Source organism: Lytechinus pictus, chromosome 1 (assembly GCF_037042905.1).
Source record: "Lytechinus pictus isolate F3 Inbred chromosome 1, Lp3.0, whole genome shotgun sequence".
In the NCBI taxonomy this organism is placed as follows: Eukaryota; Metazoa; Echinodermata; class Echinoidea; order Temnopleuroida; family Toxopneustidae; genus Lytechinus; species Lytechinus pictus.
The window spans coordinates 18,730,646-18,838,379 of record NC_087245.1 but is presented as its reverse complement, the minus strand read 5'-3'; the positions used below and the strand labels follow the sequence as shown (position 1 = coordinate 18,838,379).

General features: G+C 35.7%; 2 protein-coding genes across 3 annotated transcripts; one reads left to right on the top strand and one right to left on the bottom strand.

The window, feature by feature from the left end:
* The first annotated feature begins 8,501 nt into the window (after nucleotides 1-8,501).
* On the top strand, nucleotides 8,502-41,412 carry LOC129258839 (solute carrier family 15 member 2-like). The gene is made up of 22 exons (XM_054897081.2): nucleotides 8,502-8,944; nucleotides 15,840-15,963; nucleotides 21,199-21,263; nucleotides 21,566-21,659; nucleotides 22,394-22,535; nucleotides 23,519-23,611; nucleotides 24,284-24,383; nucleotides 26,155-26,323; nucleotides 26,952-27,034; nucleotides 27,398-27,481; nucleotides 28,622-28,756; nucleotides 29,869-29,901; nucleotides 30,234-30,404; nucleotides 31,209-31,325; nucleotides 31,786-31,947; nucleotides 32,572-32,618; nucleotides 33,225-33,362; nucleotides 33,637-33,760; nucleotides 34,583-34,714; nucleotides 35,611-35,718; nucleotides 36,386-38,617; nucleotides 38,686-41,412. Exons 2-21 carry the CDS (start codon nucleotides 15,840-15,842, stop codon nucleotides 36,584-36,586), a joined length of 2,322 nt encoding a protein of 773 aa, XP_054753056.2. The 5' UTR covers nucleotides 8,502-8,944; the 3' UTR covers nucleotides 36,587-38,617; nucleotides 38,686-41,412.
* LOC129264287 (uncharacterized) lies at nucleotides 41,366-98,399 on the bottom strand. Of its 2 annotated transcripts, none has more exons than XM_064097635.1 (37): nucleotides 98,369-98,399; nucleotides 96,953-97,156; nucleotides 95,441-95,477; nucleotides 93,680-93,840; nucleotides 93,103-93,324; nucleotides 91,824-91,992; nucleotides 90,551-90,603; nucleotides 89,542-89,599; nucleotides 88,719-89,091; nucleotides 87,704-87,884; nucleotides 86,320-87,099; nucleotides 85,670-85,903; nucleotides 83,354-83,648; nucleotides 81,903-82,227; nucleotides 80,758-80,968; nucleotides 79,168-79,296; nucleotides 77,212-77,410; nucleotides 76,505-76,673; nucleotides 75,951-76,097; nucleotides 75,388-75,610; nucleotides 74,601-74,842; nucleotides 73,876-74,124; nucleotides 73,006-73,190; nucleotides 71,979-72,220; nucleotides 71,169-71,552; nucleotides 70,262-70,337; nucleotides 65,309-69,695; nucleotides 64,665-64,768; nucleotides 61,390-61,539; nucleotides 60,864-61,001; nucleotides 59,394-59,677; nucleotides 53,778-53,974; nucleotides 52,939-53,041; nucleotides 48,904-49,131; nucleotides 47,191-47,344; nucleotides 46,261-46,428; nucleotides 41,366-45,364 (listed from the first exon to the last, which is right to left on the bottom strand). In XM_064097635.1, exons 4-37 carry the CDS (start codon nucleotides 93,776-93,778, stop codon nucleotides 45,255-45,257), a joined length of 11,268 nt encoding a protein of 3,755 aa, XP_063953705.1. In that variant the 5' UTR covers nucleotides 93,779-93,840; nucleotides 95,441-95,477; nucleotides 96,953-97,156; nucleotides 98,369-98,399; the 3' UTR covers nucleotides 41,366-45,254. The 2 variants fall into 2 exon arrangements, with proteins under 2 accessions (XP_063953705.1, XP_063953710.1); XM_064097640.1 differs by having other exon boundaries at nucleotides 89,542-89,596.
* Nucleotides 98,400-107,734: the final 9,335 nt, after the last annotated feature.

Below are 107,734 nucleotides of genomic sequence, written 5' to 3'. Positions count from 1 at the left end.
CAGTGAAAATGATTCAGTGACTAAAATTCTAATTAGAATTACACTTTGTTTCTATATTGTCAATGTAATTTGTCACTGATTGGAAGATTTTGTTTTGTGTCTTATAAAGGAGTCCCTCATGAGTCTGTACTTGGCACGGGTGTTGATTTGTGTTGTGAATCTATTGTTCAAGGGGATGGCCTATTGTTTCACCCATCCTTGAATAGTATGACGTCACGGATCGACACCTGTGGTACTTGGTCTAATCTTATTAAGCCTTTGTGCATCTCAAATAAGTAGTCCCACTAGCGTACCTAAGGGGGGGGGGGCAGGGGGGCAGACTGCCCCCCCCTGACGAGTCACAACTCATGCAGGGGACGTATCCCTGCCCACCTGACGAGTCACAACTGATCCTCTTTTGAATCTGATGACCTTTTTTTTTTTTTTCCTTGTCAATATTTTTTTTGTGGTAAGAAATCCTATTTTGGGGGTCGAAGAACTTTTTTTTTTGTTTTGCTCGTCTAATTTTTTCGCGGACGAAATATCCTCCAAAAATTTGCCCCCCTTCTGGAAAATCCTAGGTACGCCAGTGTAGTTCTACTCTTTTGGGTAAGGTGAGCACATATTGGCATACATTTCATAAAAATATGTTCACGTATATACGTATAAGGACATCCGTCAGATAACATAAATACATATGCAATCGTCCAGCGAAAAGTGATCAAAGATGATTTCATGTTCAAATCTGGTAAAAATACTTATAAACAAACCAATGCGAAACATATATAATTTGTCCTCATGGATCTATATTAGGCTCATTGATTTTTTTAATCAATGACATGTGCAAATGTGTAAAGTATAAACATGCACCTCAAATTTAAAATGTCTCTTTATGCTGATGATGTAGCCTCTATACTAATCATGGTATAATAAGGAGGTGCAGAAAACTTCCAAGTTGATTTAGTTAAAATATGCAAGTTAGACTTATATACATTAACACCCACGAAAGACGAATGTCATGGAATTCGTTCATAAACTGAATGGGGATATTGATCTCTTTTTTAAAAAAGATCAAAAAGTAAAAGGAGGCGCCCAGATATAAGTTATGATTTTTTTTTCATTGCCACATAAAGTTTTTTAAACACTTTTCTTTCCTTCTCAAACACAGAAGCCATTTCTAGTACGAATTTAAACGATGAAAAAGAACCACAAATCATTATCTTTAGTATTGAAAGATCTTCTGCGGTGACTCGCACCCCGTTCAAAGTACTATGTTAACTTATTTATACTGTATCTCTGTTGATGGAGCGAAATGTGAGCTTTTCAGATAACTATTCGACGGTGAATGTGATGATGTGCTTGGATTGGTTGATGAGATAGCAGTAAAACTCCATGTATCCATATAGGCCTGTACTTTTTCGTGTTAAGGAAATTGATTAAAAACAAGACAATTAGAAGACGTATAAACCTGGACGAAGAAGGAGGAGTTAAGTCAAGGAATATAATTTTCGGAACAAAATATAAATTTAATGATATATGTGCTCTATAATATGTTTAGACTAAAAATTTTAGATTACAAATCAATCCGTAAGATGATTGAATAAGTTAGATTTTGAAGTTATGATAAAGTAAAACTTAAGAAAATATATTATGATTAAAACAACAACCAGAACAGTATGTTTTGTATCAGATTTTCAAATCCATCTGTACATGATAGATATCAAATTTAGTGCAAAACATGGTGGGCACTTAGGGTGTACTATATCTTTTCATTGATTTTCAAATCCGTCCAATATGAAAATAATTAATTTCAAACAAAACAAACGAAATTTTTAGTGAAAACATTTTATCCTTCTATAATCACAAAAGCTAGAGAAAAAATGGCACATTCAACGGCCGGGCCGGCGCGTTCTCCGTGTGTTTATGCAATGTTAAACGATTATTTGTTGTTAAAAGCATCTGCCAATATTATATTCTAAAGTGCTGGCTGAAGTGTCCTTGCTTGAATGTTTAAGTGAAGGTTTTGCGTACTTTGTGGCGCTGATAACTGATGATGTTAAATGTCTCGGAAAATGGAAGCACCCGCAGCTATTATTTTGTTGTAACAGACAACGCCACAATTAATCGAGCTCATAAACATCGCCTATAAAGGCAGTATACAATCTTAAAATAATTTATAGGTCTGATCACATATAGCATGCAATGAAAATTATCACCCAAATCTGAATTATTCAGAGCTCCACTCATTTTTGAAAAAAAGAAGAGAATTTTAGGAAACCAAATCATGCTTGATGGGGAAAAATCAATTACCATCTCCTCATAATGTTGTAAAAACTATTATCTCAGCAAAATTTACGGAAAATGTGGCCTTAAAAAATAATGATTTTCAATTTAAATGCGCTGATATTGAAAAGTAACAACAGTATAACAAATATAATAATCAAGATCTTTCTTTTATCTAACTTCTCTCTGAAGTAATGAGGATTTTTTTTCTTTGCATGTGTATGGCATATAAGTTCCAGTTTCATCCAGTTGTTCAGAAAACATAAAACTGTTAGAGAATTGTCATGTATATAGTTAATAATTCAATTTTAGTTCACATTTTAATTACTTTTGTTAAAGCGTTAATTACAAAGAAGAATCAAATGAATGAACTAAAACAAAAAACGCATGAAATAACAATTTTCTTTAAAGGGATGGTTCGGGCTGAAAATATTCATATCTAAAAAAAATAGAGTAATATTCACAGATCAAAATGTCAAAAATTTCATCAAAATCGGATAACAAAATAACGAAGTTATTGAATTATTAATTTTATCAATATTTTGTGAAAACAGTCATATGCACATCGTCACGAATATTCATTAGGTGGGCTGATGATGTCATATCCCCACTTTCCTTTTCTTATGTTATTACATGAAATCATAATTGTTTCATTTTTTCATATATACGTGTGTAAATGATGTGTCTCCATTACGATAAAACAAGTTGCGGCAATAAATATCTAATGCACTTAATCAGTTGTCAATCCAGTTGTTTTAGTTCTTGGTAGAAAATGTTTGAATAAACCTAATTTCATATAACAAAAAAAACACAACAAGTTTGGATATTACATCATCAGCCCACCTGATGAATATTCATGAAGACATGCCTAGAACTGTTTCACCGGAAAAGTGCAAATCTTTAAAATTCGATAACTTCGTTATTTGTTATCCGATTTTGATCAAATATTCAGCATTTTGCTCTGCTCTATTAATTGAAAAACAGTGTGTATCCAAAAAAAGTTTACACTTAGAAAAAACCCTGTAAAATTATACATTTGTAATATCCTGAAGATTTTTCCACATTTTAACATTGGTACAGATCCATTTAAGCAAATGGCGATATAACTATCGAAAAATATTTCCGCTTGAGTGAGCACCACTTACTTTTGAAAAGTTAGTGAAAAGTGATTTGCGCATAAGCAGAACTTTGAAATAATTACGCGAATAAAAGTAGACCTTTATCATTAAGAACACGTGGAAATTAGTTAGTAAATTTGATTTGAAGATATCTTTTACTTTTTTAACTTGTTTCCTTGCCCAAAACACTTCAAAGAGTGCATTGCGCCCCACCCCACTCCCACACACACCGAGGCCATCGTGACGATATTTGCTTTACACTGAGCTGTTATTTACATAAAATGGCTTAGGCTTGATTTTCATTTTGTTAATCATTGTCAAGCTTGGGAAAAGTGTGGAGAAACAAGTATTAAATGAAAAACGAAATGTGAACACACTTTTAATGATAAAAACTTTGCAAAAACAATGCTGGAGATGTCTGATATAAACTTTTGTTCAGATTCAGTTATGTCCTCAGATCTAGCTGGCGCAAAAAAGGAAAAGGTTGTGCTTACTAAGTGTTGAAATTTCAATTTGGGTGGCAAAATTGTTACAAAATGCTTGAATGTATATCCGTTTTATTTCAATTGACTAAAGTGCAAGGAAAAAGTATGAGAAATGTTTCGCAGCGTGAAAACGAGCATTTTCATGCGCAAACAGATTTCTGCGAGCTTTACAAAGATGGACAGTGCTCACTGTAGTGTAACATTCTGTCAAAACTCACTTTCATTGGATAGATGAGACCCAAACCCACGATTATATGTAAAAAATATACCCACAAGTTGTATATATATTTTGATTCCAAGGGCTTTTTCAAAGTGTAAATTTTTTTTTGATATACGCAATGTATAAATATCTCCAGCTTGGACCATCCCTTTAAAGGTCAAGTCCACCCCAGGAGAATGCTGACGTGAATAAATAGAGAAAAATCAAACTAGCATAGTGCTGAAAATTTCATCAAAATCAGATGTAAAATAAGAAAGTTATGACATTTTAAAGTTTCGCTTATTTTTCACAAAACAGCTAGTGATAAGCACAACTAGGTGGGTCAGTCAATGATGTCCATCACTCACTATTTCTTTTTTTTATTTGTTTGAATTATACAATATTTCATTTTTTATAGATTTGACAATAAGGAGCAACTTGACTGAAACATATAGTATTAAACAATGCTAATGCCACTTGTTCACAGTGGCGTAACAGGCGGGGGGCAGGGGGGGCAAGCTGCCCCCCTGGCGGATTTCACCGGGAAATTTAAAAAAAACGGGAAAAAGAAAAAAAAAGGAGGGAGAAAGAAAGAAAGGGAAAGGGGAAGGAAAGAAGAAAAGGAAAAGGAGGAAAAGGACAGGGAAAGGGGAAAGTGAAAAGAAAACGAAGAATATATACATATTTTAATGAAAAAAGGAAGGAATTAAGCGGGAAAAGGAACGGAATTAGAAGAACATTTGAGAAAGAACAAATCATTCCGAAATAGGCCTAAATACTTAATGCAATAGCATGATTGGAAATAAATCAAAAGATGACAAAGTGGCAAGCAATAGCGGGAAACGAAGGTAGAATGGAATTAGTCAAAAGGTAAATTGGAAAACAAAGAAATGGGACAAGAAAAAAACCCAACTTAATAACACGACCGGGCTGCCGAGGATTGAAAGTAAAGAGCGGGAAGAAAGATGGACAGTTAAGTACACTGGCGTAAATCCGTGTTGATGGATGGGGGGGATGACTGAAATATTTTGGCATTTTTTTGCAATCATGTTTTTAGATATGCAAGGAATTGTCATTGATATGTCCACAGTGGCGTACCGTGGGTCACGGCATTGGGGAGGGGGGCACCAGTAAATTTTTTGAATCACTAAGTGAGTGCGCGAAGCGCGCTAAGTTGCCAGTTATACTGACCTAATAGAGACATTTTAAGGACAATGTCATTAAACGGATATGTATCTCACTGATCAAATAATGCGAGCGCGAAGCGCGAGTTGAAATTTTTTATATTCACACCTAAAAAAGGGACAATATAATCAAATTTGTGTAATCATGATAGGTACCTGTCTCGCTAAACAATGCGCGCGCGAAGCGCGAGCTGAAAACTTAGATAATTCAGACCTGAAGTGGGGCATTCTAAGGTTTCTTTGTAGGAATTAACTAGGACCATACGTATTTTATTAACCAAATGATGCGAGCGCGAAGCGCGAGCTGAAAATTTTTGATATTCAGATCAGAAGGGACATTTTAAGGACTGATTTTAGGAATTCATGAAGAGCAGACATATCTCACCAATCCACTAGTGCGAATGTTATCACGTACAGGAAATGTTTCATATATAAGAAGACCTTAACATGGGGCAATCACTTGTGAGTCATGAATAAGAAGCATATGTCACTACATAAAACAATGATAACTCAAGTGCTAGGAAATATATTTGGTTTATATTGACTTGAAAACGGGATGTTTTAGTACAACAGGATTATATATCTCGTTAAACAGACAATGCGAGCACCAGGAACAATAAAAAAAGACGTAGGCCCTGGGCAAATTATGTTTCATAAAGTTGTAATGTAACATAACATAATTATAATATAATATAACATTATAATGAATATTTTCTTCTTTCCCACTACGTTTCTCTTCCTTTCTCCCTTTTTTCTCCTTTCCCCCTTTCCCCGTTTTTTTTTTGTCAGCCGATGGGGGGGGGGGGGGGATGTGCCCCATGCCCCCCGTAGTTACGCCACTGTATGTCCATATATGGCAAATACCCCTCCAATATTAATTATCTTTTTTACCCCATGATGGTTTAATGGTTTTATTAGAGATTACATTAAAAAAATTTTGACATTCCATCGTAATCCCTTCCCAAAGACACCAACATTGATGAATTGGAAGAAACGGGGATTTCTCTTCAATGTTATAATAAGGACATAAGTATTTCGTTTGGAAATGGTGAACTGGCTCTTTATTTGCATTTTATGATTCAATAATATTGTTTTATTTGTTAAGCGGTATTTTAGGAAGAATTTTCACCAATAAAACAATTATCTCTTGTGATTTTTTTTTTATTTCTTTCGTAAAAAGTGGGGGGGATGTTTGTACAGGCCATCCCCCCCTCCTCGAAAAGTGGGGGGGATATATCCCCCCCATCCCCCCCGGGATTTACGCCAGTGTTAACTGAATATAATGTCAAAAAGTATCTCAAATTAAGTTAGATTCTCATGAAAAGTTTTTTTTCTCGCTCGCTTCGCTCGCTCGGGACTTATATTAAGCAGCTGTTTAGCACATGCGCCATACTGTGCCCCTCGTTTTTTATACTCTTCACGCTACTGCCGCAAAGAATCTTGTTCACAGTGGAGTACAGACCAGAAAAAAAGGAATGGAAAGAGAGAAGAATGAAATATATCATTCTATGGATATCATGTCAAAATCTATCACAAAATTGGATTTTTGTATTAAAAATGTCAAAATTTTTGCTCGCTCGCAACTTTTTTTTTAAAGATAAATTCTGCACGATGCGCAATATCTGGCCCTCTCAAAATCGTCGCCTCATTACACCATTACGCCTGTTCATGCCATGATATGACCGGGAAATTTTTTGCTCTTGCCCCCCCCCCCACCCCCGGGCCCCTGGCCACCGACCCCTGTTACGCCGCTGCTTGTTCAGGGAGGAATTAATCGTTGTATCACTTGCCAATGAGGAGAAAATTAGAATATTTCACATTTGGCATAATAAAATACAAAAGAAATAGTGAGTGGATGACGTCATAGTCTCCTCATTTGCATACCGATCAGGATGTGCATATAACTGTTTTGTGAAATTAAGCGAAACTTTAAAATGTCATAACTTTCTTATTTTACATCCAATTTGGATGAAATTTTCAGTGTTTTGCTTGTTGGATTTTTCTCTTTTTATTCAAATCAACTTTTTGTTGGGGTGGACTTGCCCTTTAAATTGGATCGTGACTATGATAACGAATCCAATTTGAATGCAGACATTCATTTCATCTTATTCTCTTATGACAATAATGATTGATGGAAATCTACGCGTCAATCCAAACACAAACTTATAACCTAATCCATAATCCTTAATTCATCGCACTCTTTCGAATCGTTATATACACATACGGTATTTGGGCTTTCAGAACAATTAAGACACGAGTAATATATATCGCTGAAGGAAGAAATGGCGAGTCATCTTTATAAGGTAGGACACGAACGCCAAGGTCAGCACTTGAGCTCTACTTTGAAACTCAATTATCTTTTCAATTAAAGTAGGAATTCCCCTTTTCAACACCGAAGCAAAATCATACTTTGAAAAACAAGGAGCGAAGGAGGATAGTTTGCATTTGTATTTCTTTAATTCTCCAGTAAAAAATATCATATAATAAAATATATGGAATAAAACGTAAACAAAATTTAATTTGAAAATGAAATGGGGTAGGGCCTACTTCATAAAAAAGGTAATCAAACCTTTTTACATAGCGCTCTTTCCAAATATCAATGGTTCATAATAGAAAGAATAACAACAATGACACCAGTATCCACTGTCATAATATATTATTATACTTTACAAGAAATAAAATGACTAAAAAAACCTATTTTGAATATAGAAACTGCTTCGACATTACTTTTGAAAGTGTTAATCGACTTGCATTCAGTAACATCTTATACGGGATATAAAGAATTCATAAAACTCACACGGAAATGATGACGTACTTGTTTCATTGCATGTTTTGTTTTTACTGGCCAGAGGTTAAAAGGGTCTTCAGAGCGTGAACTAATTATGCATTATTATGATATAAAATCATTTTTGAATAAAAAGTAAATTAATAAATGAATAACTCCACAAAACAACAACCAAACACACACAACAATGGCAATATATAATAATAAATATAAACAATATTAGAGCTTAAGTTTTAAATGGTGGGATAATGAGTACGGTAATGATACTCAATAATCATACGGAAAAAATGTGTGTGAAATGAAAAATTCGTCAAATCCGATTTTTGTTTCCAAACATCATATTTTTAATATAAACACGGATTCATGAACGAAATACTGGCATGTAGTTTTATCTCTATGTCATGATCTCCACTCGCACTGTTACACTGTGATAACAATTGTCACGAGAGGGGGTGCTGCGAAAATCCGGACTGTTGATTTTTGTTTCCTGAGCTTCCCGTCTGCAACATATGTTTGCCGAGGACAATGATTGCTGATACAGTTTCTTCTCGTAATTGTTATTCCATTATTGTCAGGCTCCATGAAGACCAACAATTGATTATCACAGATATCGACATAAACAAGTATGAAATGATACCTGGAAATTCAGTCTTATAACGAGATTGGGGACCAATTTTCCTCGAGCAGCTAGCAGCTGCTCGTGATCAGACGAACGCGAGAGCCGTTGCCGGCGGGGCGGATCCCCGGACTAGAGGAGCTGGACTGCGTTTCGAACATATTTCAATCCGACTACAAATAATACAGACATCAATCAAGTTAGAAATCTGTGACTGTAAGCCCTTTTTGTGTCCCAACTGTGAGCATGCAAGAAATCACTCCAGAATTCGTATACACTTCTGGTGCTGCAGGAGGTAAGATGTTTTCATGTTTCAGACAAACTTGGACAATAATAACTTAATAATTTGATAAAAATAACTAATAATAATAATTAATAATAATAATAATAATGATAATTAATAACAATAATAATAATAATAATGATAATAATAACAATAGTATGATAATACTAATGACATTTAATAATTATGATCACAATAGAAATAATAATTCACTACTTGGGCCTACTAATAATTATAATAGAAGAAATAATGATTACATTAATATCAATTACCATAATTACTAGTTATAATGATAATTATTAGGATAATATAATAATTATTTATGGTAATGATATTGTAATGTAATGGATATTTTAATGATGATAATTATTAATTAAATTATTGCAATGACACTGATGCCACAATAACTTTAACAAAATTGATGATAAAAGAACTTTGGAATGGCCTTCAGAAAGATCAAGTATGACATTTAATACCTGACATTGAATTATACTGAGTGAGTTGATAAAAGAAATCTTAATTCAAAGAAAACCCTTGTCACATGAATTAGGGCCTATGTATGTCTTGGGGGCCATTTCATAAAGCTGTTTGTAAGTTAAGAGAGACTTTGAAAGCGACTGGTGAATCCTTACATGGTAAACCATCAGCAATTCATACCATTTACCATAGGCGGCGGAAGCGGGGGGGATGGGGGGACCTGTCCCCCCTAAACTTATTTTATTTTTTGCTTGTCAAAAAATTTTGGTGTTCCTCCCCTAAAAATTAGGTAGATAACTTTTTTATTTTTTTTTTGCTTGTCAAATTTTTTACCTGTGTCAAGCCCAATGCCATTTACGACAAGAAAGGATAACCAGTCGTTCTTAAAGTCACTCTTAACTTACGAAACAGCTTCATGAAACACCTGAAAGAATATTTTCTCCCAATTATCTTCATCCCTATTTTATGGGGTGGGCTATATGTTTACACATGAGTTGCAGTATATGTAATGATGCAAAATATCATTTCAATTCATGGTTTCATATTTCATGCACCACTCTTCATATGTGCATTAAATTATCGTTAGTGAGGCTTGCTGGTCAACCAAATTTTCCCTAAGACCTACATGTACAATATGGAAAGGGCCACAAGTAAGAATTTTGAGAAAGACTGTGTTACATCCACAAATGCAATAACGCCCACAATGTTGCAAGAAAATATTTGCAATCAATTGCAAATTTTCTGTTGCAATTAAACAAAGGTCAAGTCCACCCCAGAAAGAAGTTGATTTAAATGAATAGAGAAAAATCAAACACGAATAAACTTCATCAAAATCGGATGTAAAATAATAAAGTTATAACATTTTAAAGTTTGCTTATTTTTCACAAAACAGTTCTGCTCAACTCAGTGATATGCAAATGAGAGAGTTGATGATGTCACTCACTCACTATTTCTTTTGTTTTTTTATTGTTTGAATTAAACAAAATTTCAATTTTTACGAATTTAACAATTGGGACCCCCTTGCCTGAACCACGAAATGTTTAAATATGGTAATGGAATTCCACATGTTCAGGGAGGAATGAAACTATGTTTCACATGACAATGACGAGAAAATCAAAATATTTCATATAATAAAATACAAAAGAAATAGTGAGTGGGTGATGTCATTGGTCCCCTCATTTGCATACCAAACAGGATGTGCATATAACTGTTTTGAGAAATTAGGCAAAACTTTAAAATGTTATAACTTTCTTATTTCACATCCATTTTGATGAAATTTTCAGTGTTATGCTTGTTTGATTTTTCTCTTTCTATTCAAATCAGCTTTTTGTTGGGGTGGACTTGTCGTTTTAATAGATAAATTTTAGCTGTACACTCCTTGTTGCAAGAAGCAGTTTGAACAGCAATCAGTAACGAATTTGAAATTAATTGGAAGACTTATGATTGATTTAAGGAACCTGATTGGTCTTCTCTACTCACTAATGCCCCTTTTGTCTCCTTGTTTCTAGTGTTGCTGTAGCTTGTTTGTGGTCTATATTATGGTTGTTCCACTTTATATGTTTGTCATTTTGCCTCCGACGAAGATTCTGCTAGGATCGAAAGCTTAGGCCCCTTTTTGACTTTCTGATTTAAGGAACATAAATAGACTTGCAATTGATCGCAAGTTTCTTGCAATGCCCCATTAAATGAATGCTGAATCTCAAGCACGGGGAAGAATAAGGATTAAGTAGTTCTTGGAACTTTTTGAGATTTTATTTTCATGCAAACTGAATTGTTTGAATGAGGTTTGTAATCAATTTTAAAGAGAAATGCTGATTTATGCATGGTGTTAAAAGGGTACTCCTGGCTGAAAATCATATGATTTGAAAAGATAAGGAAAAATCAGCCAATCAAACACTGAAAATCTGATCCAAATTGGACAAAGTTATGGCGTTTTAATGATTTGTATTTTTTCGGTGAAACAAATGAGATTGACCGTATATAGACTGGCAATTGATCTCAAGTTTCTTGCAATGCCCCATTAAATGAATGATGAATCTGAAGCACGGAAGAATAAGGATTAAGCAGTACTTGAAACTTAGTGAGATCTTAGGGAAAGTGAATTGTTTGAATGAGGTTGTAATCACTTTTAAAGAGAAATTACTGATTTATGCATGGTGTTAAATGGTACTCCAAGCTGAAAATCATATGATTTGAACAGATAAAGAAAAATCAGACAATCAAAACACTGAAAATTTGATCAAAATTGGACGAAAAATTACAAAGTTATGGCATTTTATAAAAAAATTGCATTATTTCGGTGAAACAGATGAGATAGGCATATTCAACGAGCAAACTGATGATGACATATCTCCCACTTGTTCTTTTGTAATTTATTATATGAAATTAGGTTTATTCAAATTTTGTACTCTAAGAACTAAAAAAATTGGATTGATGACTGATTTAGTGCATTTCATTGTTGCAACCTATTTCATTGTTTAATAATGGAGATATATCATTTACACATGTATGAATAAATGAAAAAATTATGATTTCATGTAATAACATAAGCCAAAGGGAAGTGGGGATATGACATCATCAGCCCACCTAATTAATGAATATTCATGATGACGTGCTGTCACGTGCATAAACTGTTTTCACAATATATTGCTAAACTTTAAAATTCAATGACTTCACTATTTGTTATCAGAGTTTGATGAAATTTTTCAGCATTTTGCTCTTTGAATTTTTATTTGGATATAAATATTTTCAGCCCGCAGTACCCCTTTAAGTACACCGGGCTTGACCAATTTCTCAGGATTACGTATGAGTGATATCACAACTTGCGTGCATGTACAGTGTATTATGAAACACACAAATAAATTAAACATGCAAATTTATAAGTGTTAATTACACAATTCTGAAATTATTTTATTTGAAAATGTATAGGCCTATTTTATTCTAGGCCTAACTCTTGTGGGATCATGACTTTGAAGACATAGATGCACGTGTAGATTCATTTTCATTAAATTGGCAGTCTTTGATCTATAAATTATGTTAGACTCAAAATTATATGATTGCTTAATTAATATTGTTTCTCTGGAAGTTCCCAGTCCAATTCTTTATGAAAAAAAAACCCTAGAGATCAAACATAGAGCTGTTAAAAGTATAGATTATCATTCAGATGAGAAAATAATTTGGAGCACACTGTAGATGAGCTCCTGAAAAAAAAAGTTGAATCGATCTTTTAACACATACAGTAGTACATGTAGATCTACATGCAGTAGGCACCTCTTGTAGGCTAGATTCATGGACAAACTGAATTGACAATTATTTATGGATGAGTTTTCTGGCAGTTGCTATTGAACCTGGAATTGATATTTTCCAATTTTTATTATATGAGATGTGTTATGACGGCACGTGCAGAATGGTGTTGAATTTTACATAACATAATTAACATGGCTTTGGCTTTGAGATTTAATAGTACGGTAGCCAATGAAATCAAGAGAGGTAGGCCTATCTATTAAAGTACCATTCAATAGTAAATGGTCATGTGATTAATTATGGTTTTTGTTTGTAGTCGCTGGACATACTTTTTTATTCAAAGCAGAAATATTGTGTTCCATGAAGGAACATGTTGGAGATTTCACTGTCCGCATGTACCTGTACTGTACCATGCTTTATTTTATCTTTATCTCAGATAGCTCCAAACGTTTAGTAGACAAAATGATTGATTGCCATATATTTTGATCAATTTGTGTACTTGAATGGAGAGTAGGCTACATAAAGCACTTGCTTTGTTATTGCTTAGGGCAAATGATATGTCAAAATCTGACAAGTCTTTAGGAGGAAATTATTACTTATTGGCTGAGCCTGGACTGAGCAAGAGAAATTGAAGGTTTCTGTTTTAATTTCTATTAAAGAGCAATACAGAATGAAAAATATATATTTTGCTCAAGCTTGAAAGTCAACAAAATGCTTGTTCATTTTTTTTTTCATTTCAAATACCAAACCCTATTGGCACTGAAGGAGTTGATATAGCGTAACATCAGATCGCTGAAGCGACGTTAGAAAGCGAGTTTATCTGCAGTTTTCAGGGAATACATTATTCGTCTGGAGGCAACGAGTCAGGATTAATATCTTAAGTGTGACAGGTATATTGCGGAGAAGGGAAAACAATCCCGGTCAAATCTCAAGGGACATCTGAGTAGCTCAGAGGAATATTCATGACAGAAGCGTGGAGCTACACTAGATCCATGATAGAAGTAGGGGATTTATAGTGAGAAGGTACAGGATTCAGGATGTGTTCAATCATCAACACCTTTTTATCATAAAAATGCTGTTTTCAAACACGTTTATTTCAAATAAAAAATAGTTGCTTTATTAATTTTTTTTCATTGGTTGTTAGATTCAAAGGTCAACTTCATCCCCCAAAATTGTTGATCTGAATCAATAGAGAAAAATCAAGGAAGTATAATGCTGAAAATTTTATCCAAATCGAATGTAATATAGTAAAGTTATTTTCAACAAAGTAGTTAAATGCACATCTCAATGATATGCAAATGAGTGGGTCAATGATGTCCCTTATCCACTATTTCTTTTTTTTATTGTTTGAATTATACAATATTTCAGTTATTACAGATTTGACAATAATAACCTGTCTAAAAGTTCTGCAAAATGTTAAAACAGTGGTAATTCTACATGTTCAGGGTGGAATATAACTTTGTTTTACATGACAATGTGGGGAAAGTGAAAATATTTCATGCAATGAAATACAAAAGAAATAGTGATTGGATGACGTCATCAGTCCCCTCAATTTGCAAAGCAACCAGGATGTGCTTAGTCTGTTTTGTGAAATTAAGGGAAACTTTAGAATGTCATAACTTTTTTATTTTGCATCTGATTTTGATGAATTTTTTTGGTGTAATGCTTGTTGCATTTTTCTCTTTTTTATTCAAATCAACTTTTTGTTGGGGTGGACTTGTCCTTTAAAGACTTTGGGATCTGTATCAATTATTTTCCAAATTAAGTCGAGGTAGTCTCAGAAAACCATGCATGAGAATAAGGTACCCATATTATTTTTTCATTTAAAATCACTTGATTGCCATATGGGTGTCTGTAATTCACTATTACATGTCAGTGATTTCAGTATAATTCAATCTGATAATTGAATATCTAATAGAAAAGATAAACTTGAAAATTAAAAATAGAAAAGAAGAAATTAATCGCCTGAGTGTCAGCATTTTCTAATCAATTACAAATCCAGAATGGTTTAATTCAGGTTCATTGTTAGGTAGTCTTGAGGTACAGACCTAAAACATCTTTTTCCATACAATGTATTATGTGGGAAGTTTTGTTTCTCAAGCATTTGTAGGGATTAGTTGTTATGGGAGGGAGGATCGAGCAGTCATTATCTTAAAGAAAATCACTAGTATTTTATCATTGATGTATTTCATTATTGCTTCAATAGCATCCTATATGATGGAATATTGGTCATTTTTTCTGGTAATTCTTATCATAAAGGCTTAAGAAAATCATGATTGGTATTAACTAAACAAAAATGCTAAATTTTCAGAAAGTAAATTTTGCCCATATCGAAGACTGTGCACTATATGATAGAGTATGAATATAATATGAACTGGTATTAATTCAGTTGTAATTGTTATTTCTATTAATTGTCATGGAATAGTTGAGTTCTGATCCAAATATTTGTATCGAACCTCCATAATTATTTTTATAAATTAGTATTGTAAAAATAATCAGTTTTATTACTTCTGTTAGGAATATATTATGTTCAAGTTAAAAACTTACTTGTAGATATATGTGAATTGGTATTCCAATGATATACCCTTTTTCCTTTTGCACTAACATTTTACCTCCATTCACTTAAACTCTTGTCATTACTAACTCTAGACATCTGTTATATTTCTGTCTCTATATCATTACAGATCTACTTCAATAACACCATTCAGAAGCTGCTGCAATAAATATAATTTTGTTTTTGCTTCAATCCCCAAATCCTCCCAACATATTATTGCTTTCATCCTTTTCTATTAATTTTCATAATGAATCCTTTTAGAAACATCTATGCACTAGAGAATGATTAATTTAACATAGATTGTTGGTCTATAGTGGAATTTTAAGTTAAATTTTGAATTGGCTCGATATGAGGCCTAACCATTGTGCATATCTTTCCATCTTTGTAACAAAAGTCTTTAAAAAAAATTCTTGCTTGAAATATTTTGCCTGGGTATTTACATAAACAATCTTAAATTCAGGTCGATCTTGCACTTGAATGATTTGTATTACATATACATATTTTTTTCATTATAATGTATTCTTGAAAGGTCTGAATAAATAAGTAATAAATACACTAAATTGCTGTTACATTTTCATGATAATGGGAAACTTGGAGGTAACTGAACATGGTCTTTCTGTCGCTTCCTAGCAGATGACTGATTTTATTGCTGAAGACGAGTTAGTTCCTTTTATGATGGATCCTCAAACGCTGGAAGATGGTACTACGCACACCGAGTCACCATATTCAAGCGCAGCTTATAAAAGACCTACCGCAGGTACTGCTTGCTGTAAATTTTGTCCGTAGTTGCATGTTCATGGTGTTATGTTGCCTAACTTGCTCTGTAAATAATTGTCTTCATTTGACTAATTCATTTTTTTATGGTTTCAGACATGCTTTTCTTTCGTTGTCCCAAGTTGTTATATCCTTTGCTCTTGAAATAGTTTTCTTAAGTTGCATAGAGCAGCTTTTTAAGGTTTTAGACATGTGTATGGCATTACTTGTACTTTAGGTGTGGGAATCCTAGTCATTATTATTTTTATCATTTTACTGCTTGAGATAATATTGAAGTAATAATATTTGTTTACTTCGTTATCTACTTATGCGTTACCAATTTCTTAAATTCATTTATTCAGATACAGTGGTGCAAGCTTTTATTAGTATTTGTCACCCTTTCATTTTCCTTCATTATTCCAATCTCTTTATCATTTTATATCATGCATGCTTCTTTCCTACTTTGTCCTGCAACATTTATACACCATTGCTTCAGTAAATGTAAAAGATGTTTTGATGCATGCTTCAGTTCTTTCTGTACTTAGGGCTAATGAGTAATGACAATTGTGTTTACTGAAGGGGAGGGGGGGGGGGGCATGCCCAAGATTTATGTTTTCTGGTGAATTTGGTTTTGTATCATTATTACGATCATGAGGCTTTAGTTTGCTTCTCTTTGCATGGTTGTGGTTTGACTAACATTTGTTCATTTTTAATTGTTATGTTAATGTAATTTGTAATGGAGAACTGTGTAATCATATGTGTACAATTTAATATACAAAGATACATATAAAATACACCGTATGTCTTTAGACTTATATCGTTCGTTGTTTCATGAACTAGTAGAATTGTATTCTTATTTTTTTATTTTTTTGTTGCATTAAATTTTTTTTTATTGATATCTTTAACCTCAAACCCCTTTAAATATGCCATCTTAAAGATAGATTTCTTCAAAAAATTATTGACTTTAATGTTAACATGACTGAAGTCTCTGAAACACACACTATTGTAAACTGAAACTTTCCAAAACAAAATAAGAAATTTGAAACTTTCTTATTTGAAATCTGATTTCTGGGGGTAATTGGCCCTCACGAAGTAGTAAAGATTACCTCCCTCTCCCTCTTTAGAAGAGATCCCTAACATACTGTAAAAATCAAATTTTGTCATGAATTTTAAAAACACATTGAAGTTAATGAATGACCTTGAATATTTGACAAAAACCACTACCTTTTACACCTCAAAGTACATTAGATTATTGAATCATGAAGGACAAATCAATTATGTATTTCTGGGAAAAAATGATAATTTTAGCAGTAAAAATCAAAAGAATGATTTCCATAAATCAACAATTTTTTATAGGTTCCCCTTTTACATGTAGTTTAAGCTTTAGAAATGAGTAATTTAAAAATTTGACATGTTGATATGTTTATTAAAAATAAATTTGAAATTTTGACCTGAAATCAAAAGTTATACCCTTTGCCTTTAAAACTACATTATTAGTAAATTCAGATGTGTTCAAAAGTAAGTGAAGCCCTTCACATATTGCCCTCTTTTATGCTGAGTGTTGAACATAAACAACAACATTACAACGTTCTGTAAGCCCAGAGAAATCACAATTTAATATGTAAAACATGACAGAACTTGATGACTCAAAAATATTTTTTTCTTTTAGTGGGGTTCACTGACTTTTGAGCACCACTGTACTGGATATTATACATGTTTTTTTAATCTTAATTAGCTCCGATTCATGAAAAATACTGAATGCTGAGCCTGAATAGTCTTTAACATACAGGTTGTAATAAACATCACAAACACCATATCATATTGATTTACAATTATTGTTATTAATGTTGTTTGCTGATTGACTTTTAGTACATTGTTTTCTTGTAGAGCTAAATGTTTTCAAATTCTTTTAAGATTGAATGCATTGTGTCATTGCTGTCTAAAAAATTGAAATAACAATATGCATATTTAGTACTGTATATTGTAATTTGCCATGTCCAACATCAAATTGTCCACTCATGTATACTTGTACATGTAAAAACAACATCAAAGTCTTGAAAAAACATCTCTTAAATTTCTGTAATGAGTTTGAGAAAATAGTGAATATATATTTGTGATATTGTTAACTCATATTATAGTGAATGTCTATGAGTGCTATCAATATACATGTACATGCACAGTAACAAAATTCATGCTTGAGTAAACCACTTGCTGTGATATTTGAGCTTACCGTACTAGCCAGTACATGTCAATTTAAATTCCTACAGAGAGATCCATCTTTGTATGCTTGAAAATTACTACTGCCACCAGCATTTTTTTCTTTGTCAACATTTTTGGTTTTAGGCAGATAATGGAAAATGTTTTTGATACTTCTCAATTTTGCACATTTGAGGACAAGGGAATAACATTTTTTTCGATTTCACTGCCTGTTCCCCCGAGTTAAGTGTTAGGTGAAATACTAGATGCTATTTGAAACACAGAACATGTTGGATTGACAGTGATATGTATTTATTTCACATTTTTAATAGTCTTTATTGAGTTGATAATTCAGTTAAAAAACATATACACATATACATATTCTGATAGAATATTACCCCCCCAAAAGTAACATAACATAATTGCTATTGAGCAAAAGCATACCATAAGTTACAAAAGTTACAGAATATAACATTAAAATTATCAAGAACTAGGTAAATACCTAGTCTAAAAATACAGAATATAACATAAAATGAATTTACAGCAAAGCAATCGAATCAAAGGAAACTGAATGAGTATGAAAAAGAATCATACACCCTCCCACCCCAACCGCCCCCAACATCCCTTCCCAGCCCTGGTGGGTGTTTTATAAAGCTGTTTGTAAGTTAAGAGCGACTTTAAGAACGACTGGTGAACATTTCTTAGATGCTAAGTAATCACTAATGAACATATTATTTACCACAAGAAAGGATCACCAGTCGTTCTTAAAGTCGCTCTTAACTTATGAGCAGCTTTATGAAACGGCCCCCAGGAAGCTTCCCTCCCATAAACCCTATCCTTGATTATTCATGATCAATTTGAACTTCTTAAAATAAATGCTAAATACATGTACCTGAATTTTGTTTTATGAATTTGATAGATCTAGCATATGTCACAATGTGCTCAATACATCATTGGTGCATCTCATCATCAGAAAATTACTAGGATAAAAAAATATTGTTTTCATACCCTAAACTGGGTATTCTTACACATTTCCCCCTCTCTATTCTATGGAATCATATTACCCACTCTTTCTCCTCATACCCTCATATTTTTCCCCTATTGCTCAATCAAATATCCCTTTTGAAAATTTTGCTGCTTTAGATAATACACCCTACATACTGAAATGGTGTCCTGTTCCACTTCTCTTTATGACATGAAATCACAAATGATGTTAAGACATCTCTCAGATATTGCATCCTGTATCTCCAGGAGTTATGACAGTCAAGTCAAAATTTCAGGGGCTGTTGATCAACTGGATTGAGTTTCGCATCGGTGATTAAAGTGGATGATATTCCATAATTAAACCTAGTTTTAACTGAACTGCAGACTGAGCAAAGATTCTAGTCCATACTACCATGGAATTCTAAGCTTCATCTCCATCCAAAATTGATTTTAAAGAGATGAAATAACAGAGTTCATGAAAATTAATTGTATCTTGGCATACCCATTTCCATATTTCTTCCCATTTTAGTGATGAAAATTATTTTTGGGAAAACTTTTCACTGCTATATGAAACTGATATGTACTTGATAAATGGGTAAACAACTAAACTGGCAATCCATATAAGTGGATATACATGTATTGTACAGGGTTGACTTGATAATTGATCAAGGCTCTGAGAATACCAACCAATGTCTTTTGGTAAAACATTATATTCATCCTTGAGAGGGATTGCTGCCATGAATGCCAGTGGTAGTCGTGACACAATGATGTCAAATTCTTTTTGTTCCTTCTTTTTTGTCCTTATTCTTCCTCCTTCTCCTATTTCTTCTCTCCTCTTTGATCTTCTTTATCTTCTTCCTCTTCTTCTTCTTGTTCTTATTGTTCTTGTTCTTCTTCTTGTTCTTGTTGTTGTTCTTCTTGTTCTTGTTATTCTTCTTCCCCTTCCTCCCCTTCTTCTTCTTCCCCTTCTTCTTCATCTTCTCCTTATTTCCCTTCCTCTCTAACTTCATTTCACCATTGTCTTTGTACAAATGTTATATTATGTATACTATTTCTTCTACATTTATTGTGTTTGAAATTTAATGATGAATATTTTCCACATATACTAGGATGGGGGGGGGGGGGGTGTTATAGCAGTATACAGACATTTTATCATCATCCACATGCATTATGAATTTTAGGGGTATTAAAGTGATTGCAGACAGTTATAATTAATTTGTGGTGATTGTTCATGTAAAGTATTTCAATATTATTATGATATATGTATTGTACAGGGTTGACTTTACAATTGGTCAATGCTTGGAGAATACCAACCAATGTCTTTTGGTAAAACATTATATTCATCCTTGAGAGGGATTGCTGCCATGAATGCCAGTGGTAGTCGTGAAACAATGATGTCAAATTCTTTTTGTTCCTTCTTTTTTCCTTATTCTTCCTCCTACTCCTATTTCTTCTCTCCTCATTGATCTTCTTTATCTTCTTCTTCTTCTGCTTCTTCTTCTTCTTCCTCCTCATCTTCTTCTTCCCCTTCTTCTTCCCCTTCTTCTTCTTCTTCCCTTCTTCTTCCCCTTCTTCTTCATCTTCTCCTTATTTCCCTTCCTCTCTAACTTACTTTCACCATTGTCTTTGTACAAATGTTATATTGTGTATACTATTTCTTCTACAACTGTTACTATTACTACTACTACCACTACTTCTACTATTATTACTACTACTCTATTTATACTACCATGTAACTACTACCACAACTTCTGCTATTTTAATACTACTACCACCGCCAAAACTACTACTACCACACAAATAGAATACATATATTGTTAAAAGAAAAAAAATCTTTAGTTACATACAGGTGTACTTTTTCAATTGTGGGCTTTCACACTTCATTTTTATAGATCATATATTCATTCATTTTTGTGGATAATTTATGTATCATATACTTGTATGTGCAATATGTTTGTGTTAATTCTTCAATCATGCATTTATTCATTCATTATCAGAGTACCTGCAATTATCAGAGCGACAACCGCTTTTATTTAAAAAAAAATTTGTATCATTTCAGGGAGCTCTTTGATTGATCGCCCTCAGGAACAAGCTATCAGTGGCAAAGGATGGGGTCGAGTAAAGGTAACTAAATGTTTTAGTCCTGGACCTTGTATTTCAAAGATTTGCAATCAATTCAAAGAAAATTCAAACAGCAATTCTGATTATTTTATTTCATATTTCATATGATGAACATGATTCGCATGCAAGTCAAAATGATATTGGCCAGCTTGAAGTTTTGTAGTCACTTTTACTGATGATTCAACATTACGAATAACATGCTATCCAAGAAAAATATGACTTTATGATCATTGAGAAATTGTTTGTACAGGAAATTATTTCTAAGTGAATGTGTTTTCAATTAGTTTTTGCTTATTTGTCCACAGAAATTTGTGACGGGCCAATCAGGGTTTCCAAAGAGTGTGTTCTTCATTGTAGGAACAGAGTTCTGCGAGAGGTTCTCCTTCTATGGCATGAAAGGTAATATTCAAAGTGAAACTGTTGGTTTCTTCTTTTATTGTAAATTCTTTCCCATTTTTTTATCTTCTGGAAGTTCTTGATTTCTCTTATCACTATCCTCTTCCATTATCCATTCATTTAGCGTTCTTTATGAAGTATCAGTATCACCCCTGATGTTATAGCGGACAATCAGTCATTCCATACAAGAATGTTATCAGTCTAATATACACAACATCCTCTCTTCTTTCTATGTTAAAAGTGATGTTAAAACTAAAAAGTGATCATCACCATATTTGGGGGTGTCTTTCTTCACTTCTTCATCATTTGTATCTTCTTTTTTTTTTAACTTGGCCTTTCTTTTTTCTTACGTCTTATCTTTCTTCTTTTTCTTTGATCATCCTCTTCTTATCCTGTCTGTTTCTCTCCTGTTCTTCTTTTCTTCTGCTCCATTCTACTTCTTCATCTTCTTTTCTTTCATTATCTTTTGCTTCTTCCCTCTTCTTATCTTCTTTTCCCTCTTTTTTATATTTGTCTTCTGATTCCCCTTCTCTTCTTTTTCATTCAAGTTTTTCAGCTCCACGTATCTTCTTCTTTTCTTCTATTTAGCTTTCTTCCTCAATCATCTATTCTGCTCTTCATCTTCATCTTTTAATCACAGTGCCTCCCAAACATTCTACTTTAGGTCAGTGTTGTACTTGTAATGTTTATCCTTAAACCACTGATAAGAGTGATTTTTCTTTTTGATTTTTTTGTAGCCATCTTGGTTCTATATCTGACAAACATTCTGCTCCTTGGTGATAATACATCGACAGTGATCTTCCATTCCTTCAACATGCTGTGCTACTTCTCTCCAATCATTGGTGCAATGATAGCTGATGGTTGGCTGGGAAAGTACAAGTGAGTACCCAATAGATGCCATCCAATATTCACAATTTAAATTGCTCCCCTGCAAGTTGCACCCATATTATGATCTTGTTCCATCATGTTTATAGACCTGGTGCATTGAAGACATTGTGCCATCGTCTTAGAGGCTGATGCGATTGCCATTAGTAATCTGCACATCTCTGACTACTCCGTTTACACACTTTCCTATATCCTCTGAGAGAGGGCGCTATGAGATTATGACATCATATGCACAGGTGTATTGTGAGAAATTGCTTTACAAATCAACACCCTGAATTAATCACAGTGTTTCACTCCTATTCTATGTGATAACAAGCCTTCGTCAAACATTACAGTTTTTCTGATATCTCATTGCTATAGTCCTACTGATTAATCCTTACATTTGTCTGCAGTGGGGGTTCCTTGTTCAGTTAAATATTTTCTTTGATTTTTAAATTTTTCACCTGCCAGTGTACTATCTAGGAAGAAGTTATTGACCCAAAAGGAATTGTACATGTAGGCCTCATTAACAATGGTGTTGTGTGTATACAGTTCACAGATGACTTTGCAGTGGAGGGCATAACGTTAGGAAACATGTGTATGAGATCATTGAAAAACATTGATTTATCATGATTAATGCATGTATGTACATTGATTGCCCTCTAACATGTCTGCTTCTTGGAACACTCTGATTTGTGTAATTACTGTGAAAAAAATGAATAAAAATGATAGTTTGTTTGATTTCGTTTTATTGTGTACAATTCCTACAAATTTTGCAAAGCAACATATTAGATTTTGTATCGCATATAGCATGAACAAAAAACATATTCGAGAATGTCTGAATTATGAATCTATCAATCACTCGGTCGCTCATATCTCAAATGCATTTATTCTCCAGTTGCTTACTTAAACATACTTATGCAATTATGTAACCAAAATATATACTAATTATATCAAACTATATATATATAACAAACTCTTATTTCTCTATGTTCCAGAACTATTGTCTATATTGCTCAGATCTACATGCTGGGCAATGCAGTCATGTGCTTCACTGCGCTACCTCCCCAGACGACAGGCAATCCTGAATTGTAAGTAACCTCGGTGATACAGTACAACTTAAAATGGAATCCTGAGAAAGTATATAGTACAAACATATGTCCTTCAAAGTATTTGAATACTATTGCATACATGCCTACCAGTAAGATTTTATAAAAATTTCTCATTTTGAACTCACATATTTCCTGCATATTGAATTTTTTTAGTTCCTTGTAATGTGTAGTGTAGATATATGTTCTATTGAAAATAAATTGCAAATTTTTTAGGATTCTTTTTTAATCCAAAATAAATATTTTTATGTTACAGCTCACATTATTGAGCTTTGTAGATACATTAATTGTAATAAGTGTATGATTGTGTGGTTATTTTCAGTGTATTTTTTTATTCAAGTAGAAATCATGAATGTTCAATCAGTCTATCCATATCAATATGATTTTCTCTTCAAGTTAAAGGGCATTTATTCCATAATTTCTGTACATTTGTATGATGTTTAGTAATTGTAAATAATTTTTAATTTCACACACAATAGATCTTTGTTATCACTCTGCCATAGAGATTGAAATAAGATTCATGTAAATTGAAATAAGATTCATGTAATAAACCGTTTTAAAAGATATGCTGTCAGCCCTTTTAGTGCCACAATGATTTTGCAAATGGTAATGTTTAATGGATTTTTCCATGCTCATTTTATCACTACCTGTCAGAGTTGGTCCTATGATAGGCCTATTACTGATAGGTCTGGGAACTGGTGGGATCAAGCCCTGTGTGTCAGCCTTTGGTGGAGATCAGTTTAAAGCAGATCAGGTTTGTTGGATTCACCCTCTCTCTTTCTTTCCTGTTATTTGATGATTGTTTTCTTTTTCTTCCCTTTTGTGTATTTGTTTCTCTCATGAAACTAGGACATAAGGGTAATCAAGTATCACTGATCATTTTGCTCGAGATTCAGGTCACATGATGGATGTCAATGGTTATTTAGGTTCAATGAACTTAGTATTTTACATGGCAGCACTACTGCTATATTGAATCACGAAATGCAGGCAAAACTGCCAGAGGCATTCCACTTGTTTTTTTTTATTTTTTTTTTTATTTTAGATCTTTCCCCCATTTTTTCACTACATGAAGAATCGTGGGGGGGGGGGGATTACCCCCCTGCTGCCCCTGTAGCGCAGCCCCATTGAGTATGATACATATTTTCTATAATCATAGCATTAGCAAGTTATCTTGGGCATTGAGCATACTGAGCTAATATGTAAATTTATTCACCAAACCTTGTCTGACTTAGCAACCGCTATAAACCATGCATTCATCTTTGTCTGAAAGATATGCATGACATGTGGCATTTTCTAGCTAGTAGGTCATTGTCTGACCCAGTAGTAGTCCCATTATTACTAGATAAATTCTGCACATATTCAGTATTGTTCATTTGTTTTGAGTAGACAGACACTTATAAATGGAAGAACCAGATGTTAGCTTACTGAAATTTTAGCCATTGTAGGCTTAACGTTTGAATACATCTTTGTGAACTGGTCATTATGAATTCAAGTTATGTAATGAATTCTAATTCGTATTCATGAATGCATGCTAAAAGTTCTCATCTCCTCCTGCCTATTGGATGATACTAGTATAGTCTATTGTCAAACATCATGTTTATGCATGTTATAATGGAAGTTAAACCATGGCGTGGCAGTTTCTTCATTAACTGTCAAAAAGTTTGCCTATCATTTGCTGGAGTATATAAGACAGGCCTTGCTTGCTCATCAGCTGGAGGCAGTGAGCAAGCAAGGCCAGTGTAGAGAGACACATGTAACAGAATGTGTGACTATTCATGTGATGACAATGTCATTACATGATGATGTCACCACATCAACACAACAATAAACATGCACAACACAAGACTCTACAACATATCATAACCCCAGCTAACCTTTATGCTGGCCTTGTTTATTATCTATTTATGTCGGCCTTTTTTTCGGCTGGCATGAATAGGTGATAGTGTGCTAGTGGGCTGCGTTTTCAACTCAAAAGCAATTTATGCTAATTAGATTTGAATCAAAGATTCAAGTGTATACAGTGCAGACACTACAGTGTACAGCATCAGATAGGTAGGCTGTATTTGCTTTTATTTGTATTTTATTTCAAGAATTCAGGCTAGCACTCTGACTCAAATATCAAGAAAAATATAATTTGGTGATTTTTGTCTTGCAAGACTACAGGTGCCGGCACTAGAGCTGTCGTCAACATTGAAATCTTATTGAAGGTTAAGTCTTTGAAATGTCATGGACCAGTTTTGTTAAACCTCGACACGAGGGTAATCAGGTATCACTTATCAGATTTCACTTATCATCAGGTTGCAGGTCACATGTTCAAGGTCATTTATGATTTTATGTTTTTTCCTCTCTTTATTCATCTTATCAGCACTGCTGCTACGTTCAATTGCATAACAAAGGCAAGATTGATAGTGTGTTTCACTTGTAATAGTGAAGGATGAAACTAAACTGAATCACCATTGTTCAATCGCATAGTTTTTTTTCTTTCGTAAGAAGTATTCACAATTTGATTATGTCCTTTTACCTAGGAGAAAGAAATCCAGAGGTTTTTCTCAGTATTCTATTTCTCCATTAATTCTGGGAGCCTCATCTCAACGTTTATTACACCTATCCTACGCCATGATGTCAAGTGCTTTGGGAATGACTGCTACACTCTTGCCTTTGGTGTTCCTGCTGCTCTAATGGCAGTTGCCATTGGTAAGGATTTAAGAATTGTCATCTTATTTTCTTACACTTTATAAAAGAGAAGAACAGAGGGTTGAAGTGACCCCTGAACTTGAGAGAAAGAGCACGAAAAATTATCTGCATTTTCATCATTTAATATTTATCAGAGTTTTAGCAATTAACTCGTGTATTTCAATGGATTCTTTTTTTTTTTAATAGGAAAATAATCAAAATTAGTTAAGACAGGTTTAGGGGTGAGGGTGGCGTTTTATCATTTTCAATTTCGTCATAATTGTTTCACTTGGTGCCACTTTAAAGCTATTTGGCATTTTTTCCATTTCTACAATATGATGCAATAAATGTACAATTCATTCATTTTCTTTTCATTCTGTATTAGAGTGAAGCCAGTGTATTTAAACAACACAGTAATAAATACTGTTGTTGATACTAGGAGTTAAGCCGAAAATAACAGAAAATATCTGAAGAAAAAGTACTCTTTTAATTCAGGCAAAAAATCCATACATGTACGTGTACTAAATATATTTTGGAATCATAGTAAATTTAGTATTGTGTTAATTAAACTATGTATGTGCATGTTTGCATTTATAAATGACAGCTTTATGGTGTTCATTATTTTATCCTTTGCATGTATTTCTTGCAGCAATTTTTGTGTGTGGGCGTTACTTTTATCAGCAAAATCCTCCTTCTGGAAATATTGTTGGAGAGGTTATTAAAGCAATGGGGGTAAGTGATAATCATGGTTTTTTTTTGTCTTTCTTTTTACATTATTTATTGAATTGAAAAATATATATCTTTCTTGCTTTCTTGCTTGCTTTTTCTTTCTTTCTTCCTTCAAATCAAGATATTTCTCGTTATTTTCATAAGTGGGCGAGACACAAAATCGCTTATGCCTTGTTTTCTTTATGATCAATTTTATTGATTTTGTTTTTAGAATTATACTTATTCATACTGCTTTGATAATTTTCTATTATTTTTGTGATTGTTAGTACATTATTGTTGGTGTTATTATCATTACATCATTACCTATACTCTGCTTCTTGAATTTACAAAATTAAATCTGAGATATGTTTGTTCTTCTTTCTTTAGTTTGCTGTGAAGAATCGATTTCAGAACAGAAACAGTCCAGAGAAGAAAGAGCATTGGCTTGACTGGGCAGAGGAAAAATATGGTGTAAGTTCTAACAGATTTTTATAACTGGCACTATCATGGCTCAACAGTATGACTATGGTCTTGTAAGCCCAGAACTGGGTTTAAATCTCAGTGAATGATTCTAGTGCCCTTTTGGCAAGACATTAGTTTACAGAAGAATTACATTTCATTTTTTTTAAAGATACTTTCAACTTGTTCAGCTTTAGTTTCAAGCATTGCTTGTCCGGTTTATCAACCAGGGGGTGGCATCAGAGTATTTTGATTGGGAGGGGGGAGGGGCAAGGTGAATAAAGAAAGAATGACCCAATATACACTTTCATGTATTTCCTCTTATTTTTTTTTCTTCTCACTTTTATTCCTATCACTTAAAAAAAATGGGGGGAGGGGGGTGGCTGGAAAGTGGGTTGCCCCTGCCCCATCCCCTATTTCTGCCACTTACTATAACTACGTAACTACATGTACATACCTCAACTCATGATTTGCTTTGCTTAATAATTTGTAAAGATGTTCAATGACGAGCAGAAAGATGTGTGCGACTAAGAAATGAGAGAGAGAGTTAAGGAGAAAGGGGGGGTGGTGGTAGATAAATTTTACAGGTGTATTTGATTGACAGGTGTGTTCATTACAGGAAATACCAGTGTGTGAATTTCACACCAATGATATGTACAAGGGTCATCAATGTAAATTTCATTGTGAAATCTACTGAATGATCCAGAAGGAAGTTATGAATGAGCCAAAATATGTAAACAAGTAGGAATGTGTAAGTTACAGTCATTAAGTGAACTCATGACCTGCTTATATGTTTATGGGCTGAGTATTTAAAAAACTTCATATCAATTTTTGTTGCATGTACATGGCTGAAAATGATAATTTTTCAGGAGGGAGAAAAAAAAACATAGATGCTATATAAAACACTGTAGCCATTATGATAATATATCCTCCCACTACGAGCATTTATTTTTGTTGGTGTAAATTGAAAGAAATTGATCCCCAAAAGAAAAGAAAACTACATAAAAAATGGGGGGGGGGGGGAAGACAGTAGATAGAAGTTAATTGAATAAGAATTGTATCAATATTTCCAATGTATACTAATTCAGACATTTGCTTGAGATTCTTGCGTATGTATGAATGAATAGTCATTTTCTTGTTGTGAATATACAGGCTTCTCTGATAGAAGACATCAAGGTGCTTCTCCATGTCCTTTTCATCTTCTTACCACTTCCTTTCTTCTGGGCATTGTTTGATCAACAAGGATCTCGCTGGACACTCCAGGCAGAACACATGGATGGTCGACTGGTCAGTCATCTCAAAATAGTTTTTAATAGATATCCACCAGCATCAGATTTGAAAGGGTCACTTTTCAAACAGTTCCATAAATGGCAGTGATTGCAAAGCATTAATATCAAGAGCATACTTAGTGTCAAAGAGACATGAATATTTTCCCACTTAAGGATTTTGTAACTCTTCATTACATTTTCTAGTCGAAATTTAATTCATAAATATAAATATTTTTTATGTAATAAATATATTGTTTAGGAAGAAGATACATGTAGTGATAATAATGATTCCTGCATTATGAAAATATTTGTTTGAGGGAAAGTTAGGTGTAGGAAAATGCAAAAACAATTTTGAGTTTTCAAATTCTTTTCAGGTCAGGTCAGTTAAGTCATTTTTGGAAACTTATTTTTTTCCTCTTCATGCTATCTATGAATTTGGATTACATTTTATCAATTACACATTCAGAAACTATGCTTCCATTTTGTATAAAGTTTACTTGAAATATTAGTAACTTTCTTATCCCTACATGGTGTTTATGATGTTTTAGACTGATGGAAGGTAGATTATATCGTTTGTATTCTTTAAAAAGAAGTCATTAGATGTTCTCTTTAAAATTCTAAGAATCCTTGGAAAGTCTGAAAAATCTCGTAAAATTCCTAGGATTTTTGGTCTTCAGACATGTTGAGAACTCTTGATATCAGAGCTGAATTTCAGCTTTCACTATAAACACATACACTACGGTATCATCCAGCGTCATTAAACCCTCATTCTGTTCCTGTGTACCTGTGGTGATAACAAAATTCATGTAGTGTAGATACATATGATGCTTGATATTCTTTAAGTAGAATTCATTTAAATTTCCAGTTTTTCAAAGTAACTATTTCAGTTGCCCCTCAGTTATAAAGATATGCACCTGTGTGGAAACATGTGATAATTACCTGAAATACACACATGAAATGCTTTCTATTAATGATTTTGTTTGAAGTCATTTCTTGTATATTCTACCACTTGATTTCTGTTATTTTTTTCTTACATGATGATTCATTTATTTCTTAAGCAATCCGCAGAGTGAATTTAGCTTACCATGAATCAAATGTTTTCATTTTTTCCTTTATTGTTTCTCTCTTCAGGGCTCTTATCAAATCAAACCAGATCAAATGCAGGTAAGAATGTTTTCATGATGAAGATGTGCAAGACACATTTTCACATGTCTTGGAAGTTGTATTGCCATGGTAATAGCATGTTATGGGAAAAAAATCCTTGCAGATTAATTCCTCAGTTTTTTACCAGTACTCATGAAATTTGGCACAAACATTGGTCTTTGGGTAAAGATATGCAAGACCCATTTTCAATATGTGTTTTCCTTCAGCAATATATCTAGTTATTCTTCATAGTGTTATTACTTTTTTATGCAAATCTATGTTATCTGTATCGAACAATAAAATTACTCTCCTTTCTTTTCCCTACCCTAACGTTTTATTTTTCTATTATACAGGCCCTAAATCCAGTTTTCATCCTATTCTTCATCCCTCTTTTTGAAGGAGTCATTTACCCCCTCCTAGACAAGTGCAATGTTCCAAAGCGTCCCTTGCAAAGGATGGCTGGTGGAATGATCCTTGCCGCTATTGCTTTCATATTGGCTGGTTTTGTTCAGTTGAAAATAGACGTAAGATGAAGTGTGTTTTTAAATTCAGTCGATTTTAAAGATTGTATTCTATTTATATTCATACTGCTCTCCAGTCAAGTGTTATGTTTGGAAATAAATACTTGAATTGAATGTTTACGAATACATTGGCCCGTATTCTGAAGTCGGATTTAACTTAAAGTACATGAGAAACATTAATTTTTTTTTTAAATTGACATGGTTGCCTTCCCATAATTTAGCACAGATTTAACTTAAGGTATAAATCTGTGCTAAAATTATGGGAAGGCAACCATGTCAAAATTTTGTTTAAAATTAATGTTTTGTATATACCTTAAGTTAAATCCGTATAAATCTGTGCTACAATTATGGGAAGGCAACCATGTCAAAATTTTGTTTAAAATTAATGTTTCTCATGTTAACCGTGCTCTTTCCTGATTATTTAATGCTTCTTAATCCACCCCAGGCATTTAAGAATGATTAGAGTCAAATGAGCTGATACATTGAACCTATACTGTTTGAGATTTATGTCAAAGTTGACCATCCATAGTTAAATCACAACTTTAGACCAGAGTTTTGACTTCAGAATAAGTACTTTTATGTTAAGAAGAATCTGTAGCAAGATTATTGTTATCATTGTTTTTATTATTGTCATTGTTATCTTTGTTTCATACATAATTTTTTTAAAGTTTCTTTTTTGAACCTATGATAAAATTTTTTTTCTTATAATAGATTTCATAAATGATAAGATACATGTACCACATATAAAGAAATGAAGATATTTTAAAGACAAATTTTCTGATTTCTATTAATTGTTTGTATTTACAGAGTACTGAAATCAAGTTACCAGGCAAAGACCAAGCTATTGTCAATATTATTAATGCATCACCTTGCCCCATCGGTGTTGAAAGTGAATTCTATACTGGAAATATTGATATAGGCGAGGTAAATCATATCCATTTCAATAATTTTTTTTTTCAGGAGAAAATTTTTGGGCATAAACAAATTTACTGACATCATGAATGTGAAATCTTATTGCTCTGATTAAATAAACATTTGATTGCATGTATGTACTTGTATTCTGCCTTTTTGTTCTATGAAAAGCCTTTTCACAGTTTGGGCACATCTTCCATGATGGAATATTTGTAGATGCACAGAGCTGTTGACAATTCATGCCTCGAAGTTTAGAACAATTTTCTTCACTCATTAGTTCTTCCATCTGTGCATTTTTATTCAAGCAATTAACGGGTGTATTATATGAAAAGACAGAAATTTGTGATTTCCAAATATGAAGTTGCGTAATAGTTGAATATATTTTTATCTTTTTGAAACTATAACAGTTGTACATGCATAAAATAAATGGTTATCCTGTGTATTAATATTATATTTTGTATTTGCATTGTAGGGGACCAAAGAAATTGATTTTCCAATTGGAGATTATGACGTAAAATTTGAGCCTAGCTGTTCGGAACTGGGTGCTGTTCAATTATTTTCTGCCAGCTTAGGCAGTCAGAAGGTTGAAAGTGTCACAGTGTACAGTTCAGGAGACCAACTCCAAGCTATTCAGGTGAGTGAAACTTAATCCACTGCTATAAGCTATGTTTTGATATAATGCATTAATAGCATTTATTATGAACAGAAAGAATTTCAGTAAACACTAACCTTTCCTTTCACAATTTCATAAATTTGAGGATAGAAATATCTTGAAAAAACCACCTTTGATAACATATAGGAATAAATATTTCTAAAGAATGAATATTTTAAAATTAAGATGAACTTGTTTATAAAGATTTTTTCAGTTAATTTTTTTACCCTGTAATTGATTTCAATTTTAAGTGAAATAAATTAAATTGGATTGAATATAATCAATATGACCATTTACATTTTTCCAGAAGAAAGTGTTCTGATTGAAAACATTGAAGAAATCTTCTGGTAAAATCAAAATGACCATGATTATGCTAAAAATTAAGGTATTTTCTAGTAAAGAATAAATTACAAGGGTGAAACACTAAGCGTTATGTATCTCACATTACATCTATATTTTCCTACTTATATTTATTTTTTGCCTTGGGTTTGAGTGTATATGTATAATTGTAAGTAATTGCATTATATCTACATGTGTCAACATTCCCTCATCTATATGTCTGTCTGTCTTTCTATTTCATTATCTCTCTATTATGTCTATCTGTAGGTAAAAGGTCATTTAGAAAAGTCAAGTAAAGGACTGGGAAAAATAAGGTAAGACAATCACTGCCAGTACGTCTGTCTAAACCATGTACTAAAGAAATTAAATGGTCAGAAGTTAGATTTTATAGTGTACCTGGCACTGATGTATATTACAGGAATCCACACAGAAAGAAGTTTTTAAAGAAGAAATAAAAATCAGATACACTTAAGTTTGAAATCCAACAAACAAGAAAATAATGGGTTTCTGTTATGTTAATCAAAAGTTGTAATCACTAGATCTAGATTGGTCCCTTCGGTGATATCATTGTGATGTAGGTTAGGGATAATACTCCATTCAATCCAATACAAATAAATTCCTAAAATTTCATTTTTTTTTCATGCAACGTTTTTTTTACTCCTGTTATATATGTAATGATGCATCTGTGAATCGACACAAGAATCTCTTGAAGGCCTATTTATTTTGTGAATGAATTTTATTGCGAATTGTGAAGCGCTTTGTAGCTTGAATGAAAGGCGCTTTATAACCGCAAGGAAAATTCACCGTAGCAAATAATCAATGAATGTATTAGATTGTAGCATTTTTTTATCAAATAAAGAAAATGATCAATTGCCCTATAGTCCATTATTTTTTTTGTTTTTTTTTTGTTTAATTCTTAGTTTTGGATATTTCATGTCTACTGGCACTCTACCGGATAACCTGACCATCTCCATAGAAGAACCTTTGAAGGATATAACCTACACTATGCATGTTCTACGAAACAATGTCAGCTCATCTCGCGGTATTGAGCCTGGAGAGTGAGTATTTACCTTATATTAGATTAATGAGTGGAATTGTGAGTGAAAGAGAACATTTATTAATGGAAGGTATAGAGTACACTGTCAAACAATCCCTCATGATTAATGCATATGTTACAATAGAATAAGGGCACAACTTACGTGAATGTGTTATGAAACGCGCAAATTCATTGCTCTAGAAATAAATTTTCAATTTGATATCTTTTAACAAATCTGGTGAGGTATTGTTCCTCAACAATGTATATACAATGTACTGTTTGTTGGTTGACAACAGGTACAATGTGTATGGATTGCCTGAGGGAAATGCTAGTAAAGAGCTTTTGGGTCGTGTTGATGTTCAGATGGGCGGCATCTATCGGTTGATTTTACAGCCTGCCAATATATCACATCCAGATATTGTAAGTATTAATATCCTTCCTTGATATATTCTAAATAAATTTATATTATGTCTTATTATATATTAGAGAGTAGGCGCGGGCGGAGTGACGTCACATCTGCTTAACGACGACAGCACTGACCATAGCGCGATGAAAACAAAGTTTAAGAAACACAATGATACAATGTCAGAAACAGCACTGAAAATTTCAGAAAGTTTTGTAAACCTCCAGATAACGAAATGGGTAAACTCGATTATTACGATGTTCAGCACAAAGTATGAATGCGATGTTTGTGTATTATGCATTGTAGGCTTGCCAAAACGCTGCGCTGCTGTATGGGTCACTAGTGCATTGTTTTCATCGGCCGGCCAGTTGCTAGGGCTCGAGATTAAAAATGCCCGGATGAATAATACCGACATGCTTATATAGCGCATATCACTGCCAAATGCGTCCCTATGCACTTCTCATTGGATATTATTACCCTGGCTTTAGCCCTGCAGCCTTTTACAGTGCGGTGGCAATTCAAGGAATAAAATCCTGCCAGGTACCCATTTACCTCACCTGGGTCGAGTGCAGCACAATGTGTATAAATTTCTTGCCGAAAGAAATTACACCAATATGAGGTCTATCCTTCTGCTTCTTGTTTATGTCTTGATATAACTGCTCTGAACCGTGCTCTCTACACTCTTATCACTCTGCACACATACCCTTTTAATGTAGGCCTCATCGAAAAAATAAAATGGTTGAAGTAAACCTATCAATGGTGTGAAGAGAGGTCCTGTAATATATTACAAACAAAACAAATAATTTGTCCTTTTTATCTGTTTCACCTCTACAATGTAGATTCATCTTGCTATCCACATGGAGGTCCAGCCTAATAGTGTATCAATGCTCCTACAAATACCTCAATATGTTATCATCACTTGTGGAGAGATTTTATTCTCGATCACAGGTCTGGAGTTTTCTTACTCACAGGTATGTATTGATCAACGTGTTTGGTGTAGTAACTGTATGGGTGCTTGGTGTTTGATTTACTTAGTCAAAGGTCTGGTGTGATACTCACTACAGTTTGAAGTTAATACGTTTTGTGTAGTAAACTGTGTGAATATTCAGTGTTTGGTGTAGAGTTTGTTTACATTGTCTAAAGATGGGTGACAATATACATCCAGAGTCTCTCTAAGTACTGGGTCAATCCTATTTATCCACTGTAATTATTTTACCTTTCTTTTCCAGAAATTACTTTCAAAGTAAATTATTTGGGCATCATCCCATCCAATGTTGTGATCTGTATGATGTGAATGGGATGGATTGTTCAATCGGAGGGATCTCATGCACCGCCCCCTTGCCATATTCCATTTGCGCAGCTTTCCAATTCTATTTGCATTCAGATTATTTTGTAAAAACTTCTGACATGCAATTTAGGCACAATAAGATCCAAAGAAAGAAATTACAAAAAAACCTAGTGAAGAGTTGTAGGTTTCCATCCATTTAAGCATTGAATAATTTTCAGTAACATTTACCTCTGTAAATAGAAAGAATGGAATTCATAATCTAAAAATTGTAAAAGTAATCCTCCTTTTCTATGTACAATTCTATGGAATCGCAACCCTCCTGACACAATGTGATGTCACATAATTCAGACCATTAAGCTCTGATAAAGCCTGCTATCGAAACCCATTAATTTGAGTTTTTCTTAAGCAAAATACTTAGCATGTCAAATGGAGAATACGTATAAAACTTACGTTGTAGTTCTATGTAGCTATAGGCCTATGCATCCCATTTGTCAATTCCACTCTTCTTTTCACCAGCCAAATGATTGGTCACATTGTTCCTTTTTTTTTCTTGCTTTTTATTAATTAAACATGATGCAGGCCCCATCTAGTATGAAGTCCTGTGTTCAAGCTGCTTGGCTTATGACTGTTGCCTTTGGGAATCTTATTGTTGTCATCATCGCTGAATCTCAACTAATTGAAAGTCAGGTAAGAAAGCAATAATGGTAATGCAATATAAGCTCTGCTATGCTTCTAGCACTTACATGTAGATAGGCTTTTCTTTATTCACTGTACTGGGGAAAATATTGTCTATTATATCCCTCTAATATGAATATTCTTTAGTATTCTAGATAAACGATTGGTCAATTCGTGATCATGTGACAAAGTATAATTTCAATAGGAAAACACATCGCGGAAACTTACAGAGAATAGACAATCTTCAGAATAGCGATTTGTGACAATCATAGCGGTGTCACATCTTGGAGAGAAATTACCAAAATGACAAAATTCATGAGTTTCCCAGAATACCACCCCAGGTTACTGTCTTTTATGAATAAATTGGCATGGATTTATATGTTTAATTTGCATGGGAATTTAAAACTTGACACATGCACAAAAGTGTCTCTTTCAATACTTGATGCACCACAGGCCCAGCTGGAGGCTGTCATCAAGGAAAGCCTGACATCGTTCTTAACTTTAAAAACATTTTTTTGCAAGCACGAAAGTTTTCTCTATTTATTTCAAATTTCTTTAACCATTTACCTTTAGAATGGATGAAATTCTTTGAGATCAGTTGTATACTCTTCAGCAGTTTGCATGTTATTTTTCAAGTGGTTGGTACACCTAATGGCTTTTTTACATGTATTTATTTTAGGCTATGGAATTCTTCCTCTTTGCTGGTTTAATGGGTTTCGTCATCCTCCTATTCTCCATCATGGCGTGTTGTTACGTCTACGTCACACCGAAAGAACGAGATGTACAGATGCATGACACAGCCGGTCTTGTCGCAAACAGTGATTTAGAAGAGTCTGGTACAGCAGGCTATCAAAGCTTAGATGATTCAGCTCAGAAATGATGACCTCTTCTGGTAAAATATCAAGAATCATACAACCCTGGATATTAGTTCGTATAGCTACTGGATGTACATGTATTGAATGTTAGAGATATTCCTTTTTTATGCAGACCACATGTTATTTATTGTATGTTGTAGTTTCTTATTTGTAACTTGTTTCAAGTCGAATAAAAAAAAAGTATATTTTAGCTACATTGTAGAATAGCACTATTTGATGGTTATTTATATATTTCTGTCATGATCACTTCAATGGATAGAGTATACATGTATTATTTAAATAATTGTTTTACAGTAATTATTAAGCTTGTTCATTTAAAACAAGTCTAAAACATTTCATGCATTATTATTATCATTATCATACTGCATTACATGATAAAACTCTTTGAAAGAGTTGTATGTCTTAGTTCAGTGATATGCAAATATGAATTAATTTGGAAAAAGGTTAACCTGTTTTAAAAAGAATCCATCATATATTGATTCTTTGTGAACAGATGTTTTTACTGTACAAATATTTCACTTTTGAGATTCTACATACAGGTGACCTGTGGAGCCCGTTACACGAAGATTAGCAATCATTGCAGATCAGTTATCTACGATTGATTGCATTGACTACAATGTACAATTAATCATAAAAAGCAAGCACTTGATTAATCGCTAACCTGTGTGTTACAGGGCCCTGGTGGTTAACAGAAGGCTACCCTGTATAGATGTTTGCAAACAATTCTGAAATATTTTCTTGTAGTAGTACTAGTGTACGAGTACAAATTTCTTATCAGTTCCTCACTCATGATATGCAGAAATCTGTAACTGAACTCAAAATGATTGTTTCTCAATGATGGCCAAAGAAAGAATACTACATATACTGCTTTGCTGTAGTAATCAAAGTCTTTGGTGTTTAACCAAACTACTGCAAATAGCAGAGCCAGTGGGTCAAAACTCATGATTTTTGTCTCAACTGCATAGCAGAGAGAGACTATAGGCGCCGCTTTTCCAACGGCGGCGGCGTCAACATCAAATCTTAACAAAGTTAAGTTTCTGAAATGACAGCATAACTTGAAAAGTATATGGACCTAGTTCATGAAACTTAGATAAGGTTAATCAAGTATTACTAACATCCTGCCCGAGTTTCAGGTTACATGACCAAGGTCAACGGTCATTTAGGGTCGATGAACTTAGACCATGTTGGGGAGTCAATATCAAAATTTAAACCTAGGGTTAAGTTTTTGAAATGTCATCATAACTTGAAAGGACCTAGTTCTCGAAACTTGGCGATAAGGGTCATCAGGTGTCACTGAACATCCTATGTGAGTTTCAGGTCACAGGTCAAAGGTCATTAGATCAATGAACTTTGGCCATGTTGGAGGTAATTACTAAATTGCCGTCATAACTTTTATGAATATAGTTTATGAACTGTGGACATAGGGGTATTCAAGTATCACTGACAAGTCTTAGGTCACATGATCACGGTCAAAAGTGATTTCGGGTCAATGAACGTAGTATTGTATCATTATATGAATGGTGTCATAGTAGTTTTCAAAGTCAGCACTGCTGCTATATTGCATTGCGTAATGCAGGTGAGATTGCCAGAGGAGCTCCACTTGTTGTTTATTATTGAAAAAATCTTCCTATTTTCCATCATTATAAATGTATAGAAATTATATTCTATTTATACTCTATTTTTCCCATATGTAGTTGAGTGTGATCAGTGTATTTTGAGATTATATTTGATGTAATTTTATGCTGTGTTAGTAGGTTACATCTTCCTTGGGGCACAAACGTTTTACATACAAATGGGAGAAAAGTACTTTACTGCCAATAAACTGATAATGTTACCAACCTGTTAAAAAAAATCTTCCATTTTATATTGTTATCTAAATATTCCTTTCAGGTTAACTCTTTTAATAGAAAAGTTCACTAGTGTTATATACATCATTTACCAGTTAAAACCTTTGCACCTAACATTACCACTTTCATGTATACTGTATGGTATGTGTATGCAGTATGGTATGTGTATGCAGTGGTAGTTGAGTGCAGGTTTGCCCCGGGGACCTCGACACGTCTTTCACAGTACACTGTGTTCGGGCTGCCGCAGTAAAGTGCAGGTATACTTAATAGAACTTGGAACAAACATTCCAGGGGGTTGTTTCAGGAGTCTGGTCATCTAGTCAGAACTTTATTTACAACTTTAATGTGAAATGCCAAAATATAAATTTTGTCTTCACATAAAATATTTCCAAACTTTATTGCATTGATAACAATTTACCAGTTTAAATGTGTGTATTTGAAAATGTTAATCAATATTTGCATGTTCAGATTATGCTACATTGAGACACATTTGGCTTGTTATATTTCAGTCGTTTCTCGGTTTATGTATTAGTTAAAGAACTTCATGAAAAATCTCCCAGATCTACATATATGTGATGGTGTCTTTCTGGGTGATTTAACTTTGGGTTTTATCTCCTTAAACTGCCAACTTTGAGATGTTTTATTTATGTCAAATTTTACTGCTGCCTGTCAGGTCCCTTGGAGTGGACTCACAACCATAGACCAGCTAGTTGCTTATTTTCAAAACCATGACTGTATTTTTTAAAATGAGTATAAGAATGTATGTAAAAATATTCAAGTATCTATGGCTGTGAGTGTGACTTTCAGTTTGGTCATATGCAAAATCTCTGCATGTATGTTTTTTATAGATCTTATTGCATTTCTTCTTCCCGTGCATGGTGCTTTACTTCCGAGGCTGATAATCATTAGAGGCTTATACATTATTTTTATATATTCCTTTTAGTGGCAATTGGTAAAAGCCTATGAGATATCATGCATTGTGATTAATATATTTTATTTATTTAAATTATGAGGTTACATGTATAAAATGTACATATCCTTTTCATCACTCTACAGTGAGAGTTTTTCAGATGGAAATGTTCATGCAAAGAAGTTCAAGAACTAGTGTTTCAAACTTCTCTTGTCAGTTTCATCAGTGCCTACAGTATCTGCCTTGATGAAAACCTTGATTAAAATTCTTCAATCAGACCCCAAAACCATTGTGAATTTTGAGAGGAAAATATGAATGATAAAATTTTCTCGATAATTCACGAAACTAAAGAAAAATAGACTCTTTTTTATATTGAGGTCTGTACCAAGAGATAGTCATTTATTGCTTCAGTTGAGCTGTTATTTGTAACATGCCTTCACAAACTGGTTTGCTGGTCTATATTAACTTAGTTTTGTCATGATATATGCTTGCAGGGTACTACTATAACAATCACACACATTCCTTGTACATTTAGAGAATTTGTAATATACTAACTTTATATTTGATAGTCCAGGGGTCTGAAAAAAAATCAAATGCATATCCTGTATAAAGTTGCATTTTACTTCATGACTTGTTCTGATTGCAACTCCTACAATGGGTTCCCATTTATTGACTTTTTAAGGAATCAAACTTTATGAAAAAGTGTGAGCTGCCTTGAGTAGTTTATGTGCAATTTTAGGCATAGATTTATAATTTCCACTAAGGAATTGTCTTGCATGCTTGTCGATATGAAACCATAATTTAATCTCTATATTTAAAGGTCAAGTCCACCCCAGAAAAATTATGACTTGAATAAATAGAGAAAAATCAAACTAGCATAGTGCTGAAAATTTCATCAAAATCGGATGTAAAATAAGAAAGTTATGACATTTTAAAGTTTTACTTATTTTTCACAAAACAGTTATATGCACAACTCAGTGACATGCAAATGATGTCCATCACTCATTATTTCTTTTTTTTTAATTGTTTGAATTATGCAATATTTCAATTTTCACCAATTTGACATTAAGGACCATCTTAACTGAGCCATAAGATGTTATAACAATGGTAATACCACATGTTCAGGGAGGAATAAAACTTTGTCTCACAGGACAATAAGTAGAATAATTCATATAATAAAATACAAAAGAAATAGTGAGTGATGTCATCAGTTCCCTCATTTGCATACCTAACAGGATGTGCATATAACTGTTTTGTGAAATTAAGCGAAACTTAAAAATGTCATAATTTTCTTATTTTACATCCGATTTTGATGAAATTTTTCGGTGGTATGCTTGTTGGATTTTTCTCTTATTATTCAAATCAAATTTTTGCTGGGGTGGACTTGTCCTTTAACTGCCTTGATATTCAAGTATATATATACACAACCCAATTTCATTCTATGTATGCCCATAAATCTGCTCTGAAGTCTTTACAATCAAAATTATGTTGTACTGCTCACAAACCATTTTCAGTAGATCAAAGATGTGTTTTCATCCATTTCACACTCATCCTTACCCCCTCCACTTTCAATGCATCCTTCTACTATCGTTTGCCTTCAACTGTCCCTTTAAAGGGATGGTCCAGGCTGGAGATAGTACATTATTTATTGCCACAACTTGTGCATCATATAACATGTATGAAAAAATAAGAACGTTTTATGTTCCGGGATGTGACATCATAATGCATATAACTGTTTTATCTTCAGCCCGGACCATCCATTGAATTGCCCATCATCTCTTCAGCACATACTTACAACTAAATCACAAAAAACACTCATATTCCAAGATTTCAGGCCAATCCAGAACTGTGCAGTCGCATAATACTCCTCAGGCCATTTTTAAGAGGGTTTCGTTTGTAAAATTATATGTGTAGTTTATTATATACAGGTACCTTATGGCATGTTTTCTCTCTGTATGTTGATTGACAGGGTGATCATGGATTGTTAATTTTTGTTCCCCATTTATTTGAAACAATAAACCTATAGAATTGATGTTGTCTTGAATAATCTCAATTAAAAACAGAATTAAATCTATTATTTATAATGATATAACAATAAAGCTGTTGATCTAATGAAAAAGTGAATGATATGGTTTTTCAAGTGTACTGATCCCATGCAGCATCACTACTTTGAAATAATATCTGTGAACTCGGTTACGTAAAAAGAACATTTATTAACTAAAACATCTTCTACAAATCTTGTTGAATAAAATGTGTTCCTATTCTTCAACGCAACAAAAAATACAGTGTAAATCCAATATTACTTATCTCAGTTTGCCGGGAGTTCCTTTCTGATTATATCGTATTATATTTTGAACTTTATGAAAAGGGCTCAGGGAGCTGAAAATATTCGCCCACTAACCTGGCTATTCTCTAAACAAGTGTCGCTAACACAAGCACATAATACGCCCATCTGTAACATAGAAAATGGAGTAATGGAAGCGAGAAGTGAAAGTTGGCGACTTCACCTTTGACCTAATCAATGGAATTCCTAGTATCATCGCATTTACATGTACAAGGACTTCAGAACGGTAAGATGAAAACATGTCTGACCTCAAAATCAATAGGCTTCCTAGCATTCATGCTAATATCATAAACACCAAATTATATGAGCCTACAGTAGGTTTGACTAACTGAAGTTATCGTGTTTGCAAGGAAAAGTTAACGGAGAAACAGACACTTATGATACCGAAGTACATTTGATGTGGCAATGAATGCAGGAATATGCAAATTATGAAGCTGTGAAATATGAATATATATACATAACTAAACAGTACAAAATCCAGGGGACTTACATAGCTTAATCTAGAAAAATAAATAAATACATGTATGAGACTAAATTCTACTATAAACATTACAAAAAGAAATCATTTTCTACAACAAGAATATTAATCGCACTTCAATCAGCTGCATTACTTTAACAAAGCAATATCTTTCTTTTTTTCACAAGGCCTCTGTATCTTTCTAAATAAATAACTCTATATGACATTTAAAAAGGAGAAAGATGGGTGAGTTCATTTTGTAAGGGTAAAAAACCAAGGATCTCTTCCAGCAAAGTTTTAGAAAAAGGAGCGTCATTTTTATTTAATATGATTGGCCCGTTTCACTGACATACCGCCATCACTATAGGCCTAGGCTAAACTTCTTAAAGTTTAATTTCAGTACTTTATGCCGATGCCTGACTACTTGTGGAAATCAGTCCAATAGGTGCTTTTGTATTGGTTTCTCCATCTACAAGTAATATCATACAACTTACATTATTCATAATTAATCAACAGCTGCATTTATCCAAGGTTTGAACATTACAATACATTTAGAAAATATGCAACATAATTCTACTTAAATAAAAACAACTTCTTAATTGTACCCCTGACCAAACATAACAAAAAAGTACAAAATACTATACTAGACAAAAAAAAATTCATACCTTGTAAATCTAGATTTTATGATAGACGTTTCTCCCTTTTGATAGTTTGGCATGGGTAACAATTCGAGAGATTGGTTATGCTATTTGTTTTACAAACAGCTCTTAACAACGGATTGTACAACACATCCCTATAATTACACAGATTAATCAAAATTTTGTAATGAACTGAAATCTCAAGGTGCATATTCTGTTCTGTGAAGGAATAGGATGACATTATAGTTGATTTTTATACCTCAAAGTAATCCCAATTTCAGTTTTCACGGCAAATTGATTTATTTAAATGTGGAATGATCATGATTTCAGGAGAGAGCAAAATACAAAAAATAAAAGCATACTGAGTAAATTGAATTACTTATAAAAGTGTTACAAAGCCCATCATAAACTGGTACTCAAAAATAAATACTTAATTCTGTAAACATAATCCAAATCAGCCAGCCTATGGAAGCTGGTTAACATGCATTAAACAAAATGATATAACAATCTTAACACACAAAGACTTTTGATCTACACACACTTATGAAAGCATTATTTGTTGCAAAATATTCTGTGTATCGCCAATGCCTTCTACCATAAAATCAGGAACAGATCACATGGGAAAGGGCACATTCCCCCTAATAAGGCCAAATTGTACATTGTGGGTCTTCTCTATTTAATGGAAAATCCCCTACTTTTAAAATGAATTTCACTCCTGATTTTGAAAGAGAACATAGTTACCATTTATTTTGTTTTTGTTTACGATCATCACATTTTGGGGGGAGAGAAGTGTTTCCTTTACGATTTGATGTAAAGAAAATGTGGAAGAGATCAACCCATTTTCTGTGCCCCTCCATTAATGCAATCTTGAATCCATCCCTGAATATCTGTAAAAAAAAAATCCGATGAAATATGTGCCTCTATTCCTCGATTATAATTTGTGATCATCATCCTTCTCTTTGTCTTCCATGATAATTCTTAACTCCTAAAGAATTATTCAACTTAATAAATCAATCTTCTTTAGAAACAGGATATACATGTACTAAACTTTTCTATAATGTGATGTTATTGCAGCTTATAATGTGGTATGGCAAAATCTCTTTGGAAAATAAAATTGCACAAGACCATTGAGGGTGTTAACTTAGTCTTGTGAGGGTAACAGTCATCAAGTAATTGGGCTAATAACTTTTTCCTCTTACAAATAGGAAAGATATTTTACCTTTGTGTGGAGTCTTATTTGTAAAGCCATTGTACTTTTCCAAACTCAACAGTGAAGCTGGAACTGGCAAGAGTTGTGTTGTTTGAGTATTTTGGTTGGATTCAATGTCTTGAACTTCAGTCTAAAACATCTAAAACGTGAGACATGTCTCTTGAATGACAGTAAAATTATCTACATGTACTAGTATCTTACAAGAATCCAAGTTCTTTATACATTGTCACAACGACAGATGAATAACATAGTACTTACAAAATTAAGATTTCATCATTTTGAGTTGCTTACCTGCTCATGTTTAATTGTTTTGTTGAAGCAATTACAATAGTACATTATCAAACTTAAAAACTAATTAGTGACTGAAACTATTATTGCAAAACAAGTATTAGGCATAAGCTTGCTAAAAATATTACAGCTTATCAGCAGGATAATATCCCAATAAAAAAGACCGGATACAGTTGCAACTAATCAGACCTGGTCCTGAAGAAAAAACAGGCTGGACTAATCTCAAACGTGGGAACTAACCATTCACCAGAACAGTTCTAAGCGCTTTGAAATTAGTAATGGATTGTAATCAGGTCTGGTTCTTGCAAAGAACTGAGTCTAACTTGTACCAACAAGACTATTCTCCAGAACACTTCTAACCCCATATCTAGGCCTAATCAATAGCTATGAAATGACCAATATATTGCAATTTAGGCCTGGTCTTAGATAACAGATGGGTCTAATTACACCCTATAATATGGCCATCCTCCAGAACAGTCATAAGCCTGGAGAAAGTACCAATCTAATCAATGGTTACAAGGAGAATGTACCAAATTATTAGTCCTGGTCCTCAAGAAACAGGTTAACAGCTTCTGGCCATTGTTAGACAACCAAGGACCCATCACTTTCCGAGGTCTAATCAACAGTTTTGAAGGGACTATACAAAATGTACCACAGGGCTTTTTCAGGGTTTCCACAGAAATTTGAAAACAGAATTCCATAACTTTTCCATGCCTATTAAATTGCTGCTTTCCATGACTTCCTGTGACGTCGTGGGAGTTATGTAGAATTTGGGATGTCACAAAACTGGGAAAAATGGAAATTATGAACACCAATTATACATGCATGTAATAGCAGAGTATGATCATAGAGTATGAGAGTTGCGAGACATGACAAACTGGAAAGCTGCCATAGCCAAGAGATAAATGCAATTCCATGGCTTTTCCAGGATTTTCCATGGCTGTGAAAACACTGTTTTTCCTCCTCTTCTGGTATTACATTAATAGCCAAAAGGTGGGAACCGTCTGGCCTCCATTACACAATCCTGATCGCGATATTTCTTCAGAAGATCTCTCCATCTTGGGTGAGTTTCTAAGAGATGCTGATTGCCTACAAAAGAAAAAAAAGGAAAAGAAAATGGTTGGTGAGTAATAAAAAATGGGAGAAGAACTTTTAAGAATCAGTACAAGAAACAATGAGTGTGATATAGTAGTCCCAGAATTATTCATCCAAATCAATAAGTTATTGTCTTTCTGGCAAAAGTGGTGTTTCATAAAGTTGTTTGTAAAGTTATGCACAACATTACGCATGACTAGAGTATAGGAATATATCGGGTAGCATTCAGGTTTTATTTCTGTTATTTATCTTTCTTTCAAGGCCAAGTCCACCCCAGAAAAATGTTAATTCGAATCATTAGAGAAAAATCAAAGAATGATGCTGAAAGTTAAATCAAAATCGAATGTAAAATAAGTTATATTTTAGATTTCGCTTATTTTTCACAAAACAGGTATATGCACAATTCAGTGATATGCAAATGAGAGAGTTGATGATGTCCCTCACTCACTATTTCTTTTGTTTTTCACTGTTTGAATTATAACATTTTTCAATTTTTACTGATTTGACAGTAAGGACCAAGTTGACTGAACCATAAAATGGTAATTCCATACATTCAGGGAGGAAGAAAACTTTGTTTCACAGGAGAATGAGGAGAATGTTAGAATATTTAAAATAATAAAATACAAAAGAAATAGTGAGTGTGTGATGTCATCAGTCCCATCATTTGCATACTGACCAGGATGTGCATATGTTGGTGTGGACTTGTCCTTTAACTCAAAACCCAAGTTTGAATCAAAGTCAATATGCTATTGCCTTATTGGTCAGGAATTGTTTCTGTTATTAACCTCTCCAAAACCTCAATTTGAATCCAAGTCAATATTTGCCTTTTTGGTCACGTATTGTTCCTCTCTTATATGCATCAGAATGATGCAACATTTGTTCATACATACCGATAATGATGAGCCCTCGCTTGGCTCGAGTCAGCGCAACATTCATCTGATTCTCATCCATGATAAAACCGAGATGTTTACGTTGCCATCCCCTGCTTGGTTTGTCATCAATCTCGATCTGAGGCATGGAGCGAACCGTAGACAGGACTACATAGTCCCATTCACTTCCTGTAAATGTCATGATAGGAAAAACATATTTTCAGACTCTCTGAGGTTTTCAAAGAATTTTTTTTGCATATTCATATGCATTAGCTTCATCTGTTAAAGACACCTGAGAAGGTATTATAGTTAATCATAATAATGATAAAAAATATATGTGTAAGTAAGAAAAGAAAACCCTGATTTTCATTTAATACTTCACAGCTGTCGGACTTATGCAACCAGAAAATATACACGGAGCGTTGTGGCCCATTGGATTAGTCTCCGGACTTTGAAACAGAGGGTTGTGGGTTTGAATCCTAGCCAAGGCATAATTTCTTTAAACAAGAAATTGATCCACACTACGCTACGCTTGACCCAGGTGAGGTAAATGGGTACCTGTAAGGATTAATTCCTTGAATGCAATGAGCGCCGCAGATTAAAGTTGTAACTCGAGCTAGAGCTAATAATAGTAGCTCTATGAATCCTCTACCAAAAAGCACTCCATAAATCCAGGTATTATGACTGAACTCCGTCATGGGGTGCAAATATAATTCTGGCACAACTGAAAAACTGCTTCTGTGAATTGAAGTGTGGTGCCGCTGAAACCACCTACAATGGGCGGAGGCATAAAAACATATTTTTATGGCAAACAGTTTATTTGAACAGTGAGGACATACATGGCCCCCAAAAATAAACATTCAAGTTCTAAATAATGTCTATTCATCAGTAGAGAGTTTTTATTACAATATAAACATTTCTGAGATAACCATAAATCATATCCTTTCTCACCTTGACTGGTGACGACTGTGCTGACCTTGACCCCATTGTGATCCATGACCTTTAACCTCTCCTCGATCTGTGTGCATTGGAGCTTGTACTGGGAGAGAACCACTATGTTACTCGCTTGAGCTCCCTTCCTCATCAGCTGATTAACTATCCTTGTCTGTAAATCGAGAAAGGAAGTAAGTTGCATTATATTATGTATAGTAAGCCAGTTTGTAGATCTATTTGAACTGGAATCTAAACCTACTGATATGAACTCTTTGATAATGGTTTTACATAGTAACACTCAATCTATGCAAACTGGTATATTGATTTGATTTAATTGTCCAATACATAGAAATTTGGTACTGGCTGGTGATAAAACAATAATACAAATACATGAACAAGATATACAATTAGACAATAATTATGACAATCAATTCATCCAACCATTACAACTGGCATTGTAACTAAAATGACAATTGAATAATTATTGAACTAATTTGTGACATTCATAAATTGAATCAATACAATAAAAACTTTGAGCAACTGCTCCAGCGATGAAACAAGGCGTGACTGGGCCTGCCTCCCAGAGTTAAAAATGAAGAGCTCACTTGCAAAAGGGGTTAGGTCCATTTTTCATCAAATTTGATGTTTACGTCTCAATGTATAGATTTTTAGTAGCTCTATAAGATGATACCAAAGAAAAGTTGAAATTCCTATTAAAAAGTGAACAAAAATGGCAAAGAAAAACCACTTTTTTTCAAAAGGGGTTAGGTCCATTTCAGTTTAGTTGCAAAAGGGGTTAGGTCCACAGATACTTTTTTGGAAAAGAATATCATAAAAATATGAAGACAGGTAGATTTCTTTTATACCCAATTTCATGTTCTCATGGAAGGGTATCATGAAAATTCAGTTTCGCATAAGAATATTGCAATATGGGAGAAATGAAAAAAATGATTTTCTTGGAGTGGACCTAACCCCTTTTGCAACAAAACTCTTCTGAAGAACTCATTTGTCAAAAGGGGTTAGGTTAATTATTCATAAATTTTATTGTTTTCTGTCTCTAAACCTCTAAACCTTTAGTCAATCTGATGATACGAAAGAAAATTTGAAATTCAAATGAAAACATGAATGAAAGTGGCAAAGAAAAATCACTTTTTTAATCAAAAGAGATTGGATTAATTTAAGTTTACTTGCAAAAGGGGTTAGGTCCACAATGATAATTAAAAAAAATATATATAGAAAAAAATTGAAGACAGGTAGATTTCTTTTATACCCAATTTTATGTTCACATGATAGGGTAGTACATCATGACAATTTAGTTTCTCATATGAACATTGCAATAAGTGAGAATAAAAAACATGTTTTTTCTTGGAATGGTCCAAAGTGGACCTAACCCCTTTTGCAACTAAACTCTTCAAATATGGTTGCATATCGTGTGATGCTTCGTGTATTCTAAAAATTGAGCAATATTGATTATAAAAAGCGGGTGAATATCATAGCTTGTTTCTAGGTGGTGTAGCTGTTAGGTACATGCATGAATTGAAATGCCCTGCAGGAGTAGTCTATTGTTCACTCGCGATGATATTCAGTGAAGATATTATTTCGTTGAAATGGAATTAAAAGCTAATCATGAGGAACCTTTGTTACTTTGTGTGTCTTAATCGTAAAGTGCACGAAAATATTTTTTTTGCGTTTTAAAATATCTAAAATAAAATATGAAACAAGGACACTTACAGCGTGCATGACCTCTGCCATGTTGCCTTTGGACATCTCATTTCCTTCATCAGACTTGACCGTTAGGGTTTCCTCCTTGCCGTACACATGACAGAAGACTGTCGGGGTTTGACCTCTGTTTGGCCAGATCGCTCTCACAGGGTCAGGGCTGCGGCTTTTGACCGACAAGTCTGTTTCCAGTTTGCTCTCATAGAAAGTGTCCGATGGAAAGGAACAGATCCAGTCATGCTGTAAGTAACAACAAATTGGGATAACTTTCTTTTTTTTTTAAGCTGGAAAGTGAACAAATTGGTATAATAGTGTTTTTCTTTAATATGGCTATATTATATTGCTTATTGGGGTATTGCATTATTGCTAGCTGTATATACTACAATATTATTAGTTACACACTGTTTGTTCACGTAATACAGGAAATATCTACGTTCTGGTTCCATATTCCACGAGGCCAGAGGCGTAGATGTATCCTTATATTATTGCAGAATAGGGGAAATCAATGAAATAACCAAAACAAAAGCAAAACCTTGCATTTTGAGAGTGATTTCTGAAAGGAAGTCATTCGTGACATCACAATGATCACAGTAAAAAAAAAGAGTGCGATTTGCCATTGAAATCGATGTGTAAATAGTGCGCAGCGCGATGCTTGAATACGCACGTAATACAGCCTCATATTATATTACGTGATTGACATCAGCACTGGGCATGCGCATGACAATGAAAACAACATTAAAACAACAACAGCTAAACACCAAACAGGTGAAATGGGCTCATATTACCTGTTTGACGTTTGTGACCCAGTAAAGTAGGTAAATAAGGGTTCATCTCACAAACAAATCGACCAATCAGATTACAGAATTCATGAGAAATATGGCCCACTAAGAGTAAATAATCAATGTCAACATGACAAGTAATATTCACATCCAATTTTTTTTTATAAGTTAAGATTTACTATGTAGTGATGGGGGGATAAAATATTGGTAGGGGCTACAAATTGACAAATCTTTCCATTTCAAGGCATATTTCTTGTCTGAAAGACATCAACACATTGTGCTATGTGATGGATGTTATATATATTCAATGAAATGTCAAGATATTTTGATATCATCATCATATCATGGAACCCTTGCAGCCCAATGCACATGAATATAGACAGAGAGATGCCATGGATTTGGGAAGTCTAATCATCCCATTGTTACAATGACCTACATGTAGTGTTCTTTGATAACAACCCCCAAACCTCAAACAAGTGAAATGTACAGGAGAAAACAAATATGAATGGTATAACAGTGTATCCAACGGGATCAGGGAAAAATTACATAGAGGCTGGGGATGAGTTTGCACCAGAAGAGCCCCAGAAAACCCTCATTCAATGCAATGTAAAGCTCATCTTATGTTGTAGATTCATGCAGTACAAAAATAGTCCCCCCCAAAAAAAAAAAAAAAATCTTGAATGGGATAGTCATTACTTTGACAAGGTGAAGTTGTTTCAACTTTCAAGAAAGTGATCATGGATTTGGACAGGACTTAACTTGATAGATAGCATACTGCATTCATTAAACAAGAAAGGGACTTCCCATAACTTGAGTTACAAAGTCTTTTCAGCTCACTGACAGTATGTCCTTGAACTATCTATTCATCTGCGTTTGTCACATTCCTCCTTGGTGACAAAAACAAATTCAAATATACAGAGCAACATATTTACTGGTGATGAGAATCATCATGACTTACCATACGATACTGGATAGTGAGCATACGAGCTTTGCGTTACTGGTGATGAGAATCATTATGACTTACCATACGATACTGGATAGTGAGCATACGAGCTTTGCGTTACTGGTGATGAGAATCATTATGACTTACCATACGATACTGGATAGTGAGCATACGAGCTTTGCGTTACTGGTGATGAGAATCATTATGACTTACCATACGATACTGGATAGTGAGCATACGAGCTTTGCGTTACTGGTGATGAGAATCATTATGACTTACCATACGATACTGGATAGTGAGCATACGAGCTTTGCGTTACTGGTGATGAGAATCATTATGACTTACCATACGATACTGGATAGTGAGCATACGAGCTTTGCGTTACTGGTGATGAGAATCATTATGACTTACCATACGATACTGGATAGTGAGCATACGAGCTTTGCGTTACTGGTGATGAGAATCATTATGACTTACCATACGATACTGGATAGTGAGCATACGAGCTTTGCGTTACTGGTGATGAGAATCATTATGACTTACCATACGATACTGGATAGTGAGCATACGAGCTTTGCGTTACTGGTGATCAGAATCATTATGACTTACCATACGATACTGGATAGTGAGCATACGAGCTTTGCGTTACTGGTGATCAGAATCATTATGACTTACCATACGATACTGGATAGTGAGCATACGAGCTTTGCGTTACTGGTGATGAGAATCATTATGACTTACCATACGATACTGGATAGTGAGCATACGAGCTTTGCGTTACTGGTGATGAGAATCATTATGACTTACCATACGATACTGGATAGTGAGCATACGAGCTTTGCATTACTGGTGATGAGAATCATTATGACTTACCATACGATACTGGATAGTGAGCATACGAGCTTTGCGTTACTGGTGATGAGAATCATTATGACTTACCATACGATACTGGATAGTGAGCATACGAGCTTTGCGTTACTGGTGATCAGAATCATTATGACTTACCATACGATACTGGATAGTGAGCATACGAGCTTTGCGTTACTGGTGATGAGAATCATTATGACTTACCATACGATACTGGATAGTGAGCATACGAGCTTTGCGTTACTGGTGATGAGAATCATTATGACTTACCATACGATACTGGATAGTGAGCATACGAGCTTTGCATTACTGGTGATGAGAATCATTATGACTTACCATACGATACTGGATAGTGAGCATACGAGCTTTGCGTTACTGGTGATCAGAATCATTATGACTTACCATACGATACTGGATAGTGAGCATACGAGCTTTGCGTTACTGGTGATCAGAATCATTATGACTTACCATACGATACTGGATAGTGAGCATACGAGCTTTGCGTTACTGGTGATCAGAATCATTATGACTTACCATACGATACTGGATAGTGAGCATACGAGCTTTGCGTTACTGGTGATGAGAATCATTATGACTTACCATACGATACTGGATAGTGAGCAGACGAGATTTGCGTTACTGGTGATGAGAATCATTATGACTTACCATACGATACTGGATAGTGAGCATACGAGCTTTGCGTTACTGGTGATGAGAATCATTATGACTTACCATACGATACTGGATAGTGAGCATACGAGCTTTGCGTTACTGGTGATGAGAATCATTATGACTTACCATACGATACTGGATAGTGAGCATACGAGCTTTGCGTTACTGGTGATCAGAATCATTATGACTTACCATACGATACTGGATAGTGAGCATACGAGCTTTGCGTTACTGGTGATGAGAATCATTATGACTTACCATACGATACTGGATAGTGAGCATACGAGCTTTGCGTTACTGGTGATGAGAACCATTATGACTTACCATACGATACTGGATAGTGAGCATACGAGCTTTGCGTTACTGGTGATGAGAATCATTATGACTTACCATACGATACTGGATAGTGAGCATACGAGCTTTGCGTTACTGGTGATCAGAATCATTATGACTTACCATACGATACTGGATAGTGAGCATACGAGCTTTGCATTACTGGTGATGAGAATCATTATGACTTACCATACGATACTGGATAGTGAGCATACGAGCTTTGCGTTACTGGTGATGAGAATCATTATGACTTACCATACGATACTGGATAGTGAGCATACGAGCTTTGCGTTACTGGTGATCAGAATCATTATGACTTACCATACGATACTGGATAGTGAGCATACGAGCTTTGCGTTACTGGTGATGAGAATCATTATGACTTACCATACGATACTGGATAGTGAGCATACGAGCTTTGCGTTACTGGTGATCAGAATCATTATGACTTACCATACGATACTGGATAGTGAGCATACGAGCTTTGCGTTTGTACTTTGCTAGGAGGGACTCCTCCATGCCAAGATCTCGTGCATTGGGTTCTGTGATGATTGGCCTGAATCAAAGATGAGAATCAATAGTTTGCGACAGTGAAATAATATTCTGCAGAATAATCTGGAATACAGAAGGAAAAGTTTCGAACTGTTGATGTCATTAAATTTTCATTATCGTCATTTTCCTAATCAGTAGTGGTAGCATAATATCAACATCATCTTCAAAATAATCATAATCATCATCATTGCTTTATTGTCAGTCAACATCACCATCTTCATTGTTATCTCCACCATTATTATCATAATTATCATCAGCACCAACAGCAATGGCAGCACAGGAATTATCATCATCATAATGACCATCATTCAATAGAAACATTAGCATCACCGTCCTCCTCATCATGACAATCAATATTATCATCACCGTCACAATCATCAATTTCATCATCAACATAATCATGATCATCATCTTCATCACAAACGTTATTGTGAAATTGAGCGGGTTCTTTGTAGTAAAAAAATGTTATGTTTTATCATTAGATACATGTAATAGTACACATGTACAGCTGTTGTAAACATGTTTGCTTTATCATATTTCTGTAAAATGAATGAATTGTTTTGTTTCTTATTCTGAATAAAATCTTTTTATGAAGCAAAGAAAAATCATTATTAACATCATCATCTTCATTAGCACCATTTAATGAAACACATTCACCACCATCTTCATCGCCATCATCAATTTCATCATCACCCTCATCAATAATGTTACTACATTGACATTGTCGCAATTATAATGACCTGAGTTGTTTGTGATCTCCGATAAGCACCACTTGATGAGGGAGGGTGCTGGTTAGCGGTACCAGTGTCTCAGGCTCATTGCACATACCAGCCTCGTCCACTATACACTGAATAATGTTGGTGTGCTTTATGATGCGTTTTGTTCCAGCTACGTTGCATGTGCACAGGACTACCGAATGCTTCCTCAGTTCCTCAGCCTGAAAATAACGATGATGATGATGATAATGAGAGCAACAACAATAATAATACTCTTGCTACTGATGATAATAATTAAATAATAATCATTATGATGTAATTGGTTTTGGCTAGTTGAAGTTGGTGTGTATAGACCTTCGTTATTCGTTATTTCCCACCTTATCATTCCATCTATTATTTAACTCACTATGTCACATTTGAAAGGACCTCTTCGAGGAGCAGCTAGGAGCAGCATGTAACTGAATCTTGAGTATAAAATGTGACTTTGAGCTTGTTTATTACCACCACATGGTCAAATATTTCACTTCAGTCCCACCCATTGTCATTTTTGTATGTGGTACTGGTACATTTGTTATTCATTACACAAACTATAATTCAAATGTTTTGGTCTGTTTAAGTTGGAGCCATCGTTGACCATCTGTATCGCATTTAGTTCCTGGTCTTCTTTATTTTTTTGTCTGGCATCACCTCAATCATCCATGGCTGATAACGTTAAGACAAGGTCATCCAGCACCAAGACGGCTGCAGACAAAAACATCATTACTGCAGTTATTTCTGATATCCTCACGAACGATAATTTCTTGAGCCTTGTCCAGAAAGTTGTCGATCAGAGGTTATCCGAGTTGTCTACTGCTGTGGAGGAGCTGGAAGGCAAAGTTCTTGACCTAGCCCATGCCAATTCCGAGAAAGACAAGAAGATTGATGTTCTAGAGGCTGCCCTTGAGTCTCAAGCAAGAGCCATTGAGACACTGAAATCAAGAAGCAATGATCAAGAGCAGTATTCACGGCGCAATTGCCTCCGGTTCTTTGGGATTCAGGAGCAGCCCAACGAGGACACACACGAGACAGTTATTCAGCTGGTCAACGAGAAGCTTGGTGTTACAATCACAAAGGCGGACATAGACAGTTCGCATAGGATCAAGCCGATGCCGAAGAACCAACCAGATGAAGGTCGCCGACCCCTTTCTCGTGCCATCATCGTAAAATTTGTTTCATACAGGGTGCGTCAACTTGTGCTTCGTCAACGGAGAAAGCTGGCTGGCCTAAATAAATCAATACAAGAAGATCTGACCAGCGCCAACGCCAAGCTTTTGAAGGAGACAAAGTCTTGTAGCAAGGTCAAGGAGGCTTGGTCAAGTGATGGGCGCATCATTGCGCTCATCAACGAGGCAGGGGGCCAATCAACAAAACGCCCAATCCATACCGCTGATGATCTCAAGAGACTTAAATGATGTTCTTATCCAGCACTTTCCTTAATGCAGTTGTTGATATTTTTCATGTATTTTCTTCCACTTCCAACTTTTATTGGTCATAGATATGCTCTTGGCTGTTTTTTGCTATTTCCTTGTGAACTTTTAACTTTTTATCACTTTTTTCAGTCTAGTTGTTTTTGTTTTTTGTTGTTGTTGTTGTTGTAGTTTTTGTTGTTCTCTACAATATCTTTTACACTTGATTTAATCTAGTATGTCTTTCATTCTGAAGTACTTAGCGTTTTCATGTAGGCTATTTATATTTCTGCAATGTTTGCTATTCTTTTTTCTGGTAGTCTTTTATACTATGGTTTGCATATTTCATGTTTTCATGTTGCTACTTTTGTGTGCTAGTGTGTGTAGTTTATTTGTGTGTATGGTTACGGTATGCTTGCGTGTGTGTTTGTGTTTGTCTAGGCCTGGCTTTGCTTTCAACTATGATGTTAGAAATGTAAGTCTATGTGATATTTACAGTACTCTCTGTTGTTTTAATGGATAATACTTTGCAAGATGATGTAAATGTTTTAGTAAACAATTGTACCTATGTTGATTGTAATGATTTTCGGAAAAGTGCAGTCAATAATTTTGATCTATTACATCTCAATGCCAGAAGCCTGAATAAAAATTATGATGAGTTGGTTAACTTATTGAACTGCCTCAATCATAACTTCTCGGTAATTGGAATTTCTGAAACATGGTTAAAATCTACTTCTGATACCAATCTGTTCCAGTTACCAGGATACTCCTTTTTTCATGTCTGTTGATCTGACAAGTCTGGAGGCGGAGTGGCCTTGTATGTTAAGGAAGGAATAGGTAGTAAAATTCGGTCTGATTTATCTGGTGCACATCCACATTATGAATCTATTTTTGTCGAATTGTCTTTGAGTAATAAAAAGTCAGTGATTGGTTGTGTATACAGAGCACCAAATAACGATAGTACATCCTTTTGTGAAAACCTTGAATTGCAGCTTCAGACTCTTAGCAGAGAAAATAAAGATGTCTATATTATTAGTGATTTTAACCTTAATCTGCTAAATTATAATTCTGATGCTAAGGTCAAAGAATTTGCTGACTTGATGAATTCTTTGGTTTATTTTCTCTTATATCAAAGCCCACTCGAATCTCACAAAATGCAGCAACTCTGATAGACAATATTTTCACAAACTGTATCCATAATGATTTCGATGCTGGTATCTTGTGCTCAGATATATCAGATCATTTGCCAATTTTTTGTGTTAATAAGGGTGATTTTGTTGATGATAGATCAAACAACCAAGCCTCATTTAAACGATTAATCACAGACCAAAGGATTTTGAACTTTCAACAAAATCTACTGCAAACTGAATGGCAGGATCTGTACCTGCTAGATAATCCTGATGAGTCCTATGAATATTTTATTCGTATATTCACTGATTTGTATGATCAATGTTTCCCTCTCGTCAAAGTGATAAGTAAGAAGAAAAGCAAGAAACCTTGGGTTACCGGTGGTTTATTAAAATCAATCACAAACATAATCTATATTCCAAATATGTCAAAACGCCAAATTATTCAAATAAAACAAAATATGTTAGATATAAAAATGTTCTTGTTAGGACGCTTCGCTTAGCAAAACCGGTATTTTATGACCACCTATTTCAAAGTGTTAAGGGAGATATAAGGAAAACTTGGTCACACATCAATGAATTATTGGGCAGGGGTAAGAAGCATTTGATCCCATCAGAGATGTTCCATGAAGGATCATCTTTATTGTCTAGTAAGCATAAGGCTGAATGTTTTAACAAATAATTCATTGGATTGCCTGCGAAAATAAGTAGAGAAATTCCGACAGTACCACAGTCTTTTCATGAGTATTTAAAGCCAAACATTGATAATACTTCTCTGTTTCTTAGACCAACTTCTGTCACTGAAATCATTAATTTTGTTTCATCACTTAAGTCATCAAAGTCAAGCAGTTCTGATGATACTGCCCCTAAGGTTGTTAAGGAATGTATTCATTATTTTGTTGAACCATTGTGTGTTATTTTTAATAATTCTTTGTCACATGGGATAGTCCCATCGAAGTTAAAGGTGGCTAAGGTTGTTCCTGTTTTAAAAAAAGATGACAAGAAGAATATTGTTAATTACAGACCTATAGCTCTTTTGCCAATATTTTCTAAGCTCTTGGAGAAGATTGTTTACAAGCGATTGAACGGGTTTTTGTTGGAAAGAAACATTTTGATCCCTCAGCAACATGGTTTCCGAAAACACTTCTCTACTAGCATGGGTGTTTTCAACTTATTAAATACTATTATAAAATCATTTGATGATGGTAATTTTTGCCTTGGAATTTTCCTTGATTTGTCCAAGGCGTTTGACACGATTGACCATGTCATCCTTCTTAGTAAACTTGAGCACTATGGAGTACGCGGAGTAGCATTGGCTTGGTTCCAAAGCTATTTACAAGATCGTACACAATATGTCATGGTTGATGGTGTTAAATCGCAATCTGGTAATATTCACTATGGTGTGCCCCAGGGTTCGGTACTTGGTCCTTTGTTATATTTAATCTATGTCAATGATATCAACAACTCATCAAATGTGTTTTTGTATTCTCTGATTGCTGATGACACAAGTTTACTATAAATAGAAACGTTGCTACTCTTATTTTAGTTGCAAATGTAGAAATTAAAAAGTTATTGCATGGTTCTGTTGTAATAAACTTTTGCTAAATGTTAAGAAAACTAAATGTATTATTTTTCGATCACGAGGCAAAATTATTCCAGACGATGTCAATATTCTTGATGTTGGGGGCCACAATGTTGCTCGTAGTGAGCATATTCAATTTCTAGGAGTAATTATTGATGAGCATTTGACTTGGAAACCCCATTTAGAATCAGTGTGTACAAAGGTTTCTCGAGGTGTAGGTGTTATATGTAGGTAAAGGTTGTTTTTACCTGGGTCTATTCTAAGAATCTTATACACCAGCATTGTGCTTCCCTATCTGACTTACTGCAATGTTGCATGGGGTAATACTTTTAAGACTTAAATTGACAAACTTAAAGTTTTACAAAAGAAAATCATAAGGCTCATCACCAATTCGACTTCCAGACACCCTAGTAAACCTTTATTCCTTCAGCTAAAATTGCTCCCTTTTGACGAGTTAGTTGCATTTAATTGTCTGATTTTCATGTTTAATCTTCATTTTTGCCCCCAAATTTGCCAACTAAAAGACTTATTTCCCCTTAACTCTCAGATACACAATTACAATACACGTCAACATAACTTTATCCACCGACCTTATGTAAGAACTAATGTATCCTTAAATTCTTTCATAACAACCTGTATCAAGGAGTGGAACAAGTTACCTTCTGATATTAGGAACTGTACAACTCTTTATCGGTTTAAAGTGCAATGTAAAAAATACCTCTTTGACAATCTATTATCTTAGTTAATTTAGAAAGTTTTTCATCCATAGAGTCTATTATGTTTTACATGTATCTCGTAGTTGGCCGCCCTAGTCATGTGTGTTTGCGTGTGAGGGTGTGTGTGTGTGAGTGTGTTTGTGTTTATGCTGACACTTGTTCAATGTACATTTTGTACATATCTGTAGTCTATATATCTGTTTATTATGTATTCTCCTTTGTCATTTTATACATTTAGATCTACATCTTATTTAGAGGTATAGGGCCCCACTCACAAGCTGTGCTTCTTCGGGGTCCTAGAAAACCGTTCATATTGTATCATGTATTCTTTTGTACCATCTGATCATTGATTTGTACTCATAATATGTCTGGTTTTTTTGAATAAATTGAACTTGAACTTGAATATTTTGGGCGAAAATCTACAAATCAAAAAGAGGAAACAATTTCATCCAACAGACAATTTGTACTGAAAATAGGAGTAAAATACGTTTATTATCTAAACCTAATCCTCTCACACTTGATCTACAATGCTGCCCAAAAATTATCTTAGTTTGTAAGTGTTGTGAATAAATTAATAAAATAAAAAGGATATGGCAAATAAAATGAATTTTTGGCTTGCAAATATGAAGATCAAATGTTTGATTTGAAATCATTCATCCTCAACCAAATAAGAACACTTAATCTTATAAAGTAGGTGAAAAAGAGAACACCTCATATAGCTTATTACCTTTCATTTATTATTTAATCATTTACATTCCATCTGGACATACCTCAGCCATATCAATGAGTTGTCTGTAAGCTCGAGCCTCTTTTACAGTCGTCGATGAGATGCGCCTGAAGTTGGCCTCTGTTGCTCGGATCTCCTCTGCGTACGGGGCTCCCGGCTTGCGGATCAACTTGTGGAGGGAGACATCATCCAGTCGATCATCGATGCGAGCTTGGTTGCGTTGCCACTTGAATTGAGAACTAGGCATGCCAGGGATGGGGTAGACTTTGTCTATCATTGACTCGCTGTAGACCCGGACAATGGAGATGTTGAATTTCTTCAAGTACACTGTTGGTGATATTAGAAAGGTACAGTATATATAAGAAATTAACAGGTCATTGTACGTATCTCCTAAAAATAAAACACACAAACATTGAATAGAATTGAACTCGGCTTACAATCTCGGCCCTGTTTTATTAACCTTGTACATGAATAACCTGGATTGGCGGGGGGTAAAAAAAAGTGACATTGTTTGGCAATAAATCCAGAGCATATAAGTCTCCACACATTTTTTTGATAAAATTTAAAATGCCTGAAAATACTAAATATTTTGTAAGTGCATGTTTGGCTCAATGTGGAACGCCTCTGGCAGTCTCGCCTGCATTACGCGATTTAATATAGCAGCAGTGCTAACTTTGAAAACTACTACAAAATAATCATTCACAAAAACACCATTCATATAATGACATAATACCACATTCATTGACCATAAATGACATTTGAACAGTGACTTAAGGCTTGTCAACTACACAACATTTCCACATTTCATTCACTCTATCCATAAACTTTCAAAGTTATGATGGCAATTCAACAAAAAAACCCAACTTGGCCAAAGTTCATTGACCCTAAATGACCTTTGACCTTGGTCATGTGACCTTAAACTCAAGCAGGATGTTCACTAATACTTGATTAACCTTATGTCCAAGTTTCATGAACTAGATCCATAAATTTTCAAAGTTATGATAGTAATTCAACAAATACCCCCAACTTGACCAAAGTTCATTGACCCTAAATGACCTTTGATCTTGGTCATGTGACCTGAAACTCGAGCAGGTTGTTCACTAATAATTGATTAACCTTATTCCCAAGTTTCATGAACTAGGTCCATATACTTTCTAAGTTATGATGACATTTCAAAAACTTAACCTTAGGTTAAGATTTGATGTTGACGCCGCCGTTGGAAAAGCGGCGCCTATAGTTTCGCTCTGCTCTGCAGGCGAGACAAAAACCTAAAAAGGGTGTCTCAATCAAAATTTAGAAGTTTTTGAGCTTTCTTAAAAATCACAGCTGAAATCTAATTTCAAGCAAATACCACTACACAATTGTGGAGATTACATTTTGGGTGACATGCACAATGATTTCCACTGCAATTGTGCAATATTCTTTCATTCTATTTACTATAATTACATAGTATATCACATCACTTAATGCACCTACGAATCATTCATAATTCATAAAGATATAGAGGACTTACTGGAAATGACATCCACAGCCTTGTTGGAAGGTCCGCAGTACAGTATCTGTGGTCTACCTTTCCCCATCGCTGGAACCTTTTCATTGACTTGGGTAAAGAAGTAAGCCAGATAGGCACCTGTCACAGTCTTTCCAGTTCCTAGAATGGGAAGTATGGATTCATTAATATACGAAGGTGTTGTTCCTCAACAAGTTCTACAGCATTCACTTCTTTTTGAAGAAATTCATTACACAAGGTCACAAGAGACAGGTGGTCTTGTAAACAGTCTTTCTTTACCCTAACAGTCTTGGGTTATGTTTAATCTTGTGTTTCTTGTTGTTTGGGTGGAGATTATGGGTGGGATTATAGAAATTAGTTCTTGGATGATAGAGGAAGTGTTCTTTAAATGCATCTTGGCAGCTTCTGACTGTGGTTTACTTAGAGGGGGCATTTCATAGGGCAGGCCATCTGATTCATACTCTCCTCTCTACTTTAACACAAACAAAACCAACAAGACCAGGCTTGAAAGACCAAATGATCAACTCACCTGGTGGACCTTGGATGATAGAGAAAGTGCTCTTGAGAGCCATCTTGACAGCTTCTGTCTGAGGCTTGTTTAGAGGGTTTAGGCGAGTCTCCTGGACATGCAGATCCTTCACCTTTCCACCTTCCTTCAGCGCAGTCTTCGTGATTTCATCTTGGGAAATGGAACAAAGAGCACATGGGTTATTTTTGGAATTATTCCTTTGATAAAAGCCAGAAATAAAATAATGAATAGATGCTCATATGGATGGAAACCTAACAACTCTTAACTATGTTTTTGTGATTTCCTTGTGTGGCTCTTATTGGGCCTAAATTGCTGTCAGGAAAAGTTATTACACATATTCTTAATGCAGATAAAATTGGAAAGCTGCGCCAAATAAGCTGGTAGTAAAATATGGCAAAGACTACTAGTATTCCAAAGCTGCATATCATATCAATGCAAGCTTGCAGGAAAAGATATCTACATGTTTATCTCTACATGATCGAAGTGAAGAAAATAAAATGCGTAATCTGAAAAGCAGAAAAGTCACCCAGTGTTTATGTGTACAAACCTATGGAACAAAACGGTTAAAAGCACAAGAAAGCCTACTTTCTAAGCCTGTTAATTGGAGCTATTCTTAAGCAAAATACTCAGCTGGTAAGCGGTGAAAATGCATAGCTGTATTAAGTAGTTTATTAAGCTTCTGATTGGAATGATTTGTCAATTTCACTTTTGGGTCCGGTCTGGGTATTTAAGTGGAGAAAGGGATTCAAGCAAAGACTAATGGCTTAAGTCATTCGATTGTGAAAAGCCAAATTTCAAGAAAATCCATGACTTGACAAGTGGAATGCCTCTGGCGGTCTCACCTGCATCACGCGATTCAATATAGCAGCAGTGCTGACTTTGAAAACTACTATAAAATAATTATTAAAAAAAAAACACCATTCATATAATGATACAATACTACGTTCATAGACCTTTGACCTTGATCATGTGACCTAAAACTTGTCAGTGAAACTTGATTACCCCTATATCCACATTTTATACACTATAGGCCTATCTATAAACTTTGAAAGTTATGACAGCAATCTTATAACAAGTGGAACGCCTCTGGAAGTCTCACCTGCATTACGCAATTCGATATAGCAGCAGTGCTTTCTTTGAAAAACAGCTAATGAATAATTATTCACAAAAGAAAACACTAATATGATAATAAAATATTATGTCCATTGACCCAAAATGACCTTTGACCATGATCATGTGACTTAAGACATGTGCAAAACAATAATTCATACTTGATTACCCTTATGTCGATGTTTCATGAGCAAGTAACATAAACTTCTTAAGTTATAATGCCATTCAACACATGCTCCCAACACAGCCAGAGTTCATTGACCTTTAAATGACCTTTGATCTTAACCATGTTCCTGAAACACACACAGGGTATTCAGGGATACATTGCTGCTCTTATATCCAAGTTTCATGAACTAAATCCATAGACTTTTAAAGTTATGATGACAATTCCACAAATACCCCTAACATTACCAAAGTTTGCTGACCCTAAATGACCTTGATCATGTGACCTGAATCTAGCACAGGATGTTCAAGGATACTTGATTGCTCGTATGTCCAAGTTTCATGAACTAGATCTATAAAAATTCAAAGTTATGATGACAATTCCTCAAATACCCCCAATATGGCCAAAGTTCATTGACCCTAAGTGACCTTTGACCTTTTTCATGTGACCTGAAACTCACGCATGATATTCAGGAATACATGGTTGCTCCTATGTCCAAGTTTCATGAACTAGATCCATAAACTAGAATTCTAAAGTTATGATGACAATTCCTCAAATAACCCCAACATGGCCAAAGTTTGTTGACCCTAAGTGACCTTTGACCTTAATCATGTGATGTGAAACTCAGGCAGGATATTCAGTGATACACTATTACCCTTATTTCTAAGTTTTATGAACTATGTCCATATTCTTTTGAAGTTATGACATTTCAAAAACTTAACCTTGGTTAAGATTTCGATATTGATTCCCCCAACATGGTCTAAGTTCATTGACCCTAAATGACCTTTGACCTTGGTCATGTGACCTGAAACTCAGGCAGGATGTTCAGTAATACTTCATTATTCTTATGTCCAAGTTTCATGAACTAGGTCCATATACTTTCTAAGTTATGATGACATTTAAAAAACTTAACCAAGGTTAAGATTTCAATGTTGACGCCGCCGCCGTCGGAAAAGCGGCGCCTATAGTCTCGCTCTGCTATGCAGCGAGACAATAACGTCTAGAATGGCCAAGTTCAATGACCTTAAATGACCTTTAACTTTGGTCATGTGACCTGAAACTCGGACGAAATGTTCAAAGATACTTGATTACTCTTATGTCCAAGTTTCATAAATCAGATCCATAAACTTTCAAAGTTATGATGGTAATTCAACAGATACCCTATTATGGCCAAATTTCATTGACCTTGGTCATGTGACCTGAAATGCGCATAGGATGTTCAGTGACACTTGATTACTCTTATGTCCAAGTTTTATGAACTAGACCAATAAACTTTCAAAGTTATGATGGTAATTCAACAAATACCCCCAACTTGGCCGAAGTTCATTGACCTTACATGACCTTTGACCTTGATCATGTGACCTGAAACTCACACAGGATGTTCAGTGATACTTGATTACTCTCATGTCAAAGTTTCATGAATCAGATCCATAAACTTTCAAAGTTATGATGGTAATTCAACAGATACCCCCAATTTGGCCAAAGTTCATTGACCCTAAATAACCCTTGACCTTGGTCATGTGACGTAAAACTCAAGCAGGATGTTCAGTAATACTTGATTAACCTTATGTCCAAGTTTCATGAACTAGGTCCATATACTTTCTAAGTTATGATGACATTTCAAAAACTTAACCTTAGGTTAAGATTTTGATGTTGATTCCCCCAACATGGTCTAAGTTCATTGACCCTAAATGACCTTTCACCTTGGTCATGTGACCTGAAACTCAGGCTGGATGTTCAGTAATACTTGATTAACCTTAAGGCCAAGTTTCACGAACTAGGTACATATCCTTTCTAAGTTATGCTGTCATTTCCAAAACGTAACCTTTGGTTAAGAATTGGTGTTTACGCCACCGCCGTCGGAAAAGTGGCGCCTATAGTCTCACTCTGCAATGCAGGTGAAACAAAAAAAGATAAAATCAGCTTATAATTGTGGTTATCTCTTTTTTATTTTTTTTTTCAAAGCCAATTCTGCCAATGTTTTTACAAAAAATCACTTTACCTGAATTAAAGACTCCATCATCAGCCTTGCAAGGTTTGCGTAGACAAATGTTGCGGATCAGAGGCGTCGTGTCTTCAAGCTTCCTCATTGAATTTTCAACCCGCCTACAAACGTCAAAACAGAATACACAACTCAACTCTGGACACACATTACAAGAACAAAATAATGTCATTCTGGACATTACTCAAATACTAATGACCAGTGTTACAGATGGAAAAAAGATGTATGAAGGATGTACATTTCATTGTAAATCACTGATACTATACAAAGGAGAATGAGGGGAAAGAACTGAGAAATAAATATTCAAAATTTTATCCACATCAATATTGAAGGGATAGCACAAACAAAAACTTACAATTTTAGTCAAGTACAGTAATTCCAGTTTTATGGAGGGCAATAACATAATGGGGGGGGGGGGTTACATTACACTCCAATTTAGGTTTTCAGTTAATCAAATAATGACAATCACAAAAAAGTGTGTATAAGTTTACTTTCACATGTATTTTGGAATAATTAATAGGTTTTCTTTTATCTCCTTTCATATCACTATTGCTAAAAGGTTAGACAGCCTATCAATTGACATTTTGATCTGAAAAGTCTTCACTTGACAAGAGAATCAAGAATTTTAACAAACTTATGCTTACTGATCAGGAGGAGACTTGGGGATGATTTCAATGGTGCATGTTATCTGCTTTCCTTCATGTTGATAGAGTAGTTTATCCTCTGGAAAGGGTATGGACGTGGTGTGGAGCTGGAAGGTGATGGTCCGAAGCTGGGCAGTCTTGTCAGTCTGGACATCTGTGGAGTACCCATGCGCTACGAAGGTCTGCTCAGTCCATGCTCGACGATTGTAAGGTCCTATTGTCTCTTGGTTCTTGGAACTTCTGTCCAGTTCACGCATCTTAAGGTGCTTTCGAGTTGAGATGCGCAGATCCTTGTAACGGACACAGATGAAATCTAGTGGGTAGTCCTCCTCATCTTCATTACCCTTTTCCTTCTTTGGTGGTTTCCCGGCGATACGAACAAAGCGTTGCTCTAGAAATGGTAGGGGAAGATTGAAGTAGCCCTGATACCTGTTGCCTTCTAATTTATTCCAGGTAATCACCACATTGTGGATGGTGACAGTGTCATCAGAGTTAACAGCACTGTAAGCACTAATCATTGACAAGATGGGAAGCCAGGACTTCTTGTATTCAGCAATGGATTTCTCCCTTCCTGGAATCCTGGTGGCAACGTCTGAAAAGCAATGGACAGGCTGATCACGGTGCTCTGCACACACGTCCAGGTGAGGCGTCATGTTGAAGAGCTGGACATGTGGAGTCAAGACACCTTTGAAGAGACGAGCATGAAGCTGGACTTGGTTCACGTCGCCTTTCCTGAAGGAACGGCAGAAGTCAATAAAATATTGCTGCTTTCCCGTCATGTCCACATACTCACAAGTCACTTCAATCGAGGACTGCTCATTAAATCTCCTCATTTGATCCATGCACTGACGAAGCTCTTGCCCCCCAGAATTGATGGCTGACCCAATGGCTCTTCTGATGGAGTCATGATCTCCTGTCTTTGCACTGTTACGGATGTCTTCCCAGTTGTCCTCTGGAATATGCACAATGTGGCGTCTATTATCCAGTTCTATGGGATCCTTTCTGTGTCCATGCCTCTGATGTCCTTCAAGTTTTACGTCATAGATTCGAGTCTTCCATGCTAGGTCAACAGATTCAGATGCTGCAGTGGTCTCTGGTCTCTTTGATGGTTTGAGGATGTTGAAGCCCAGTTTGCATTGTGTTGGTAGAATGTAGGGCCTATGTGGAAAGAGAAGCTTCAACCCAGAATCTGATAGTGTCTCAACAAACGTCAGTAGCTGCAGTGGTGCTTCCTTTAACTTCAGAGCCAGCTGAAGAGACTTGCTTTCCTTTGAGAAGCGCTGGGCATGCATAGCTCTGCTTGAGCAATTATGAGTAATGTTGGCAAGCTCTCGTGCTTCATAGGGACATGGCAGATTTTCCAAGCTAGCAATCAGCATCCGGTGTACCACAAGATCAATGAACCTGCGAATCGGTGATGTGAAGTGAACATAAGCTTTTAGTTTCAATGAGAAGTGGGCCTTCTGTTCAGGACCTTGCTGGTCTCCCGAATTCACATACTCTGAGCGCTCCATAATCCGATGAAACTGAGACAAAGCTACAGCTTGAAGAGGATGGTTTGGATCCATGCAAATCATGTTGATGACCTTATCCATTGATTTCTGAGTGTTCTCATTGGAGGCCTGAATAATTTCCTCCCATACTGGTTTGGTCAACGGAAGTACGGCTTCATCATCATCATCATCATCATAGTCAACATCTTCTTCCTGATCCTGATTCACAGTGGCAGTCAGCAGAATACTATTGCGGACACCATCCTTGTGTGTCTTCCTCCATTCCTCCACTTTATCTTGTGCTGGTGCTAACTGCCTTCGTAGGGGCGTACAGTCTGCATACTTGAGCAGAAGATGATCTGCAACAATTTCATTCGCAAGAACCATCATCTCTTCAATCAAGCTGTGAGCTAGTGGATCCTGCACCTCTCCATCATCATCCTCTGCATTGAACACATACTTCTTATCTCCCAGGCGGTGAGCCCGTTTCCTGCTTGCCAGATTGTGTAAGCAGCGAATGGGTTCAGCAACATCCTGTAATTCATCAGGGCAGTCTCCATGGATGATCTCTTCTGCCTGATGATAGGTGAGCTTATGGCAAGAACGAATGATTGTACGGAACACATTTGGTGGCTCAACAAGTACTCCATCAGAGTTGAGTACTACTATCAAGGACAAGGCCAGCCTGTCCTTATTAGGATGGAGACTGCACAAGTCAGTGCTTATCTTCTTAGGAAGCATGTGGATGGGTTTTTCATGGAAGGATGGATAGAAGGATGTTGATCGAATCCTTGCTTCTTCATCAAGGTCGCTTCCTTTGGGAACAAAGTATGATACATCAGCTATGTGGATCCCAACACTGTAACAATTTCCACTGATGGGTTCCAAGCTAACTGCATCATCCAGATCTTCCGAATCAGGAGGGTCAATGGTAAAGATCTTCATTTTTGTGAGATCTACTCTTTTCTCCAGGTCTGCCTTTGGGATGGTCCATCCTACAGGAAAGTTTTCTCTCAGGTAAGCGTTAACCGAGTCCTTGAACTTGTCTTTCACATTGTGAATCAGCTTCAGGATGTGAAGTCCCTCCCTCGGATTCATCCCTGGTTCAAGTTCTTCAATGACCACTCCTAGTGGGTATGGTGTCTTTGCATACCACTTCCAGAAACGAACAACAAAGAGCTTATGAGGGCGTTCTTTGTTATTGACGTACACATCTCTGTCTGGTGTAAAGCGGCCTTGTGTCTGAGCAGCAGCACGAGAGATGGTGTGTATTGTGACCTTTGTCAGATTCTTGTCTCTTGACTCTTCAGCTTTGTCTTCTGTCTTCGTTATGAAGAGCTTTGGGAATGTACGGTCTACTGGCACCATCAGGTTGTTGCTGAAGGGGTCTAGGGTACAAACAAGTTTGCGTAGATAGGGATCAGAATCTCTTTTCAGGATGTGAACAACTTTCCCATAGATTCGATTTTCTTCTTCCTCCTTCACAAGCAAATCGACTCCTTCCAATTCTTCTGTGCCCTCTGTGTTCTCTACTATTTCAACCACAACCTCATCATTATCTAATGCTTGCCCTCTTCGTTTCTTGCTGGTGATTGATATGACCTCTGAAGCTTCACGTTCATGAGGTATGGCTTCTGTCCTGCCCTTTAAATCATATCTGAAGGTGCAGACCTTGAACTTTTCAGGTTCCGTAACGGTCTTCTCCAGGAAGTCATCTTCAGTTTTTTCATCTGCCACTCCGTGTGCTTCATCTTCATCTGAATCATAATCTTCTACTTGACTTAGGGCCCTCTGCGGCATGTGTCTTGGCAGCAAAGCAATTCGTCCAGCCCTTTCCACCATACGGAAGCTGGGAATATTTCCGTCAGTTGGGATTGAAATATCGACATCTGGCTTGGATGGCTGACCTGTTGACAAAGTTTGAGGCTGCTGGGTGGGTAGTGTCTGAGTGGCTTGTTTTACAGTTTCTCTCTGTGGTTTAGATTTACTGTCTGCTTCCCTTTGGGTGGCACCTCTTTCTAAGGGTGCTGGAACAGGTTTACCTCGCTGCAGTATCTGAGGTGGAGGTGTTTCTTCAGGTTCTGGTGATGTTTCGGGTTCAGACTCTGTACCCTCACCAGATTCTGGACTTTCAATGGTTTCACCACTTTTCTTCATCTCCTCTTGATAGTCCACTTTCACTTGTAGACGGAGCTCTTCCAGGAGGTCATCATCCTGGATATTTATGTCCTCAAACTCATTTGTATCTTCAAACTCATCTTCCTCATCTGATTCATGCAAGGTATTCTGAGCATGATTTTGGACATGATTCAGTTCGGGTAGTTCTGGATATTCGTCACTGTTTAGTCGCTGATATCCTGCAGTTGCTCCTGCTGGGAAACTACTGCGGGTATTCCTAGTGGACCTACTCCATATGCTATTCCCATCAGTCCATCGGGATGGAGAACCACCTACATGGTTAGAAGCGGAAGCCGACTGATGTGTCTTTGGAGAAGCCGTGGATGTTGTCGAGGAAGATATTCCCTTCCGTGGTTGAAATGGTGCAGCAGTGGGATTCAGCCTCTGCTTTGCAGCTGCTATCTCCTCCTGAATCATATCCATGGTCATATCTGGTGGCATTATGCTGTTGTTCTTCTGGCATTCCTGCATGTAGCGTACCCATGTCATGTTGCAGGCCCCGACTGAGCAGAGAGCCACTGGGTCCCCTACCACTAGGATCAACGACTTGGCACGGGTGAATGCCGTGTTGAGGAGGCGCTCGTCAGACAGGAAGGCATAGTAGAACTCGTTTTCTTGATGGTTTCCTGACGCTTGTGGAATAGCAGTGATATGAGCCTTGTTGACCGTCTCTCTGGTACGAACTGTACTAATCACCACAGCCCTGAACTGCTTTCCTGCAAGTGTAAAAAGAAATGAATTATGAATTTCACTTAAGAAATTTTAAAAGACCAGTGAATAAACAACCAACAACCAAATGTTCATCTTAATACAAGAAATATCTGATTGAAAAAGATGCTTATACATCAATGTTTCCAATATACATTTACTGTCATGCAAATAGTTGTAAGGGAAAATAACATACAAGTTCTAAAAGAAAATTGCCTATAACCCTTCATGATAGTGCCTTGGTGTTCCATGTACATTCAGCATAGATTTATTCTTTTGTGATATTTGGTTTCATTGTATAGTGAAGTTCAAAAGAAGATCTTGGCTATTTGAATCAACACTGCTGAGCATCTGTCAAACAAAGAGCATAAGAATTGAAAAGCTCATGTGAAAAACACTTTTTTAATTTTTTGTTTTAAACAGGTAAAGAAGTAATTTCATTTCCAGGAGCCTTACAATGGAATCGTCTGGGTTGGTATCTCTGCATCATGGTGGATAAATAAAAACACTAGTTGTCATAGCAATATAATGAAAGTATTCTAATAAAAAAATAAATTGTAAAAGATATCTCTACCTTGCACATTCTGTACAGTGTCAACAGTGATTTGTCCCAAGCCTCTGCGCCTAAGCTCCTTGCGTATGATGTGCACCTAGAAAAAGAGCAAAAAGAGAAAAGATCCCCTCAACATTTCTACAACTTTCTACAATGTACAAGAATCAATCCTTCTCTTTACTTCTACATGTAATGATTATTGACATTTTTTCCTTCATTTTTATGTCAACATAACATAAGTCCTGGTGGGTGTTTCATGAAGTTGTCAGCACTGATTAAAATTGTCAATACTGACAATTTCAGTGAAATCCTTGGTTTTGATTGGCTGAGAGGCACTGGCCTCTGATAGTTACTAAGGTAACTGTCGGAGAAAGATAACTTGTCAGTGCTGACAACTTTTATGAAACGGCCCCCTGAACTTCAACCACACATGTCACTCAAATGCCTTGGGGAAACACATTTATATGAAGTACATTTTAACATTATAGGCTTCAGTCTATTAAAATCTGCTAAAATTACGGGAAGCCAAAAATGTCAAAAGTTTTGTTAAACTGTATGTTTCTTATGTTTTTCCAAATGCTTTAATGGTGAAGAATGCTAATTTGGTAATTATTGCTTGACAATTCTAAGCAAATGTAAATTAAACCTGTATTATGAGAGACTTGTGTCACAATTACCAAAACGTTAGAATGAAGAGTGAATTTAACGGGTTCAGAATACTGGCCAGAGGCAACAATAAACTTGCCAAATAGAGGTGGGAAAAACAAACCAACAGCTGAGAAAAATTGAGATGATTCTTCCGATATTGGTGATTCCAAAATCTTAAAGCAAGCACATACACATATTCTGAGGTGCATTATAACCACAATTTCCATGCGTCACCAGGTCAAGAACTTATCCCCACCATAAACCTGATGGATCTTCTTACCTGGAGGGTGTATGGGGTCAGAACAGCTATGCTCTCATCATCGACTGGACCCCAGGCAGGGGGCCAGTTCTGAACCAGATCGTCCACTCTGAAGGCCACTTCTAGCATCTCCTGTAAATTCACATAGGATGTTCCCATCAGCTTGTCTTCTCCCTTCACCACATAGAAGTTCAGAGGATAGAAGAGAGGATGTCTTGGGTGGGTACCCCGGGCTTCTAGGCGAGCACGGTAGTAGGAGGCCAGGAAGTCAAGGATTTCCTTACAGGACCTGTAGTTGTAGGTCAGGAGGAGGTGAAAGAAGCACTTGTGGTCGCGACTGTACGTGAAGAGTCGCTGGATCAAAGATTCGTTGAATTTGGCACTGCGGGCACGGGGAGAGTATACCTGTGAATGAGAGCGCAAGAATATTCATAATCTTACCAATCATTTGTATCATGGTACCTGAAATCATGATTTTAATCAACTTCTAATATATTCACAAAATGGATAGCTTTGGAGATGTATTCTTAGGCATCCATAATTTGAAAAATGAGATACACAAGGTTTGAAAGGATTAAGGATTAAGAAATAAGTTATGATACACGGTTGTATTTTTTTTAAACATAGATAATAATAAGTACATATAAACATTTACAACCAAACAGACTCTTTAACCCTAACATACTGTAGGGGTATTGCAGGAAACTGATAGATAAATCTTACATGAGTTAAACAATCCATCATTTCACTCAATTGTATCATTTCCAATCGCAAATTTCTCGCAATTCCCTGTTAAAAGTATTTGCATTTACAACTGATATCTGTTTATACCTTTGGGCTTATTTGTTTGTGATCACCGGCCAGTACGACACACGTATCATTTGTTGCCAGCTGAAGGGGAATGATGGCTTGCGTCTCTCTGACCTGACCAGCTTCATCGATGATGATGTGGGTGAAGTACTCCTTCAGGTCAAGATTACGGGTCAGGTGAATGGCTGTGTTCAAGGTTGCGATGACAATGTTGGGTGTCCGACGGTTGCTTTCCGTCTGTGTCTTGGCATAAGTGGCCCAGTCTGTGGGTGACATAATGGTACCACAGTCAATACATGTCTTGAGTTCATAAGAACTTGAACATCAAAGTATTGAAAACATGTGAATAATCTTGGACTTCTAAACCAGGAATGGTTTCATTAAATTATTCATAAAGTTATTCCGAGTTTATGACAGACTCAAATAAGGGCTCCAAACTGTGACCACCAAATTTTTTTCAGATGTGACACAAAGTGAAAAGATAGCAAATGTGCCATGACATTTTCTTGTTAAATATGATTAGAAACAAGATATGAAGGGGGAGGGGAGCCGAAGGGAGAAGACATAAGACAAAACCACTCCAGCAAAGTTTTAAGTGCAGTGCTTTGAGAAGCATATCACTAGTATCTTATTCTCGGATAATCATGAAACCAGTATGAAGAATTGAATTTATTAGCATCCAAAATGCAGATTTTTTTTTTTGCATCAGATTAAAAATTAACAAACAGAAAACATAAATAAAATGGAATTTAAGTACACAAACCAAACAGATATAGCCATTGGGAATTTTTAAAAACATAGACAAAGTAAACAGTTTAGTTGTGATTGCTTTAGAGCCTTTATCATTTAAATCCCCCCCAACCTGCCCTCTATATTGTTATGGATCTATTGTACACATGAATAAGATATTAGGGACAAGAGAAAGACTAAACCGTGTGCTGACACACAAATATGCTCCTGCTCTATTACGAGAAAAGCAACCATTCAATAGGTAGGAGACATTGCTTCTGACTTTTTGAGCATTTTCAAGCAGAATAAAGTCACTTACCACTCAGCTCCTGGTCATATGGATGTCTCAGGTTTCCCTGGTCGTCTTTCAGCACATACTTCATGACTTTCTCATGGATGGTTCCAGTCTGGCGAGTCACTGAATACATCCGCACCATGTAGACTGTCCCAGGATGTTCGCTACAGAACTCGTCTAAGTGCTCAGTGATGTACAGGTCAGCAGCACTGTAAAATGAAAGAAACACATTGCAAGAGAAGATTATATGATTTGGAAAGGTGAACAAAGGTCAAAGTTTCAGTTTAATGGGATATACTACAAAAAAAAAAGAGTTTCAGTGTTCCCCATCAGTAACCAAGTTGTAATGCATTCTAAATTCCTAGATTCAAATATGCATGTTCCACTAACGCTAGACTCATACCTCATCACAACTTTCAATCATCCATGAATGAATGCATGCATACCCCCCCAAAAAAAAATAAATTGGAGATTACCAGTGTTTTCTGATCTTACTTCAAGCTCTCTGAATAATCAAAGCCTGAATCAAATAGATGGACGAGAGTATTTGTGAATTGGGAAAGTCTTACAGATATCAACGGAGGGCATATTTAAATCCTAAACTGCATTTATTTTCCAAGAGCTTTTTAATTATTTTCCATTTTTAATTCTGAATGACATTTACTTTGATGAAAATTCCTACACTCTGGAAAAAAATCCTGTAAGTATTAGATCTATACAGTAAATAATTTTCCATTCATGAAGCAACTTAACAGAGACTTTAACAAACAGATAGACTCTCAGCCAATCAAATACAGGTATTCCAGTGGCTTACAGTCAAAATCACTGACAATGTTCCCTCATGAAACACTCTCCCAGGAACTGTGTGAGCATAGTCAGTCACTTATTACTTACCTATTGGATCTAGTGCAGATCAAGATGCGCGAGTCATTCCTGACGAGCATAGTCCGCTTTACAGAGTTGGCCATCGTGTAGGTCTTGCCGGTGCCGAACGGACCAAATATTATAACAGGACCTTTGCCTCGGAAGTGGCTGTTGCCACGGAGACCACCAGCAGAGCAGATGAAGCGAGCCGCTTTCTCCTGCCTTGGATTCATCTTCTCATCTCGACTCTCGACTTCCCTCCAGCTGACATACTCAAACCTGCCGAGATCATTTCAAAACACGTTCAACAAAATGACCCGAAGAAAGGTGACATATTTTTTCTCAACTGAAATTACAGAGATATCATAGATTTAAATGATCCAGACATCTCCTTTTTATACCTCTCCTAATTATACCACTTCTTTTTAAACTATTCTTCCGATTCCTCTTTATTTTTCTCCTAATTTTTTCACTGATTGAATAGTGGGGGGGGGGTGGGGAGGTTGGCACCTCTCTTATGGTGCTGCCCCTGCACAAGAACAGAATCATCATGATAATTGGTCATTCAATATTGATCGTGAAATAAAATAATTGCTACATACATGTACATCACATGATTTGGTATTTAAAATGATCACAAAACATGATTTTGTGGTCACCGTATGTCTACATTGCCAAAATCAGATGACCCGAACAATACATTAATCTATAATTGGAATACGAAATAAACATCGCTCAATCCCTGGAACACGTACTTGTCCTGTTGAGGATAAGGCGGGAAGAGGACGGTCATGCAGTTGAGGTTATCCACGGCATGGTGCTGGTAGACAAAGTTGATACGATCAAGCTGGAACTGGATGATCACTGGGACTACCTTCTGAGATGCTGCTTTGTCTCCGCTGAAGGTCACAAAGGATGTCAGGTTCTGCTCCTGGACACACTGGGCACTCAACTTGACACAGACATAGTCGTCTGATTGGTCCTTGGGCATGGCGTTCTGTGCGGAATCGAAAGCAAGGGTTATCAGTATTTATTTATCTTTGATGTAGATGTAGAAATTGGAAGCAGTGGATCAGATGGTGAGACAAATACAGAAAATTGGTATTGACTTATATTTTGAGAAGGGCCTTCGAGATGTAGGTTGATAATAAATTAAAGGGCATCAAAACACGACAGATGCAAGTGTTGAAGAAAGAATATGAGGAAGGTTGGATTAGAAATGGAAGATATTTTAAATGGGCAAAATGGAAGGAAAGGCGAGAGCATTTTGAGTAACAAGGACAATGAGGCCACCCACGTAATCCAGGGGGGGGGGGAGATAGTTAAAAATTGATCATTACTGCGACTGGAATGAGATGCCTCAGGCAGCTTTGAAGAGCAAAACTGTGATAAACCAGTTTAGACGAATAACAGTGATCTACATATGCTGACTTACCCCCCTCCCAACCCTCTCTAATTTCAATGGGGTAAACCGAAACTTTGCATGAGTAAAGTTGTGAAAAGCAAAGATGTAACCATGATTGTCAAATAAATCAATCTCACCTTGATGATGACTGCTTCATAGACCACATCAGATTCTTGATTGAATTTGAGAAGGACCTGGGAAACACTCTCCCTAACGATCTGTGATGTCTCGGAGTCGTCATACAACGGTACCTCAATCTTGATGGTACCAAAGAGTTCCCCATTAGAAGCGAAAAGAGTCCCGTAGGGGTAACCCATGTCAGCTTGGTTCGACACGGACATCTCAGAAGAAGTACTATATCTACAATGTATAGTCATAGAATAGAATTACAGAACATCATTTGCTTCTGAATCCATGGGCTATGACTCAGTAAATCATTATCAATTCTTTATTATCTGTCGAGGTGTGAAAGAAAACCTGTTTGCATTATAATAGCTCATTGAAATCCATGAAATGTTATATAAGAAAATGTGTAGGTCATAATAAGGAATTTTTCTTTATTCTTTTATTAAGCAGGATGATTTTCTTTGTGATAACAGACCTATGATTACTCAGCATTTCTTCAAGGATTATTTTCATGCTATTGAGACATGATTATTTATAATCTACTACGACATGAAACTATTTGAAGATACCATACCTTATGAGTCTATCCATGCATGCTAGTTCTTCTAGATTCAGCATACGATGCATGTGAAGTTTGTAGTTCTCTTCATTCAATCGTCTATCAGTCTCTTCATCCTCCAGACCTGACAGGGTTGTAGGTTGTTTGTAATGAGCTATCAATCTGAGGAGGGAGTAATGGTGGAGAAACTCAGCAACTTCTTTTTTTTTCTTCTTACCATAAAAAAATATAATAAATACTATAATTATCATCGCCATCATCATCATCGTCATCATCATCACCACCACCACCAACATCGAGAATATGTGAAGCCTTTAATATCATATTTTCTTTTTGTTTGTGGGGGGGGGGTTAGGAAGGAATGATAAAGGCTCCATGGACAAGTTTTGCCACAAACACACCTTTTATGTTAAAATCATTTTCAATAAATCCAGCCTCTAACATAGACTTTGGTCATCCTCTCTGTTAATAACTCAACCCTCATTTAAAGTTTGAAATTGGATGCCCATATGAGCAAGATATTTGGAAGCAGGATCACCCTGCAAGCATTCAGCACTTGTTTGACTTACTGTCTTTCCCACTCATGGATGTCTGGTTTGGTGAACGGGATGATCTGACTGTTACCGCTATCCCAGAGTTTGATCTTCTCCCTTGTCTGCTGCTGCTTAGCAAACTTTTCAAGCTCATTGGATGATCCAACATGGATGGAAAGCTTCCGCAACAATACAGGCTTCTCACCTACACATACCAACATTAAAAAAAGATAGAAAAGATATGTTGTAGGAAAAGAATATCATCAAGTGATGTTCATATCCATTGCAACGCTGTTCAAACATTTTCATCACTTATCCTACTCATTACAATTATGGCAATCACTGTTGATTGTTATAATCACCTAGATAATCAATATTCCCAACAATCACCCTTTTCTTCATATTTTCCCCAAACAGCACTATCATTTTCATTATCATCATCATATCACCACCATCATCATCATATCATCACCATCATCATCATATCACCACCACCATCATCATCATCATCATCACCATCATCATCATCATATCACCACCATCATCATCATCATCATCATCATCATCATCATCATCCCCATTACCACCATCACCACCACCACCACCATCTCCTCACAACCATCATCACCATCTCCACCAACATCATCCTCCTCTTCATCACCGGTATCAACATCACCACCAGAAGCATCACTTGCAATTTTACCAATCACCATCACGATCCCATTATCACCATTCTAACTTACCAAAGTCAAAGACAACCCACTGATGGAAGAGACCCAGGATATGAGTATGGAATTCAATCTTGATCTTGTAGGACGTTCCGCCGACTTCAGATATCAGACCACCGGGACACACTTGAGGGCGGTCTTCATCATCGGGTTGTGACAAATGGAAGTGAAGGCGATGCTCGTCATATAGGAGACCAACCCTCCTAAGAGATTTCTGTGAAGTGATTTTTAAATTGCATAATCAATTAGACCATCCACACCATAGATGACATTACAATGACAGTAAGCACTGGAAATTTAAAAACTCACAAGTGTCAGTTTCCATGGAAGGAACTTGACACATTAAGGATTTTTATTAAGTAGTAGTTTTATGTCTTAGTAGTTTATGAACACCAAGGTTCATGCAATGGTCTAAATATTCCTCCTTCTATCTCGCATGGTAAATATTCAATTTAATTCAATTCAATTCAAGTATTTATTTCCAAATTAAAAAGAACACAATGAGAACAAAATTATATGTAAATAAGAATGAAACAAAACAAAGGTATCAACAAAACATAACCGGAGCAAACAGTGGTAATGACAAGATAATGGTAGGTACATAGTTATAAAAATATAGATGAATAAAATAATGAATGGAAATGGGCATGTACAAAAAACCCATAAAAAGGCTTGCTAAAACGAATACGGTATGGATGCGGCAAGTACAAAGAACAAAGAGATAAGAATCATCATTTCATTAAAACAAAAAAACTAAATCAAACAAACATGATACAAACTTCAAGGTAAAACAAAACAAAACAAAGATTATCTATCTTTCCCTGGCCTGAAAATACCTAAAGGAGAAGACCAAACCTGTGATTGAATAGCTTAATTAGCTAAGACCCCCAATGTAATATACAGTGCATCCCAGAAAAAACGAAACTGAGATTAAGCGATGATTTATCATAACTTAATCACAAATACAATAGACAAATGACCTACCAATGTAAAGCTTAGAATCTCCTCTTTCATCTGATATTACTTAGATTTTTCCCCATTCACGCATGAGTGAGCAAAAACAATTTGAAGGATACCAAAAACTCATTTGGCGGGGGTATCCGAATTTCAAAAAGAAAATCACATGCCTAGAAAGTTCAATATCTGCTCTTTATTTGATACCTTGATCACAAAAAATGGTCAAGCAGTAAAAAAGTTATTTTCCCTCCAAACAATGCTTGTATTTCCATAACTTCATTAAATAAACGTGTTTTCACCAGTTTCCCACAGAAGCAATCGCATGGTTAACAAAAGACTTAATGCATGGCTGATCATCAACAAAACGGAGTGTCAAGTGAGTTTGAACGCTAGCCTGTAGAACCTCTTAATTTTATGAAATTATTGAAATTCAAGCCTTATTTCAAATAACCAGAACTTTTTTATTTTTTGACCATTTTCTGTAATTGAGGTATCAAATTAAAGAGCAGATATTGAACTTTATAAAAATGTGGTTTTCTTTTTGAAACCCAGATACAGCCCGCCAAATGACTTTTTGGAATCCCCTCTTCAAATTGTTTTTGCTCAGTCATGTGTGAATGAGAAATAATCTAAGTAATTTCAGATGAAAGAGGAGATTCTAAGCTTTACAATGGTAGGTCATTTGTCTATTGTATTTGTGATTAAGTTATGATAAATCATCGATAAATCTCGGTTTCGTTTTTTGTGGGACGCACTGTATTACTAGTATTTTAAGTACTTGCTCTAAGCTCAGTGTCAGAAATATTACAAAGTACTACCTACTGTACAAAAGCCAAATACAGATTACCTGTTACGATGATCAATGTCACTGGAGCTTGTGTCATCATTATCACTTCTCATAAAATGGAAACTAGAGTTCTACAGACTTCATGAGTATTATCATTACTTGCGAATTGCTGACTTCACATATTCTAAGAAATAAACCAAGATAGTTTATGTGTAAGACGGTCTTACCCTAACTGACTGTACTTCAAACTCCCATTGGAATGCAATCTCTTCACCATACTTCCTTTCTTTGACTGGAAGTATTGCCTTCAGGTCCTTAGAACAAATAGTACTGATCCCAGGAATCTCCTCCGTCATCTGTAACAGAAACAATAATATCGAAATTGCTAAAAAAAACACAAAAAACAAAGAGTTTTCTAAATGTTTTTGATCTGGTTATTAGCCTATCAAGAATATCCCCCAAACTATCCAAGTCCATCCCTCCACACACTAGGGCTGTTATCGTTAAGAAAATTCTCTGTCGATATATCAATAAAAATACCTTACCAATGTTGATAACTATCGAATAAAGAACATAATCAATATGCATTTTTTATGCATTATAGCGATGACACAATACTCGCGTTGGTCAAAATTTGTATCTGCCACTGTACCAAAAACGCTTTAAAATCCGCATTCATTGGATGTAAATGATTACAAAACAACGAACATATTTAGCATAAATACATAATCACCTTTCACATTATTAGCATAATTTTAGGGTTGGATGAAGTTTTATCGATAATTTTTGGGCTTTTTGGACATCGTTCTGAGGCAGTCAATGTCTTTCGCCTATCCGCCATTTTGATATCGTGCTGTACATCTTCGAACATAGAGGGCAGCAACACACTGCCGTGTGCTGCCTTCTACGTTGCTACTTCGCTAAAATTGAGCTTGCGCTTCTGAATGTTTTCGATATTCGATATATGATTGAATGGAGTCGAGTGCAGTCACGATTTTTGGATTGTCATGATCATAGCGAAGTGAGATCGTGTTTTGTGGCTAGTAAATATTCATATTTTCTGGAGATTTTGAAACGATTTATGTTGCTGTTCTGTGCATTTTGAGGAAAAAATAGGTTTTCCGTGATTTTCCATTTGAAAAGCCAATTTCGAAAGGCTGTTTCCATGAAATCGCGGAAAATCACCGTCATGTCCCTACATAATAGCGGTATTATGGACAACAATATCGCTAAGTGGCAAAAAAACCGCAACAAGACTAGCGATAAAGAAGTCATTGAAAACAGCCCTAACACACACACACAAACACATTCAACCACCCCCCCCCACAATGAGCTATATATCCTCAAGAAGCTCTTTTGCACCATGAATCGTTGCAATCGCATCACAAAGGAGATTCTCTCAATATAAAGCAAAAATTGTCTACACTTTTGAAGTAAAGTTTAAATTAAAAAATAATAATACACATTCTTTGAACCATGATCATAATCAAGTGTTTCTATTATACTTGTCTACTCATGAAACATAGTTGAAATCACAGCAATGAGGGCAATTCTAGTGATACATAATTTGAGCGAAAAAGATGGACCATATCTGTTTATCATGCCCTCAACGGATAGCACATGTGCCTGCACCAAACTCTGCATGCCATGAACCTCTGTATGCTTGCTTCATTGCAAGCTAATGTACCACCTTAGTGCCAAATCAGCACAGCACATGAAAGACTTGATTACTCAACATTGCTCAAATCTCTTTCCCAACTCATTGCAGCAATCCGTGTCTGTTTTTCATGATTCGAGAACCTGCTACAAGAACCTACCACATCATACTCAGCATTGGAAGACTGGTTGTACTCTGCTAGAAGCTCATCCACAAAGGAGTATAGCTTCTGTTCCTTGGCCTTGGCGATCTTCATCATGCGATACTCATGTCTTTCCTTCCACTCCTCCAGTTCTTCCTGACTATGGGCCTCTGCACAGTCATTGCGCTCCTGCACCACTCCAGAGTAGTCACAGACGTTCCTAAGATTTCTGATTGAGAGACAATATGGAAAAGTATGTCAGGTTTTTTTTTTTTTTTTTTTTGGGGGGTCATTTTCTATCAAAATTGATTTATTAACTTTGTACAGTATGGCGGACAGACGAACCAGGATCTCTAAATGTCTATTTTTGTTGACAATCTGATTTATTTTATTGCTTTCACAATGCATACCAAAGATAAAATGCACTTTTTCCTTTATAAATCCATAATGTTTCTTTGTCAATTGGCATCATGCAGGGGGTTTTGCATTCAGTCTGAGTTTGAAGTGCTTGAAAGTTCTGACCAGTAAAGAGCCTACAAAAGTGATTAAAACTGACTGTGCAGTGTGGATTTAGTCTATAATCAAAGCATTTTTCCTGCTATCCTTGCACCTGCCATCCTCATGTTGTAGCTTCCTTTCAACATTAACCCATTTTGAACACCTGAACTGTCCACTGGTGACATAAGGTGGAGGGTTTCTATATGTAATTCCAGGAGCCTGTTGCATAAAACTTTTTACCTTAGAAAACTCTGGTAAAAAATGAAAACTAAGGTTAGTGTGATTTCTGCCATTGACTTTAACACAGGGCAAAAACTTTGGTAAAAACAACCTGAGTTTTCTCAGGTAAAAAGTTTTATGCAACGGGCCCCTGGTGGGTGTTTCATAAAGCTGTTCGAAGGTTAAGAGCGACTTTAAGAACGACTGGTGATCCTTTCTTATGACGAATGGTATATTCAATAGCGATGGTTTTGCTCGTAAGAAAGGTTCACCAGTCGTTCTTAAAGTCGCTCTTAACTTACGAACAGCTTTATGAAGCAGCCCCCAGGAGTGCTCTGTATCTGACTTGATCCTCAAATTATGTTCCATGGTGTTGGTATATTCATCATTCTTCTACTCTAAATCAACACCTATCAAAACCTTTACTAACACCTATCAACACCTACCTCTGACAAATCTTGAACTGTCCATTAGTGACATTGAGTGGAACGCTTCTGTACTTCCAGGAGCGTTCTGTATCTGACTTGATATTCCGCTTGTGTTCCATGGTGTTTGTGTGTTCGTCGTAATTCTGCTTGGTACGGAATGGTTTATCACAATATGAACATAGGTAGTGGCTTGACATCATCTGTTGGGGGAAACTAGATGGCTTGGCTGGGCCTGCTGATGCTGCTGCTGCAGCGGCTCCACCATCTCCTCCAGCATTGGGTACGCTCTTATTGCCTGCAGCAGCCTGCTTCTGGATTGCAATCACTTCATCTATGGATTTCGCTAAGGAGCAGTAATATTGGTAATAAACAAAAATGTTATACAAGGAATTATTTCTTATATCGAGAACCAGTAGCATGTTTTTTTTTTAAATCTATCAAAAAAAAAAGTTTGATAAGTTCAGAATCCATGAAATAGGGACAGACAATAAGAAAAAATTTATTTCTTCACAAATTAGGGATTCATTCTTCAGGGATGCCAGTGGCAAATTGTCCAGAGCCCAGAAAATTTCTCAGAAGGTAAGTTATGTGCGCAAGGTCTCTTCCGGTCGGGGTCCAGGATTCCCCAAGCTCTAGGGTTCTAAATGGTCTCTGATTCAATCTGAGCCTATTTCAGGTATCATTTGTCCCAAAATTTAGCTCACGTTTGAATAACATAATATATAAGCAATAATGATGTCTTGATGAAGTTTACTACATGCCCGTAATTTGACATGTGCCTCCATTCCACATGGCATACTCATTTATCTGTTTCTACAGCACAGGCAATCACCACAGTGCACAACACACATTAAACACTTTATCATATACACAGGTACTACATGTATCATTCTCCCCATGAAAGTCCCGATTTCAGGTCCAAAATCTCCTTTTAAAAGTCTAATTTTCCTTTCATAAATGCGGAATCTTTGCCATATTTCCAGAGCATGCGGCAGCTTGGCTCAAATCTAAAAAGCAAGGTCGTCAAAAAATGCGCTAAAAATGAAGAAATCTGTGGTTTGTTCCGAGTTCACAAGCGCTCTCGTAAACTTACTATAGTATTTTCAAAATGACCAATCAAAAAAGAAAAAGGTCTACCGCATTGAATTTGCACAGAAATCAAGTTGAAGGCAAGCTAACGGCAGACATGGGGTCTAAGCGTAATGCGGGAGCAAAAGGCCGCTGCAACTTCCGGGTTGCATATTGTATGGTATGCGGTGCTCTCTGAACAGCCATGCCTGGCTGGTGACTGTTCTATCAGGCCTGAGAAAACTTGACCAGCCAGTCAAAAAAATGAAAAAAGCCAGAATTCTGGCTATAGCCAGAACTCTGGCATCCCTGATTCCCGTTTCTTTCAGCTACCGCTTTATCAATTGATAGTTTGCACGTCTGGTGCTTTGATCTCCCTCCCATTCCATGAGGATCATTACCTTTGGCCTTAACCTGGTATATCCATAGCAAACGCTCTTCAGGCGAATGAGGGTACATGCATTGGTTGTTGTGAATCACACTGTACTGGCACTTGTCTCCCTTCCTGCAGACAACTGGCTCCACTTCAGGACGGAGACGGGGGTGCCTGCCTTGGATCCGTAGCCATCTGCCACTGGACTCCAAGAAGTAGATAGGGTTCTTGCCCCATGGATGACCCTTGGGACATTGGTTGCGCTTTCGAGGGTTCTGCTCGACTACCTGCTTGGTCTTGGTGAAACAGAGCCCACATGCCAACTGTGTAGGAGAAGATAATGAGTTATACAGCCATCAAATATCCCACAGAAACTTTAAATGTGAAGGAGGGTTATGTTATAAACAATGCAAAGCTCATAGAAAGGAGACGGAGATTGAGAGGTTGAAGGTCATAAGGGGAAATGTTAATGAAACTTAATAGAGGTAAAACGGAAGCTGAAAGTGGAAATACAATTGTAGGATAGAGGAATATCATTTGCAAGCTTTCAAATGATATCTAGGAAGAATGTTATGAACAAGAGGAATGCCTCTGGCAGTCTCGCCTGCATTACATGAATCAATATAGCAGCAGTGCTGATTTTGAAAACGACTATAGAATAATCATTCACAAAAAAACCCACCATTCATATGATGAAAAAATACTATGATCAGTGACACTTGATTACCCGTATGTTCCCATTTCATGATCTATATCCATAAACTTTCAAAGTTCTGATAGCAATTCCACAAATACCCCCAACACAGACAAAGTTCATTGACCTTGGTCATGTGACCTAAAACTCACGCAGGATGTTCACTGATGCTTGATTATTTTTATGTCCAAGTTTCAAAAAGTAGATCTATACACTTTTAGAGTTAGGATATTTAAAAATTTAAACCTTGGTTAAGATTTCCTTTTGATTCCCCCAACATAATCTACGTTTTTTTTATCCTAAATGACCTTTGACCTTGGTCATGTCACCTGAAACTCACAAAAGATGTTCAGTGATACTTGATTACTATTAGGTTTAAGTTTCATGAACCAGAACCATAAACTTTCAAAGTTATGATGGAAATAAACAAATACCCCCAAAATGGCCAAAGTTTGTTGACCCTAAATGACCTTTGACCTTGGTCATGTGACCTGAAACTCAGGCACAATTTTCAGTAATACTTGATTACCCTTATGTCCAAGTTTTATGAACAAGGTCCATATACTTTCTCTAAGTAATAATGGCATTTCAAAAACTTAACCTTTGGCTAAGTTGTTGATTCCCCCAAGGTCTAAGTTCATTGACCCTACATGACCTTGGTCATGTGACCTCAAACTCTGGCAGGATGTTCAGTAATACTTGATAACCATTATGTCCAAGTTTCACGAACAAGGCCATTTACTTTTCAAGTCATGACATTTCAAAATCTTAAACTTTGGTTAAGGTTTGATGTTGACGCCGCCGCCGTTGGAAAAGCGGCGCCTATAATAGTCTCGCTCTACTATGCGGCGAGACAAAAATGGTCTACTGCAGAGGATTGTGCTTCAAACGCCTTTACATTCTTGACATTAAAAAAAATAACTGTTTCTATGGTCAGACAAACCACTTTTGTGTAGTCCAATTATACCGAACTTTTATCTTTGTAACTGTTAGTGAGGATTGTCAAGTACAATAGTTCTACTTGCCAGGATTGGTAACAAGGTCTGCAAAGCATCTAAGATAATTATATTTGTAAGCCTTTATGAAAGGTTTGGATCGCAGATGATTATAGAAGATATCAGGGCCCCATCTTACAAAGAATTATGATTGATCCAATCAATCGTAACTCTATGGAAATCCATCAGTGTCATAATTTTTCTACAGGAAATTTGCAAAATGTTCTTTAAAAACAAAGGAGAACACACCAAATTGTCAAGTAATCAATGAATTTATGGATATACATTCATATGTAGAGAAAATTTTGAGCTAACATGCATTTTTTATGTTGACTTTGCTGGCTTTCCATACTTGCGATTGATCGGATCAATCACAACTCTTTGTTAGACAGGCCCCTGAACCCTACACTATGTTGACTCAACAAAGGCTTAGAACTGTGACAAGGTATTGCATCTACGTACCAGGGACCCATTTCATACAGAACTTATGAGGATAATAACTTTACCATCATATTAACTATCATGGAAACAGCACTCAGATACCAGTCGAAATGTAGGTTTCCATAGTCGTTAAACATGGCACCTTTACACTTCAATGCTATTATTGTGAATATACTTGAAAGTCTCCAAATCCTAATGATTCTTGAGTACGAACCTTGATCTTATAATGGAAGATTAATCTTTGAGGCTGTTGTAGAGTTGGAGCTGCTTGTTGCTGCATAAATGGAGCAGTAGCTGGAGTTGGAGCTGAAGCGTGAGTGGGAGCAGGTTTGCTCGGGGCTGGGCGAGCTTGAACAGGAGGACCATAGATCAACTCATGGCTGACACGTACAAGCATCTCACGGTCCAATGGCTGATAAGCTTCATATAACCAGAGGCAAGTTTCAATCTGTAAAAAATAATTACAATATCTGGGCATCATTTCCACTGTAACCCGAGGTCGTCAAGGTATTAGGTGCCCATCTCAACTGCCTTGCTTGCCCTTAAGTTCCCCTATTATTGACATTGGCTCCAAGGAGATTTTTCTGCTATTATGTACCTTACAAAATATGACTACATTAAATGTCAAAATTGCCGACAGTTCATGCATAGAATTATAAAAAATCATTACATGACACTTTTACGTGTATACCAGGAAAATTCACTACAGTTCTCCCAGGAATATTTATTCATTTGCTAATTCTTTGATATATCTTGATAAAACACTTAATTTCACTTGAATTCTTTTCCACCTTCTCTAAGAATCTTCAGGGACTGAGAACAATCGTGTAAAAAAGAGATGTACGAATTGTGGTTTATAAGTACCTCGTTGTGGGCAAAGCTGCACTTGGGACCTATAGGGCACCCATAAGTCTTATCACGATGCCAGCAGAGGAAAGCCTTGGGTGGAATTCCGTTGGGGCGCTTTCGAATCTTCCAATAGCGATCCCTGCCACCCTGGCACAGACGGTGTACAAGGCATCGATTAGGACCATTCCATTTGTGCCTCTTTTCCCCTGTACATATGTCTGGGTTTGAACTGTTCTGGACGCTGAGGACCTGAGGAGCATCATCGAAGCAAAGCCTACACAGGTAGAGAAACTGACCTCCAAGGTTTTTGATGAGGATTGTGAGCTTTTCCCTCACCTGCGGATCAAGGACCCTACTGGCCAAAGGTGGCGGAGGTCCTTGGGATGGCTGCGGGGAAGGAGTTGGCAGCAATGGGGGCGCTGTCCGGATTACAGCAGGTGGCTGTTGGAACCCATTCTGGCTCAGCAATGTAGCATGAGGGTATGCTCCCGGGGCTTGTGCACCTTTCTGGGCAGATGGATACGCCCCAGGAGGTGGAGCACTGCCCTTAGTCCCAGGTGGGACTGCTCCTGCAGGAGTAGGGGCCTTGTTTGGATATGCTCCTGGGGCCTGTGGGGCTTGACTGGTAGCCTTGCTTTTGGCAATGGCCTGTTGTTTCATTTCAAAGATATCTTTATTGAGCTCATAACGCAACCAGGTTACGATCTCCCTTCCATTGAAGCGACCATTCCTGTCTGCTTCCCATACTTCCATCTCTTCATTGCTATGAGGAAACCAACAGCTTACTGAACTTATCTGAAATTGAATAAAGTATTTCAAAATCAATTTTTTTTTCTGACAGTAATTACACGTCACATCAAATAACCTCCACAGTACAAGATACAAGACTCTCTACCCTACTGTTGTACATAATACCTAGCATTTCTATCCTCATATTAAAGGAATGCAAAAAATCCTGACTTTGGACGATAGCAAAGTAATCCACCAAGGTCTTGGTTAACATATTTAGATGAACAGTAGATCATGATGAAATCCCCCTATATATTTCAGAAGCAAATTTTGAAAGGGATAATTTAAACACCTGAAATTAGCTCCAGCTGGCTCTGCACAATCTAATACTCCAATATACAATCCTGTTTAAAATGACTATTATCAGACATCACAATTAAAAACATACGATAACAGTAATTTGTCACAAAAATGTGACAAAAAGTGGATGATTGAACGATCCTCTGAAAATCTAGCTTTAAAGTATCAATTCATGAAAGAACCTCCCAGATATTTTCATAGATTTTTTTATTCATCTAAGCTCGTTTAATACAAAGATTTCAGAAGTTAACACTTGATTGTGACAATCACAAAGAAATTCCTTGAAGGAACGTTCATTGGAAATTCGTACCTTGCATGGTATTCCTGCTGCAAACTGTTGACAGAGGGCATATCTGCCCTTGAAGTCTTGCTTAACACGAGGGCGGATACGACCGTAGACTTCTCTCAGTCCATTCTTGGGAGGTACACGAAGGAGGCAGACCAGCATGCCACCTTTACAGGCAGGCTTGTGACCGGGATTCCTGTTCAATCTAGAAATCAAAAGAAAAAAATCAACAACAATATTTGGGTCTCAATCAAAGTGGTGTTAATTCACAAAGTGGGACTTCTATTTCCCGTATCGAAGTTTGTAAATTTATCACAAAAGGGTCTAAATAATATGTGTTATGATGCAAACTGGATAGCCCATAAAAAAAAACCTACAACCACCTATGTGAAAGTACATTCAACAAATTAATCGATCTGTCAGATGGATAAAAAGTAGCAATTGCTTTTTCGAGCCTTTTGCTTGATTCCGTATGCATAAAAATGAGCGAGAAAATACTTTTGCTAGTAAGTTCAAGCAATCACTAACTGACTGCTAGCATTTCCTTGACGATAAAGCTATTGCTAAAAGGCATATGCATAAAGCGAACATTTCGCTTGTACGTTTAAGCACTTGCTTGGGTTTTTTCAAGCTCCGTCAGAGCAGCATGAGCTTTTGCTTGATCAGGGTGTTCGCGTTTTTAATCATGTTTATGCACCAGAGAAAATACCCAAGGTGTACCGTAGCCTACATGTACATATTTTCTTCTTAATAAATGCAAATTAAATGTCAAATATATAAATTTATCAAAAAGAAACAAGTCAGTTTGATAACCCGTCTGAGGAAAAGATGTTTTAGGAAAGAAGCGGTGATTTGCACTGCCACACCTTTGCGTTCAAGTCCCGCCTTTTCTGTGAGTCGTGTTCGCACCAGCGTGACGTCACTATCGTTCAAACTGCTAGCAATTGTAAAGCATGATCTTTTGCTTGGCTAGCTATTGCCTGTGCTTGAAGCAATTGCTTGGCAGCAATTGCTACTTTTTATGCATCTGACCCAGTACCTGAAAGAGTAGATCCCAAACTGATTAGGCACTGGCGTAAAGCAGATTTCACAAGCGAGTCTAAACTCATGACCGGCCAACCACTGGCGTGATTCTGCAGATATAGTTGGTGGAGGGGGGCAGGTGGCAAAGGTGGTTAGGCTTTGAGATTTGGGAACCTGAGGGGATGCCTTTGGGACAGCTCCATTGATGGGGGATGACCGCTGCTGACCATTCATTACCGGCCGCTGCCCATTCATTACCGGCCGCTGCCCATTCATTACCGGCCGCTGCCCATTCACAGCCGGCCGCTGACCATTCATAGCTGCCCGCTGCATATTTGGCTGTGGGGTCTGAGGGTGTTCGCCTATTTTCTGAGGAGGTTTGTGTTTATCTGTGTAAAGATATAAAACAATTTGTATTCATTAAAGTTGATTATTTTGTTCATAGGTCATTGATTGTTAGATCCTTTTACATAGTATAAAAATCATGAAATAGTTTTTTTTTTTGTAAGTACATGTAATAACAAAAGTTTAAGTCTCTTTGAAAATTAAATTCTTAAAAGCATAAAATTATTCATACATTGTACGTGCTATGGTACTTTTTGTTTTTAGCGCCTCTAAATATCCATTATTATCCCATTTAAATTTTGACAATGTCAAACGTAAGACATGAATTATTTCAGATTTAATAAATAAAATGCCTGAACCATCTGGATTCATTCCAAATGGTTTTGTTTCACTTATTTCTTCAACTCATCATTGCCTTTTTTCTCTATAGGATCATTTGTTGTATATACTATAGATCTGCCACACCATTTTTAATTTCCTTGAAGAAAACTTACACTTAGGTGTCCGATAGCCCAGGTCAACATCCAGATCAGACAGACCTTCATGATTCTTCTTGGATTTTTAATTAGAAAACAAAATAAAAAGAAAAAGGATTAAGAAAAAAAGGGAAAAACGAGGACCAGAAGTAAAAACTTTACGAAAGTGGAAATACGAACTTGGTAATAACATGCTCAGAAAATATGACTGATGAAACAATATGTTGGATTAATGTAACCACATTTCTGGCTTTCACCCAGTAAATCGGCTCGCAAATTGATTGATCTGAAAGTCAGAAAAAAAAATCTTCAAAATATGAAATAATGTATTCTTCAAAGTTATAATGAACAAATGTTTTATTCATTTATTTTTTGCCAAATTGTTTAAAACAGTTTTTTGCTTACAGGAGACAAACAGTTTACCAAAGTGATTATCCCCTTGATAAAATTGTTTTTATGTTTCGTTTTTTTTCCAATATCACACATGGAATCCAGGGGAAAAAAGCAAATTATTGACCAAAATTTTAAAATTAAATGCAAGGATTGAGAAAAAAATATGATCTCAATTTGTTTTTCAGCACATATATAAATGAATTCCTCTGTTCTACAAGGGGCCTGTTGCATAAAACTTTTGTGATAAAAAAAACACCTGTCAAATAAACAAAAACAAAATTATGCCATTGACAATAACACAGTGAAAAACTCTGGCCAAAAAATTGCAAGAGTTTTTCTTTCATGTAACAGGACCAAGGTAACAAGAAATCAATCTTTTTATCAATTTAGAGAAAAATGTGTTTCTAAACATATTTTGTACAATAATCTATAACAAATGACATTGAGTGATTAATTTTCTTATAAATGCTCTTACAACCAAGGTTAAAATTTTCTGTTAGAAGAGAGGTCCCTATGTAAATTATAATCTGCTATTCAATTTTCATCAAAAGTGGATCAATTTCCTTTTGAAACCAAGTCTTTCATGAAATAAAAGCAAGGTACAAGAGAGGAGAGGGGTGGGGTAAAGACTTACATGGGACTTTGATGCAGGAGGAGAAACGCCAAAGTCATCAAGTCCAGCAATGCCTGCTCGTGAACAAGAATAACAAAGCAGGACCCATCTCAATATCTAATCTCGTAACAAAAAAATGCATCTGATAGATAGAATAATCAGGACTTTTTACCCCCCAAAATACCTGAATTCTGTTATGCAATTTTTTTTTCAGTGAAACAATACCCATAGGTTTCTATTAAATTCACGTTCTCAGAGAGTTCCATGTTGTAATATTGTAAAATTGTTGTAATATCAACCCAGAAAGTTCAAACAAATCACAGAGTAACACTGAAAATCATCAACACAAGTAAGCACTTGATGGGCACTTTAATCATACCTACATGTATGAGTAAAGAATAATTTGGTACATTTTATCAATCTATACATACACAGACACTTGATAGTCATTTTGTTGGATTCTTTCAGGATTCAGTTGTTGTTTACAAGTGAAAATAACAATAATAAGACTTATCTTTTTTTTCACAATGGCCCTTATTCTTAACTTATGTTAGTCATGGTGTACTGAATGTCTGTGCTATAAACCCTTGGGAAGCCAGAGATGGCAATAAAATTTGTTTCTAATGTTTACTGAGATCCTTTTGAATGCTTAAAGGACAAGTCCACCCCGACAAAAAGTTGATTTGAATAAAAAGAGAAAAATCCCACAAAAATAACACTGAAATTTCATCCAAATCGGATGTAAAATAAGAAAGATATGACATTTTAAAGTTTTGCTTAATTTCACAAAACAGTTATATGCACATCCTGGTCAGTATGCAAATGAGGAGACTGATAAGTGTCATCCACTCACTATTTCTTTTGTATTTTATTATATGAAAAAAGGGAAATTCTAATTTTCTCCTCATGGTCAAGTGAAACAACAATTAATTCCTTCATGAACAAGTGGAATTAGCATTGTTTGATACAACATGATAGAGTCAAGTTGGTTTTTATTGTCAAATCTGTAAATGTCAAATGAAATATTGTATAATTCAAACAATAGAAAACAAAATAGTGAGGGACATGATCAATCGTTTCATTTGCATGTTACTGAGTTGGGCATATCACTGTTTTGTGAAAAATAAGCGAAACTTAAAAATGTTATAACTTTCTTAATTTACATCCGATTTTGATGAAATTTTCAGTGTTATGCTAGTTTGATTTTTTTCTGTTTATTCAAATAAACATTTTTCTGGGGTGGACTTGACCTATAAGTTACACCAGAATTCAGAGTACAGGCCAACAAGTTTACCTCTTTCAGGAGTACCACCTGGTGATGAAGTGGTAGAGCCACTGGTATTCATCTCTGAATCAGTTTCATCCTCTTCCTCCTCATCATCATCATCTTGCTCTGAGTAGGTGACCTCCACATCTTTCCTAGGTCTGTTCTGTCTCCTAGAGCGACCTTTCTTCTTTCCTTTCTGAAAGAGGAACAATAAGAAACAGGCATGTACCTTTGTTTAATTAAATAATGTACATGAACAAAATTATATTAATTCCAGTAATCTATGGTTACGATAACATACATACATGTAGGCCCTCCCCCCTCCACTCCTCCCCAGAGAAATAACACTTTACTTAAACTTCACATTATAATCTATGGGCTATTTCTCAAACTCCCCACTCATATTCAAAATGCCACCTCTGTTAAAATATTCAAATCCTTTATACTCAAAACTCATCTTTTTTCTTTACAAGTATATTTATTTTTCATTAATTGATGCATTGTTTATATTAGTAAGTCAGCCAACCTGTGCACTTTTAAACATACGTATAAAGCGCCGTTTATATGTGTTTATTATCATTAAATATAACCGTCCTTCAAGTTTCAGACTTCTTTCTTATAAGCAATCAATTCAGGCACAGATTCAAAGAAACAGGTGGATGTACCCTTACCCCCGCTACTTGTAGTTCCTTTTTACTTGTAATTTTTTACAATCACTTCCTATTTTGAGTATGAAAGAACTATTTTTTTTTCTTTTGCTTGTCAGAAAATAAACAAACCCCTTTGTTTATGAATTGGATCTGCCCATGTCAATTCACAGTATATAATTAGATTAGGGAAGTATGATGGTGGTCCCCAAGTCTGCGCACCTAGCAATTTGAGTTAAGATTTAACATGAATTTCTTTTTATTTCACAAAATCTTTCAGTTAATAATGTTCCTTATCAGTAAGTGTACCATTACATGTATCTCATACGAATTTGAAAGAAATAGGATTTTCTTGAAAAAAACTTTGGGCAGTCAGTTTCAGATTGAAAAAAAAATGGTACCCCATGTCTGCGCACCCATTCACTTTGAACACGATTCGGGTATTTTGATGAGAAAGGCTGCATTTTGAGGCTGTCACACGAAACGTCCAAAATTCATTATTTTGAGTAGGATTTTCTAATGAATATCTGTCTATGTATTGCATGTGTCTTTGTTCGTTGCGTATCTTTTTACTAGAATCGCGCAGATACGCGTGTGCGCAGACAAGGGGGACTGTGCAGACTTGGGGGGAACTTGCCATAAAATCAAAATTAACTCACAGGTGGTTTCTGAGGCTGCTGTTGTTTTGGGATAGCATTCTTGGGCAACCAGCCCTTGTCTACAGTATGCGTCTCTTGGGATACATCTGGTGTAGCGGCCCTGGGCTGGTTGCTAACCCGACTAGCCCAAGATCCAGTCTGGGGTTTGACTTCTGGCTTAGGTCCCAAGATGTCCTCCAGTCTTTTACTCAGGCGATCGATGTGACTTTTATCCCATTGGAACTGCAGAGAAACGATGAGGAATCTTCGTTTGGAATACAATTCAGCAGTTGGCATCTATTCAAGTCAGAGACTGAATGACTTTTTGCTATAACACAAGTTTACCATTGGCTCTCGCCTGCATATACCAGTACACTTATGGGGCTCAGTCTCAAATGGGTTAATATACAAGAAAAATACGCAGAACCTCTTGCACCGCCCCAAACCATATTGGATTTCTACGACAAATCAGAATTCAAAAGATGCACAAATGAGAATTACAAAAAGCACTGCAGAGCTATGAAAAACTGCTACAAAATCAATTCAAATTATTCTAAAATAAATATCTTATTTCTTCCCCATTATTCTATCAACTTACAGGTTTTTCTGATAATTTTTCAATATCCCTCCGCACTTTTTCCATCTTTCCTCGTAGGGGAAACGACATGCCAGAACGCTGGAATTCGTTGATCGACATCTCGCCCTCTGCCAAAGTTCTGATTTCTAGGGCATGGCGATTGTCTAGAGTACTCTCCAAAACTATACAAAAAAAATTTTGAAACAAAGACAAGATTGTTACTTACACCATTCAAATATTTATGACAATGATCAATTTCTTATTCTCACTTCTGGTATGACCGTGTTCATCAAACGGTGTGTTTCTACAGAGAATTGTTAAAAATGGTTTATCTTTTCTGGACTCGAAAAACCGTATCACCCTTAAACCGATTTGTTTCTACAGAGCAAATAATCCGATTGAACCATCTTTGATATAACTGTAAAACTGTTCTCTTTCTTGAAAAAGGTATACATATCTAAAAAAGAGTTACATGTAATTCAAATTGCAGTTCTAGCTCAGGCAAAAAAGTTTTTGAGATGTCCATTTCAGTTGCCATTACACAAGCTGTTTGTGAAGTCATGCATAAATTTTCAAACAGCTTTGAGATACCCCTTGCAATCACTTGCAAAAAAAAAACCCTGAAAAACAAGATACATTAAGAACAACGAAAGACAAAATTTCTTATATCTTTTTAAAAAAATTGTTGTTTCATCTTGACTTTATTCAAGTTCAAGACATTTATAATGTAGCAAACAATGGAACCAAGTTCTTTTCATGTATGCATAAAAAGACCAGGATCCTATTCCCATAACACAAAGGTTAGCACTTAGCAATTAATCGTATGTTTGATTTTCATAATTAAATTGTAGTCAACAACGTACATGTACACTGTACATTGTAGTTTAATAATGCAATTGATCGTAAAAAAGTTGTACGACGATTGCTAAGCTTTGTGTTACCGGCCCCTGGTCCATCGTTTCATGCCAAACGAATGGCAGGTCAAAGTATTTACATGGGTAACAAAACAAAATATTTAGAAATTGTAGTAACACATACCAGTATACATTATAATTATGTGGAATAATATAAATACAGGAGATTAATCAACTAAAGCTGCTTGTTCCATCATATTGAAACAAACTGAATAAAAATTTTGTAAATTAGACAAGTAAGCATAATGGGATATACACAATGAATGAATTTGCATTCAATTTGAAATGTATAGAGGATATAATGGGAGGTATTATATACAACAGCGACAATGTTGGTCATCCAGCTCCTTCTGTGATATCTTAATTATTATATTTTAGTATAATACAGACACGATCAATACATAATTTTGTGTGTTCAGATCAAGGTGTAACTAGTAACAATAAAAATTACATCTCTTGAAAGTACAGAAATCCAATTACCGGTATACTAGCTTGATCAGGTTTCTATTAAAGACAATTCATCACTGAACACGATAACTCTAAAAATTTTGCACAAAAGTTCTGCAACTGGTTTACTTTCAACTTGCTAATCAAATAAGACACAATGATGAATAAAAAATGAAAGAAACATGAACATTAAAAATCTAAGCATTCATTCCTGTTTCATTATCAGTCAATTGGGATTGACAGAGAACCACATGACATTTTGCACTACTACTAGTATTTTAGAACTTGTGTATTGAAGCACAACCATCGGATCGTTGGAATGCTGATAAGCTGTACTTTTAATACTCTATATTTTTTCATGAATGATTATTATATACTGATTTCCTTTTCAAATACAGTAAGGATATAACATCATACATACCTCTAGTGGCATCCTTGAAAGCTACATCAAATGCACCCTAAATAAGGAGAAGAAAAATATAAACAAAGTAGTCATAAAATTTTGTTTTCTCCTACAATATTCTTTTCATATCTATAGCAAGTTTGATCTTGTCTGTTCTGGGTTTTCCCCCTAAATTTGTTCCAAAACACAGTAGTTTTCGTACAATTACAGGAGACGGAATTTTGCAAAGTCATTAAAATTCAAATCCACACAATTTGCAAAAGGATGGCAAAGCTACCATAGTTATTACTTTTGTGCAATGGGAAAGATTCTCTAATGTTTCAGAGATATTGAAATAATGGGAAAATCCAAACCCTAATAGTTTTTCTTAAAGAAAAAAATCAGAGAAGCAGATAGGTGGAAGTTACTGGACACTTAATATGAAAGTAATGATTTTTTTTTTCAAAAGTGGTGAGAATCTGTAATCACAGCACCTATAACTCCAAACTGACTGCAAAGGTGATGTCAACATGGTGTAAGTTATGGTCTACTGTTCTATTCTATTTGCTCCAATACACACATTTACTAAAATGTAAACTTTAAAAAATACTTTTTACTCAGAGCACTTTTCTTTCCTGAAAACATAAAATGCCTATGTTAAATTTGATTATTACCTTGGAATGGGGGAGGGGGCAGGGGGTAGGAGGAGGGGGAAGACTAGTCTCTTATGCCTATTACAACCTTCTCAATTTGAGACTTACACACTCTTAGTGATAAAAAAAAAACCACACAACTATTTATTTCTTGTATGATTTATTTCATACTTTCAACAATCTGTTTTTCTTATTTTGTTGCTTCAATCAAGCAATCAATTATATTGCCAATATTGCAATAATGACTAGAATAAACATACATAATTTTCATACAGATGAGTGGTCTATATCTTGTATGGTTCATTGTCCCTTCTATATTTCCTGAAAACCTACCAATTATTCATCTATCTATGTCTTAGGAGGCACACAGAATATGAACTTTGAATGCTGGGAATTCCCACTGCATGGATTCTGGGGATTCCCACTAATTGAATACCAATAAAGTTTGATGACCTTTTGCCTTTAAATTTCACCTCGAGTGCCTAATGCATCTGTTGCCTGTAGTTCTAACAGCTGTGCTCCATTTTTTTTCATCAAAGTAAAGCCCACCTTGGAAATACAAATTTTCAAGGGTACTATCACCCATCCCTTATAAAGCCATCACAAATAATGATATATTTTTATATCATTTTGCGTACTTTTTCTGTGAATGATTTGATGATAATAATAATAATCCGCTTTTATATAGCGCTTAATACATCGGAACGTGTCAAACGCGTTACAGATATATTATTACCCCGGTCATCGGATTCAATCAGTCATTCCCGTACACAAGGTGTGCACATCCTCCACTCCCTGGGGAGTATTCCATATACTTGATATGGTCTAAGGCATGGTGTAGCAGAACGTATTCGGTGAGGAGGCACCTAAAGACATGCCAGGGGGCCTACCAACCTACCAGCTTAAGACCGCAAGCTGCCCGAAGGAGAAGGGTGTTCTCTTCCCTCTGGTTGTCATCACGCTTGTGGTATCCTGCCCTCTTGATGCAATCAAAGAGAATGAGAGACTGGGTGAGGTAGTCACCGGCATCAACCCATCTCTTCTCATCCAGGAAAGAATAGCTAAGCTTCTGGAGATCATCGATGACGCCTCGGAAGAAATGCTAGTTGGGAAGAACAGTTATGAAAAAAAAAAAATCCATGAAAATCTATATTTTTTTGTTCGAAATAGAAATCTGAGAATAAAAATATTCACAAAATTCATTTTGCCCAATTGATTGTGGGCCCAGGAGCCACTGTTCAGTGCCTGATCAATGAGGCTCTATCCCTTAAATGTTCAATGCCAAACAGGGCAGCAGCAACTCCCATCTTTTGGTCTGATGCGGCAGGGGTTTGAACTCCCGACCTCCCGGTTGTGAGATAGATGCTCTACCAACTGAGCCAACACAAAGGTTACCGGCTGATGATCAATATTGGCAGTAAATATGCTTGTTACATCATGTATCTTTATCTATTGGATTCCCGGTCTTTAGATCAGCTAGCCCACAAGGAAAGGTATCTTTGACACTCTGTTTTCCATTAATGTCCTTTGTTAACAATTTCTCTTTTACCGGTATATCTGAACCCAAATTTGATTTGACAAATATCTGATGATTGCATGTTATTTTAAGTGGTGGTGGTGGTGGGGGGGGGGGGGGGTCACAAATACCCCAATAATGCCAGTCCTATTTATCTCAGTCATCCAGCCATTCCCCTCCTACTCATCCAGACCCCCTTCTAAAACATACAAAATACAAGCTCAGAAGTATGTATGTTGACTATTATGAAGAATAAAAACACACAAGCTACATGTACATGTAATGGGACAAACATTGTGCTACAGATAGAACATTTACCCAGAAATCTGATATCAAAGAAATTTATTTTATACAAAAATATAAAGCCATTCCTCTCCCCTAACCCCATCTACCTTAAATAACATATATATGCAATTCAGCCTTTAAATTAATAAAATCATGATAAATTTACCACCTGCATTCCAGTCTTGACTATTCATACATCTTGAACTAACTAAATATTTATTTCAATTAAAAGCTCGAGGTACAAAGTCCCCATCATTTCCTTTATTTATTATTTTATTTTAATCTCCATATTTGGTTCATTGTTGACTAGTTTCTTTAAATTGGCTTGGGACTCTAAAAAGGAAATGTTATTCTGTATGACATCTAACCACATTAGGAAACGTTTCGCGCAATGGCAATGTGCAATAACATTGAGTATAACCCGCCCTATATGTAGACAGACACAATCAAATGTTTCTGACATTCAGGGATAGACACCCACATAGAGGAAGGGAATGAGTCATAAACAATTACCTCTGGTAGGGTGTGTAGAACATAGTCGGGTGAATTCCTAGAGTGAAACAAAGACATAAAAAACAATCAATATTTTATCAACCGTTAAGCTTTAACATATTTTTCCTCACTTTTCACTGTCATGCTCCATTTAATAAAATAAAATGTTGGTTCATTTTCGCAAGGGCTTAAATATTGATTATTTTGAAGGCAACTATCAAAAATTTTCATTAGGAATGAGTTGTAACTATAACCTCTGGTAGGGTGTGCGGAAAATGTCATGCTCCATTTAATTTGGAACATAAACTGTGGGGGTGCGTTATTCACCAGGACTTAAATTTTGATATTTTGAACGCAAAGTCACTCGTTTGTGCCTTGACAATAACATTACAGCATAAATTTGACAAGTATAAAATGGGTTGCTCAATATCCAAGACCTGAGATTTGACGAGTGGATACCATGCGCGACCAAAAAAACCACGTAAAATGGATGTCTTTTTCAAGATAGGGCACGTTACGTACGTAACGTGATAAGGGTGTCAAAAACACAAAAATAATGAAAAAAGGGTATCTATTTCGCGAGGAAAGCTACGTGTTTAGGGTCAAATTTGCAGGGAAGATAAAACAAAATTAAAATGTTTATAAAGGATGTCCTTTTTGCCCCAACACACCGTGTTTAGAGTCTGATTTGCGCGAGGTGTGCCGTACTAAACCAAATGGTGTGTAAAGCCTAAAGGTAAACAGACGACCGACGGACCCGTGACATAACAATAAAATATTGCTGTACTTATACTTGCCAAGAGTATTGTTTTGTTTCCAATACTTGTTAAGGGTAGGGTTTGAGACGCCAATACTTGTTTAGGGGTGCATTTTCAGAATATGGAATATATGTGTTTAGGGTGCTTTTCGAGACCCCATGGTCGCGCATGGTATCCACTCGTCAATGGAAGTGGCCCCCCCCCCCCCCGGGTGTGACAATAACTCCTGCTTTTAATTTATCTGAATAAATGGTTATGATTACAAGTGTGATCCTTTTTTGTTCAGGATACTGTTGAAAAAAAAAATGTGAATGACAACTAAGTTTGAAATTGGTGTTTATTTGGGGCTTAATGTGCAGAATTTCTGTGTGTAATTGTTACCAGGGCAATGACAGAAGACAACCTTTTTTTGGGGGGGGGGGGGCTTACTTCTTTTTACATGTAAAAGAAAAAAAATTATTTGCTACAGTTGCATGAAGAGAAAAGTAAATCCACCATGATGTTGACTGTTGATGGGAAATAAAGGTACACACTTGAAACAAAATCAGAATTGTTTAACCAAACTTTGAAATCAAAGTATAGCAAGTCTCTAAAAATTGTAAACATCAGTATGGGTCCTGTGCCCCATTTGCTCTTCCAACAATTTTACCTATGACATTGCATTTCTGATGTCTGACATTAGAAATGCAAGCTACAATGTATGACTTGTTTTCATATTCTATTTTCAGGAAGGATCTTCATTATTTGATTACTGCAGTGCAGGTGAGTCATACATGTACATGAATGTAAAAGTGAATTGCAAAATGTGTACTAACAAATTTTGTGTCGAGTATTGAAATCTTGACAGCTACAACAAAACACCTTCATAATACTGTATCATGATACAATGTAATAGTTGAACAGTGAACAATGCAATTCCTGGCAGGCTAATTAGATGAAGTGCTGTGTGCATCAAATGAAGTTTGGTTTAGAGCATTGCCAACCTTTGGAAGAACAAATTAGTATTATGTGCTCCTAAAATTCCTATTTTGCCATCAGAATCCACATTATTTTCAATCAAACATATTTTTTCCCTTTTTTGTCATTATTCATTGAAGGTTTTCATACCTGTAGCCTAAATGAACAAGTCTTTTGCTCTACAATACAGTCTACTTATACTGTCCTACACCACATTCTAGATCGTTTCAGTGCTTGCTATAGTCCAGGATAGAAGAGGCATAACCTTGTTTTTTCATATATACAATATTTTTTGATGGTTTCTTGTCAATTCGAGGGTGCTGATTACGAATCTGAATGATGCCACTCGTGTAACCTTGAGCATTTTCTACAAATTGGCAAAATCCAATATGGCCGCCAAAATATGCATATTACCCATGAAAATCATAAAATTGCCAGCAAACTGGCTATAAAATGTATGTAATTGTATCGCAGGAGTGAAATACTCTCTGAAAAAAACAATTTTTGACAAAATATTTATTTTTCTATATTCAAAATGGCCGCCACAGACCTCTGTATACCCTATCATGTACAATATGAATAGGGAAAATTAATTTTTCACAAAAATGATCGCTAAACTGCAAGTAATTGTGATCTATGGACGAAGTAATATATGAAAATCATCAATGCTAACATGATATATCATTTATTATGTCATGTATGGGAAAATCGTTGTATTTAAAATTCCAAGTAGCTGCCACCGGCCCAAATAGTATTATTTTCTATGGCAAAGGGGCCAACAAAAATCGCACGAGTGAGCACTAAAATGCATATTATTAAGAGAAACAAGTGGAATACTGACTAAAAACACAATTGCTAACGAAATATATTATTTAATATGCCATATATGTGATAAATGCTGTATTTTGATATTCAAAATGGCCGCCAAAGGCCCTTACATTATTATGTACAATGAGAAAGAGGACCAAAGAAATCACAAGAGTGAGCACTGAAATGCATTTTTTTGTGATGAATAAATGGGATACTGTCTAAAAAAAAAAATTTAACGAAATTTATCATTCGGGTTAAAAGTTTGTGTTTAATACTGTATTTTGACTTTCAAAATGGCCGCCATAGACATTATTGTATTATGTACAATGCGAAGTAGGAAATATATTTTCACACGAGTGAGCACCATAAATGCACGTAATTGTGATCTATGAGTAAAATATTGTCTGAAAGCATAATTTCTAACAAGATTTATCAGTTCTTCTGCCAGGTAGGTGATTAATACTGTATTTTGAAAGTCAAAATGGCCGCTACAGGCCCCAACAGTATTATGCACAATGTGAATGGGGACAAATGATTCTAACAGATTTTGGCTTTGCTTGACTATATAAATGGTGTTGTATGAGGAAAATATTGTCTGAAAACATGATTACTCACAAAATATATCACATCATCTAAAATTTAGGTGATAAATGTTATATTTCAAAATTCAAAATGGCCACCATATGCCCTTTTGTGAAAATTATCTGTCCTCATTCAAATTGTACATGATACAATAAGGGCCCATGGCGGCCATTTTCCATTTCAGAATGCAGCATTTATCACCTTAAATGCACCAGATATGATATACCTCGTTAGGAACCATGGTTTTAGGCAATATTTCACTCTTACATCACAATTATATGCAATACTTATAGTCAAGCAAAGCCAAATTCTGTCAAAATTATATGTCCCAAATTACAATGTACATAATACTTTAAGCAAGGCTCGACATTAGCGGTGGCCCGGTGGCCCGGGGCCACCAAAAATTCACCTCGGGCAACCATTATTGATAAAATGTTAAGTTTTGGTGGCCCGAATCGGGCCACCAATAATTTTCAAAGTAGCGCAATTTTTCTCCCAATTTTGCACGCATTTATCAACTTTCTACAGCTCAAATTGCAAGCCAGTTCGTCATGCGCCCTTTTTGTTGATCTACACACAAATACACACACACAAAGTTTGCATATTAGGCCTACAGCTATAGCATACAGTAGCTATTATCCAGCCAGACGCGCCGGCCGGCTGGCGTGAGCTTTGCATGAAGCCACTGCATACAGCTGTGCTCTAGATCTAGCTCAGCCTATTCAGACTCAAGGAGCTGCGATAAAAAATGTTGCTGCTGAGAAATCTTCCACAGAACTTTGAAAATCTCAGTCAAAGTCACATTTTACACCAATGAAATGCAATTCTACAGTCTATATTACGAAAATCTGGTGTATCCTGATTATTTGCAAGTAGTAAGAAGAGGAATTATGACCTCTCTTTTGACTCAAAAAGACCGATTTCCACATGAATTAATACACATAAAACACATAGGCAAGTACATCACAGTCCTACGTGTGCATTTGTATGTATGTTGATACTTGGTTTCTTTCGAAGCTGTGTATTTTCTAGCCAAAAACAAACAGACAGTTTCTTTCTTTCTTGTTTATAAATGACTTCTTAAACCACTCTTGAGAAAGTAAATACTTTGGGAAGGCATTTCATTGATATGAAATGTGATTTTTCCCCCAACATTTTGGCAAATATAGGGAAGGACTTTTCTCACACTTTTTTTCCAGATATAATTTTTGCCGTTTTTTTTTTTTTTTTTCCTTTCATTTTTTTTTGACAGTGGTTAAACCATTTATACCCCTTCCCATTGAATATGCCTGATTAAAAAATATGTTTCTACTGAAAATAAAATAATACAAACTAAAGGATATAAAAATAAAAATGTGCCATTCCCAAAAAGTAAGTGAAAATTATTTGCTTGGCTTTTAATTATATTCCAGTCAGAATAGACTGTTGCCACAGCTGTTAAAAAATATATATAATGGCTTCTTAATTTTCCCCTTTTCCCCATTTTTTTATTAACTTTGTTTTATTAATTTTTCTTTCATTTTCTTTTCTTTTTTCTCTCTAATTTTTTTCTTTTCTTTTTTTCCCTGTTCTTTGTTTTTTCTTTCTTCATTTTCTTTTTTTGGTTTTATTTCACTAATTTCTTTTATTTTTGTTTTCTTTTTGTAATATACTTTTTGAAAATTATTTTCGTTTGTTTCCCCCTTTTATGCATTGTTCTAATTTTGCAGCATATTTTTCTGTGATTTCCTCCTTCTATAATATGCTGCAAAAGAGAAAACAGAAATAAACTGGATTTGGGGCATGCATATTCTAGGTTTTAGGATTCAAAGAGGAAGGAAGGAAAAACCATTGTTTTGTACATCTATCTGAATTTGCTATGCACTATTTATTTACTTTACCATTATCTCTATACAGAGATTTAAAAAAAAGTCCACTCAACCTGCGAACAATACAATTAATTTATTCTCTTTCAATCATTTCATTTTTACAACGATAGAAACATTTATCAATTAGCAAAGTAAAATAACAGCAAACAAGGTTTACATGTATAAAGTAAAAGTAACATAGTGGTAGTGGCTGCAGAATTAATATTTCAGAAGTTTGTTTTATTCATTTTTAATGTTTTTCTTTATATTTTTCGGGCCACCAAACTTTAATATTGGGCCACCAAAAAATTTTTTTTGATGGTTTTGGTGGCCCGAACGGGCCACCACCAAAAAAAGTTAATGTGGAGCCTTGCCTATACGCATGTAACATAATTTAGTTAGGGCTTCTTTCAGTTATTTTGAATGTCAAAATACATTATTTATCACTTACACGGCAGAAGAAATACTATATTTCATAACAAGTGGAACGCCTCTGGCAGTCTCGCCTGCATTACGCAATTTAATATAGCAGCAGTGCTAACTTTGAAAACTACTATAAAATAATCATTCACAAAAACAACATTCATATAATGACATAATACCACGTTCATTGACCATAAATGACATTTGAACGGAGACTTAAGACTGTCAACTACACCCATGTCCACATTTCATTCACTCTATCCATAAACTTTCAAAGTTATGATGGCACTTCAACAATTACCCCAACATGGCCTAAGTTTATTGACCTTAACTGACCTTTGACTTGGTTTTGTGACCTGAAACTCACAGGGGATGTTCAGTGATGCTTGATTACTCTTATATCCCAAGTTTTATGAACTAGATCCATAAACTTTCAGAGTTAGGATGGTAATTCAACAAATACCCCCAACACGGCCAAAGTTCATTGACCTTTAATGACCTTTGACCATGGTCATGTGACCTGAAACTCGTACAGGATGTTCAGTGATACTTGATTACTCTTATGTCCAAGTTTCATGAACTAAATCCATAAATTTTCGTAATTCAACAAATACCCCCAACTTTTCCAAAGTTCATTGACCCTAAATGACCTTTGACCTTGGTCATGTGACCTGAAACTCAGGCAGGATGTTCACTAATACTTGATTAACCTTATGTCCAAGTTTCATGGACTAGATCCATAAATTTTCAAAGTTATGATAGTAATTCAACAAATACCCCCAACTTGACCAAAGTTCATTGACCCTAAATGACCTTTGACCTTGGTCACGTGACCTGAAACTCAAGCAGGATGTTCACTAATACTTGATTGCCCTTATGCCCAAGTTTCATGAACTAGGTCTATACACTTTCTAAGTTATGATGTCATTTCAAAAACTTAACCTTCAGTTAAGATTTTGAAAATAATTTTCCCAACATGGTCTAAGTTCATTGACCCTAAATGACCTTTGACCTTGGTCATGTGACCTGAAACTCAAGCAGGATGTTCAGTAATACTTGATTAATCTTATGTCCAAGTTTCATGAACTAGGTCCATATACTTTCTAAGTTATGATGTCATTTCAAAAACTTAACCTTAGGTTAAGATTTGATGTTGACGACGCCGCCGCCGCCACCGTCGTAAAAGCGGCGCCTATAGTCTCGCTCTGCTATGCAGGCGAGACAAAAATCATGTTTTCAAATAATGTTTTATCATACAACATGACTTTATGGATTTCATAGTCAAGTAAATCTAAATTCTTACAAAATTACATGTCCCCATTTACATTGTAGATAATACTGTTAGGGCCTATAATAGGGGCCATTTTGAATTTCACAATACAGCATTTATCTCATGCATGACAAAAGAAATGATATGTTTCGCTAGAAAACATGTTTTCAGACATTATTTTACTCAGTGATCAAAATTACAAGCATTTTATAGTTCTTACTCTTGTGAAAATTAATTTCTCCATTCGCATTGTACATAATGTATATTGGGCATATGGTGGCCATTTTGAATGTAAAAATACAGCATTTATCACATATATTGCATTTATATTGTGATAAAATTATGTTTTTAGCCAGTATTCTACTCGCTTATCTTAATACTAGTAATATGCATTTTAGTACTCACTCTTGTGATTGTCTTTTGTCCCCATTAATATTGTACATAATACTGTCAGGGTATTTGGTGGCTTTTTGAATAATAAAATGCTTCATTTATTACATACATGACATAACAAATGATACATTTCGTTAGCTATCATGTTTTCATCCATTATTTCACAACAAATCACAATTACTTGCATTTAGTGCTCACTTTTGTAAAATTAAGTTGTCCCCATTCATATTGTACATAAAATAGAATACAGGGGTCTATGGCGGCCATTTTGAATATCTAGAAAATAATTTTTTGTAAAAATTGTTTTTTCAGAGAGTATATCACTCCTGCAACAGAAATACATACATTTTATAACCAATGTGCGGGCAATTTTATGATTTTCACGGGTAATTTGCATATTTTGGCGGCCATATTGGATTTTGCCAATTTGCGGAAAATGCTCAAGGTTATACGGGTGGCATCATTCAGATTCGTAATCAGCACCCTCGAATTGACAAGAAACCATCAAAAAATATTGTATATATGAAAAAGCAAGGTTTGGTCGGTTTTCTATGGCGCCTATCCTGGACTACTATATGCAGAACAGTATGTGTATGTCTGCCTATGTAATAAGTAGATCTTTCTCCCCTCTTTTTTCCCCTCTGTAATTCAACACTTGAGCTCTTATTACACATACAAGCAAAACACATAAAACTTGTTCCATTTTTCTACAAAGAAGCTTTGTGCTTAATAATAATAAATTAATAAAAAGATATGAAACACGAGTAGGCGCTTATAAATGTATAATAACATTGTATGTACATGTATGCCTATTGTATCTAATTAAACAGCGCAACACATTTCTAAGATTTGTTCAATTTTAAAGGGATAAATTAACTTCAGCTGTCATTAGTTAGAAATTTGATTCTGATGGAAGGAGAGGCAAATGCAATACTGTATAGTTCCCAAGTGTACATAATCAACAATCCCTTAAAAATATGAAATAGAAGTAATTAGTTATCTTTCAAAGCAATCCACATACATTGTAATTGAAGACTGTTATAAATCATTTTCTACTAAGCACTCCACAAATTAAAAAATGAAAAATAAATAAAAATGGTAAATGTACACATGCAGATACTGTAGCACCATATGGTATGAATTTTCTATTATCCTCTCCCCGAGAATACATGCATACATGTACATGTATGCATGCATGTTATGTATTGTTTGTGTGTTTATTTTTCTTGAAGCGCCATGGGTACCAGGGGCCTGCTGCATAAAACTTTTTACCTGAAAAAACTCAGGTATTTTTTACCTGAGTTTTTGCCCCGTGTTAAAGTCAATGGCAGAAATCAGACTAACCTTGGTTTTCAGTTTTTACCAGAGTTTTCTCAGGTAAAAAGTTTTATGCAACAGGCTGCAGAAGGTGGACCTGTTCGCCTTATAAGTAGCCAGCATTATTATTATTATCATTAATTCAACAGAATCATTGTTCAAAGTATTCTGTGAATTAAACCCAAGCTATTATCAGTTTAATAGAAAAGCCAGCAATCAGAAATCCTCTAACTTTTTCATTTTTATACCAATTGATGCCAACTTTGGCTTGCAAAATTCTACCAAATCCATCTTCCCCTTTTTTTTAAAGTGTGCATCAAATAATGTCAACCACCATTTATCAAAGAGGACATCGATGAATCCGGATAAAATAATAATAAATTCCAATCATGCTTCCGTAGTTTGTTTTTCACGGAGGTTTGAATTTGAATGTCAATATAATGGGATGGCTAAAATAAAGATACCAAACGTTTTACTGAAGATCTATAGAAATTATCATCATGCATAATGCTACTGTCAATTGTTTCATTGGAACAATGGAATGGGAGAAGAATGGGAGAAGAATTGGAGGAATCATGTGTTCCATAATCAGTGACTTGGGAACACTTTTTAAAGCAGCCCTAATAATAACCTCCAAAATGGCCAAAGTTCAATTACCTTAAATGACCTTTGCCCTTGATCATGTGACCTGAAACTCACACAGGATGTTCAGTGATACCTGATTACTCTTATGTCCAAGTTTCATGAATCAGATCCATAAACTTTGAAAGTTATGATAATTCAACAGATACCCCCAACATGGCCAAAGTTCATTGACCTTTTACCTTGGTCATGTGACCTGATATTCGCACAGGATGTTCAGTGATACCTGATTACTCTTATGTCCAAGTTTTATGAACTAGACCAATAAACTTTCAAAGTTATGATGGTAATTCAACAAATACCCCCAACATGCCAAAGTTCATTGACCTTGATCATGTGACCTGAAACTCGCACAAGATGTTCAGTAATACTTGATTACTCTTAAATG

Excerpts from the sequence above, each read along its gene's own strand:
- LOC129264287 (XM_064097635.1), bottom strand. The coding sequence starts at position 93,778 with ATGTCGATCAACGAATTCCAGCGTTCTGGCATGTCGTTTCCCCTACGA. Across the intron at positions 79,297-80,757 it reads CCAATGCTGAGTATGATGTG|ATGACGGAGGAGATTCCTGG; the intron begins GTAGGTTCTTGT and ends TTTCTGTTACAG. Across the intron at positions 74,843-75,387 it reads ATGAAGCAGTCATCATCAAG|AACGCCATGCCCAAGGACCA; the intron begins GTGAGATTGATT and ends GATTCCGCACAG.
- LOC129258839 (XM_054897081.2), top strand. The coding sequence starts at position 15,840 with ATGACTGATTTTATTGCTGAAGACGAGTTAGTTCCTTTTATGATGGAT. Across the intron at positions 26,324-26,951 it reads TCTAATGGCAGTTGCCATTG|CAATTTTTGTGTGTGGGCGT; the intron begins GTAAGGATTTAA and ends TATTTCTTGCAG. Across the intron at positions 31,326-31,785 it reads GAAATATTGATATAGGCGAG|GGGACCAAAGAAATTGATTT; the intron begins GTAAATCATATC and ends TTTGCATTGTAG.